The sequence below is a fragment of the Mastigoproctus giganteus genome, chromosome 11 (assembly GCF_048544385.1).
Source record: "Mastigoproctus giganteus isolate SK-2022 chromosome 11, ASM4854438v1, whole genome shotgun sequence".
Classification (NCBI taxonomy): Eukaryota; Metazoa; Arthropoda; class Arachnida; order Uropygi; family Thelyphonidae; genus Mastigoproctus; species Mastigoproctus giganteus.
Genome location: NC_143585.1, coordinates 80,912,679 through 81,056,857, shown reverse-complemented (window position 1 = coordinate 81,056,857; position 144,179 = coordinate 80,912,679). Strand labels below are relative to the sequence as shown.

General features: G+C 36.1%; 1 protein-coding gene across 3 annotated transcripts; it reads left to right on the top strand.

Moving 5' to 3' along the window:
- Positions 1 to 45,618: 45,618 nt before the first annotated feature.
- Positions 45,619 to 133,723, top strand: shop (sulfite oxidase). 3 transcript variants are annotated; one of them, XM_090385443.1, is made up of 10 exons: positions 45,619 to 45,893; positions 59,724 to 59,839; positions 67,447 to 67,655; positions 80,774 to 81,006; positions 93,766 to 93,956; positions 102,105 to 102,294; positions 120,588 to 120,782; positions 121,418 to 121,607; positions 127,159 to 127,436; positions 133,334 to 133,723. In XM_090385443.1, exons 2-10 carry the CDS (start codon positions 59,733 to 59,735, stop codon positions 133,499 to 133,501), a joined length of 1,761 nt encoding a protein of 586 aa, XP_090241569.1. In that variant the 5' UTR covers positions 45,619 to 45,893; positions 59,724 to 59,732; the 3' UTR covers positions 133,502 to 133,723. The 3 variants fall into 3 exon arrangements, with proteins under 3 accessions (XP_090241569.1, XP_090241570.1, XP_090241568.1); XM_090385444.1 differs by having other exon boundaries at positions 45,619 to 45,983; positions 67,459 to 67,655; XM_090385442.1 differs by having other exon boundaries at positions 45,619 to 45,983.
- Positions 133,724 to 144,179: the final 10,456 nt, after the last annotated feature.

Sequence of the window (144,179 nt, the reverse complement as noted above, 5' to 3'; positions counted from 1 at the left end):
ACCCCAACCAGCGATTTCCAAACAGCAATCCCATTAAGCATTAATGTCAAACGCGTGATTTTGTTTAGGTCCTAGCCACTGAAATCCCAGGAAACTAGGTAGCAGGACCTGCCAGAGAAACTTATTGTGATACTGGACACACCCGGCTAGCCTCCACGTGGCGAGGTATGGACAACGTCGGGCCCCACTAGGGGCCTGGCGGCCAATAAGCCAGACAAACAATGGGCACAACACATCACACTGCACAGACATGGCCCACACACTTTCAAGTCTCTGGCTTGACAGTGTACTGTCCTCGATACAGCGAATACAGGAGATGGGAGAAATCTCAGGTGCTGTCTGACACGAACATACCTTATACCTTATGCATGAAACTATGAGTGATACAAACTAGGGGACCAAGTCTATATTACGAGAAACATTCCCAGATTCATAATCTGGGCAAGAGTTGCGCTCCTATAAACTCGGGTTTTTTTTATCCCCAGCAAACAGTAAACCGACCAAAGAGTACACGCACTTACAGGCACAATATACTGACGTCCTAGTTGCTATGACTCCTAATATGAATCTTGAATCTAATCTAAAATACCTCACTTCACAATTGAGATATCATCACACTCAAGTAGTAAGCGTTATCCGTCCATCCTCCATACCTGAACACGTCTATCAGACTAAAAGGTGACTCATCACTCCGCTTTTCTGATTTCCATTGATTCCCAATATAGGTTCGGTGTGCCTTGCAACACCATGCCAGTCGATGATGTGTATTTGTTTTTGACATAAACGGCTTGTGGACTATGGATCTTCCATGAAAATTCATGACATGCAGCTCTTTACGTATCGTTAAAACGTTTACAGGTTTAACTGAAGCTACTAGAAAATCCAGATTTAGGAGTGTCGCCATAGCAAGGCTCCTAAATTATAATTTTAGCCTATTTTCAAACAGCGTCAGCCCTGGATCTCGAATACTGCAGTGGTCGTTAACAACAACCGCTGATGGAATGTATTCGGGATTTGGGATCCAGTAACTACATAAGAACAGTCCAAGAATCATCATGTCAAGTTTTTAATTACAGTGCAAAGTAGTTGTTTTCCATCAATCGCGCTGAGGCCACGAGGCATCATTAAACGTGTTTGTAAATTTTGTATTCTGTGGTCAGTTTACATATTTTCTGAATGAAAAACCGCACTGTTATTGCGCTGTGTTATTTTACACTGTTATTTACACTGATTTTCATAGACAGTAGATCACGTGAACTTTTTCAGGTTATGACACTACTTGATAATATTGTTTCCAAGAGAAGCTTTTTGTCGGTAAATGCCATTTAGCCATCTGCAGATAAAAGAAACTGAAAATTGTAGGACATTTATTGCTTGTTTCAGAATACTTACAGCCATTTATAATAATAACATCGCATTTCCTAGAAGAATTCGCAAACAGACAACGTATTATCCAATAGTTTTCATTTCCGAATTTCTCGTACATGTTACGTATTATGACGAGGGCCGTGTCCATACAGTGACCTATATCGACGCCGTTCAAGTGAAGGTTCTCGACATCGCCGCATAGGTTGTTCACCTCTTTTCCCGAGTACAGCTGTGTAGAAAAATAACGTTATTATTTTCTGGCTCCTCAGAGAATATGGCTATTAGAGAATACTTTCAGGAAAAATTAGTTACCTTTAATAGGTATCCATTGAAAACTTAAAATATGGCTATGTTTCTCTCCAAAAATAATGGGTTTTTTATTAACTGAATGGCTTTCAATTGCAAAAGATACGTTTTGGTTCGAAAAATGGACTCTGTTTATTTATACATGGAAGAGCAGGTGTTTTGTAATAATCCTTGAAAAGTGTAAACTGGCAACCTAACACAACTCACATTAAATCTCCCTTCAGAAATAAACTCAATTCAGAATTTTAGTAGAAATCATGCAATTTACTGTTTTTTTTAACCCAAATGTAAACGCAAAAATGGCAAATGAGCATAAAATTCGTTTCAAAGGCTGGCAACATGCAAAAGTCACATCTCTTATAGAAATGGGCTTAAATGGTCTTTTCACTTTTATTTCTTCCAGACGTATCTGATAAGTTTTCCTTTCCAGGACTGTACAACATGGCAAGGAGATACCATCTAGATGACTGTCAGCAATGGAACCATTGGAATCGTGAAGATGGATCAACAACATGTGGAGGTTGTCAGGGTTCAAACGTGTCATCTCAAGGCTATGTAAACAACTTTAAGGAGCAGGAATATGTAATAGTGGGAAAGGTAGTGAGGGGGCCGTCAACAGGCAACAACATTGAAAGTGGGGTTTTATAATTATTAAACATAGTAAAACATTTCAAATCATCTGCCTAAATACTTGGGTCGGGGAAGGATTGCGCGGGTGTGTCATTTACACCTTCGTATTTAGTACAGTGGTTATGACCACGGAACTTCCACAACGTATGGAAAAGGCCTGGGTTCAGATCCCGTTTCTACGGAATCTTTTATTCGATTTTTTCATGGTCATCCTTCATGGTTATCTGGGAAACTCGGTTTTTTTTTTCCATTATTTCAGACAACAGTATACTAATGCTTCATAACCTTAGTTGCTTTGGCGCTTAACACACACACACACAACTTATTCAGGCAACTGAGAATTCAGTTATCTCATTTTTCCATTCACTCCCAACTTTCCTCTATCTCTGGCAGGAAAAAATAAAATTCTGAATCCTTCCAGAAACCGATAAAAAGTGGACAGCTGTGCTTCCTTTAGAATCATTTCCTAGAAAGAACACAGAAAACGCTATGCTCTGTTAATGGCAGCCCGGATACTATCGACCACGTTTTATTTATATGGAGGACACATAGTGTAGCTGGTGTGGAACAAAAGTTGGTGATTAGAGAACAAGGTGCGTGGATGAACGAATTTGTTGTTCTCTACTTCCATTTAAAGTAGCGTGTGTAACATATAATGTGCAATCAGTTTATCGTGTGGTAAAGGTACATTTTGCGAGGAAACTAAACCTTTAGTAAGTAGCACAGGGACAGGGAGAAAGTAGAGAAAGAGAAACAGTAATTAACAAGAAAGAAGCGATTTATTTTACATTTCAAAATGGTTATTCGTTTTTTTCTTGTTTTTGATTCTTTATAGATAAACTTTTGTAGTGCTGTTACTGTAATTGTATTCGGTTTTGGCTTGAAAGGAACTAGGAACTAGAAGCAGGAAACGTCAGTAATTTTGGATACAAGAAAGGTAATCTCTGTACTCGATTCAGGAAATACAACATCAGTCTTCAAATTTCATTTTATGGTATACCCATCACAAAATACAAAATCCTCTTTTGTTACGATACTTTTATATTACATAAATAATTTTGACTCCATCAAAATTATGAATATACGAAGTGTGAAAAAAAGTTGCCGAATTATATTTAAAAAAAAAAAAAAAAAAAATTGCTCTCATCTACCGGACATTTCATGCCGTAATCCACAAAATACTTACCCCTCGTGGCCTGATACAGCAATTCTGTCATTATTTCGAGCATTTCCGAAGTCCCTCTCTGTAAGCTCATTTAGTACACCCTGTGGCTGTTTCTGTATACCTGAATGTCGTGAAATCTTCCTTTGATTTCACCTTCCTTTGATTGTAAAAGTTCTGTTTTGGGGAAAGAAGAAATCGCAGGGAGCTAGATATAAGAAGTAAAAAGAGTGATGGAACCATCGTGTTATTTCTCACCCTAAATAGTCTCATGTACCAGCTTAACAAGTAACCAATCAAGAGCACGCCATTTTTCAGACATTTCATCGACGTATCTTCCAGCATCCACTGTAAAATTTTTATCTGAATATCAGTTTGACGGAATGGAACAAATTCTTTATACTTGATTCTATCAATGACAAAAACATCAATTTTCGGGAAAATTGATGTTCATGTGAGCGGACCTGCTCATTCGAGCCTGAATGTCGACAACTTCTGACCAATAGCCGCATGATTTATCGACTGGTACTCTTCGTATTCTTCAAATCTAGCTCCCATGATTTCTTGTTTTCAAAACTAAAAATTTCCTTGAAATGGCGGAGATTTTATTACGTTTCGACCAGATGAAAAATGGCAGAACTTATCGAAAGAGCAAAAACGGACTACAGGAATTCTATCAGTAATGGATCGCTGGATTCGCTGTGTCAAGAAGAGGCCGCCGTAGCCTAGTGGTCAGGCGCGCGGGTGCATAAGTACACGTGCCTTGAGTGACCGGGGTTCAAGCCCGTGACTGTTGAATACGGTGCTGTTTCTTGTATTCTGTCTCTCTTGTGAACTCCTCTGATCATTTGGTCGTCCCGGAGTATAAACAGAAAATTTATTTATTTTTATTTACTTCGGGGGCGACTAGTAAGAGACGTCTGAATATAGCCCAATAATCTACTAAATAGAGAAAAAACAAATGTATTGTATGTGTGAAACAAAGAAAGCACATTTGAAACGAGTCCTCATACTATGTTCTCGATAAAATAACTTTACCACATTCCTAAGTTGGAGGAAAAAAAATTTCTCATTTTCGTTTTTCAGGTTACTCGTACCTTCCCCTATATTTCAGCTAGAAAAAAGCAGGGAAATGATAACATGGCAGATGACTCATTGCTGTTGGAAAATAAATCACTTGCAAGTCATCGGCTGTTCCAAAGCCGAGAAAAAGTCAGACACACACCCATAAGACTATTACACTAAGCTTGCGTCAACGCCAAAGACTACTTTGTGATTGATACAATTTGTGATAACAACCAGAAGGATACACCCTTTTATATTTTATTCATACCGTCATCGTTTCACTAATCAGGAACAGATCTACACTTACGATCTACACATCTGCCAACGCAATGCGTAAATACTTGAATGAAGCAAAATTCCGTAAAAACTAGCTTGCATTAGTTGCAGAAATGACAGAAAAAAATACACCATATATCACTATACATCACTTTATAATCGGAAATCTTAAAAGAAAGTGGTTTCTTCCCCCCTCCCCCACCCAAAAATTAATTGAACTTCAGTATGTGAGCTTACTTGCCAAGTGTCACTTGTCACAGTTTCGATTCTGCAACCAACCAGACAAATTATAACGGCCTTTTTACTTGGCTTCAATTAGCTAGTCCCTAACGAAGGTGTGAAATTTTCCTGGGGGTTGTTGCCCGTCACACAAAGGGGTAAACTAATCCTGAACATACGCAATTTATTGACAAGTACACATCGCTTGCAGGTCACAGATTCTCTGGCAAGCTTGAGCGACGTCCGGAGTTTGCCCAATCCAGAGACTTTATCTACACCCTATACGTGGCCTACCTCCTTGCGGTGATGGACGGAAAAAGGAGGATTCAACCAGGGGCCCGCGGCTAAATCGCCTGAGGAACACCATACCAACACTACACCGCGCAGACTTGGACACACTCAATATTGTATCATACGTGCATTGAAAGATATCTTCTGTAAAGAAAGATTTCCTCTACTTCCGGCTTTAAACCGAAGTCGAAGAGATTCATTAAGCTTTATTATATTAAGTTTATATCAAAGTTACGGTGTAATTATTTTTTAATTTTTTTTTAATTTTCTGTGTCGCATAACGACACAAAACTGTAGAGCTGGTGTAGTTCTAGATTTAGGTAGCCTGGGTCCCGGGAGTAACTGTGCCTACGTAAATCTGACCATGGCTAGATACGCTGCGAATTCAGAGCTGCATGACTACAAGTGTATTTGATCACTTTAAGAATACAGTAATAAAAAACAGTTAAAACAACACCATTATACTTTACAGTTCTACTCTGAAATAGCATGCTCTACCCAAAAATTGACAAAACCCGATCATATAGTTTACATACAGGATATACTGATACCTCGTGGTCTAGGTTGCCTTGGTGCTAATCCAAAGAAATTCAAATCCCACCCACTGCTGAGTGACGCTGCACTCATTTGAATAAAAAGAAGAATAAAAGTAATTAAAGGATAGTTGCACTGAGTCAAACAATTATTACTACTAGATTTAAGTCTAGTGGGTATCACGGTGGATATACTCAACGTTCTTTCGCATCGAGTGGAAAATGGCCCACTCGAATCCTGTCAATGACGAGAGGAATTTTTATGCGCATTTTTGAAAATTGGCTGAGTTAGTAGTTTTCTGTTGAGAGTTGCATGGCTAACCGACCGAAGGATACCCCAATTACAGACATGTAATACGCCTCATAGCCTTAGCTGCTTTGGCGCTTAACACATACACACACGGACACCTTACCTAACCTAACTATTTGATTTTATCATGGCTTCATCTGAAATGTTTAATAAAAGTGACGAATTATTTAGAATTAATTTTAAATATTATTGATTCTCAATATTGATTAATTCTAAAAGAAGCTGAATAATAACAGCTTTTTATAGATAGATGTTTTATCCTCATATATTTTGTAAGTGCTGAAATACGTTCTGTACTATGTAAAATCTTGCCTTCTATTGCTTTTCAGAAGCAACATCATGAAAGCAATTCAGATAACGGAATGATTTATTTAAAAATGCTTTCAAACAACAGCCACCTCACTCCATTCACTTCTTTATGTAGAATGCCGTGTCATCATTTTGGAAGATGGCTTTTAAAAGTTTTCAAGATGTCAGTTTTATGAGCTCATTCATAAATTATTGCGCACCATAAGTTAAGAATAAGTTTTTAGTATATACAAAAGAAAGAAGTTTTTATAACTCATGGCATAAATCATGGAGAACTATCTGATGGGCAGGTGAAACTGTGATCTCGCTCACGCCATATTTGACAGATTAGATGATCGTCAATCATTACGAGACCCTACAGCCCAATAAAATTGGTTACGAGAAGTTATGTTAACAGAGACACTAGACTTATGTCCTTTTGAATGTAGCAAAGTTGTATAATTATATCGTGACCAGGAGATAAATTTTCTTACTTCTCGACTGTTAGACCCTGGATGTGTTGGTGTAAAGTAGTGGTAGATATTAATGATCCTTTGAGAAAAATAAAATAACTCAAACGATCCAGTGGTACCTGCAAAAAAAAAATAATAATAATAACCCATTTAACCTTATGTTGCTTATTAAAAGATTTCAAAATTATTTCGGACCACTTAAAAGTTAACTAATAAGAAATGAATTTTTTTCGGGTTAAACGCATATATACTGCATATTAATCATATGCTTTATTTTAAGTACCATCTTAGCATTTCTCAACCTTTTGTCTTTTAAAATCCCCTAAATTACATGGATATTTTCTCGTGTACCCCTCCATCTGTATGTAATTTTATAATAGTCCATTATTAATGAAAAATATTATTTTTTCTTTGTTTTTTTTATCAGAATACATTTTTTGTACAAGTGTACTATGAACCGGTAACAACCTCAGTGACCAGAAGGCTTACATTAACAAAGTCTCCTTTTGGCATTTCATCGAGATTTGAGAATAGTATTAGTAGGAGCAAATGATGCAAGAAAGCAAGCTTATACATCATCAACCCAACAGGTGGAAACATTTCCAAGAAATAAGGAAACGAATTCTTGATTATGCAAAGCAAGCAGAACACAAGTTCCGGTAATATTTTATCTGAACGGTGGATTTGCAAGTGCTGAGATGTGGAATGGGATGAAGGAAACTGTTAGCCAAACACTGCTGAATTGTTTTTTGTAGTACTTGTCTCCTGGCCTTGAATCGTTAAGGATCTAAGCCAAGCTTCTGAGCATATATGAGCATCTGATATGCAAGAAACGTTTGCTTTTATCCAATTAGATACTGCTATGTGAAAGAGAAGGTTTGACTCTAAGGTATCGACCAAGCATTCTTCAGTGGCAGACGTCCCAGAATAATAGAGGTGATGATGTCTGAGATCATTTTGATGGCAGTCACTAGTCTTGTTTGGTAAATTCTAATCTGTAACAGAGACTGATGAGCAATGAGGTATGAATTGGTTTAGGAGGTAGTTGATGCCGAACGACCTCGGCAAGGAAACCAGTATTTATTGTTAAAAAATCCATTTAGTATTGTATGGGCAGCGCATGTCCATGTTTCAGCTCAACAAAGTACATCGGGCGTATAATTAGTATTAGTAGAGGCATATGATGCAAGAAAGCAAGCTTATGCAGCCTCAACCAAAAAAAAAAAAAAAAACACCCTCCCATTTCACACCTCCGTTCGTTCTAAGTACCTGTCCAGCTCAGCCTTAAATTTATTTAGGCTATCAACTTCCACAACAAGGGATGGAAGTCTGTTCCACCAACCAACCACCCACTGGCTAAAGGCAAGCTTCTGCACATCTATTCTACATCTGTCTTTCCTCAATTTGAATTTATGCCCTCTCAAATGATTATTCTGAGCAAGAGGAAGAATTACATCAGCATTGAGCATGCTCAAACCATTCAAGGCTTTATACACCTCAAAATAATGCAGTATAATGCATTAGAAATATGAAGGGCTTTGATATGGAGGCGATACATCATTGCTATCCAACGCCTCTTATCAAATTTTATATGTAAAGTTTAAATGTGTCTAGTCTGGCATCTAAAATGACGCCAAAATCTCGGTGAAAAAGAACGGCATTTGTTTGAGAGAAAGAGAGATAGGTGATGTTTTGGTGACAAGATTTATTGTCGTGCGAGGTAACAGTTCATGCAATCCAGTCAAGACTAAGGCTTTTTTCATATCCAGTGTGCAAAAAGAGAGTTCGTTGATGCTGTACAAGCCATGAAGGAAAGCGTCAGTATTTTTCCTTTCAATGACTTATTTTTAAAACCGCTTATTTTTTCTTTATTAATTCGTATTGTGCTAACGGTTCGAATCCTTAAATAATTTCCCTTTTTCTTCTGGTTTTTCTATTGAGAGAGCTCCACAGCGTGGTGAAAAACCTATGTCAGCTTGTTTCAAATAGACACACGCAACTTCTGTGTTAAAAGTTTCAGGACTAATTTTTGAAGAAAAAAAATGCACAACTAAATCATTAATAGGGTAGTTGTGTTGTGTGTTTTATATAGGAAGGCTGAATGTTAGTTTAATTCCGCTTAAACGGCTAAATTTAAACCTCTTTTGACTACTTCATTTCTGTCACTGGTGGATGGGAAAGAAAGAATCATCGTTCGTGCCGACGCATCGCCTGATGCGATTGATCATTCTCTGTGCGAGAATGTTGGAAGAATAAGCAAATATTTAATTTGTTTCAAGCTGGTAAAAGTACAGCTGAAACATAACCTGATCATAATCACAATGCATACTCCACATTCATTTGACATCATCTCTCCCAGCCAGATTTTTTTGATATTTGATTATTTTTTCCAACCAACGAAGACGGTCCTTTCAAGAATATAAATAAAGGTTTCGATTATACTTTTGCACGACCATATTGATCAGAGGAGTTCACTGCTAGTCATTTTGACAAGAAACCGTATTTAGCTGCCATATGTTAAAAACAAAAAAAAAACTGTTGTACTCGTGTGTATGACAGTATATGTACAATTTACATATCTGTAAATTGTACAATACTATAAATGTGTACTATTGCAATTTGCATATTTATGCTGTAAATGTGTAAAATGCGTTCTCTGATCAGTTTGCCTGTTTTGCTGGACAAAAATCCCAATTTTTTCTGAAGGAAACCTTGTTATCCTCGCTCGCCCGAGACCAACTAACTCAGCTACGAAGTGAAAAAAGCCCATAAAATTTCTTTGCGTTATTGACAAGATTCGAACTCTTGCCTTTTCAATGGGGTATGGGGGAGGGCGAAGATTATAACTACTGTGTTACTGTGTGGCCACATGAAGTCGAACCAACTACGTGATCACTAAATACGGTCGATGTCACTGCCTCTGCCCAACATGGGAAGCAATGAATTCCACTGGGCATTTGAATATTGTATTTCCAGGAAATAGTGCAATTAACTGTAACATCAGTACTTCGTCTTTTGATAAGCCACTTCATTTTAAAATGAACTTCAAAAAGAAGCAGTTTCTGAGCAACACTTAAATAATTTTCGATAATATACTCGCGGGAATAATAGAAGATTGGATCTCTCGAACTTTACCTGTAGGCTGTCGAACAGTGTACACTATACACTGTTCGACATAAGTTGCCTATTGAACAGAAAAGCCAGTGATATTAAATTCGCAACGAGCATTCTTTATTTGTGTCTACTAACTCGAAATTTTTAATCAGCTGGTCTTTCAAAGTGGTTGCTTATCTACAGCCAGTCACGCATATGCGTTTTCCTAAGAAAGGCAGATACGTGCTTCAGATTAGCGTACTTCAAAAGAAGCATTTAAGCGGATCTTAAAAATTTAAGCAACTATAATTCTTGACTGAATCTTTGTGCTCTTTATGGCTTCTTCGCTGTATAAAATTACTTCGTAAATTTCATTCTGCTAGGTATAAATTTGATGCACTTCCAAAATGAGTGTTCAGAAGATACTTTTCAGAATAACTTCATTCTTCTTCTCTGACGAAATTGATAAATAAAATAGATTGCTATTAGATAAAATCGAAACTGATAAAACTGATAAAATCGAAATTGATAAAAAAAACTGACTAAATATATTTTATTATTACCCCTTCCTTTTATTCTTTAAAAACGTTTATTTCAGTCTCTTTATTCTTTAAAAAATGCTATTAATACGCATCCACAAACCCCATTCTAGTATAACACAGACACACACTTCTAAAAAAGTAATGTGTGTTTTAAAAAGAGGACAGTGCTTGACTTCACTGCATAGAATCATTTGATTTGATGTATACGACGTCAACTTCCTCGCACATCGTTCAGCGAAGACGAAGTACATTATTACAGCTTAGAGTTGCGTGAGTACATCCTATCTAATCCAAAGATCATTTTTTATGTAGTTATTAAATTATTGCAGCTGTCGTTCTTCGGTCATTGATCTAGACTTCATTTTAACGAGAAAAGTTTGCTCGCTTTCTATGAAGCAGAATCAAATATTGATTGATAGCAGATGAGCAAAAAGAAAGATTGAAAGAAAAGGGAAAAAAATCATCACTTTAGCTTCTTCCGCTCTCTTTCTCCCATGAGAGATAAACTAAAAACCAAATTAGTATTCTACATTTACCGTAATTACTAATTCTTGATATTCTACAACTGCAGGATGCCATCAATAGCTACAATATATGTATAGTATTTTAGAACCGGAACTGAAAGCGAACAAATGGAATATAAAGTAATTGATAAATAAATATATATTTGTAAAGTGAGTTATGCACTTTAAATTAGCACGTTTACTGTCCGTTTTATGATATAAGTTAGTAATCGTAGTGAACTTAATAGCTTTAAGCAAACAGGACTTGAAAGTACTTAGGTGTTGAATAATTCATTTCTTTTGAAAATTGTTTCTTAACATTCGATTTTAAATTCAAATTATGTACTGTTTCCGTGCACATGGACTTCATAAGTAAATAACACCTACTATCCGATTACTGGAATGTAATTAAACTATACATTACATACTAAACAGCAGTTGGTAGAATCGTCGTTCTCCCCACACCGGATAAGACCTGAGTTCGAGTTCCGTCGATGAGGTGAGGAATTTTTATGAGCTTTTTTCTCTTAGGCGAAGGTAGCATAGTTTTTTCTCCAAGAAACTCGGGTTTTTCATCCATCAAACAGAAAATGGACCACAACACACGCAATTTACAGACAGTACACACGGAGCAATATGGCCTTAGTCGCTGATGAGTAAGTTCTCGGATGGCCCTAATGTGAAAAATAAATAGCACGTACTGTTAAGGCATATATTTTATTTCTAAAAATGTTTTGAAAAGTGACTGCAGCTATGACCTCGCGCCTTCCTCTTTGTATCTGCAAAGCTACCAACAGTTAGAGATACCAAGCTGTACGAAGAAACTTCGGCCGACTTGGTACATGACATGATAGATGACAATACTTTCGAATATCATTAAAGAAAAAAGAAAAGTAGAAATTAGTCTTAACTCAAAATGAGGGACAAATTTCCGACAGAGTTTAATCAGGAAGTGATCACCCTGTGCAAAGCAATAATCAGTCTTCGCAGAACTGCAGAGAAATAAGTACCAATGCAGGAAGAGGGGTTTCGTCGGCTATCTCTTATAATGTCCACTTATTTTCATGCTCCAAGCGCACCTTGAACGCAGACAGTGAACTCCAATCAGGAAAGAAAGATGATATGCTGTTACTAAGAATAAATTTAAAGTTTGAACACTTGAAACACTTGAAGAAGGAGACCCTACCGTGGTGTATAGCTGTAATGTACAGTGACAGAGAGTTGCAACTGCAGTTCAATGTCCACACTTCATGATTAGCACATCTATTTCCTGGAAATGTAGCGTTCTCCATTCTACATCAGTATCAGTATTTTCTACTTTTCCTTTATTATCTTTCATTATGGCATCCAGTTTAGTACATTTTAACACAATGAATAAACGTTATTAGTAAGATCTGTATATCATACTGGTCCGAACATTACTTTAACCTTTCTATTCCTAAGCTTTATCATAAAGCTAAATTGGGGCATTCGATAAAAATGCCGTGTTCTTTTATCTCAGCCCTTCTCTTCCATTACTCGTTCTAGTAATAGTGGAGGCAAATTAATAATCTCGCTAGTATCAGTCATGAGTGAATACCATTATGTACAGCTTTGATGGCTGTTACGACTGTATAGCGCAAGCTGTTCAATGTATTCAACGCTTTGAAGGCAGCCAGAGGTATGGTGCTTTTAATTACACAATACTGATATGAAATGTTTAATGTATTCCTTAAATAAGGAATTGTGGAATATGATACTGTAATGAAATGGATGTGTTCTTCCTGTAATAGTTATCCTTGTCGACTCTTAATGAGCGTACTTTTGCGTAAAGTCCTATAGTGCTGGTAGTTTGAAATATCTTTTACTTTTTTTGTTGTAGTTTTTCTTAGGAGTGTGTCCAAAGTAAGGAATAATATTGATAGCTAGCACAGTACTTGTGATCGTTGTTTTTTAACCCAGAGTAGAAAAGATTATCGAACACAGTTGAGACTCACTTCCCATCAGGATAAACTACCATATTAGAGTTACCAGCGAACAACTTCATCCACCCATGTGTATTATGTCTACAAATATGTAGTAGTAGTAATAGTAGTTGTTATTTGGTTTTTAGGAGCATTAGCAACTAAGGCCATATTGCTCCGGGGATATGCGGTGGTCATTCCCTGACCTTTCCGCATCCTCCGTATTTGGTGGTCACGGGCTCGAACCCCGGTCTAATCAAGAAGCGTGTGCTACGCACTGCTGCTCCTGCTCACCTAGCTACGGAGGCGCCAATAGTAATAGTAGTCGGTAGCAGGCAGCAAATGATGCAAGAAAGCAAGCTTATGTAGCATCAGCCAAAAAAAAAAAAAAAAAATCACTTTACCCATCCATACTTTCCAAGCATTTGTCTAGTCCTTCCTTGAATTTATTCAACCAGTCCACTTCCACAACAACAGATAAAGCCTGTTCCAACAATCAACAACCGCTGGCTGAAGGCAAACTCCTGCGCATCTATCCTATAACCATCCTTCCTCAATTTGAATTTATATGCCCCCTCGTGTGAAGTCTGGGCAAACTCGGCAAACTGACCACAAAATATGCGCCGGTTGTAAACATAAATCGCATTCACAAAGAGCACTATAGCTTCAATGATAGAATAGCTTAATTACATAACTCTTTCTCATGACGTATTTTAAATCATCACAATTTTCAACACGATCTATCAGTGTTTATTCTGCTTGCCTGTTTCTTTTAAGTTTTTCAGCGTGTTGCACGGAAGAGTTTTTTTCCCCTTTACTCCTTTATCAAGCGTGAATATCAGGTTACGTAACAAGCTATTTGCACATACCATCTGATCACGTGATTTGAATATCACCTTACGTAACTCTGACTATTTGCACATACCATTTGATCATATAATCACCATTTCCAGTGGTTGCTCCACAGCAAGTAGTACCTCTAATTTTTCCTCTTAGATAGCTAAAGGAATTGGATATGGGGGGGGAAATAGGACTCCACCTCCAGTAGACTCAGCTAATACTGATTTTCCAAAACTATCATTTGTTGAGATTTCAGAGTGTATTTTAATTTGATTGTCTGAAAATGGTGCAGTTGCACTAAAATTATATGAACATTTTAAAAGTTTCAATGCTATTAATCGGAACTTGTGATAATATTTCTACATTTTTATCTCTAAATATTTTAATAGTATTTTAACTATTTTTATATATACTATTTGATTTTGTGAAATATCATTTCGATTTTTATTTCTATTTTCATACAGTTTGCTTCCAATTATTACAAATTTAATTGTTTTTAACGATCTTTTTTAATAATTTGCTTTGAAAATGTTTTAGAGAATTTTATTCTAAATTTCAACTTTATAAATTTATATTCTAATTTTAATTATAGAATCCTTTAGAGAAGTTTTCTTGAAAAAAGTTTGAGTTTGAGCACCATGAGTTTGTTAAATGGATTATTTTCCGTTTCTAATCGTTCTTGTGATGTTTCTTGATATAACAAGAATGCATTTTAATAAGAATCAATACTAATAAATTTTATTTTGCGTGGTTTAAAATAATAATTAATTAGAACTGAATTTTTATTTTCTTGTACTAGGTAGAGTTTGATGACGTCATTGCTGAACCAGAAGGCACCTACTCGATCAACTGTGTGTGGAAGACATCTTACAAGCTTTTCACTGGTACCAAAAACTGCTGTTACAAGTTTTTGACCATTCTGTGTGCTCTTCCAATCGCATTTATTGTGGGCTGTAGTCTCGCCTGTCTGACGTTTCAACATATTTGGTGCATTGGTCCCGCTCTACAGCACTGTAGGATCAACTGCTATGTCGTCAAGCAATATATGCGTACCATTTTGGATTCCTGTGTAGCACCCTGCTGCACATCTCTTGGTCTCTTCTTTAGTCGGATCCAAGTAACAAACACAAAAGGGCAACATGAAGATGTTTAATGTCGTTTGTGTTTTTCCCCTTGTTTTGAGATTCAAAAAAAAAAAAAGGAAGGAACAAGTATTCCATCTACGAGTTAAAGAACTAAATTATTAATAAGTTTATGAATGGGTGATTTCAGATCCACTTCATGTCATTATAATCCCATTAGAAAGTAAGTAAGTTATTGTCCTAGCCAACAATATAAAGGACCTTATTCGATCATCCCATATGCTTTGACATCTTCCAACCGTCAAAACTCTATACGAGAAGTATAGTTTGCTGTTCACGAAAACTCAAATGGGATGAAAGCATTTAAATCTACTTAACCAACATTACTGAAATAAGGAATAAAATAGACATACATGAGTTTATTAAATCGAGTAGTAAGAGAAAATTTATTTATTGCATTTATTGTACGCCCACTGTGTGTTGTCTGTTATCTTGTGCATGAAGAGAACAGACAACACACAATAATATGCCAGAAGAGAACCGACACATAAGTTAACTACTGAAGTTTAATTGCTCGTAAGAATTTTAGGGATCGTTCCCTAATACTAAATATGATCACAACATCTACTTAGCAATGCTCCAATAAAGTTCTTCACAGAATTACAGACATCTTTAATCGGGAATAAATATATTACAGTTAAGCCTGCCTAAATATTGCATATGTTGTTTCAAAAGCTAGGTGAGCAACTTATTTCATGATATTTTTATATAACAAAATATGATAAATTTAATCAATCATTTGTCTTTCAAGTTTTGTTTTCTCTCTAATTTCATTTCTTTTGTGTATATATATATATATATATAATCATAAATTAGAATAAAGTTATATAATGAAATAAAATAATGCCAGCAGTACGGCAAGACAAGAGCGAAAAAACAAAATTAAACTTAAATTCAAATTAAACAGGAAGGGAAGAGAAATGTAACAAGAGTAAAAATATTGCAGCGAAAACTCTAAATTAATTTAGAAAATTTAAATATACAAATAATCATTCTTTGAAATTTAAAAGCCAATTAAATGAAATTTAGCGGTGCCCCCTCTGATGGGCACCAGGTCCAAATTTATGTGAAATATCACCAAACAGAGATTTAAACTGCTACAACAAAACCAAACAAAACAAAAATAGACTGACCATTATGCCCCATCTCAACAGAGGACCACAAGGCCAATAATGGTCAGGGAATCGCTGCATTTCGAACGCTAAACAAATCACCGCAAAGGAGAAACGATCGCATGATCAGTCCGCCACACCGATCCCCAGATCGAATCGCCAATGCAGGGAATTGAACAGCGGTGGTCCTGATGCAGCGAAAATCAAAGATAGAACAGACATTAGCACTCCAGTGCAAAGCCACACTACTGACAAAAGCAAATTTAACCCGTTTATATAAATGAATAATGAACTATAGATGGCAGTACAGGCGCAGCGTTAGCAATTCGCCCAATACTATCATGTGACATAATTAGATTTAAATAATGTTAAAAAAGGAATATTACATAATAAAAATAAAAAAAAATTTTTATTGTGCTGTACCCTCCTTTTTTTTTTTATTTTTTTATTTTTATTATGTAATATTCCTTTTTTAACATTATTTAAATCTAATTATGTCACATGATAGTATTGGGCGAATTGCTAACGCTGCGCCTGTACTGCCATCTATAGTTCATTATTCATTTATATAAACGGGTTAAATTTGCTTTTGTCAGTAGTGTGGCTTTGCACTGGAGTGCTAATGTCTGTTCTATCTTTGATTTTCGCTGCATCAGGACCACCGCTGTTCAATTCCCTGCATTGGCGATTCGATCTGGGGATCGGTGTGGCGGACTGATCATGCGATCGTTTCTCCTTTGCGGTGATTTGTTTAGCGTTCGAAATGCAGCGATTCCCTGACCATTATTGGCCTTGTGGTCCTCTGTTGAGATGGGGCATAATGGTCAGTCTATTTTTGTTTTGTTTGGTTTTGTTGTAGCAGTTTAAATCTCTGTTTGGTGATATTTCACATAAATTTGGACCTGGTGCCCATCAGAGGGGGCACCGCTAAATTTCATTTAATTGGCTTTTAAATTTCAAAGAATGATTATTTGTATATTTAAATTTTCTAAATTAATTTAGAGTTTTCGCTGCAATATTTTTACTCTTGTTACATTTCTCTTCCCTTCCTGTTTAATTTGAATTTAAGTTTAATTTTGTTTTTTCGCTCTTGTCTTGCCGTACTGCTGGCATTATTTTATTTCATTATATAACTTGATTCTAATTTATATGATTATATTTCAAGCATCATGTAGAGGATTATGCGTTTTGCTGCCCCTGATGTGTGCTGTACCCTCCTTTTTTTTATTTTTATTATGTAATATTCCTTTTTTAACATTATTTAAATCTAATTATATATATATATATATATATATATATATATATATATTCAAGTTTTGTTTTCTCTCTAATTTCATTTCTTTTGTGTATGTGTATATATATATATATACACAAAAGAAATCTTTCAAGTTTTGTTTTCTCTCTAATTTCATTTCTTTTGTGTGTGTGTGTGTGTGTATATATATATATATATTCAAGTTTTGTTTTCTCTCTAATTTCATTTCTTTTGTGTATATATATATATATATACACACAAAAGAAATGAAATTAGAGAGAAAACAAAACTTGAAAGACAAATGATTGATTAAATTTATCATATTTTGTTATATAAAAATATCATGAAATAAGTTGCTCACCTAGCTTTTGAAACAACATATGCAATATTTAGGCAGGCTTAACTGTAATATATTTATTTATATAATTTTAATGAAAGTTTTATTAGAAGTTTCTAATTATTTTTGTTTAGAAACAAAATTACGTATGAATACTTATTATTTTGGAAACCTATTATTACCTAGTGTTTTTTGTTAATTTTTGCGGACTGTCACCGGATCATTAATTAGAAATCAATAACCTAATAGTCTATAATTTATTCTAATAACAATAACAAAATGCATGTTTCAATTTAAATAACTTAAGAGGCAGAAGTTTCAAGTTAAGGATTAGAAGAATCCCATCCTTAATTCATTAATATCGTTTTACTCTTTATATTGTCTATATAATATCGGTGTAGATACACCACACTTTACCCATAAATTTAACTGCACACGTAGTATAAAGGCATCGTTTAATTTTATCTCATATTGTGGCTGCCTTCAAAACGAGATACCAGGTATTGCACTACTTCGAATAAATAACGCTTCTCTAGTAGAGGTGACTACTGTTATTTATTCTCAGTGGGCACCACCACCCATACGGCCGTTTCTAAGCTAGTTGGCTTCATCATCGGTGGACGGGCAGGTACCCTGGTAATGCAAACATGCCATCACAGTTGCGAAGTCGTTCCACAATATGAGAGATGCCAAATGGTGTACAGAATAATACAGTATTTGAGGATTATTCGAAGTAGTGCAATACCTGGTATCTCGTTGTGAAGGCAGCCACAATATGAGATAAAATTAAACGATGCCTTTACACTACGTATGTAGTTAAATTTATGGGTAAACTATGGTGTATCTACACTGATATTATATAGTTAATTTAAACCCTTATCATATTATCAAGGCACATGCCGTCCACAACACCCTTCACGGCTACAGGCCAGGGGTTAAAAAATTAGGACCAATCCCTCGTTAACAACAAAAAGGAACGAGTAACCAGTATACTCCACAAAAATGTTATTACTCGAGCAGTAGCTCACACAACCATTTTTTCTATAAATTACATTAGGCCTTTTCCATACGGTGTGGAAAGACGGTGATTATAATCAGTGTGCTACCAGCGAGGTAATACATGCTGACATAAACGCAGAAGTTTGATTTGCAGGATTATAACTGAACATACAAAAAAAAGTGTAGGAGATTTAAATCATAATGAAGATTTGGAGATTACTCAAAGAGTAATCTCCAAATAAAGAGTAGGTTAGGAGTCAACGTTAGAAATATAAAAACTAAATTGATATAAATAACATTTTCTTGGTGGCTTGCATTTTACAACTCCCCCCATTGTCTAAAAGTATAGTGGGCTTCCATTTTATTGCCACTACAAATTTTAAATGTGTATTGATTTTCAAAATCCCATCCTTAATTCATTAATATCGGATATCATTTTATGTATATAATCAAAAAATAAATAATAATAAGGACAGCATGTAACTATCGTAAAAAGGAATACACTCATATTACAAGCTTGTATTTGTGATAGAATAATGAATAAAAATTATGCATCCTACTTAATAAGTAGATATGTGCAGCTTTTTAGAACGTTGTACTATTAAGAGCTTTCAAGCAGATTAAGAATTAATAACTACGCGAGTCGCATCATTCCTTTTCTTACTTAATAGAGTGAGGATAAAATGTCAGTGGCATTAATAACTACGCGAGTCGCATCATTCCTTTTCTTACTTAATAGAGTGAGGATAAAATGTCAGTGGCATTTTTAAGTTTCTTACAAAAATCGAAAAATAAGGAAGTGTACACATTGACCTTTTTCAGACGATAATAAAAATAGCTGGCTAAAGAAGGGTAATATTTAATGTATTTATGGAACTATCCTACTGCGCACGTGTACCCAATATGTAGTGGAATTCGATATATAAAATGAAAAATCAATAAAGGAAGATAAAGCAACTTCCTGAAAATAATTCAACGCAATAAATGCAGTAGTTTGGGCTTAAGAAGAGTTTGGCTGCAGTCAAAAGTAAAGAAAAGAAATCAGAAATCATACTGGATATATTCCAGCTTGTCTAGACAAGTGCACATAAAACATTCGCGTTTTTATTTTAGTTCCATATGTATTTATTCTGGCATCTTTTGAGAAATCTTTATACCCACTAGAAAAAGTTCTTAAGATAGAAGCATTACATCTGAAAAAGAAATCCTGAAAAGGCCTTTCTCGTATAAAAATGCAGTTAAGAATTCTATAATTACATTGTACGTATTGAAGAACTTACTGTTTGAACGTTAATACAGTATGATACATAAAAGAATACTCTTAGCCTTTGAAATTTCAAAAAGTAAATAAATTTGAAGTATAAGATTTCAGTGCGATCATTTTTATTTAAAATGTGTTTGGATTTGTGGATATAATGAAATTAAATATTAATATAAATATAAATAGTTTGAGAACCCCCTGATGTACACAGTTGGATCTGGTCATTTTGTTCTAAGAAGCACTGGTTTATTGGCTGACAATATCGTTGCCACAATTAGGTGACTACAGCCTTGATCAATGACTCGAGCCAGTAGATAATTGATGAGTCTAGTCATTCATTCTAGTCGGATGATTCGAGTCATTCATTCGTCTAGTCGGATGAGTCGAATCATTCATTCGTCTAGTCGGATAATTCGAGTCACTCATTCAGCTAGCCATCACTAGTTTGGAATCTATTAAATTAGATCTATTAATTTAGTCTTTAAAGGCTAACGGATAATAAGTGAATAAAATATTTTACCTGAAATCTGGTACGAACTATTTATTATAGTTTTTTTTTTTAAACATGACGTGTTTTTTGATGAAGAAGACATTTTTTTGGTGTAAACAAGTTAAAATTTTGTATTAGATGATTGTGATGTCCTTTTTAGTCTAAGTATTTCATTCCTACTTACATATACAAAATCGAATGAATGTTTATGTGAAAGAATTAGGTAGTTTGTTTTGACTACTATTGTGTTTTGATATTTTAACTCTTTGCCATTAAATGTAATACTTAATGTAAAGTAACCTACAGTGTAGACTAGAGCCATCATAAAATTTAGCACCTAGCTACTTGGTGTGTGGATGATACATGCACTAATAGTTTCCCTCTCTTACTGAAATAGGGCTGTTGAATCTGGAGACTATATTTGTATGATTGCTTTCAAATAACCTGCGAAGAGATATTTGCTCTTTTCTGGTTTAAGTAAATTTAATATTGGGATATAGGTAACTTGGAACAAGTTTTGAAGCTCTCCCCTTTTGTTTTATTTTTCTTTTGATGACAAATGGGACATGCACAACTGGATGTCACCTTGTAACGCGAAGGAATTTTTTTTTTATAGCACCTTGTTTCTACAATGTTTTTAGAATTTTACCACTTGAAGTTCTCCATGGAAGAAGGGTTGTTGTTGATATTTGCACCAAAGAAACTCATGTTGTTTACTGTTGTTGATTGTTTTTTGCGCCAAAGCAACTAAGGCTATGCGGCATCAGTGTATTGTGGCAGCCACGCACTCAGGCTTTTTCCGATCAGTAATTGGAAAAAAGGATAATTATATATGTTCTCTTGTTACTTGTTTATAAAACATAGACGGATATCTTATTTGTTATGTAATTTGATAAATAATCGAGGAGAGGAGTGAGTTATCATTTCACCATTTCCAGTTTGGAATTTTTGTATTTCTAGAGGTCACTGAGTTAATTATATATTAATTCTTTGTAAGTTCGCTTTATTTTATTGCCGGCGGCAGCTTCATTGAGTGGCATGCTGGAACAGAGCTATGTAAGCCCCTTGTCCAAATCCCCACGAATCTACGAAATATGCAGTTCACTGAAAACTGAGGGAAATATATAGTTATCGTAATATGACCGTTTTTGTAACCTCCTTTTGATTTTCGGGAATAAAACCAGAAAACTTTTTTTCAGACCTGCTATTTTCCGTGATGTGTTGGCTCTATTTAAGATTCAAAGATTAAGAGGAAAGCGTCATTGAATGCATATCTGACTAGTAAAGTGAACAATTTCACTAATCGTCCACTTCACAACTAACATATTCTGACAGTTTTAATTAAATTCTGTATTCGTTTTTAATAAAATTTTGTTGTATTACAAAGTGGGTTGCAATCATTTTTTTTTAAATCGAACTGCTGTATATCAGAATAAATAACGTAGAAACTAAGACAGACAAATAATTATTTTTCTTTCCTAATGTTTTGCTACAAATTAATAAATAAAGCGATTGTTCATGGAGTGTTTGAAATATTTCTAAAGATGTTTCTATAAAAAGTAATTAATTAATTCTTCATCTTGTATACTTTTTCTTTATCTATGTATTTTGATAAATAAATGTTAACTAAATAGTACTGTGGAGTAACACTTTGTAAACATAATTGAGAATAAACCTGTCCTAGTAAAAGCGTGTACTGTATTTTGTGTGTGTGATGTGAAGGCCTTCCTCTCTTTCAGTACCGGATTAAGGTACGGGCTAGTAGGGTCCGTTCTTCAGGGGCTCTATTCTTTAAGAGGCGCCAAAAACAGAAGACAATGAGGCAAAAATATCTGTATCCTTAGTAAAGGACTCCGAAAAATTATTCTGCTTGACCAATCCTAAAGTTTGTGGTGAGGAGGCCGTGGTCGAGAATTAATATTAATAGCAAGGAGAAGTTCTGACAGATATTGCTGCATGTAGAAAGATTATGCCATTAATATAAGAGGCAGAGAGGATGGATGTACCAGAAAGGGTACAAATAAAAATTTTATAGAATAAACACATTTTCATAAAAAAAATTGTACGGCATTACTTTTTGGGATAACCATCATAAAACTGTAAACAGTTACAAAAAATAATAAATAAACAGAAAAATAAATACAAAAAACTGTTTCTTTTTAAAACAGTTACCGTACATGGTGATTTCCACGATCTTTTGAATAACTTTGCCTCTTTATCTAAGTAAGGTGTCTCTTTAGGGAAGGAAAAGTTTCTCTTTATAAATGTAAGAGTTTGAATTTTTTTGCCAACACGTTAACATACTATATAAAATTTTAGGTTTCATAAATTAAAAAATTGTAATTAAGAATTGTAACCTCCTATAGATATCCATGGGCAAAATTAAGCTCCATAGGAGTTCGCAGTTTTAATATTTATGGTCAAAATTGGTTGCACATTACTAAACCGCATATATGTGGATGCAAATTCAAAGTTATGGAATTTTCTACTTGTACTTAACAATTACGAGTGTTAAAGGTTAACTCTAAATCATACTCAACTGGAGTACAGCACACGAATTATACCTAATCTAGGTCAAATATTCCATATTTTTCATTAATTCCAGAAATTTTAAGAGTCAAATTTCTGGACGCATTGCTAACTTTAAAATCTCACACGCATTACAATGTGGTATTATGACAATGCAATGATAAGTACTTGTATAGCATTTATTATCCATCTTCATAAATTTTAATCGTGCGCCTATTTCTATTTGATGTTTGATGCGGAACACTATCAAACGCTTCAGTGAAAGTCTCCACACCGCTGCCCAATGCTTGTAGTTACGTTAATGAAATAATAACAAGAAATCTCTAATTATCGCCACTATCTGAAAAGTATTTAAGTATCATTCGTTAATAATCATTACAGTTATCAAACCATTATTACTCAGTTCTATAACGCAGAACTTACAGTTGGACAGTTCTCAATTATGCATAAAGTAAACCGCGATATGCACTTCCAGTTATTAACATTAATGGATGACTGGTAAAATGAAATTAACTCTGTTAATGTTTCATGCATTTTTTAAATTTTAATTTATCTCAGCACAGAGTTTGAGCTCATGTGATAAGGTGCATCACAAACTGGCGGAAAGGATCAATAAACGCTGGTATGCAATGTTTTACTCATTTTAATTATGAATAATATTTGAAATGAAAAAATCGGGCTTCTAAAACGTGAGTACCTGATGAGATACTTTTCTCTTAGACCTTTTACTTTTAAGGTTATAATTCAGTCTGAATTTCAGCTTTCAGTCTAAATCTTTATTTATAATTTCAGTCTGAAATCCTGAATAACAGCTGTTTCTCCAGCTGTCTTGAGGTTTCTCATTAGCTTCATTGTACGCCGCTTGATACTTACCATATTTTTCAGAATACAGGGTGAGAGGGCTATAAAACTTTCTCTATAACTTTTTAGTCCATAGATTCACTGCAATCAGAGCACACCTTTGGATCCGGTCTTGACAGGCTTTGAAAATCGCTCCAGTTTTCTGTTATTGATATCAGGAAAACTTAATTTTTTTCATTTAAATTCCTTCATTGGTGGATTGACAATGGTTTTACATGTTATGCTACTACAAGATTACAGCCACTCAATTTATGAAAAGAAGGCTCAAATTTCGGAAGCTAATGGTGTTTTCTGCAGAGTTAGATTTATAAACAGGCGCATGAGAGACTCGCCGGGAACTCCAGTGAAAGGCAGGAGTAATAAACGGCTTTTTTGACTTTTGCGCCTAGTACGCTGTTGGTGTATAGGGTTTTAGGAGCATCAGCAACTAAGGCCATATCGCTCCGTGTGTATTGTCAGAAGACACGTAAAATGCGTGTCTTCTGAGGTCAATTTTCTGTTTGCTGGACGAAAAACCCGAGTTTCCGTGAGAAAAAAAATATACTACCGTCGCCTGAGACCGACTAACTCAGCCAGGTTGTGAAAAATGCCCATAAAAATTCCTCACGTCATCGACGGGACTCGAACTCAGGTCTTTTCCGCCTGGTGGGGGAAGAACGGCAATCCTACCAAACCAATTGTGCTATCCACGAGGGCTCACTCTCGGGCGTCGACAGCCTAAATCTTTCACTAGCATATGTGTTTTGGAACTTGGTACAATAAGTCATCGTGCTTATTCATGTAGATGATGAAAAGGAATCAATCCAAAACAGAAGCAGCTGATGAGTGTTTGTTACTAAGGCTTTGGGTACCTAAATTTTTCATTTATCTATTGATAAACATTAAATTGTATTAAAATATATTACAGTTTTACTTTTCAAATTGGTGCATCTTGCTCTTCAGTCATCTGCGGGTGTCCATGTTATTAAATATTTTGCAACGGTTTTTAAAGGTTTAAGTGAGATTTAAAACTATGTTTAGCATACGTTTCCGTATTTAGAAATGGAATTGCCTTTTTTTGATGTGGACAGGTGTCGCCATCTCGCAGTTTTAAATCGAAATATTGAATCCATTATTTGGATGTGAATTAAATAAAATCGTAAAGTCGTTTTCATTTGAACTGCGTATTGGTTCCTTTGATAAAATTTCAATATCATTTATAAATAATAATAGAGGCTCAAGATTCAATATACGGATATGCTATTCGGATTTTTTTTTTTTTTAAACTAGACACTTGTTTTCAAATTTAAAGAAATTTCTGTCAAAAACAGATTTCAACAAATATCTTGTGATCTCAAAATACAAGTTACTCTATTTTTTATATATATTATAACTGCTTTTTGCAGCCAAGCTACCAGCGCCGCAAGTTAGCAATGGGCTGTGTGTTTTCTAGAAACGAACTGGCTCGATCTTGCAATGTAGTTATGTACGTTAACCCAAGGCCACAGCCAGCTTCTCTCTGCATTTTGGAATGAAAACAGAGAAAGAGCAGATGTGCTGATGAAAAGGCGACCTAATAATATAACTTCCTAAAAGTGCCACTCTTCTTTCTAAACCTAAAGTTTCAAATTTATTACAAACTAAATTTCAAAATTTCATTATCAGCTGCATCTATAGCAATATATCACATTAGGGCTAATTCGTCATATGAATGTTTTGCAAAGTTCAACGAACTTGCAAGCCCCTAGAAACAAATCGAGAATTCAAACCCCATGCAGCATAAAATTAGCTAAGAAATTCGTTTACCTTCAGTATGCAACTAAAAATAAATGAAATGAAATAGCAGTAATACTATTAACAGTAAAATAATACATTAATACTATTAATACTATTCCAAAAATAAGTAAATAAAACAACTGTTTCAATTAACAACATTAGAAAAGTTTATTACAGAGGACATTCAGCAGACAAAAAATGTAACTTAATATTCGTTTTCACTCATATTTGAATAATATTGTACATAGCTGTATAATTAAAAGCAAATTTTGCATTAAAGGAATCATCATACAAAATGGCAACATCTCATATAGCGAAACTCTTAACAACGCGATCTTATGCACCTTAAAAAGACAGCATTTTCAGAAGATGTATAATGCTAATTATTCTCAGTTGAATGCCAATCATAATTTGGCACCCTCAGTGTAAAGTTGACAATCCAGCTGTGACTTGATTCGACAATATCAGAAATGCCAAAGGGTGTACGAAGTTAAAATTACTTGAAATTTTAGAAAATAAAAAGTCTCAAATTTGCAAAATCTTAACTACACTGGTGTGCAAAACTTAAGGACCAACACTATTTCTAAAGGTTACAACCACAAAATCTTTACTTAAGGTACTCTTTACTGATGAGAGTAGATTCAGTCTCAGCAGCGATTCTGGACGTCAGCTAATCTGGCGAGAGATTGGCACACGGTATCACCCCGCAAACGTCACTGAAAGGGATCGATATGGCGGTCGAGGTGTTCTCATCTGGGGAAGCGGTATCTTGGATGGACGTACACAGTACCGCCTTCCAGTACTCCAGATACTGGAAGACGGTACTATAACCGATGCACGCTACTGTACTGAGGTAATCCTTCCCCATGTGCGTCTATTCCGAGGTGCCATTTGCCCCGAGTTCGTGTTTATGAATGATAACGCCACACCCATCGCACTGCAGCTGTGATATGCTTTTGGAACAGTGGCGGGCTAAGGAAAAATCGGGCCTAAGGCAAGATTCTCATTTCGGGTCCCACCTAGGGTTGCCATTTTTAAGAAATTGTAATGGATGACACAGTTGAATGGGTTAAAAAAGGTCTTCTATTACTAAATATGAAAATACAAGTCTTGTATTATGTTGAAAGCTCAAAGAGTCCTCTGTAAAAATTTATACTATAAAAAATGCATAATAAAACCGTTTTACGGGCCCTAGGCCCGTAAAACGGTTTTATTATACATTTTTTCCTATTCTGCTTAGACCAAAGCCTCTGTTTTGAAAAGTAAAGTAAGGACATTGTTCGTATGGATTAGCCTGCCCATTCCATCGATCTAAATCCCATCGAACACATATGGGACGCTCTGGGGAGACGCCTAGCGGCACGTCCCCACCCACCAGAAAATGATCACCAGCTGTAGATCGCGTTGACAGAGGAATGGACGATGTTACGGCAAGAACTTATCAACAACATTGTTCTAAGTATGGACAGGCGGTGCAAAGCCTGCGTCGACATTAGGGGTTGCCATATCTCCTACTGAGAAACACCTCTTCCCTTTGTTCCATCTTTGGCAGTGATGCATCTATATCATGGCAGCCAGTGCTATGTTGCCATTTTTGAATAACGTCCCTCTGTACCGTTTTGTTTCCGTTGTTGTGTCGGTATTGTTTCCTTCATCATTTCTGTACTTCACGAGGTTCCTTTGGTATGCTTTTCCCATATCCCGGCCACTCCTATGAGAAGCTACAGGTGAAAACCTGAATGATCCTTAAATTTTGCACACCAGTGTACATATAAAATAGTGCTGTTTCATTACTAGTAGGTTTGCTTTACTATTAAATTGCACCACTTATTTGAATATTGCATTCTTAATCTAATAAAAAAATATAAATGAAGACTGAAGTCTAGTGTGACAAAAATAACATTTTTCAGTTCAGGAGAGCACGTATCAGCAGAATTTTTACAGATTCGTCAATGAAAAGCTAGCAAGCGCCAATTGAATAAACCTGATCTGTTTTAAAACAGATTATCAAATTGTAAAGGGTATAAAAACTTCCTCCTCCTTTTTTGGAGTTAATTAGCTGTACAGATGTCAAAGTAATGCTTTATTTTAAGACAACTGAGCTGTAAAAGAAAACTCTCTATTAATCACAATAATTTCATGGCAACCCATAAACTCCTCATAAAATGCAAGTATTTACTTTGTGACACAAACTTGCAACTTAAAAATTTCGCCATCGCTGTCAATCTCCGAACTCATTGTTCAATGAAATTCCACTTTAAGCCACTATATTGCATTCATGTCGGAACAAAGAACAGAATGGTGACTATTGGTCACTATTGAATCTGGGTTATGTTTTTATTGTTTTGTTGTTGTTTTTTTCGTATATTACAGTAATCTTTTTCATATTATGCAAAGACATTTTTCGGGTTATTGTAAAATATTCGTAAAAGTTATTGTAAAGAAATAAATTTTTAAAATGACATTGGGTTTATTTAAAATTATATTAATTTCATCAAAAATAGCTTCCGTGAATAGATTTTCATAATATCGTAAGAGATCTTTATAAAAAAATAAGATAAACTATTGTGTTTATCTTCTGGTGTTTCAATCTTGCTCTAGGTGTAACGATTCCTGCTACTAAACTTGCTTTTAATTTTTCTTTTATAATCAGTTTAAAGTTAAATTCTAGCCTGGAACGGAAGACATTGAGGGCGGACAAAAAGGGTGATTGCTCGAAAACAATTTATGGATACCTTTTCTGCAATGGAATCAATTAAAGAATTTTCTCGCCCAGGTCCATTCAGATTAACGGTTCTGGATCTAGTCAGGGATTTTTTATTCGGAGCAGCTGTCCAGAGTCCCCTGATTTTAGGTGGACACCGATCTTGCGAGCGTCGGTGCCATGCATGAAATCCAGAGACCATTTTGAATTCTTAAATCAAGAATACAATCACTAAATGGGGAAAATAACGACTTTTTCACATTATGCGTTTTTAATATTTTCCTCTTTTTTGCTTTTGATAATATAAATAAAATTTGTACCGTTATCAACTTGTACGGTATATTCTTTAAAAATAAAAAAAGGAATGGGAACATTCTTTTCCATTGGCCCATCATGACTTTCAAGGAGTCTGGGTTAGAAAATTGGAAAAACGCATGACAGACATTACAATAAGCCATTTGACTGCTTTTTTTGGATCACCCTGTATAATATTTACAGAGAAAATACGAGCATTTGGATAAACCTCCATTAGTCAATACAATAAAAGATTACGAGCATAATGAGAAACTTAACAACAGCATTTGCAGTTGAAACTCAGAAACTTTTAAAACAAAGAAAAGATCTCACTAAATCTGCATTTAATAACCATTATAACTAACCTTACATTTCATTCAAAATTAACTTAACATAGTCCAAACTTTTTTCTTTTCTTTCTTTTTTTTTTTTAATAAAAGCGATAGTATAGCAAAGCGGAAACTTACCCCTTATTAAAAACAAACTGTGGATAGTAGATAACATTGCGTCCATACAAAATAAAGATTATAAGATAAGCGACGTGCATATCAGTAGGTACAATGAACTCGTTTAAGGCTCATTTGGAGTATGTTTAACTTCGAAGCTAAATGCCTTATTCGCTGTTTGCCTTGTAGGTCGCTACCCTGCATATCAAGCGTGCTGTACACTTCCGCTAGTTCTTCCATTACCCACTATGTAAAGTTAATCTCTCCTTTTCACTAACCACACAATTCTAACCAATTGTGTTCTTGCATATATCACATTGCTGAACAGTTAATAGAACTTTCGAACTTCACATATACAATTTTAATTTAAGGGGCATTCAAATATTACATATCGACAGGGATTAAATAAAATAAAGCCCTGTATATAAGAAAAACTAATTTCGCCCCACCAGTACGATTAATGATTTCTGCATTTCTTTAGAACAATTCTATTTAATTATTTAACTTACAACCATTACACAATAATATTCGCGTCCGAAAGGTGAAAACTCCTTGTAGGTACAAATTAGTTTCACTAATAACGACCCAGCAGTGCACAGAATGCTGAATTACATCCACGAAATGACAGTTGTGTACAAAAAGTAGATGAATTCAACCCAGCCAGAAGTAAGATAAGTTTCTTATTAAAATACTTGAGCCAAACTTTATTGAAATCTTTAAACTTATACACAGCCATCCCACAAAATTTTGTAAGTTCGATGCCCTTCATTATGAGAAATTTCAAAAGATTATTCAGTTGTTGTTATTGTGGTGGTTTGTTTAGGTGTGTCTTCTGTTGCATCTTGTTCAGGTTTGTTCTCGTCTATATCAGAAACTACATCATATACGCTAGTCGAATTTTTAAAACCATCCTCTTTTTCTCTGCTTTCATCTGGACTTCCTTTCTCTGAGCAATTCTGAAAAACAGTTATCATCATTATTATCAAGCAGTTTAACTTAAAGCATTAAAATATGAATATTATAAGTTAAAAGTATTACTTTGTTTCAAATTATCAACAGTGTCTAATATCTTTATATCACACCTAAAATCAGCACGAAATATGTTGTTGAATATATGAAAGTTCAGTTGAAACATGACTTTTAAAGTCCCATTGCGATAGACAAAAAGATAAGAGAACAAAACATATGTTCTTCATTTATATAATTACGATATTAGAACAACTTCCTGAGATCCAGTCTATGGGAACTCTCTCTTTCAATTTATATACTTCCTTTCTAAATATAAAATGCGAACGCATGCAAATAGGGTAACCAGATAATCAGGTGACTAGATAAATACCTTTGAATTTCGCGTTTATCTCTCGCGCTATGGATAGATTTAAAAATATCTTTAACTGTTAGAATATCTTCGAGTTAAACAAATACATTTTTATTTTAGCTACAGGAATAATGAAGGCAGGACAAAATCAAGTAGCCGAAGTGGTTGAATGGCTTAATGCGGCTGACAGCTTATTGAGCACATTGGAACCAGTTTCAAAAACATGCAAACTATATCTCGAATATCTGTTCGAAGACGTTGTTGTGTCACCTCCACATAAGATGATCGTTATTTTGCCCAATTGCGCAAAGTCAGAGAGAGAGAGAGAGAGAGAGAGAGAGAGAGAGAGAGAGAGAGAGAGAGAGAGAGAGAGAGAGAGAGAGAGAGAGAGAGAGAATTGAAACTTGCAAACTATATCTCGAATATCTGTTCGAAGACGTTGTTGTGTCACCTCCACATAAGATGATCGTTATTTTGCCCAATTGCGCAAAGTCAGAGAGAGAGAGAAAGAGAGAGAGAGAGAGAGAGAGAGAGAGAGAGAGAGAGAGAGAGAGAGAGAGAGAGAGAGAGAGAGAGAGAGAGAGAGAGAATTGAAACTTGCTTCAGAGCTTGCTGGATCTATGAATGTGCTTAATTCCAGGCGTACCGTTTATAGAAGGCGTCATGAGCAAGATCTTTATGCACGACGAGCATCTGTCTTGTCTACTCTGCTGACCCCAAAGGAGACCAGCGATGTACAGCTGCAGGATATATACCCTAACATCAGCAAACTATATTGAGAAGAAAAAGGGATAAAAGGGATAAAAGGGACAAAAGAGATAAAAGGGACAAAATGTTGAGGCTAAGAAAAAGTAAACCAGAAAAGGATAGAACAGCTTAAGAACGAAAAAGAAAAACAAACAAAGTTTGTTTTTCTTTTTCATTCTTAAGCTGTTCCATGAAACAGTATTTTAGGGAGTCTAGAAGAGAAAATATAAGGGAAAAAAAACAAAAGAATAAGAAACATATATTCTGTAATATTTTTGATGGCTTTTCAAACGTCATAATATTACTGTAAGATCTTTTAATATATATATTTTTTTTGAAAACGAAATGCACATGGTATAATCCTTATGGGTTTTGGTAATGAACTATATAATTTGGGTGTAGATACACCATAGTTAACCCATAAATTTGAACTATGTATGTAGTGTAAAAGGCATCGTTTTAATTGTATCTCATATTGTGGGTGCCTTCACAACGATATAAATAACGCTTCTCTAGTAGAGAAGACTACTGTTATTTATTTTCAGAGGATACCACCACTCAGACGATCGTTTCGAAGCCTGTGGGTTTCATCATCAGTGGGCGGACAGATCTTCATCATCAGTGGGGACAGATCTTCATCATCAGTGGGGGCAGATCTTCATCATCAGTGGGGGCATATCTTCATCATCAGTGGGCGGGTAGGTCCTCATCATCAGTGGGCGGGTAGGTCTTCATCATCAGTGGGCGGGTAGTCTTCTCTACTAGAGAAGCGTTATTTTTTTTGAAGTAGTGCAATACTACCAGCTATCTCGTTGTGAAGGCACCCACAATATGAGATACTATTAAAACGATGCCTTTTATACTACATACGTAGTTCAAATTTATGGGTGTATCTATACCGATATTATACATTTAATAAATTCTGTTTAACGTTTTCATTTAAATAAATAGGCCATTTTTTCACAATATGAAAGCATTGGAAGGGAATCTTTACCCGGTTGGACAAAAATGCTTTATTTTAAATTAGTTGCCTATAAAAATTGTGCAGTAGAGAAAGAGCATTGCAAAGAATACGTGGCAAAAAGTTTAATAAACTTTATTGACTAGAAATTCGGTAGGATCCATTTTACAAATTTGGAACGTCTTTGTCCATTTTTCCTTGTACAAAAATAGATGTTTTTAACATTTTTACTTTTAATATTCAAAATACTTACCTTAAACGACACTTTGGTTATATATACCGACAATACATGAACCTAAAGAAATTGAAATTCATAAATTAGTTCGAATGGTATTAAAATGATTCAATGATTAATTTTATTCCGATAGAAAAACTTAAAAAGGCTTCTACATAAATTAAGTCATAAATTGTTTCCTTTCTGAACTGGCACATATCAGCAAAATGTGCCATACTGTAGATAGGTATATTCGGGAAAAAATCTCAGTTCCTTTTCTGTCATGGAAAAATAATCCCTAATAAAAATGTAAATAGTTTTATTAGTGGGAAATGGCCACAAATTTCGAAGATAACTTCTTAAACTCAAGGTTCCATTTAATGCTGAAAATAGGCTGACTAAGTGTTTATTAGCTTTAATACAACTTTATATTTGTATCACCTCTTTTGCGTACATGCCCGTTTTGAAAGTGTAGGTATGTGACTAAATTTCTAGAGGTTTTCAGCTCAAAGTATAACCTAATACGACTCTTATTCCCCATCATAGACTTGGTATCTCTGCAGAATTAAAATAAAAGATAAGTTGATTTATTTTTATTTTATTTTTTCTTTAATTCCTCTTCTAATCTTTAAATTACTTCTGGGCTTCTGCTCCCAAAGTGTAGTGCTTTACATTTGGTAGCTTTAAATTTTTTGCTGCCAGTTTTCAACCCATACTTGTTGTCGGTGCAAATTCTTTTGAAAGAATATAGCCTGGCTCACTCTCCCAACCTTTAAGTCTTCAGAAATGACAGGTTTCCTGTATTCTCTTATCAATATTATTTATTATTAATATTAGCCATATAGCGCAAGGAGGCCACAGGTATTTTCTGAACGGGCTAGAAAAGTAAAAAAAAAAAAAAAGTTGATAAGAAAATAGACAAATCATGCGCTTCACTCCTCACATAGATAGCTATCCAATTGACTTTTGAATTTTATTTATTTATTTAACTTCCAATAATCACAGCCCAATGGTTAAAAGAAAACTTTTTACAATATAGCCTAAACCTACCCCTGTAATTTAAGAAGACAACAAAAAGAGGTCCGAACGCTGATCCCTGGTGAACCCCCCCCCCACTTGCTACTTCAGTATACTGAAGAATATCCATTTATGCCCTCCCTCTGTCTCCTATCGTGAGGGATTGTATCAAAAACCTTATTAAAATCCAAATATACAGTACAATATACTGTATCGTATAAGTTTTCCTCGCATACAAATTTTTATAACCTCGCTATAATTCTCGTAGTTTACCAGATTAATATAACAAAATTTTTCCTTCACTAAACCATGCTGAGACACAATCATGAGCCCTCGTGGGTAACACAGTTGGTAGGATTACCGTCCTCCCCACACCGGGTGGAAAAGACCTGAGTTCGAATCCCGTCGATAACGGGGAGGAATTTTTATTGGTCGTTTTCACAAAGTGGCTGAGTTAGTCGGTCTCAGGCGAGGATAGCATGGTTTTTCCTCCCGAAAACTCTGGTTTTTCGTTCAGCAAAGAGAAAATCGATCTCAGAACCCGCAATTTACAGACAATACACACGGAGCAACATAGCCTTAGTCGCCGATGCTCCTAAAATCCAATAACAACAACACAATTATGATACTTTCCTTGTCGAGACTTCTTCCTATCTTTTCTGAAAACATTATATTCAACGTAATGAAATTCGCTATCCTATGTCTTGGGATGGCACCATGTTTTAGTTTTTCTGATAATATCAGCATCGGTTGATCTAACCAGGAGATGAAGTTCACTCATTTTATTTACAACAATCTTAGCATTACTTTAACTGAACACGTAGAAAACGTGGTGTAACTCATGCAGCTTGCGATGAACGGGACAAAATTGGGTACAATTCTGTTCTCTGATGAGTCCCGTACAAACAGATTATAGACGTTATTTCATCTGGAAACAACAAGGAACGCAGTAACATCCCTCCAGCATCAGAGAAAGGGACACTTTCTCTGCTGCTGGAGATCTCAATCCTATTCAGGATTGAGACTTTCTGCTGTTGGAGAATGTCGCATTGCAAACCGACAGCCAACTCCTCGGTCAGTTGGTGAGAGCTGAGGTCTGCGCTGGTGGAAGAATGGGATTTATTTCCGCAGAATCTTATAGGCACCCTTATATCGAACATGGTTCCCCGCTGTTTAGCCGCCGGACGTGATCATAGGCTGTAATGATGTCAGGTGACCGTATTTTCTAGCATCTTGTATCAAATTCTGTAATGTGACCTTTTTGGAAATTTTTATACAACTCCTATAAATGTCCTTTATACCTGTCCGAAGTTTCTCGCTGTCTCTTCATATCATTATTATTCTATGGTACACCACCATACCAAATACTGTCCTGCGTCATTACAAGTTACACGAGTTACACCACGTTTTCTACGTGTTCTGTTAATTTTGTCGAGCAGTGTACATTTACAGTAACTTCAGTACACAGATTAAAAAAAAAAAAAAAAAACATTATCAAAAGAGAGAAATATAGAGAGTATGCTTACGTTAACAGCTTTTCTTATCTTTTTGTAAACCATTGGCATTGCACCTGTTTCTCCTAATATAAGTTTAATATCATCAGCAGAAAACTTCTTCTTGTTCTTAAACTGAAATGCATGAATCATAAACAAAGACTTGCAGAAAGAGAATATACGTTCGAATATACATATATACAAATTCTTTTCACAAGCATTCTCACATTTCAGTAATTCAGATTCTGTATAAGTCAGTTAATGATAATTGTTGAATATAAATTAAAATTACTAACCTCGTCTTTTGACATCAAAGCAGAATAGATACCCTGAAACAGGAAAAAAATGTATAAGAGGGCTATTTAATACAAGGTTTAACATAATCTACGAATGTGTCTTTCTAACAGTATAATGTGCCATGTCACATGCTCACATTTGCAAAGAACTGGTTCTAGAAAGATGCGTGTATATTAAGCCCCAAAGCAACTAAGATTATGAGACGTCACATTTTGTGTCTGTAAGCTGCGTGTATTCAGCGGTCGATTTGCATATTTGATTGACAAAATACCCAAATTTCTGGGAAAAAATCTTTCCCATTGTAGCCTCAGACTGACTAATTCAGCTGTGTTGTAAAAAATGCCCATAAATATTCTTCGCGTCATTGACTGGATTCGAACTTAGGTCTTTTTCCACAAGGCGTAGTCAGAACAGTGGTTATATCCAAATGCTGCCCGCGAAGGCTCCAGAAAGATGAGAGTAAATTCAGCCTCATATGCCAGTGGTATGCACTCCACACCTCATTGAATCAATATCAGAATGAATCCATGCTAATCTGGGAGCTGGAATATATTGACCATTAGGTCAGTGTTCCCAATAAAGTGTCCACTCACTGTATCTTTCCTCTATTTCACGCACAGTAATCAAACACTGAAGGAATTGTTTAGCAGTTTTGATTGAGGTTGATCAGTACCTGGTTTGAAGTCATGGTATATAAATCTTTCTTATAAATATTACGTGATTCCCATAACATTTTATTCTTTGTCTAATCGCGTTATTATTATTATTATTATTATTATTATTATTATTATATATCAAAGGAATGTTTCACACAACTTAGGGAATCCAAAAGCAGTTGTTTTGCCTCACCCTAGGGTACTAAATAGATTTGGAGATAGGCAAACAATGAACATATTAAATAACTTGTTGGCAAGCGTTGATTTCAGGCTCAGGAGAGGTTATTCAATCTCAAAATTAAAATTCCTAGTAAGAAAATTTTTGATACTCAATGATACAGTAGAATAGATTTTCAATGCGGATCAATCACTACCTCTGTTTACAGAATGGAATGTACTATGTGTAATGAATTCATTGTCTTTTCTGTTAGCTAACAATTTTCTATGCAAAAACTGATTTAACTGGTGAATTGCAACTTGTTGTCAAGAAATTTACTTTTCTTAACGAGTTCTCGTATTGTAAACAAATTCAAATAATAAATAAATTTGTATTGTATTGTATTATTATTATTATATTCTCTTGATAAATAAATTGTATTGTATTGTATTGTATTGTAAATTATTATTATTGTTGATCTTATATTATTTCTTCCTGATTGGGGGTTTCCACTCCGTGATGGGTACTGCTACGGGTACTGTTGGTCGAGGAACTCTCTGACTATCCTACAGGTGTTCAAGATTGAGACTTTCTGGAGTTCTTTGCATGTGTTCACTGGGAGACCTATTGCTGCTAGGCTATTATGTAGGAATTTTTTGCACCATAGTGGTTGACACGATGGTCGTTACTTTGATCTCCTGTCTTAGATCCGTGTACTTCCTGATCTTTTCCTCGTGGGTTTTCTGGAGGTTGTCAATGTTGGGCACCGCTATATCAATCAGATATAGCGGTGCCCCCCATCACTTTCCTTTCTTGTCGACAAGGGTTATGTCTGGTCTGTTGTGTGGGATTGTCTTCTCCGTTATAATGGCGCAGTCCCAGTACAACTTGTTGTTTGGGGGTCTCTTGTACGGCCTGGGGTTCATACTTGTAATACGGAAAACTTTCTTTGATCAACTGGTATTTCCTCGCTATCTTCTAATATATTATCCTGGCTACCTGGTCGTGTCTACGAGTGTACTCCGTCTGGGTGATCCCCTTGCATCCTGCGGTGATGTGTCGGATCGTTTCTGAGGTCAGGTGGTATCGTCGACATGTGTCATCTGACACTCTGGGCTCGTTGGCGATGTATTTTCACCTGATAATTTATAAGCGTTCCATGCGTTTTTCTTCTCTGCCACAAGGCTCATTAATTCATCTGACATCCATTTAAGTCTAATCTTTGAACGATATTTCTTCATTTGGTATGAAAAGCCTAGCAGTTTCTATGATTATTTCTTTGAATGTTTTTCATTTAGAAATTGATGATGTTACATTATCAGTTGGTACCACTGTAAAGAATTTTCAAATTCTCTGAGACTACTGTAGTCATCTTTACGAAAGCAAAAAAAAAAAAAAAACCCTTCTCTTTGCCCTTGATGATATTTACATCTTTAAGTAAATCCTACATCTGCTGATAATCAGATCAAAAGTATCTGATTATCAGCAGATACTCTCTGTGACATGAACGGGAGTTTCCGGGCGATCAATTTCGTATAAACTTCTCATCAAGTAAGCATATGATTCCATTACATAATGAAAAGGCAGTGATGTCGCATTCGTAGAAATTGAATTCCAAAGGAGTCAAAAGGAATTCTCTGGAGGAGCAACCAATTACATTATACGCTGTTTTAACAGACGTATCAAGCGAGAACCGTCGATAAAAGTAATAATATGATCATTTTTATTTGTAGTGCTTACCTACACACCAGTGCTGCCTGTAAAAGGTCACTACCGTTACCTATGAATTAACGCTGCAAACTTCCGGTTGCCATTTTTCCCATATCGAAGCCAAGCAGATGTCGTTCATGCAGTTTTAATATTCTTAAACTTTTTCTTGTGTGTGTGTGTATGTGTGGATAGCACACTTAGCATAAGCACAATCCTTCCTACCCTCATCAAGCTGGAAAAGATCTGAGTTCGAATCCCCGTCGATGACGAGAGGGATTTTTATGGGTTTTTTCACAAAATAGCTGAATTAGTTTGTGTCAGACAAGGATCGCATGGATTTTTCTCCCGAAAATTCGGGTTTTTCGCCCAACAAACTGAAAATCTACCACAGAACAATCAATTTACCAACATAACACACACGGCACAATGTGGTCTAAGTTGCTGATGCGTCTGAAAACAAACCCAACAACAATGCATCATCTTAAACCATCTTAAACTTTTTATAGTTTGAAACTGTTTAAACTCATTTAATTTTTCCCCAGGAAACTCGGAATTTTCGTCCAGCAAAACAGGCAAATCGACCAGAGTACACACGCAATTCGCGAACAAAATACACTTGGCTAATTGAATTAATATTCTGGGTGACCCTAGTGTGTCATTTATTTATAAACTCGTGGATTGAAACACTATAAATCCACCAAACTTCGATAACGCACACTGAAAAATATAAAAATTGTACGTGATTTGATACTACACTTCTATACTGGACTTCTATAACCTGTACGCAATAAACTGCAGATATTTTACCAACCTTTTTAAAATGTCCTCTTCCGTGTCTCTGAATGTTATGTTTCTGCATATATTCATCATATTTGCTCATCAGCTGCAAAGGTAAAACGTAATACACCGTTAGCACTTTTAGATAACTACTGCTGCCAGGTGTGACTGTAAATGAATTCAACCAAATGTAAATGACTTATGAATTCAATCAAACAATGAAAGTTAATATGGGATTCTACAAGCAAAATGGAAAATACTTACGGTGTCTGGTATTCCTTTTTTCACGCAGTTTTTCATTCCCTCAAATTTCGAATCTTGAAATACAGTATATTTTTTTTTTATATTAAAATATTTGCACAAGAGAAATTCAGTTATTAAACATGAGAAACTAAAATAAAGCGGTATCTAAGGTTTATTAGGTCTAATAAGTACAAAATGCATAAAAATAAAATAAAATGAGATAAATAAATAGAAGCACATATTATTTTATTTTTATGACTTTTGTACATATTAGTCCTAATAAATCTTAGATACCTCTTTTCCGGTTGAACTGTATACATGTTCTTCATTTATCATTATGGAGCCCGGAGCAAGACGCCTATTCAACTTCATTAAAATAAAGGTTCCCAAACCGTTCTTATGTGAAAAAAAACCATAGATTGGATCACATCAGTTGAATATGGAGACTGAGGCACTGGTGAGATTTTATTATTATGATTTTTCCTCTTTGTGGGATTTGTTCCACTCTATTACGAGCACTTGTTCCATGTGCATGGGAGGGTTGGTTGTATCTGGTTACTAATATTATTATTACTGTTGGTCGAGGAACTCAGTGACTATCCTACAGGTGTTCGGGATCGCGGCTTTGGGAGGCCTACTGCTGCTAGGTTCATTTGTAAGCGGTTGGGCACGATGGCGTTGATTGACATGGTGATCGAAATGGCCGTTACTTGTTACATTTCTCTGATTCCTGTCTAAAGTCTGTGTGCTTCCTAATCTTTTCCTCGTCTGCGCAGGTAGCATAGTGGTATCGTCACCGTCCTCCCAACACCGAGTGGAAAAGGCCCGGTTTCGAATCCCGTCGATGACGCAAGGAACTTTTATGGGCTTTTTTCACTCCATGGCTGAGTTAGTCGGTCTCGTGCGTAGATAGCAAGGTAGATAGGACGAAAAACCCAGAACCCGGGGTTTTTCGTCCAGTTAAACAGGCAAATCGACCAGAGAACACACGTAATATTGTTCTTGTTTGCTCTCCATACTGTGAACTCCTCTAATGTGGTCGTCCCCGAATATTAACAGAAAATTTATTTTATTTACGTATGTTCTGTGAGATGAAAAATCTAGAATAACTCACGGGAGGAACCCTAATCCCTCCTCCTCAGAGCAACTAACAACAGCCACGACTGAAAGGACTTTAGAAATTCCACTCCTGACATGAATTGAAACTACATCTCTCCAAATGAATGACAGACAATGATGTTCCGTGCCGACTGAGCTGCCATGAAGGATTCCCGCTTGCGAAATGTCATATTTTGGTTGAAAATTTTCTGCACAAATTTTGGTAAATGGGCAAGTTTTAGACAAGCATAGACACACGCACGCGCCTCCTCCGTAGCTGAGTGGTCACGAGCGGGAGGGCAGTAGCATGCGGTCTTTGAGTAGACCGAGGTTCAAGTCCTTGACTGCTAAATACGGTCGATCTGCCAACCCGCACTGGACCAGCGTGGGAGATTATGGTCCATTTCTCTCAACATGAATCGTTGAGTAGGCTTCTATCCTGCAGTGGATTGATAATGGGTTGCAGTTTACCTTCACCTTTACACATACAGATACAGACTGCAGTAGTTTTAGCTAAACAAAGTATCTCAAGCGCCACAGCATCCATTTCCAGCTGATACAGATAATTCCATGACAGTTTTTGGTTTTTTCTTTACTTAGTAAACCTTTAAAGGTTTAATAGAAAAGTAAACCTTGAAAGGAGAAACATTTGGTGATGTGGAAACTAAAACAAAACGTTACAGACAGCGTCTGTCGATTTAAAAACTGATTTTCATAGGTTCTTCATTCAGTGGTAGAAATGTTACGCGGAATATGTGGCTACAAAAAGAGAACATCTCGAAGAAGATTAAGCCATAAATTCCAAAAATAAAATATTTTGTTTTATTCATCATTCATTTACTTTTTGAATAGGATTCACATCTAAATGCAGTTCTCCAACGCATAGTTAAGCATTATACAAAGAAATCGCAAAGATAGTAATGATATTACCTGCTGCCCAGCTAACCACAAGTACCTGAAGAATTACGATTGTTCCAAGAGGATTCATGGCTTTCTCAAGGGTGCATAAATAAGTCAACTGAACCGAGTGCACCTTTTATGGAAACTCATAATTTTATTTCCCAACTACTGCGCCTCTTGGTTCCTTGTAATTGTAACACATCGAATGCATACTGGTAACGTCTATAAACCCGAATTTGTTTAGCTGAGTCTACAGGTATTCAAAGCGACATCGTTGTTTGCGCATGAATAATGTTTCAATAATATTTCGGCATCTCTTTCGATTTTCAATGCCTCAGTTAAGAGATATACGTATATACTTTTTTTTTTAATGCCCCAGTTAAAAGATATACGTATATACTTTTTTTTTAATGCCCCAGTTAAAAGATATTGTATGTGAACGAACATTGTAAATACACCTGCCTTTTTTGTCATGAACATTCTTTGAAGTGAGCTCACATTCTTGTGAGCTTTTACATAAGTGAAAAACAAGTATTTCATCGAAATGTTTTTAGTTATTGAGATGTGTCTTATTAAAAATAATAGAATCCATTGCCTTGAATAAATAAGAATACTTGAATTACTTGGAAGAGGGGGGGGGGATTTCCTACGTGACTTTTCAATATTATGTTAATGAATTGATGGACACTACACTACACTATTATATCACTTCTTTTTTTAAAATTAATATATATCAAATCTGCAATGGCTCAATACGTTCTACGTTATATATCAATTAGTTAAGAAAAGGAGAATTACTTCTATGATGTCTTGTAGAACACTTACTATTATATCACGTGGTAGATTAAATCATTTTAAAGAATTGAACCACTTCAACACCAAGCACTTAAACTATTTATTGTCTTCAGGCTCGAAAACAATGCTTCCATCAAGGGAAGCATTGTCCTTCGTTGTGATTGTGGAGCATGGTGGTAATAATCATTTGTCCTTTGAAAAGCCGTAGGTTTGAATCTGCTCAATGAATCGAGAAACTTTTATGCGTTTTTGTTTTTTCCACACTTCAGTCGAGTTAGTCGCCTCGGGTGAGAGCAGCACGATTTTATTATTTTTTTTCTTTAAAAATGTTTTATTATTTTTAATTTTTTTTATTTTTGGCGATAATTTAATGTATCCTATTCACCTAATGCTGAAAACTAAGAAACTGTTTACCTTTCTTATAGGTACTCACTTCGTGATATTACAAAACAGTTGACTATAAAATAACTTCCGGATTGTTTATAGTTTTTATAGGCGATAAAAACTGTTTCGAGGAGTGCTCCTTATCATCATATAGGAAAAAAAAAAACATCTGCCTAGAACCCCGATTAGAGGGGGCCCCGAAATCTGTTTCAAAAACTCATTGCTGTTTTCTACTAATATTTTTAAGTGATTTTTATCGGAAACTGAACTTTCTACCTGCCAGGGTCAATGAACTTTACTTGAAGATTAATATGAAAATTACTAACCCCCCAATACTTCATATCTTTCAACAAACTTGCTCTATTGATAGTAATCAGTTCTTTATGCATCGCTTTCCTAAAACAGGAAAAATAACGCTGCAGTTTATATCAAATGACAATAAATACTGAAATAATTATAATATCAATAAAAAATTCTATATTATTTTTAGCTCCTACAACACACACAAAAAAATCCCCAGTTTTTAAACATTGCAGATTGGTACACAAAAAACGCAATATTTTTTTATTAATGACGGTTAATGGCAAAATGAAAGAATACACATACAAATCATCGAAGATCACATAGTGGTCAATAGTGAATCTATGGATGGAATGTAAATTTCTGGTCAAATGGGGTCAGAGGAAATTGTGTCCTAATTGAAATACAGAGCACAAAGCGATACTGCATGCTGTTGATGAGGCTACAAGAAACTCAGTTGGATACCCGTAGTCTATCAGAGTAACTGTTAGCTCGTGTAGGAGGTGCCTTCGTGGGTAGCACAGTTGGTAGGAACGCCGTCCTCCCCACACCGGGTGGAAAGGACCTGAGTTCGAATTCCGTCGATGACGGGAGGGATTTTTATGGGTCTTTTTCACAACGTGGCTGAGTTAGTCGGTCTCAAACGAGGGTAGCATGGTTTTTCCTCCCCGAAACTCGGGTTTTTCATCCAACAAACAGAAAATCGACCTCAGAACCCACTCAGTTTACAGACAACATACACGGAGCAACACGAACTTAATTGCCGATGCTCCTAAAACCCAACAACCCCCATGTAGGAGGTGACTTTGCAGATGACTGGAAGACAGCAAAGTGTTCCCAAGTGTATGCATCTCTACAGGAGTAAGATTGAAAGGTCATGCTGACCAGCTCATATGAAAAATAGTGTTTAACACCAAAGAATGGCAAACAAAGTAAGTGGCATAGTGATTTGGTGGCAAACTGATTTGGTATTATCATTGTGTGATATGAAATTGTGCCCGATTGTGCTTGTATTCAGATTTCACATGGAATTCAGAATATTATCTCTTATACCTCTCATATATAACTCCAAGGGTTCATATCTGGTGTATATGGGCTTGGCACACTCAGGGTCCTGAGCTGTATTCATCATTCTTCCCTTTCTTGGTGATTCCCTTCTTCTGACTCTCTGTCACACACACACACACACACACACACACACACACACACACACACACACACACACACACACACACACACACACACACACACACACACACACACACACACACACACACACAGAGTAATTCAGATTTTTTTTATTTTGTCAGGTGCAGCATAAGCCTAAGGCTTCCTTGCACCATATGGCTAATTATAATAAAATATCTCTGTGCAGTTACGCTTTTCTCTGAGAGTGCATAGAGGACTCTCAGATCAACACGCAGTTCAAATAACACAAGCCTAAATGTAGTTCAAAGTAAGGTTAAAATTAACATACCTAAGCCTCGAAACTTTAGTGGTATTATCGGACAAATCCGTATGCTCGGTTCCCTCCAGAACTGAAAATAAACCTGAAATCACTTTGGAGTAAACCTAGACTCATAAAAATTCACAAAGCCACTGATAACTGTACTGTCTACACCACCTTCGCCGTAGCGCAGTGGTCGTAATCACCATCCTCCCCACACTGGGTAGAAAAGACCCTGGTTCGAATCCCGTCAATGACATGAGGAACTTTTATTAGCTCCGTGGCAGAGTTAGTCGGTCTCAGGCGAGAACGGCAAGGGTTTTCTCCCAGAAACTCGAGCAAACAAACAAAAAACGCACATGACCACTCGGCCGCTGTAGCCGAGTGGTCATGTGCGAAGGTACATAAGTACGCGTGCTTTGAGTTACCGGGTTTCAAGCCCATGACTGCTAAATACCTTGTAGTTTCTTGTGTTATTTCGACCTTTGAAATCCTCTGACTGTAATCGTCCCGAAGTATAAACAGGAAATTTATTTAAATCGACACAATTGCTTTGGCGCTAGAACACATATACACAACAAGATTATTGCATACAGGGGTGATTCACTACCAGTGCGACAAACTTGCAGGAGGTCTAGGGGGCACAAAGACGAATCGGAATCACATAGCATTGCAGTGTCGAAATGCCTTGGTCATGCGGTAGAGGACGTTGAACGGGAGGTCGCGTGAACAGCGATCCCGCTGGAAGTCAGCATTTGCGAACCGTTTCTGTTGAAGAAACCAAGTAGCAAAAGTCCTCCGGAGTGGATAATCCACAGACTCCAATGATTGGACGCGTTGCAGATGGTATGAACTCATTTGGTTTGTTGACAGTATCCTCCATACAGTGGATTGGGAAATACCTAATCGTTGGCCTATTGCTCGAGTACTCGTACTCGGATTGCCTTCTGCAAGACGTAGGACATTCTTCTCATTGTCTGTCGTCCTCGTCGTTCGCTCTCGATTCATGGTACCTCTCGTGAAACAACCAGTCTCACGTAACCTTCTGTGCACACGTGCGAAAATCGTATGATGAGGAGCACGCCTGTGCGGGAAACGTTCCTGGTACAAGCGCAGAGCGACGCGCCCGTTACAGTCCGCAGCTCCATACGAGAGCTGCATGCGGCCAGTTCAACGTTTGAATACTCGTCCATCCTATTAACTCGGGAACCGGTTCGCAAATGCTGACTTCCAGCGGGATCGCTGTTCACGCAACCTCCCGTTGAACGTCCTCTACCGCATGACGAAGGCATTTCGGACCCTGCAATGCTATGTTATTCCGATTCGTCTTTGTGCTCCCTACACCTCCTGCAAGTTTGTCGCACTAATAGTGAATCACCCTGTATAGCCCAAACTCTATAGCTATAACGAAGTGGCCAGGCAGTGTAGGTGAGTTTATGTAACCAGAATTGCCAGCAAAAGAGCAAAAATTCGAGTTTTCACTTTGTCTGAGAGCATCCAAATCTGAAGAGATGGCAACCCTAACCACAACAACAGCAAATACTACTACTACTACTACTAATAATAATAATAATAATAATAATTTAAAAATATTTCTTGACTAAATGTCTAAGAGTATGGAAGAGTTGGTGATTCATGCATGGGTACTGCACTTGCATCATTTCTACTACCCAGGTAGTATGAATGATCGTTTAATTATATCTCATATTGTGAATAACTGGATTGTCACTATTGCAACAACAGGGTACCTGCCCACCCACCGATGAGTAGGCTAACAAGCTTCGAATCGGTGCCGTCCTGGTGGTGGTATCCGCCGAGAATAAGTAACATTACTCTTCTCCACTGGTGAAGCACTACTTATTCGAAACAGTGCAATACCTCGGCAACTCGTTGTGACGGTATTAACAATATGAGATATAATTAAACGATGCATACGTACTACCTGGTTAGTAGAAATGCTGCAAGTGCAGCACCCATGCATAAACCACCAACTCTTAAATAATAATAATTGATAAAGTTTCACAAATGCTCACGCGAGGTCAGGTGAGTAGCATGTGGCGGTGTTTCGCACGTTGTGTTGTTGACTGCCCACAATGCTATTATTTACTTTGTCCATTGCTAATTGAGAATTATGTGGAGGTTGTACCCGTGATATAATTATAACCTCCTTCATTCTTATACAGATTTCAAAAATATAAAGTTTTATTTTCTTTAATAGAGGACTAATGATGAAGCGACCTGCTGATCCTGGGTAGCTTACGTGGTCATTGGCGCGCACGTTTCATGCTCGAATCCACACATACCACAGATATTTTGCGATTTGTTGTTAACTTGGGATTATTGTAAAGACAGGTAAAATGAAGTTTTAAATTCCATTTTCTACTGGGTGGCTATACCTGAGTATAAAGCGAGGCAGTGTTCAGTTGAATTTGGAACTGTCAGGTAAAATACATTACGGCAGCACTTGACCTTGGTATCTCTGAATGTTGTGACGTAATACGTGCGATTATGTAAAGGATAATTTATAAAATTGAATATTATTTTTGAAAATCTCCAAAACTTATAAATTCAATTCCAGACATTTAGTGCGTATCAACGTTTTTTCGTAAATGAAATGCTTTAAGTAATTATCATTTTAATTTGTTTTTAATTCGTTTATTATTATTTTTCTGATATGCGTTTTTGAAGGTCAGTATATTCAATATTGCAATGCTTATGATAGAGAAAGTTGCGGTGCCGTTACACTTTTACAGTTACATCGTTGCCAGTGTCGTGTCATTGATTTATTAGTTTCTTTGGAAAAGAGTTTATACTCAACAAGCACGTTCATAGTTCAAGAAATAGAGGTGAATTAATAAACACCGCAATTAGTTAGTTATTACAGTAGTGTGATTTATATGAAAATGACAGTTATCACAAATAAACGAGGGTGCGTCAATGTTTCTAATGTTTTGTGTATGTACATTTGTTTCCGATAACTGTTTAGCGAAATTTCCAGTCTTTCACCTGAGTCTTACTGATCATTTGGTTGGCAGCTGTTGCCGTTTGCAGTGCCAGAAACAGTGGCGGGGGGTAGCACTTCGTAACAAGGGATACAGCCAACTAACTTTTGGCACAGTGTTGGACCGAAGGGGCACATTCCAGTATGTTCACAAATTTAAAATAAATAAATAAAACTTTGCATATTGGGATTAAAAAAAAACAAAAAACAGTCGGGGTTTTCCCACAGTTAGGGAGGAGGGAAATTATAAATAGCTCTTGGCTAGATATGCTACATTCAGCTCGGCGTTGACATCAATAAAGCTACACTATAGGTTTTGTAAATAGGATGCTTAGGCGCAACCGCCATGTGTGTAAGTAAAAGGTAGCAATTCCCCCCCCCCCTTTTCCCTTCTTTTTCTAGAATGCATTGTTACTTAGGTAAAAATACGTAGAAAAGTTAAAAATGAGGTTTAAACATGAAGCATAAAATTTGTGGCTGTGTTCTTTTTCTTTTCATATACCTTATGACCTCAGTTTTTTTTTCATGTCTTCTGGTTTGAATTGTCATTGTTTCAAAGTATGATTGATTTTTTGATTTTCCTTACTTAAAAAAAAAAAAAATCTTTATACTCTGGGATGGCCACATTGGATTAGAGGAGTTTACAAAATAGAAAGGACAAGAATGTTAGTGTTTTGTGGTGTCATGCAGATTCAAACATGAAGCATAAGTCACTCTGTACTTGTATGCTTTACCTCCCAACTATGGTCATTATAAAGTGGATAGCCTAGGATAGGAAAAATGTTTTAGTCAAAACCAAATATTCCACAATGATAACAAATATCTAGTTAGTGTTCCATGCTATTGGTCCCTTCCCTGCTTATGGGGTTGGCACACCCAGGGCCCTGAGCTGGATATCATCATTCTTCTCTTTCTTGGTGATTCCCTTCTACTTTTGACACACACACTCTCTCTGTCTGTGTCTCTCACTCACTCAGATGAGAGACACAGACAATCAGAGTAACTCAGAAATTTTTTTTTTTTTTGGCTGGTGCAGCATAAGCCTCAAGCTTATATGACTAATAATAATTCCCATTATGGCAACAATTTTACAATTATTTCACAACTGTATTAAGTACATTTCCAACTAACACACCAAGCATACTTTACTTGGTGTTTGGGGATATGCTTGGCATATTGTGGCATAATTGTTATACTGCAAAACTCCAGAATGCAGTTTGTGGGGAGGGAGATACTGCTTAAATGAGCCTAAATATATGCACTTTAAAACTCATAATAGGAATCTTAGATATTTATATATGGACCAAAATTGTAAAATTGATCTTCCGTGACACCTCTTTTTTACCTCCCATTTTCATGGTTTCTCAAAACTGAGAATTGCTCTAGACCAGTGGTTCTTAAATATGATGTATTTCCAAGTGACAATTGAGTTATCCCATATAGAAAGTTGCTTGATATTCTTTTGCATGGGGTGAGATACCATGACTCTTCAATTTGGCAACACTAGCCATGTGTATAGATGATTTATAATCCTTTCTTCATTAACATTTCTGCTATGAATTAGTGCATGCTTTGTTCATTTTTAAAAATATTCAGTTTTATGTGTTTTTGTGGTTATATCCACTTTCCTCTTCTAGAATATATTGAGTTCCCAATGAAGATAAAAGATTGAGAAGCACTGCTATTGGCGCTTCAAAGTGTTTGATTGAGTTTGGCATAAAGGCCTTATAAGGCACCCACTGTACTGCCTTTGGCCATTTCATTGCCAGTTTATTTTCTGGCCACTTATTTTATATGAAATTTAAAGATAGACATCCCTCTATTTTTAAATTTCTCAGTTACTCTTTTTCTCTTTCATAGATTAATCGACAACTGGTAGCATGAAGAATTGTTACTCCTCTAGGTGCTGGGCTCCAAGTGACCCCATATGCATGCAGTTTTAAAGATCAGCAAGGAATAATTCAAGATCGTTCAGTTTTTGACGTTGCTTTAATTTTTGAAAATGAAACTGCCTTTAAACCTGTCAGTGAGCAAAATGAAAATCGAAAAATGTATGTGCTTCAATGAACACATGCAATTAGACAACAGTCTGTCAATAATATGAACACTACTGCATGAAACATAAAACACATCTCAACAGTTGGATTCCAGACTATGCTTAAATATCACAAAGCCAAAGAGCATTACTGATTAGAGGAAAGCACATGTCAATAAAGCCAGCTTGACCATAATTGTACATGGTAAATTCCACCAGTGCATGCATATAATTATGCATAACCTAACTCCTGCATTTTTTTCTGTTTGCACATTAACAGAGATTTATGGAATTTTCAGTAGAGAAATCAAAGAAAACATATTCAAAAACAGCTATGAATTTTAATAGTGTTGACAGAGTAAGAAATATTGTCTGTGGTTTCATTGACTGCACACATGTGGCTTGGCTTCACATTAATGACCTTCAATAGACTGTATGTCCTGTCCTGCCCATATGTTTGTGTATGATAGTACATTATGCTCCTCCTGTTATTCTGTAAGCATTGCTCCATACAAACACCCAACAAGCATGAATGACTTCAGTTTAATTTTTTTAAAACCCAGTCATAGTTTAACTTTCACAGAAACAGAATCTGTTTCACTTATGCCATTCATCAGCATTACCTAGATATGTAGGTAACACTGATGAGGGGCCACAGGTGAAACTTTTTTTTTTTTTTTTTTGTCATAACTGTGTTTTTTTTTGTTTTTTTTGCTCTTGGTGTTATTTACCTTCTAAGCAGCTGTTACCTCTAGGCAAAACTGAAAATTCATCTGCCATAGAATATTATTTATTATTATTAGCTATATTATAGTGCAAGGAAGCCTGAGGCTCACGTTGCACCAGCCAAAAAAAAATTCCCTAGTTACCCTGAGAGAGAGTCAAAAATAGAAGGGAATCACCAAGAAAGAGAAGAATGATGATATCCAGCTCAGGACCCTGGGTGTGCCAAGCCCATACTCACCAGATGTGAGCCCCTGGGTATCATGCTCACATCTGGAGAGATGCCTCAGTACTTTTGAAATTCCTCTGCTTACCCAAAGGAGATTAATTTAATTAAATTAATCAATGGCTACAAAAAAATTAAACTTCTGCTGCATGTCAGTTTTATACGTTTCCCTGTACACTGATTTTAATTTATAATTCCCCTACTTTTTTAATAAATATTTATTTATTAAAAACAAACCCCAAACACAAACAGTATTAGAATCTATAGTACTTAGTACTATGCATCAGTTGAAGTTTGAGAAAGACAGATGATACTTGTTGACATTAGACTTGAATTTTGAAGATTGTTCTAGAAAACAGAAGTTGAATGGATAAATGAGGAAGAAGAAAGCTTGGAATTCTGTGAGTATGAAATTGGACAGTAAATGAATGTTGATTGGTTTTAGCATGAGTTCAGACTGGTTTGGAAGAGAGAGAATTACAGAAGCCGATTTAGAACTGTGCCCAAGGAAGTATCTATAGAAAAGGAATGCAGCAGAAACAACATCTGTGAGACACAGATCAGAGAAATGTGGTTAATAGTTTTCTTTGTTTCCTTGGAAAGAGTAAAGGTGACTGCAATAGGACAATAATTGGATGGAAGGGAGTTGTCACCCATTTTTAGGAACTGGCTGGATATGAGCAAATTTCTAAGCAGAATGAAAATTACCAGTGGAATAAGAAAGTATAAAAAGGTGACACAGAACAGGAGTAAGCTCAGGAGCACAGGTTTTGAGAACAAAGGAAGAAATATCATTAGCACCTGGAGCTTTCTTGACATCAAGATTGTTCAAAATTCTTCTGACATCCTATGATGGAAGACCACAGGAGGCACTGAGTGGAGTACACTGGGAATAGTAATAGGTAGTTTACCAAAATCTTCAGTGCAGGCGTTAGAAGAAAAGAAGAGTTGGCTAAAGGTAAAATTGAAGATAAAATCTATACTCCAACTTCTGTTGGCTAAATAAAAAGTCAACGGAGGTGGGTGTATAGTGGGGGAAAAGTTGCAGCTGATAGCTTTGGCAAGAGACCAGAATGCTCGACTACTTTGGACAAGAAGCAGGTTTTCTGCTCTTAGTCTGTTCAAAATCTAGTTTGGACTGATTAAAAACTTCTTTACAATTGTTGCAAGCTTTTGTGTAGACAGAAATGAACTGGTGATTTGGATGCAAGCCAATTGCGATATGCAAAATTCTTATCTTGAACAGCCTTATCACATTGAATCCCAGGGGCTCACATCTGGTGAGTATGGGCTTGGCAAACCCAGGGTCCTGAGCTGGATATCATCATTCTTCTCTTTATTGCTTTCTTGATGATTCCCTACTTCTGATTTTCTCTCTCTCTCTCTCAGGGTAATGCGGGAATTTTTTTTGGCTGGTGAAGCATAAGCCTCAGGCTTCCTTGCACCATATGGCTAATAATGATAATAATAATAATAATAATAATAATAATTTATGGGAATACCAGGGTTTAGATAAAGAAAGATTTTAAGGTGGAGCATGGAATAGAGGATTTAATCCCTACAAGAATAAATTTATTCTTGAAATTACGACCTATAGTTACTCAAGCCTACAGTCAACAAGTTTCCTTGTGGTTTCTCTGCCTACAGTTTCAGAACACCTAGAATTCAACATCTGTTTGGATTACCATTAAAAAAAATTATAATAAATAAGTAGCTTAAGAACTGATATAAGGTGAATATCACAATGGAGAAATATGTCACAGCATAAAAAGGACTTATTATATCTGTAAAATTATTTCAAATTGAATGCATTTTACCTGATATTAGTGTTACATCTCATACTGTTTTATGTACTGCTGGATCTCAACTGCAAATTCATTATACTGTATGTAGCTGTAATGGCAAGCCAAAATTTTCACATAAAAGCATTATATACCTCATATTGTGAAGCAAGTCACAACTTCTCTTCTAACCTTCAAATAAATAGCACTGCTGCTAATTATTCTCAGTGCCATTACCTAGATATTATAATACCTTCATTGGTGGGTGATTGAAGTTTACTGTTATAGTTACATATGGAATGATGCATTTGTGCTTCTTGTATGATAGCTATACACCTTATATAGCTTGAAGCTTAATATTAGTAGTGGCAAATGATGTAATTAAGCAATCTTATAAACCATCAGCCAAAAAAAAAAAAAAAACCCCTTTCCACATCATCTGTCCATTCCCTCCAATAATTTTTCTAGTTCTTTCCTGAATTTATTCAAGGACAAACTAGACACAACAAGAACTTCCATAACAAGAGATGGAAGTTTGTTCCAACAATCGACTACCCTCTGGCTGAAGGCAAACTTCCATGCCTTCAATCCTGCAAATGCAACCATCCTTTCTCAATTTGAATTTATGCTCCCTCATATGTAGTCTGAGCAAGAGGAAGCATGGAAGCATGCCATTGGCATTGAGCTTGTTTAATCAATTTAATGCCTTAAAACATCTCAATCAGATCACCTCACAGGTGCTAGTCTCCAGACACTGCAATTTGCAGAACAGAAGCCTTTCTTGGTAAGACCTACCTTTTGTTCTCTTCACTTATCTCATTACCCTTCTCTGCACTCTTTCCAGCAGATCTACATCCTTCCTAAAATGGAACTTCCAGAACTGTATGTAGTACTCAAGATGCAGCATAACCTTTGTCTTGTACAATGGGATAATCACCTCCTTATCCCTGCTAGCAAAGTTCCAGTATATCAGTGGCAAAAACCCCATGAGCAGCCCATCTGCACTGCTCAGAGAATTTCATATCTGACTTCTTATACTTATTCAAACAATGTAAACCTTTTGACATATTTCATACTGTGGAGGCTTATCACAACAGTTACTTGCTTTTATACTGAAAGTATCTACTTGGTGATCAGGGCATAGTAATTCTTGACATGGACATGTGGGTGATAATATTCAGTAACAATAAATAACAATATATTTCTCTTTACACAGAAGCGCTTGTAAAGAAATTTGAAAATTAAGAGCTATCCTGTTATGACTTGCTTTATAATATGAGGTGGATGAGCCTTTTATGTGCAACTTCAGTTTGCATTTGTAAACACACAGAGTGATATGTTTGAACCGCATGATAGTTAAACTCCAAGTAATTGTGCTACAACATTCTGATAGGCAGAGAAGAGCATGTTACCTACTAGTGAGCTTGAGGATATCATCACAGTTATTGTTTAAAACAGATCTTATATCAGATATCAACAACCCTATGCATGCATGTCACTAAGTGGCATGTGGGAAGATTTTCTGTGGTATGATATTTTCTAAATCTTCCCTATACGGTATACCTGAACCCGCATAATGACCATGATCCATTCCATAATGATGGTCACTATGCAGATATTGGAATTGTGTGTTAAGCCTTCATCTCTTACTGGATCACTGGAATGGTACATTTTTTTTTAGCCCTAAAAATATATACTTTATAACATATAAACCTTTGACTTTTATATAGATAATCTATACTGAACATAATAAAGCATAATTAGAAATAAAAACATGGTAAGTAAATGATAATTATTGCATAAAACTAATAAAATAATATTGTAGGAATATGTTCTTACTTGGACCCCCCAAAACTGGAAAAGTTTTGGAAGGAGAAGCTCCGAAAGTTCAGGAATGGTGTCAGTTGAGAACTCCTCCGGTCTTGGTCTCTTAGAAAAGAACACATCTAAAGTTTTCTATTGGCCTGCATTTATCTCTTCCATCAGCATCTTCCTGTAGTAGGACACAACCCTGTTATCAATCTTGAAGTTCAGTTTGCTCAGTGGAGGGATGACTTAATAATCTAACAACACAGCCTCCACTGGCTTAAAAATTTGATTTGTTAAGTTGATTTCACTGTGAACATTCTCTTCCTCCTCTCCACTGATATATTTGATGAGGGAATCAAGGTCTTGAAGATCTTCATTTGTGTTCAAGGTCTTGAAGGTCTTCACTAGATAGTTTATGTGATCTGATACACATGCTTAGGAGGGGGTTTCTTGCATAGCACAGTATTCATGGAGAGGCATCTGAATGCCTTTGGTCATGTATCATATATGCCATATTTTATTATCAAAGCTTTAGACTTCGTTGCATCCAAGTAGCTTCAGATGATCATAGAAAATGATATTCAAGAAAGTAGAATAAGATTAGAGTTAAATGTTCACTCTTTCCTTGTTCTGAGTCCCACACAGCAGCCGTTTGAAGAGGGTGCATTATATTTAATAGACCCTCTTGGTGGCAGTGATCACAGTGTGCTGATGTGGGACTTACTTAAAGACATAACTGCTGTTAAGGGTAAAGGGAAGGGCTTTTGCTTCGGTGACTACAGTGGCACCATCTGATGATGTTGCCAGCAACAAATGCTAAATGGAATGCATTCAGGGAAATAATTGTAGAAGCTGCTAAGCTTTCATACCAACTAAGAAATACCATTCCAGGCTTAGACCTAAATTGATATCAGATGAAATGATGGGATGTTGGTGAGAAGAAAAATGCATGGGATGCATATAAATTATCTGGAAATATAGAAGCCCATGGTAGATATAAACTAGTCTGTAATCAAGTCACAAAAGAGGTTAGGCAAGCTAAATCAGATTATGAGAAGTCTCTGGTAAAGAATGCCAAAAAAAAAAAAATGTAGCAGACTTCTTTGTTATATTAACAGTAGAAGGAAGGGATTGAACCACATTGGTCCACTCGATGACAACAGTTTAACTGTTGATGCATCTACATTCATGCATGAGGAGTTCTTTACTGGGGGAAATTCCAGAAGTTCATAAGAATCTAATAGGAAGCTAAAAAAAAAAAAAGGACCAGGGTATGTCTGCCAGGGGCAAAAGTTGATGACGTTGTAGAGCGGATATCATCTTTTAAGGGCACAAAAGGTGATATAGTTGTACACGTTGGCACTAATGACATTAAGAGTAGGAGACTGGCGGAATTACTTGACAAGTACAGGTCACTGATGAAAAAAAGCCGTGAATTAGGGTTGAAATTGAAAGTGTCTGCAATTCTGCCCAGACACGATAGGAGGGAGTATATGATGAGAGCCCTGTCAATCAATTCGGCCCTGGAAAGATTGTGCAGGGCTCAAGGGGTAGAATTTTTTTCAGCCTGGTCTGTACTTGTTAACAGGAGAGACTGCTTCTACAGGGATGGGATACACTTAAATAGAAAGGGTGCAAGAATGTTTGCTGATGCTATCGAGGCAATGTTAGGTGGGTCGGAAAACTGCTAGATTGGGGGGATACAAGGACTAATAGATTAACAGTAGCCACTGGCAGAGGTGAAAGTGATTCTTGCACTGCTTCTATTGGAATGAGCCGCAGCCTGGAAAATAAGATGCAGGATATTTCAGAGACTGCTGGGAATCATTGGGGTACAAGTAAACACATGGGTTGTGTTAGGGTAGCTAAGAAAAAGAACAGGTGCATGTATACTTGTGTGTACACCAATGCTAGGAGTTTAGTAAATAAATTTGATGAATTTGAGGTATTGCTCAAAACATCAAAGGCAGATATTGTGGGGATTTCAGAGACGTGGTGTCACACAGATATAAGAAATGCAGAACTGGAATTTGGGGAGTACAATGTCTACAGAAAGGATAGACAGGATAGGAAGGGAGGAGGGGTTATGCTATTAGTTAAAAAACACATAAAATCCAAGGAAGTGAAGCCAGTCGACATCGCTGGACAGTGCAGTGTCGAGTCAGTTTGGTGTGACATAAGCATTGGGAGATCAAAATTGAGAGTAGGAGTGTGCTATAGGCCTAATGACTCTGATGAGTATAATAAGAAACTGTTCGGAGAAATAGAGTGGGCCAGTAAATCAGAGAGTCTTATAATGGGGGATTTTAATTTCCCAGATATTGACTGGAATTTGGAGGCTGGTCACTCACACAGTAGCAAGGCTTTTGTGGATTTATTGGATGATTGTTTTCTACATCAGCATGTTCGGGAGGCAACTAGAGGGAGTAATACTCTTGATTTGATTATCAGTAGTGATTCTTCATGCATTAAGAATCTGCAGATAAATGAACCACTTGGTGGCAGTGATCACAGTGTGCTGAAGTGGGAGTTACTCAAAGAGGTAACTACCATTAGGGGTAAAGGGAAGGGGTATTGCTTTCGTAAAGGCGACTACAATGGACTGAGACAGTATTTAAATTCTATACAGTGGGATCAACTGATGATATTGCCAACAGCAAATTCAAAATGGGAAGCATTCAAAGAACTTATTGTGGAAGCTACTAGGCTTTACATACCAACTAAGAAATATTGTTCAAGGTTTAGGCCTAAATGGTTGTCAGATGAACTAATAAGGCATATGGCAGAGAAGAAAAATGCATGGGATACATACAAATTAACACGTGACACGGACGCCTATGATAGATACAAGTTGATCTGTAACCAAGTTACAAAGGAGGTTAGGCAGGCGAAGGCAGATTACGAGAGATCCTTGGCAAGGGATGCGAAGAAAAACAGCAAAGAGTTCTGTACTTATGTAAACTCTAGAAGGAAGGGGATGAATCAGATTGGTCCACTTGAGATCGATGGGTCAACTGTTGATGACCCTGCTCGGGTAGCTAACAAACTAAATGAATATTTTGCATCGACATTCACACATGAGGAGTTATTCAGCGAGGGGAATGCCAGAGGTCTATTCAACTCTAGCAGTAAGCTAGAGAATCTTGTAATAACTGAGAGCAAAGTGGAGGAGAAATTGTTGAAGATAAACACAAGAAAGGCACCTGGGGTGGATGGGATCTATCCAGTTATATTAAAGGAGGCAGCAAAGGAGGTAAGCAAACCCTTAGCCATAATTATGAGAGCTTCCTTGGACTCAGGGGAGGTACCCATTGACTGGAGATGTGCAAATGTGACCCCAATTCACAAAGGGGGATCAAAGGCTGACACAAGTAATTATAGACCTGTGAGTTTAACTTCTGTTCCCGGAAAATTAATGGAGGCACTGGTGAAAGAAGCACTGCAGGATCATCTAGACAAGACTTCAGTTATAGCTAGGACACAGCATGGTTTTGTTAAGGGGAAGTCTTGCCTGACCAATTTGATTGGATACTATGATGCAGTCACAAAAGAACTGGATGCAGGGAATAACTTTGATATTATATACTTGGATCTTAGAAAGGCTTTTGATACTGTTGCACATGGAAGACTGCTGCACAAATTGGAGCAGTGTGGCATTGGAGGCAAGTTGCTGCTATGGATAAAGGGGTGGTTGAGGGGGAGAAGACAGAGAGTGGTAATCAATGGACACTGCTCATCGTGGACTAATGTTATTAGTGGAGTCCCTCAGGGTTCAGTATTGGGGCCTTTATTGTTTTCTGTATTTATAAATGATATTGATGATGGTATATCAGACTTAATGTCCAAGTTTGCAGACGATACGAAGGTTGGCAGGGTTGTCAAGGACACTACTGACACTATGCTTCTGCAACAGGATTTGGAAAGGTTGAGCAGATGGGCTTCGAGGTGGCAAATGAAGTTTAACATTGACAAATGTAAAGTACTACATATGGGAAACAGCAACCCCAGAGCAACGTATCAACTCTGTGGTACTACACTGACAGTGGTAGAGAATGAAAGGGACCTGGGGGTGGTGGTGCAGGCAGATATGAAGTTCTCTGAGCAGTGCAGACGAGCTGCAAGAGTAGCTCATGGTGTATTGTCAATGATATATAGGAATTTTTCTAGCAGGGATAAGGAGGTGATTATTCCCTTGTATAAGGCAATGGTCAGGCCACACCTAGAGTACTGTATACAGGCCTGGAGGCCTCATTTCAGGAAGGATGTAGAGCTGCTGGAACGAGTACAGAGAAGGGCAACTAGATTGGTGAATGGGACAAAGGGGTTCTCTTACGAAGAAAGGCTTAAGTTTTGCAAATTACAGTGTCTGGAAACTAGGTACCAGCGGGGTGATCTGATAGAGGTGTACAAAGCCTTGAATGGTTTGAGCATGCTCAATGCTGATGGGATTCTTCCTCTAGCTCAGAAAAATCACCTGAGAGGGCATAAATTCAAATTGAGGAAAGACAGATGTAGGATAGATGTGCGGAAATTTGCCTTTAGCCAGCGGGTGGTTGGTGGGTGGAACAGACTTCCATCCCTTGTCGTGGAAGTTGATAGCCTAAATAAGTTTAAGGCTCAGCTGGACAGGTATTTCGAACGAACAGAGGGGTGAAGTGGAAGTGGTTATTTTTATTTATTTATGTTACTTTTTTTTTTTTTTTTTTTTTTTTGGCTGATGCTGCATAAGCTTGCTTTCTTGCATCAAATGCCTCTACTAATGCTAATGCTAAATGATTTTGTGATAACTGAGAGGAAAGTGGAATAGGAATTGTTGAAGCTCAACCTAAAAAAAGGTGTCTGGGGTGGATGGAATCTATCCATTTATATTAAGGGAGGTAACAAAGTAGGTAAGCAAACCCTTAGCCATAATTTTGAGAGCATCTTTGGAGGGCGCCTCCGTAGCCAGGCGGGAAGGAGCAGTAGTGTGTATCACATGCTTCTTAATTAGACCGGGGTTCGAGCTCATCACCACCAGATACGGAAGATGCAGAAAGGTCAGGGAATGGCCACCACATATCCCGGAGCAATATGGCCTTAGTTGCTAATGCTCCTAAAAAACAACAAACAACAGCATCTTTGGATTCAGGAGAGGTCCATGTGGACTGGAGACATGCAAATATATTCTCAGTTCATAAAGGGGATCAAAGGGTGATGTGAGTAATTACAGATCTGTTAGCTTAACTTTTGTTTTGCAGAAAATAGTGGAGTCTCTGGTTAAAGAAGTAATGCAGGATCCTCTAGACAGGAGTGCAGTTAAACTTCAGTCACAGCATGGATGGATTAGCTAAGGGGCAATATTGTCTGACCAATCTGATTGGATATTATAATGCAGTAACAAAGGAACTGCATGCAAAAAATAATTTTGATATCATATACTTGAATTTTAGGAAAGTTTTTGATACTGTTACACATAAAAAGACTACTATACATATTGGAGCAGTGTGGCTTTAAGGGAAAGTTGGGATGGTTGAGTGGGAGAAGATGGAGAGTGGTTATATTAATGGACACTGATCTTTATAGATTAATGTTATTAATAGAATCCCTCAGGGTTCAGTGCTGGGCAGATTGTTATTTTCTATATTTATTAATGATATTGATGAAGGTATATCAGGCTTAATGTCTAGGTTTGCACATGATACAAAGGTTGTCAGGGTGGTTGAGAGTATTTGGGGTAAGCTGCCACAACAAGATCTAGATAAATTAGGCCGATGAGCTGAGAAGTGGCAGTCAACATTTTACGTTGATAAATTCAAGGTACTGCATATGGATAGCAGTAATCCCAAATCAGCATACCAACTGTGTGGTATTACTCTTAGGATAGTGGAAAATTAAAAAAATCTGGGGCAATTGTGCAGTCAGATATGAAATTCACTGAGCACATAGACAAGCTGCCAGGTGATCTCATGGAGTATTGTCTATGATAACAGGTACTTTTCCAGCAGAGACAAGGAAGTGATTATCTCATTGTATAAGACAATGGTTAGGCTGCATCTTGAGTACTGCCTATAAGTCTGGAGGCCTAATTTTTGGAAAGATGTAGATCTGCTGGAATGGGTGCAGAAAGGATAACAAGAATTGGTGAAAGGAATGACAGGGTAGTCTTACCAAGACAGGCTTCTGTTGTGCAAATTGCAGTCTTGAGACTAGGCACCTGTGAGGTGATCTGATTGAGGTTTTAAGGCTTTGAATGGATTGAGCAAGCTCAGTGCTGATGGCATTCTTTCTCTTGTGTAGATGACACACAAAGAGGGCATAAATTAAATTGAAGAAGGATAGTTTTACGATAGATGTGAGGATGTTTGCCTTCAGACAGGGTAGTTGATTATTGGAACAACCTTCCATCCAGTGTTGTGGAGGTGGGTAGTTTGAATAAATACAAGAACCAGACAAATTATTGGAGGGGGTGGACCAGTAATGTGGGATTTTTTACTGATTCTTTATGAGCTTGCTTTCTTGCATCATATGCTACTAATAATAATATTAATTTTTGGATTTTAGTTGTCAGTTTTGAATCTGCATATTTGATAGTAGTATTTTTTGATATATTTTTATATCTCTATTTTAGGTTGTCAAGATGGTAAATTTAATGAAGCCTTTGACAGCAATTAGACACGGAACAAAATGTTTTGGCAATCACATAATATTTATAAGAAAGATTTATATACCATCACTTCAAACCAGGTACTGATATTGATTCATTTTGTTATTCAATTAGCTATTAGTAGACTGTAACTTTGAAGTAACAAAAATGTAAATATTATAATAAGTAATAAAAATAAAATTTAATTATTAAATTAAAAGAATATGAAGATAAAAAAAAACAACAACATATAAATGGTATATAGAAATAATTAGCAATAATTTCAAAAATATATTGAATTGCTGAAACTTATGATAATGATAAATACCAATCACAAAATATTAAAATCAGTGCAACGTAGCTGAAACACTATTTCTAATTAATTTACATATGTAAAATTAGGAAGACAAATGAAGTTTGGTTTATAGCACTCGTCCTGCTAGTCAAATTTTCATCCAGAACAGATGTTGGAATTTTAACCTCAGCCATATCTTTGTTATTTTCAAAAAGACAGCTGTCCTCTCAAAAGACATATTGTAGCTTACATAGTAACCTGTTGTGTGGGACTGAGTCAAACACTTTGCTAAAATCCAAATGCAATGCCAAAGTATTTCTTTCATCCATCTTATAAGTAACTTCTTAATGTGTTCTTTATCATAGCCTCCGTAATTTCTGTACCGCTGAAGTCAGACAGGCTAGTCTGTAGTTACCCAATTCACCCTTGAAACTACTGTGTTGTACCTAACCTTGAGGTATTTGCAATACTCTGACACTTCTCCAATCCCCTCATACTGAACATCTGCATCTGAACATCATACCAAGCAAACTGTATATCATCAACACTAATGGTCTTTAGATGCAAAAATTTTTCTGATAAACAGTATTCTATATGTGTAATATTGCTAATTTCATATTGTTCAGCTTGGCTCGCATAGTTTCTCCTTGCTGTTAAGGATCTTTCATCTCTGAAGATGGCGCCTCCGTAGCCAGGTGGGCAGGAGCAGCAGTGTGTAGCACATGCTTCTTGATCAGACCAGGGTTCGAGCCCGTGACCACCAAATACAGAGGATGCGGAAAGGTCAGGGAATGACCACCGCATATCCCCGGAGCAATATGGCCTTAGTTGCTAATGCTCCTAAAAACCAAATAACAAACAACAAACAAACAACATCTCTAAAGATCAATGTGAGATACATGTTTAGTCCATCAGCTGGGTTATCTAAGACTTTTCTGCATCCCTCACACAAAAGTTCCCTCTAATTTGTTATTTTCTTCTATGTATTCATATGAAAAACTCCTTTCCAATGCACCATTCATTGCTCTATAGCTGTCCTATTTCATCTTTTCTGCTCCATTAAACTGGGCAGCACGTTATGCAAGGGAAGATTGTGCAAGGGCAGATTCAGCCTTTATGTTTATTTTTTTTGCAGAGGGACAGAATAGCAGCATGCAACACCACAGAACACAACTCGCAGAGTGCAAGTTGAGACTAGAGGACATCTACAGTATAACTGCAGTACAAACAAAAGAGAAGATTTTTGTATCAAGACAGTCCTATGACACAAGCTCATAGTGTTAAGGCCCATTTTGAAAAGGATGGGATGACTGTTGACATCAAAAACAAAACACCCAATCTACACATCATTCATAGTCACATGCCCTAATAGTTTTAGGCACGTTGTCTTAGATTTGAATTGCTGGCTGCCAGGTACCCTCATAAGATCCTTCAGTTCTAGGCAGTGCCAACAAGAAATCAGGAGGACCACCAGTCGACAGGATGCATAGCAGTCAATCTGTAGCCCATACTCAGATGCGCTATTTTTTACAAAATGCACTATATTTTACAGTACAGGCTTGGAGACCCTATTTTAGGGTTACCAAGCCTGTATGTAATATTCAACTTGTGACCTAACCCCACTGTTTTATATAGTAGAATAATCACCTGTTTATCTCTTCTCGGAAAGTTTCTATGCACTGAGTGGTCACTTTATTAGGTACATCCACCCTTTTCGTTGAATGGAGTGCTCTTCAAGTAATAGCATTTCATATTTGTACTGTCCAGTGTAAAGTAGGTAGGCAGATATGTAAGGATGCTGGATATGTGAAATTCAATACAAGAATGGGCAAGACAAAAGATTTCAGTGATTTCAAACATGGTATGATAGTTAGTACCAGATGCACCAGCTTAAGGATCTTGGAAACTGCAACCCTGCCGGAGTTTTCATGTACAACTTTCTTGGATATATCAAGATTAGTTCAGTAACCAAATAACATCTGCCCAGGGCGATCCTGTAGTTAGAAACAGCTGATTGATGTGAGAGACCAACAGAGGCTGACAAGACTTTTGCAGGGTAACAGAAACTTTACAGTTAGTCAGTTAACACCCAACACAACAATAGTAACCAAAGAGGCATTTCATAATGCACATCTCATCATTCCTTTTCATTGATAGGGTACCACAGTTGATGACTGAACTGGGTTCCACACCTGTGAGCAAAAATCTAGAAGGTATAGTTACAGTGGACCTCAGGAATACCACCACTAAATGGTGGAGGATTGAAAATTGTTGCCTGGTCTGAAGAATCCCAGTTTGTGCTGTTTTGAACTCATTGGAGGATCAGAATTTGGCAAAAACAGCATGGACCCATCCTGCCAAGTGTCAATAATGCAGGTAGGCAATGGTAGTGTAATGGGATGAGGAGTGTTTTGTGATGCACTTTTGGTTTGATCTGAAATACCTGTGGGCTCAGGAACAGTCAACTGTTGCTTCATTGATGCCAGTAGAGCAATATTTATGAGGTTTTGCCAATGATATATAATGGGTACTCATTATATATCATTGGCAAAACCTCATAACTTGTCCTAGCAGCCAATCTGCACTGTTCAAATATCTTTACACCAGATTGAATAATTACTTCCAAGTCCCTTTCATTATCTACAATCTCAAGTTTGATGGTAACTGAGTTGTATGTTACTCTAGGATTCCTGAACCCAGATGCAATGCCTTGAATCTTCCAGTATTAAACTTCAACTGATATTTCTTATCCATCCAAATAATTTATCTAAGTCTTGGATAAATTAGCATGTCTTGAAATATCTATATCACTATCATTAATGCGTAATAGAAAGAGTAAAGGGCCAAGAGCTAAACTCTGCGGGAGATCCCCAGTAATAACTTAGTCCACAAAGAACAGTGGCAAATTTTAACTACACTGTCTTCTACCACTTTATCCCTTTATTCATAATAGTAACATACCCTTAATGCCACATTGCTCCAATTTATACAATAGCCATTCATGCGGGACTGCATCAAAAGCTTTACTGAAATCTAATAAAGTGGCTACTCAGTTTTGTACCCTTGGCTATACAGGTTTTTTATTAACAACTTCAATCTGCCCTTGACGAAGCCATGCTGTTATTACCTTATAATTCCATACTTGTCCAGATAATCTTGTATTGTATCCTTAACTAAGGAATCCATAATCTTCCCTGTCACAGAATTCAAACTGACAGATCTTTTGTTACTTGTTTCACCCTTTGAGCTATCTTGGTGAATAAAAAAAATGTTTGCACATCTACAGTCTTTAGTAACATTGCCCAAATCCAAGGATACTCATTATAACAGCTGAAAGTTTGCCAACACCTTTTGTTGCTTCCTGCAGTATAAATGGGTATATTCCAATGTACTTAATGCCTTAGTTCAATTTAAAATATTAAAAAGAAATAAAAGTATGTTCACTTTTAATTGTAATAACTTTGTTTCTAGTTCCTTCTTGGTTATAAAATTATCCAGCTGTTCCCAATTAGTATTAGCTAAACCATGGATATACTAAACTTTAAAAACTTTCTCATCTCTTAATTTTGATTCAAAATATTCATTCATCTTATCAGGAACTGATTCAGGACCATTAATACAGTTACCATAGAAATCAAGTGGACAACACATGTTTGACTGCTTTCCTTTTACTGCTAACAGAGAAAAAAATATAAGCAAAGAAATCCTTATTAGTGTTCTTTGCACTTTCAGCTTAAGACTTCTCATAATCTGCTTTAGCATGCCTAACCCTGAGTAACTTTATTACTTAGGATATTCTAATAATTTATGATCATCCTATGTATCTTTCTTTTTTGCCACTAAGGTCACAGTTCTTTACCTTGAAAAACACCTATTTGCTGTTATAAAAAGCTTAGTAGTTTCTAGCTTCCAGAATAACTTCCTTAAATATTTTCCACTTAGCACTTTTATCTGTTAAAGTTCCTAAGTGTTTGTTTGATTCCACCAAAAAGAACTTATATGATGTCTAAGACACAGGATGATTACATATTATCAGATCCCAGTTCACTATACTTTGGGGCGCCTCCGTAGCCAGGTGGGCAGGAGCAGCAGTGCGTAGCACATGCTTCTTGATTAGACCGGGGTTCGAGCCCGTGAGCCACCAAATACGGAGGATGCGGAAAGGTCAGGGAATGACCACCGCATATCCCCGGAGCAATATGGCCTTAGTTGCTAATGCTCCTAAAAAAAAACCAAACAAACAAACAACTATACTTTGGTCATTGCTTGCCAGTAGTTCCATTATTTGAAAATTCTTGATATCTGATAGATCCTTACTGATAACCAAGTTGAGAATGTTCCTTTCCACAGGTCATCTGTGCTGATGTAAGAAGCAGTCTTCATCCAGAAATGCCTGACTACTATTCAAGCGACCAGTCCACAAATTCTGGTGACTCTCTGGAAAATTAAGTTCTCACGTGATAAAGCATTTTGATTTCCTTTTCCATTATTTGTCTGTAAAGATGTTCATTAACTGATTACATTTATCTAGTCTATAACACTCCTAATCTCATCTTTGTTTTCCCAATACTTATATCACATACAGATTCAATATAGTTATTTATTGGATGTGCTTGTCTTGTATCTACATACTTTGCAATTAAAAGCATGTCTATCTCTCTCTCTCTCTCTCTTGTAAATATTGCATTTTCCATATCAAAATTCTGCATTTAATATATCAGGATGACACCATGTTTCTATTATTATGATTTCTGCATTTGTTGACTTAACCAGTACCTCAGATTCATTAAATTTATTAACTTAATAAATTTAATGAATCACTCTTAGCATTAGTATGTAAACAACCAAGGACCTGCCTTTATACATTTGTTGTGATTCTAACACATATGTAGTTGCTTATAGCAATACTTTTTCCAGGAATTTTACTTCCTATTTTATCTTCTTATTCATTTAAAATATCACTGCCATCAGTATGACTTTCCATCATCATCAGAAGGTTCTTTCTTTCTCTTCTATAATAGGTACCAATCAAGTGCATACATCTCTTATATGGAAATGTATGAGCAGCATAAGAAATCAGCTTTCTAACTTTCCTTGGATAAATTCATAAGAAAGTGGAAAGATCATAAATACCAAAACACACCATTTCGGGGGCAACTTTTCCATTTTGTTTTTAAATTGCCATATCATGTCATGTACAAGGTGATCATCTTGCTTCTGAATCCAGAACTGTGCTAATAACTCTTATTAATTCATAAAATTACATGAAAATTGGTAGCAATATACCTAAGGTCATGTCAAACCAATGTACTTACCTCATTTGAATTGACTTCCCAAGCTTGTGTGGCAAACATGTACACAAACAGGATTTGCAAACTATGCGACATGTATCTAATTGAATACAGCAACTATTCATTGTCGAGAAATACTGAGCATTTGGTGGGGTCATTTGAGGATGCCCAGAAAGCCTTCAATGAATAGATTTGGAGTTAGAAAAGCGCCATTGAAATATGCCATTTACATATCATTAGATAACTGTAAACCACTGAAGTCTATTAGATACATATAGATGTTGCTGGAAACTGATGATGTGAAGGAAATGCTCCTGACATTACAATTCAACATAATGACAATAAATCATTGTGCTGACTTTCACAAGAAACTAGCATGTTATACACCACATTCCAGTGCACCATTTAGAAAACCAAGCATTCAGTGTAATGCAGGTATAAGAATTGAAGCCTAGTGACTAGGGGAAAAATATTGTTTATTTTATCTCATTGTAACAATTTTTCCTGAAAAATTGAAGAATCCTCAGTCTAATCTTGTTTACAAATGAAGTGTGGTTTCTTCTTAGTAGGTATATCAACTCAAAACACACATATGTAGCTCTGGATAATCCTCATGCACTTCACAAGGAGCTGCAAATTATCAAAAAAATTCCATTTGGTGTGCACTTTGCAGGACACCCACGTTATAAAGACTATTTTCTTTGATCAGATTGGGACCACAGAAGTTTATCTCTTGATTTTCAATATGAGTGTGTCAACTAGTTAAGTAATATTAAATTGATACAACTATTAAACATCATATACAAGTTTGGAAAAACTTTTTTGAGAACAGAGCAATCAGAAAACGCATATGGCCATCCATCTTTATCTTCAATCGACTTTTTTCTGTAGGGTATGCTAAAGGGGAAAGTACTAGAGTAAGTTTCAGCTGGAAACAAACATTCAGCAGGAACTTGAATCTATTATAGAGAGAACACTACAGAATATTTACAAATATGGAGTGTTTGGTACAGCAGTACTTGGTTGTCGATGGGGACCATTTCCAACCCCTTGTAATTGGCCAGATTACTGTAACCTCAGGTATGTAGCTATTAATTTTCATGTCATTTTGTGCATTAATAAAACAGATATTAGCAAAATAGACGTTTGCAAGAGGATCATTCTGTTATGCTTACTTATTGCACTGTGTTCATTGTGTAGTACAGTGCAGCTCAGTATACTGAACAATGCACATAATACTGTGCTATGAACTCTATGCATTCAACATAACATACAGTATGAGGTGTAATCAAGGAGTTCAGACTGGCTTGAAATTGAAATTACTAAAAGTTAGTTAACTTGCTAACAAGTTAACTGTAACATTTAGTAATTTATCAAAAATAGCAATAGCATTTTCAAAGTTATGTGTACAGTATGTTCACTTTTATTTGATGGGAGCAGTCTGGATTTATATTCCATCAGAGACCACAGAAATTCTTAAGGACTTTAATTGTTTCAGGTGGGGAAAGAGTAGCCCCACCTTACATGAGTTAGTCTAGATATTTGGTGTGAGGTATTTTTCAGCCCTCAGCTTGCTCATCACTCCAACATATACAGTTGTACATGATAAACCATATAAACTGGCATACTATGACTAAAAAATTCTCCAAACATCAACAAACTTTGAAAACTGGTTTTAAAAGTCTCCTTTTAATTTGAAAAGCTTATTGCTAAATTATTATTTATATAGGGCTATATAAATAATAATTTATATTATTAGACTTTTAGTCTCTATATTATTTATATAGAGACTACAAGTTATTTTTATTAATCTGTTCAGTTTAAATGTGAACATTTTGTTATTGAGACTAAGATTTTAAAAATTAAATTTTAGAAATTAAAACAATTTATGTTCTCAAAACATTGTGTATTTATTGTCAGTTTATAACCTTTTTATTTGGTAATTAATGAAGGCTGAAGAGTTTTTTTTTTTTTTTTTTTTTTTTTTTTTTAAGGCATTTCTGTCTCTAATGCATTCTTAATTGATATTCTTTAATTTTGATCATAAGTATATTTTTTCTTTGTTGATATTTAATTTTGGTTCATTAATATAATTATGTAATTCATGCCACTCTCAATTAAGGGTATTTTGTAGGAGGATGGAAGTAGCAGCTTCTTTTTTAGACCAGGAATATATGTCAAAGTATAAGAAAAATTTCTCAACTTCTAGTCACAGAAAGCCAGAATACTCAGATTATTGGAACAGTTCTTATATCTTAGCGGCTGTTGGAATTGGTGTAGTATCTGGAATTGCACTTTATTTACAGCCATGTGTTAAAGCGGAAAAAAAAGGTGAAGCATATATATTAAATATCCCTATACTTATGTTTGAAATATTATGGTAGGCTCTTGGAAATTTATTTTTCGATAGTTCAATTAGGAATTGTATGGAGATGGGGCAGACCTGTTCTCATCTCGCTCCCCTTGACTGTGCCACTATATGCATTTTTTTTAATGTTTAGAAATTCATTTATTGTACCATGTTTTATAATATAAAAATAATACTTCAGGACTAATAATCTAATTAAATTCTGATTGCAAAATTTCTTCATATATTCTTATCATGAAATGACAAAAAATAATATGTATCCATCGTTGAACAAGAAGAAAATTGTCTCTAAAAGCATCGATTGTGTGTAGGTAAATATTTCACTTTAAAAATCTGAAATGAGAAACAAATAATTTCTTGAACAACCATTTGGCCTTATTTATTTTAGAGAAGCTTTGATAATTTTAGTACCAGCTCAAGCTAGTGTTCACTTTCGATGCTGTTCTCAGAAGATTGTATTTCACACAATGACATAAGAATACTTTCTTATAAACCATAGCAGCTGGCAGCTGATTTAGGGTGGCAGAGAATTGCAGCCTCACCCAGGAAATGCGCTTAACTAGTCTTTGAAGCACCTGTACGTACAATGCAGCACTGACTCTCTGCCCTGCAGATAAAACTTCCTTGATAAAGCCTCTTTGTCTAAAAACATGATCAGCATAGTCTTGATCCTGTGCCTCAGTAAATGAAAATTTTTGGGCCTTTGTGTTTTGAAGTTCACTGCATGCCCTGACACTTCATCTCTGGGTTGTACTGAAACACCCAACACTCATCTCCAGTGACAGTACAGGCAAGGAATTAGGATTGTCTTGAATGTCTGGATGAAGTCTGCATGATGACACCCTTTGTTGCTTTTGCTCATCTGCAAGGCTATGCAGATGAGCAAAATCAGATGAGCACATATTTTGCACAGACCTTCCTTTTCCCTAAATCTTCATGCAGAATTTGACAAATCATTTCCTTATTCATATCCAAATCAACAGCTGTCATTCTAAGGGTCAAACAATGATCTCTTGCCACAATCTCCCAAGTTTTGAAACTCTGTCCCCCATATCAAGAGGTTGACAGATTCCCACTTCTTAGTTCATTGTTAACATCCTCATGTCCATCTTTGAACCAGTTATGCCATTCAGATATACTAATATGACTTAATATTTCATCACCATAAACAGTTTTGACGTTTCACACATTTCTATTGCAGATTTGTTTAAAGCAAAATTTCATATTCATTCATTGCTCCATTGCAAAATCACGACACAAAACGTTATTATGACTAATAAAACTGGTTGTTACGTGCAACCTGTCAGCCTTTTGTTGGAGGAAGATTGAACTACAATATACCACTTCCATTTATTTTCAAACTTGTTGAACATGACCACAACAGCATCAATCCAGGAACTTTATCGCTACACCTCATGCAAAACAAGAGAGTTCATAATTACACTGCGTGCATGTTTTATCATTTTAATAAATGATATATAAATAAGTTGCAATTTGTAGATTTCTAATTGAGACAAAAGCATGTCATATGTACAGCAGGAAGTAAGGTTTGAAGCCATATTTCATATCCCCACAATAAGAAGCCACCATTGCATTGTGGCTGTAATTAAAGCTTTATTTTATCACATATTCAAAATGAAACTGAGTGATGGAGAATGTTTTTATTTAGTAGGTATTAGTAGTGGAAAATGATGCAAGGAAAAAAGCTTATACAGCATCAGCCAAAAAAAAAAAAAATCTCTCCCTACCTAGCAATTTGTCCAATCCTTAAATTTGTTAAAACCACCCACTTCCATAACACCAGATGAAAGTTTGTTCCAACAGTCAGTTACTCTCTAGCTGAAAGCAAATTTTCACACATCTGTCCTGCAACAAAGATGCAGGACAGATGTGTGAAAACCTTAACACTTAAATTGAGTCTCCTCACAGATTCCAGGTACAGTTTCCATGTGCTGCAATTTTCAGATCTGAAGCCTTTTTGGTAAGAGTGCCCTTTTGTATCCCCAGCTAATCTTGTTGCTCTTCTCTACACTTTGTTCCAATAGATCCATATCTTCCTAAAATAAGGCTCAGACTTGTATGTGGTACTCAAGATGTGACCTAATTGTTGCCTTGTACAATAGCATAAATGCCTTATCCCTGCTGCCAAAAGTCCTGTATATATCATTGAGAGAACCACATGAAATGTCTTAGCAGCTTGCTTGCACTGCTCAGAGAACTTTATTGGAATGTACAATTACCCATAGGTACAGCATAGAAACAATGCAGTTGATTATTATGAAAAAAAATTTATCTTCAAAGTTACCTCCATGGAAATGAGAGCTGTACTCTGGTATAAAGTGGGGATATTTGTGGCTTTTGTAATCGATTGCAAGTGATGCTACATGTTGCATAATGACTGTTTTTTTTTTTTAAAAGACCATTGAATGTTGGTGAAGTCGTTTTCCAGAATAACAGCAGCTTTAAAACAGTCTCAGCTGATGAAAGGAGGGCAAACATATGTAAATGTCATCAGGAAAATGATAGCAAAGTTTAAAGAAGCAAGTTTGCTACACATAAAATGTGGACACTTTACAGAAACCTATCTCTGAAAATGAGATACGTGATGCAGGGAGAACAGACCTTCCTTGTTAATTTTACTAATCCCTTCAGTGTCTTATGCACCTCAATTTGATCTCCCCTGAGATGTCTAGTTGTGAAACTATGCAGTCCACACCTTCTAAGCCATTAATCATATGTGCATTACTTTGCACCCATCACCAATCTGGTTGCTCTTTTCTGAAGGTTGACATAATAAATACAAATACTTGTTTGATAATTCAGTTATGTTATGATAATGGATGTGCAGAAGTTTTCCTTCAGCCAGTGGGTAGTTGATTGTTCGAACAAACTTCTATTAGAGGTGACTGACAGGTTATAGGAAGGGGTTTTTTTTTTTTTTTTGCTGATTCTGTACTAGCTTTATTTCTTGCATCGTCTGTCAGTACTAATACTAATTCAGTTTCAGTATTACAATACCATGATACCACATTTGCATTATATACATTTCTCCATGTTCTTTGTTCATATCCACCATTTCAAGCTTGGAATATAACACGTCTGTTTATTCATTAGGACTGTTGCCAGTTTAGCAATTTGTCTTAGGTTCCAGCTTCATTATTTTATAGTTTTAGGCTGTTTTTAAAATTGTTCTGCAAAACATAAGCATGCCTAGCCCTTACTGCTGAAATCACAGCAAAAAAAGTTTTCCCAGCTTGTAAATTTAGGCAGTAATTGTATAGTCCTCTTGTCCTCCAGCTTCTTCCCTTAATAAATTGTTAGTTGAGATAGTTATATAAACATGTCTAGAAACTATCCTAAGGAACTTCTGAATGACCCTATGATGATCATAGATTTTAAGAAGTGAGAATAAGAGTTTTAATTAAAGCAGATACTTAATAATAAGAGAAATAAAGCACAGATATGCACTAGATGTATAACAATAGGATTTATGACTACTGCTATAATCACCAGTGCTATAATTGTAGATAAATCCTAATCTTCTAAATCTGTTTTCACTGCTCTTGCCTTTGCCTATCAATACTAAATTTTGAATTTAATTCCAAAATATTTATTTTGGAATTAAAACGAATTTGTGTGTCAAAGTGCAATTAATTCATTATTTTAATATTTTTAGAAATTTTTATTGCTGTTAACTTTGAATGTGAGAACAAGATTAAAATAGTGTTGAAATTATTATTATATTAAAATATGATAAGGTTAAATTAACTTACCAGAGAATAGCAAAAAAAAACCTACCTGCAAGGAACTTTCTTAACAGCAACACGATTAACAAACACTGAACTCTGTAGTTGGAGTGCTTCACATTTATTAATGTTGGTCTCCCTCATCATAAGTCAAATACTCTATAATAAAGTTTAGATTTCTAAATCCTTATAGAAAAATCAGAATTTTAAAAAATATCTTGTTAAGTAAAGGTGAATGCCATTGATAAAGAAAGTCACTAAGGATGTAGCTTAACAACACTTTCACTGCTACTATATAAGCATCAGATTGCACTACAAGTGATTTGCCATAACACATATGGGTGGTCGTTCTTAAATTTGGTGTAAAAAGTAAAGGCACATGAAATTAACAACTGCTCAATTTTGGTAGCACACTAAACTCTGGGCTATTAGCAGCAATGCTTGGTTTTTGTTTATAGCTTGGTACAAGTTTTGTTTTTATTTATTTATTTTTACTTGTTTTTGAGGTTAGTTTATGTATAATGAACTTTTGATTAAATTTAGAGGTTTTCTCTGATTTAAAACTCAGCCCAAAAGTAAGTGTTCTCTTTTAGTTATGAATTCCAGACTTTTACTTTTCAACCATTGCTTATGAATTTTTGGAATGTTGTTGTTTCTTACCATTCCAAAAATTATGGCATACTGAATGCATACTCTCAAATATAGGTGGATGTGGATGTGTTTTGTCATGTATAAGATATATGTATTTTATTTTTAAAGCAGAGGTAGAATTTCAAAATATTGCCTTCTTCCAGTTTAAGTTTTTGTGCTTATCTTTGAAAGAAATTTTCTAAATTGAACTATGTTATTTACAAGCATAAAGAAAATTCATTGTCATATGTGAATGATACTCTACCCTCCAAAAAGTATTCATTGGACCTCTCTGGATAAACAAGTGACTGATTGATATATAAGGAAGGTGTATGAGCCACATATGTCGGTTGTTCTTGTCATGGAATGTAGAGGCAAGCTGACAAATTTTGAGAGTGGTGTTATTGTTGGATGTCATATTATTTTCTTGTTGACTTGCAATTGCTGATAGCCCATACCTTTCACAGTTGATTGTCAGTGATATTATCATAATATGGAAGCACAATGGTATTAGCAAAGCACAGGAAAACCACAGAAGTTCACTCCAAGTGACAGAAGTTCACTCCAATGGTTATGCAGAAGAGTACTGCATAAGCATTGACAATCTCCCCAGTCATCCCTATAAAACATTAACCAACTGGTGTTTAAGGCATCAAGAAGAGTTTAGGTCTGTACAAACGCAATGCATATGGAGGTGTGCAAGCCAAACTACCAATTGCAGTTAATGATGGTCCTGTTAATGATCCTGTATAGTGCAACGAATACTGTAATTGGTCTATAGAACAGTGGAAATTGGTTCTGTTGAGTGACAAATCTCACTATACCCTGTTCCATTCAGATGGGTAGGTGTGAAGGAAGCCTAGAGAACATCTGCTGCAGGAGTGTATTGTGTCAACAATCAAGTTTGAAGGAGGTGGCAGTATGGTATCACTATTTTTCTTGGTATGTCTTAGGACCATTGATGCTTGTGTTGGAAACCATGAATGGTAATGCCTACCTCAACGTTTTTGGCAATACCATGCTCCCTACAATATAGCAGTTCTTTAGTACCAACCCCATTTGTTTCAACAAGATAATGCCCCCATGCCACATTTGTACAGATTCCTGATTTAAATCCTATGGAACATGTATGGGATGATCCGAAATATCAGGTGGTGGTGGTGGCAGGACCAGTACAGCCTCCCACACTGGTAGCTCAACTGGCTGCTGTGAATGAAGGACTAGACTTTCTGCAGTCTATCATTTGCTGGTGGAAAGACTATCCAAACAGGGGGGGAGTGTGTTACAGTTGTCATAATGGCTACACAGTGTAATTTTTAATGTATATTTTGTAATATCAACTGTTGAAGTGAGTGATAGTGATCTCGATGTGAAATCACCATGTTTGGATACTTTTTTTTGGAGGGTGATAGTTATTATTAGTGTGGTATGGAATATTCAACATCAATTTAAGATAGATTCAATGGATGGTAGTATGATAGAAGCAGCAAATACAGGGTCATTGATAAAGGTGTCCATGATTTCCCTTTTAATTATCTTCGGAAATATTTGATCGATTTCTGTGATCGTAGCAGCATATAGTGTAAAGTGTGTGTTAGTTGTCTGATGACACCAGGGATTTTCCCCATCTCAGCATTGTATTCTTTGTAAGTGACACAGAACTCTGTGGAGGCCAGAGATTTAAAAAAGTGTGTGGGGGGAGTGGTCTGTTGTGTAGTGTTATGTTCTTGTTTCTCTGACCATTTAGCTGTTGGGACCCACCGTTGCCCACACTTTGCCATGAGGAGGCAGGTCAGGCACCCAGTAAATTTTTTAAGTACTCTGGCAGGCTCCACCACCTAATTTCCAAGGATTTCAGTGGCAAGGCCTTAAAAAAAAAAAAGGTGAACACTAGAATTTGGCTGAAAGAGATTTACAAGAAAACAGTAGAATTTAGACGTTGATTAGAATTTGGCAGCATTGTTGGGGTGTGCTCGGTCGGTTTAGTGGGAGGGGAGAAAACAGGTAGAAGAATGGGAACGATAGAGTAGGCATCCCTAGCAGCAAACAGTGTGGTAACTCACTCAGTTTTATTTGACACCCCAACAATGACCTTGGCTGCACTGAGTGTACGCAGAATGACTCCTACATGCACCGCCTCAGGTGCAATGGATACATTAGTCAATTTTTTTGAAGGAACTGAGGCAAGTAATGAGACTTTGAACGTGTTTAGTGTTTTAAGAGGAAACTTAAGAAATAACAAAGTGAAATCTTTAAAACAAGCATCAGTTTTAAGAATCATAAATAAAGACTAATTGAAATCATGTTTATTATTAAATAGTATTGTTTTAATTACAGAGAAATTAATTGTTTAGTATTGATAATTTATTTATCCATATTTTGTGTTACAATTGTTGGGAGATAACAGCAAGAAGGGAGGGAGAACACATAAGCCAGAGGCTTTTTAGGGGTGTTCCCTTTGACAACGATAACAATAAAAACAGATCTGAAATTGCACAGGTGTTATTTAACAGATAAATCATAAATAAATCGGACATGTTTCTAAATTCCATTAGAAACCTTCGAAAATCAACCACATATGTTGTGGTTAACAACAGTACTTATAATTACATTGTGAATACTTTTACAATAAGAAGTACTAAAGAAATATATGATGAAATAATTGCCTAGAGTGCTACAAGCTTTTTTTGACAGCTATTCCTTCAACTTGTTTACATAATTTCCAAACTGGTATGCATTGTGGAATGCAAAGTTCAGGAGTTGAGTGGAAGGTGATTTAGATCAGACATCCCTGGTGATGTGTTCATTTAGGAGCTTCTTGAACCGGTTTAGTGAAATGGCATTTTTGATATTTTCAGGAAGATTATTCCAGGTTTTCGTGTCTCTGTATTTTATATTTTTCTGACTTATGGCTTTTCTAAAAAGCAGAACCTTCAGGTTCACTTCATTTCTTAAATTATATGTTATTTCTTCTTCTTCTTCTATAGTTATAAAAAAGGATCTGAATAGTGGAGGAAAGTTTAGTGTTTTCAAAGCATTGTAGACAAAGACCGTCTCAGCTTTTTGTATCAGTTGGTAGATGCTTAAGAGTCTTTTTTTCCTTATATCTCAAAGTCACCAATGCATTCCAGGGAAGGCCTAATATTGAACAAACACATCGATTGACAATTGAATTGATTCTCGCAAGGTTATCTTGACATGTAGTACCCCATGAGATGATTCCATGTGTGATGAGGCTGTATTAAGGAAAGGAATACTAGTCTGAGAAGGGAAGGAGGCACCCAGGTAGAGGCTCGGGTGAGTATTCCTGCTAGTGACAAAGTCTTCTTTCGTAAGGTGATCATTTGTTTATCCCAACTCAGCTTATCATCTAGCCAGATTTTTAGAAACTTGGTATCATTCACCCTTTCGAGTTGTTTTCCTTTGTATGTTCTTTCGAAATCAATATTTAATGATTTATTTTTCCTCCTAAACACCATATATTTGGATTTTTCTGGGTTTAGTATAAGCTGATTCTTTTGCAGCCAACTATGCATTACAGGGAGCAAGGCAGAGATCTTGTTTTCTGAAGCTGGTTAGGGTCTTTATCAGAATGGAATTGATTAATTCATTAAATTCATTAATGTAAAGAACAAATAGGATAGGTCTGAGAAGTGAGCCTTGAGGTACTCCTCTGGAGAATTAAAAAATGTGTGAAAAAGACTGGTTTGTTTTAATGACAAATGGCCGATCAGTAAGGTAGTCTTCAAGGAGAAAGTTAATTTTTCCTCTCAAGCCAAGATTGTTGAGCTTGTTGAGTAGGATTTTATGATTTATGCAGTCAAAAGCTTTTGTTAGGTCTAGAAACAATGCTATTGCATAGTGACCCTTTTCAAGACAGTCCCTGATCCTAGAGCAGAAGTCAACAATTGTCAGGTCTGAATCTTTTCGAACGATAAGCATACTGTTGTTGATGGATAAGCTGATTGACTTCCAGGAAGCCCATGAGTCTGCTGTGAAGAATTTTTTTGAATAATTTTGCAAAAACTGAGAGTGGAGCTATTGGATGGAAATTGTTGATAGAGTTGCAGTGTTTCCCCTTAGGAACAAGAACAATGACTGCTTTTTTTGAACTGAGACAGGAATTTACGAGATTGAAAGGAAAGATTGTAAATATACTCCAGTGGTGTTAGAATTGAGTTAAGGACCTTCTTCAGCAGAGCAGGAGATACTTCATCAAAGCCAGAGGCCCCCTTTACTTTTAATTGATATCCTGCTTCTAAAATCTCTTGATCTGAGAGTGGAGTGAGAAAAAAAGATCTCCTCATTGAGTGCTTGACAGATTCTCTTGTTGTATTATCTCTAGAGTCAAATTCGTCTTTAAAAAGGTTATTCACACTTGAGATAAAATGATTACAGAAGGCTGTGGCTTTTTCCTTGTCATCTGAAATGAGTATCTCGTTCTCGGCTACATCTCCAACGTAGCTCTGTGATTTTCTTTTCCTTCCGGGTAGGAGCTTGTCTAAGACTGTCCACTTTTCCTTGCTTGTAACGATGCCTTTAAGTTGGGAACTGTAATATTTCCTTTTCTCTGACCAAATACTGTCGGTGACTTTGTTTCTCTACGTTGTGTACTTGTTTTTATCTGCCTCCTTTCATGTTGCTCTAGCAATTCTTGCAAGTTTGTCCCTTTTCTTTAGCATGTTACAAATTTTGTTTGAGATGAATGGGCATAATTTCCGTCTTGGCCTAGTGGTCTTTTATTCCCTGGGCTCCTGATGTATGACATGCATTTTTCATAACTATTTAGGATATGCTCAAAGAAGAAGTTCATCGCAATTTTAGGATCATCTGTAGCAAGCACCCCATCCCACAAAGACTGCTCGAGGTCTTAACAGAGCTCACTAAGAGAGCCTGGAGTGATAGACCTGTAAGTGTGCATGCTCTCTTCCACAATTGCTTCATTTTAAATTACCATTAGGATGGGGCAACGATCAGAAATAGTTGCATCCAGTACTGCATAGGTTAGTGAGCATGCCCCAATTGCAAAGTCAAGAAGGGAATTGTGGGACTCTCCCATTCTAGTCGGGATATTTCCGTCAGTCAGAAGAGAGAGAGAGAGAGAGACCATTGGAAGAAATGACATCTAGGAGGTCTTGCACTTGAGAGGAAGAGCTTTGAAGTATGTTAATATTGAAGACTCCCATCAGCAGAAGACTTAGGGATTTGCTTGTGAAGTGAGATAGAATATTGTCAAGAGTTACCAAGAATCTGTTGGCTGAAGCTGAGGGAGGTCGGTATAGACACCCAATCACCAGAGAGGCAATGTGGATAAAAGTGATTTTACAAGCTTGATCAGGCAGATTTGAGATAGGAAAGGCAGAGCATCGCAGATAATTGTGAACATAAATAGCAACTCCATCAGGTCTGGATGGAGATTCCATGAATCTCCAAGGATTTCATCATTATGATTTACAAGATTGAGAGCATTCATATAGACTACAGTAATTGCATCTTTTGATGCTGCAGTAAGGCATAAGTTATTTGGTTTAATTGTTGGCAAGTGACAGGGCAGAAAGATGTTTTCACAAGAGTTAGAGTCATTCAAATTCTGGTAGGATGAAGAGATAGATGAATCATTTATAGAGATTCTTCCCAGTCGGGATTCCAGAATATCTGAAAAATGCACTAAATGTCATTCCCGTTGACTAGTTTCAATAGCTAAGTCACTGACTGATGACTAGTACCAGGAAGGGGGGCATCCATAGAAAGGCCGAATAATGGCTCCCTCAGGCCAACAGTGATCCTTTAGTAATAGATCAAAGTCCATTTGTTGACACTGAATATAGGAAGAGCTGTGCGAATCGTGTTTGGAATTCATTTTTATTAATTTTACTTCTATCTGCAGTTGAGTTTTGATATGCTGCTCTACTTCTGTACTGCACAGTTGGGGTTCAAGTCATGAGACGAAAATACCCTTGGCTGAACTTTTAGTTCTGGGAACTGCTCGGATAGAAGAGTTGGTAGCTGTTCCCACAACATCGGGGGGGATGTTGATATCTTCCTGTCTGATTAGAGGCAGATTGATTCCATTGTCCTCCGATATGATCTGTGTTCCTCCTGGAGGGAATGACATCTTCTAGGGGTGGATTCACAGATCGATTGCCATATTTACACACTTTCTGAGGTTGACTACTAACCGGAGCATATACTGGAGGATGCGGAGGTTGCTTTACAATAGATGCGTAAGTAGGCTTCTGCTATAGGAGGGAGTCAGTTGAAATGTGGGATTTTCCACGAGCTTTCCCAAGTTGCATGTAGGACTGAAGGATCTACTGGAGTTTTGAATAAGATCTGTTAAGTCCAAAATTTTCTGTAGTAAAATATAATTTATTTTGCGAAGTTAGGCGTTTTCTGACCTGATTTTTTTTAGTTTCGTCAAGAAGAGAGGCCATCATGGATTTTTGAATGTCCAGGATTTGAAATATCATTTTAGTTGGTCATCTCATTTGGTTTTTCAACTTACGAGACTTTGTGGTTAAGAAGGTGAGAGAAGGAGCAATTTGTCTGCTCTGATACCATGTCATGAGGTATGTCCTCGGATAGCCCACTCTGTTGAGTGCCATTTGACGATGAGGGGCAGGTGAAACACTGAAATTCACCATCAGAAAGTCTTAAAAGATCCATTGGGCTTGAACCCGAGTTATTTTCATTTTTCGTCTGCTTTTTCTTCATCTGCCTGTAATTTATGCAACATGACCCTTCCACTAGTCGATAGCTGCCTGTAACATCTTTTTTCCAGTTTACCTTTGACAAATCTATGCATTTTATGCAGTACATAAGTCCGCATTGCATTGAAGGAAGTCTTTGCATTTCTTTTTACACATGTGGCAAATAATTTGCACTTGCAGAGCCATTGTAATTAACAGTAAAAACAATAAATTTCTTTTTTTATATTGAAATGAAAATTGAAGATGCAAATTAAAATGAAAATTTAAAATGCAAAATATAAAATAATCGATATTCAAAACAATATTATTGCTATCTGAACTAATTTTACAGTAAACTTATCAGAGAATTAATTGAAATACTTTAGAATTCTTTAAAATACATTCAAAGGGTTAAGTGAGATTCTAGAGATAAGATTAGAACAGTCCTAATTTGAACTACATGCAGTACTTAAGGTCACACCACTGCAGATTAATCAGGAGTCTTTTGAAAGGCACGGTCCTCTTTGCAAGAACAATGACAGGTGACCTTGCAGGCTATTTTCAGACAAAAATAGTAAAGTGACTGACCTTGGTTAACCTGCGAGACAGTAATCCTTACACTGAAAACTTCCCAGCTTCGTGGCTTCCTATAGAAACTATATGAGGTACCTTGTTGAATGGAACATTAATTTCATTTGTTATCCCTTGAAAACTATCTCTCGAATACTTCTTTCTTCAAAGATGTGAAGAGCAACACTTGCTGATTCAGAGTGTATAAAAATATTGGAACAGATTCATCTTGAATCATTCATTCTAGCATACATTTGCAGGAGCACAAACACGACACCACAGCAACTGTTCGTGCATAATCTAATGTATTAAGTGTATGGTTTTAAAATTACAGACAAATAAATTGTGTTTAATATTAAGTGTATTGCAGTTTATACAAACACATTAATACAAATAATATGTAGGTATGTACTTATATTTTTTTCTCTCTAATATTTCTTTTGTTATTTGAATCTATCTTTTTATCAAGTTATTGAGAATTTAAGAAAATAGGAGGTAGATTTAACTCTTCACTGATATAAAGTTTCATTGTTTAACGGCCCCAGGGGTTTCCCCATCTCCACTACCACTGATATAGCGAGTAACAGTTATAACGAGGAAATTTTGTCGGTTCCTTGATGCTCATTATAACCAAGTTCGATTGTATATATATAACGGAATATTCAGTTAATATTCAGTAAAAACAGCAGGCAGAGAATTCTTAGTTGATGAAGGTGAAATTTTTGTGTGCAAATAACTACAGAAAGTGTATGCTTCCACATCACCACAGAGGATTAGACTTAGACCATAATTTTGAACCATCCAAAATAGTATTACTCATATGGCACCAGTAAAGTCTCCTAACTCCTGGGAAATTCAGGAGAGCACTGTCATCTGGATAAGTCATGGCTCCAATTTTTTGGTGTGAGGGAGACATAATGCGTGTGGACTTTTAGCCTTCAGGTTCCATGCACTTGGATCATTGCAAAATTTTAATGGACTATAATGGACTACCTATAGTACAAACATCATTTCTTTGGATCCTTTGAAGGAAGGACTGTGGGACATACTATTATTAAGATGACTACACACTGAAGAATGCATTGTAGCAAGAAGAGTAAAAGATTCTCCTTGTAGCAAGGAGAGTCTTTTACAGAGTGGGAATGCTTGCTTCTTCTCAACATTGTATGAAAACTGTTAGAAAGATAGGGACTGTATTGAAAACTAACTGTCTTTATCAGTTGTGGCTACATAGTGTAATTACATATTTATGTGTATTTTATAAACTGCATAACATAAAAATTAGGAGACATGACTTTCTAAATGATCCCTCTTAATATAATTTGAGCAAACAAGTTTGTGATAATAATTTTTTAATAAGTTAACTTACAATCTGATTCTGCTACTACTAGTATCACGTAGATAAAATATCAATGAAAGTGAACAGTCTTTTAAAATGTATTTCAGGCAATACACAGTTTGTTGCTGGGAATGAAATTCCAGATTTGCCAACATATACATCAGATGAGGTTTCAAGCCATGACTCAAAATTGAAGAGAATCTGGGTACATTATCGAAGTGGAGTGTATGATATTACAGATTTTATAGATAAACATCCTGGTGGAGATAAAATCTTAATGGCTGCAGGGGGATCTCTGGAACCTTTTTGGGAAATTTATGCCATTCATAAAAATCAGGAAGTTAGTATTTTAATTGAACATATTTAATACACTACTACTTTTGAAAGAAATATTTATCAAAAATAATTTGTTAAATTTCTATAATCAGTACAGTTCATTAATTTGAATATATAGTCACATGACATCATCTTGAATTTTCCATTTTCTTCCTTATTAGAGAAATGTATATAAAATTATTAATCTACATGTGATTGTAATTAAAGTATGTTGCTTTGTCTAGGTGATTAATGGCTTGCCACCCTGTAGGTGGCACACCGTTAATCATCCAGAGATGAAATTTGGAATAGTGTCTTGATCATGTGGAAAAGAAAGCAACACTGGGTTGTATTTGGCACTGTATGCAGCCACACATCCAAAACACAGCAAGTTATAGGTAGTATGAGGAAACTGCATGTTGTGAAGATAAAATTGCTCCCTATGATATCCATTGTATTGTAAATGTGCTAGAAGCAATACAGCATGGTCCACTGTTGCCTGAAGCACGTTATGAGAAATAACGGCAACATAATTTGTGATCCTTTCCTTCTGGTCAGCCAGAGACTGAATATAGCTTGGATAAACTCTGTCATTGGGATATCCCTACTAGTGCAGTTCAGTTGTGCTTCTTGAAGCCAGCACAAGTCTACAGCAGTAAAATGTTAGAGTTGGCCATAATAGGATTCTCTGAAAATCAGTATTTAGTTAGTTTGTTTAGGTTTACAGTTGAGAAATAGTTCCAGGGCACAAAGTGTTGCTTTGACATTGCATTGGATATACATAATTGAATATTGAATATACATAATTAACATTTTTAACATTTAATTTAGACTCGTATAACAATGCTGCAGAAACAGTACCTTATAAGGAATTTTAAATGCTGGTCATATAGTTGCTTTGAGAGTAATTAATATTGGCAAATACTGTATTAAACAGCATATCTGTTATCAATAAATGTTTTTGCAGGCTACATCACTTATGAAATAAGGTTTAACTGATGGGAAGAGGGAGGTGTATATTGATAAAATTATGGAACAATTTATTAAGAACAAATTTTACTTCATTATTTTTGCAGCATATCTTATTGGAAAAAGTTATTGTATGTTATTAAAATTAAAAAGAATATCAAATTTATTTTTAAACAGATTTCATGCATTAAATTTCTTTGTATTTAAATTTAGTGTCCATTGTGTTAATTCCCAGTTTGATTAAATTTTAATTTGAAAATGTTTTTTATTACTGATATTATTACTCCAGATTTCTTCTGACCAAATTTTTAATTCTCAAATTTCTGTTTTATTTAGTCCATCAAAAATGTGCCCAACATGACAGTCGCTGACCCTTGTCATAGGGAGAGTAAACAAGATTATCTATAATATTGAAATAGATTATGGATTATTTTGATTTAAGGGAGAGTAAAAAATGGAGTGTAGAAAAATTGATCTCTAAAAGAAAAATCAGTTTTCTCGGAGATAATTCCACTTAAAAATGTTAAAATGGAATAAGGACATGTTCTTTCTTATTTTTAGGGCATATGCTTTCCTAGTAATACACTGAAAGGACAGAATTCATGGGATACCTGGTTCCTGGGAAATGTGATGCTGTCACCCCTCTCGCTAGTGGACGAACCCACCGCTTGGCAGGTATATAGATACACTTGCATCGCTGCATTCACGTAGATGGTAGTTTGATGTCAGTATGGATAACCATGGTGAGCCAACCAAATTTGAAAGAGGGATGATAATGGGTGCCTGACGCGTGGGTCACTCTATCCTGGAGGTGGTACAGAAATTGCACTATCCCCGTTCGACAGTATCAAGAATGTATCGGGAATATGCCATTTCCGAAATAACATCTCATCGTGGACAATACTGTGGGTGGAGAAAAGTGGTGGATGAACATGGCCGTCGACGTCCGTCTCGCATTGTTTTAGCCAACCGGAGAGCGACAGTGGCACAAATTACCACTGACTTCAATGAGGGAGGTGCCAGAAACGTCTTCTCCAAGACCATTGGGCAATCATTAGCCGCAATAGGTTATGGAAGCTGCCGACCCACCAGAATCCCATTGCTAACACCGTGACAGGACTGTATGCCTCAGTTGGTCGAAAGAACATTGGCACTGGATCTTGGATGATTGGAGATGGGTCTTCTGCCATTTCCAGTTACTTTGAGCTGATGGGAGGGTGTGTATCTGACAGAAACTGCACGAAGCTATGCGCCCGTCATGTCAACAAGAAATTGTTCTGGAAGTGGATGGTTGGTAATGGTCTGGGGCATGTTCAACTGGCACATGTTGGGCACATGTAGACTCATCTCTGAATGGCCCATGTTATGTGTCCATCCTTGCAGACCATCTGCATCCTTTCATGGTCATTGTGCACCCACAGGGCAATGGACTCTTTCAGCAGGACAATGCACCTCCCCACAGAACTGTGATGACTAGAACATGGTTCGAAGAGCATTCTGCAGATTTTACCACCGTGGAATGGCCTCCCCATTCACCAGACATGAACCCTGTGGAGCATCTTTGGGATGCTGTGGAAAGGTCTGTTCGAGCTTTGAATACTCCACACAGGAATGCAACTGAATTACGGACAGCAGTGCAGCAAGCATGGATGGAAATATCTGTAGAATGCTTTTGTGAACTAGTGGACTGAATGCCTCACCCCACCTTTCGCCCGAATAAGGCCAAAAGGTGGGCCTACCCATTACTAGGTAGTACCCCATGATTTCTGTCCACTCTTTGTATATAGGGTTCTTTAAGTCTTGAGCCGTAGGGTTCCGGACTCAAATCCAATTCAAAACTGAATTACCACCAGTGTTTGCTGCGCACCTGGTGACACAGCAACAGTTTTAAACTTATATTTCAGTCCCTCCCCACATTGTCAAGGATGAAGAAAACTTGAAGGGCTGATTCTGAAGGGTCCCCTGAATAACTGCAGCTTCCAGGAGTTAGGACTGGATGGTCAGGAACCTCCTAGGGAGAAATGGTTACTTCAAGAAATACTTCATCAGAATCATTTCCCACACTGGAGTAATCTCGGTTTCCCCCTCCTCTTGTGGGGAAAGAAAGGAAACTTTCCTCTACCTTTCCCTATCACCTTTTAATAAGGGGAAAGACCTGCAGTATAGCATCAGAACACATGTGAAGAACACGTGGACCTGGCTAATACCAGGTCCATGTGTTCTTCACAGGTAACGAAAAATTGAAGCAACTCCTTGGAGTTACCCAAGAGGGTAACAGAAGCCAGAATATCACCAGTGGATCGACAGTGATCAAACCCAAGAAGTATGAGACATTGTATTGAGTGGAGAGCAAGTACTATATTCAGGAATCATACTACAAACTCTAGATGAGGATTGAGGAATTGGTGCCAGTGACAGCTGGCAGGGGGGAGGAGACATGGGGTGAAGCATTCCACTTCATTAATGACCACCAGTTCCACCTGTGAAGTCCACACATTCTAGTCATAAACCATAAACAAAGGAGGAGGAAAATTTAAGAAAGGCTGAGCCATTCAGTGTAGCCTGAGGGGTGGCTCTAGTAGGAATGGTCGGGGATCATCTTCTCTTTGTTTCCTTTGTTCACCTAGCCTTCACTCCCATACATCCAGATGGGCACATCTACCACTCTCCCAAACCCACCTCAGGAGTGGGTTCCAGTCAGTACATAAACTGGGTACAATTTGTACAGAGTGAACAGCTGTTTGGAAGAAAAGTAACACTGAGAGCAAAAGAGAAAACCAAGTTTTTTAGATGCAGAGGAAGCAATTATTTGTGCCAAGAGAAATTAGAAGTCAGGGTAATCCCCAAAAGAGATATATAATTTTGACTAGAAATCGGAGTGTCACCAAAGATAAGCATAGGAGCAGAAGAATCCTTTTTGCCAGATATAAGACAGGACTGAATTTTAGAAGGATTGAAATCAACTAAGTTGTCTTTGCCCCACTGGAGAATTACCTAGAGATCGGCATTTAAGGAATTGGTAGCAGATATTCAAGAAGTTGAAGCAGAATGAGCAGGGCAAGGTTTCTCAAACTGGAAAGTGGAATGCAATGTGCTATCATCAGCAAAACTATGGATAGGATTTCCAGTCAATGGAAGAAGGTCATTAATATAAAAGAGGAAAAGAGTCAGAGAAAGAACTGAACCTTGGGGGACGCCAGCATTAGTGGAGAAGTTAGAAGACAGAGAGCCATCTACCATCACCCTCCGTGAGTAGTCACAGAGAAAACTGGATAACCAATTGCAAAAAACAGTTGGAAAACCATAAGATGGAAGCTTGTTTAGAAGACCTTTATGCCAAACATGATCAAAAGCCTTTGACATGTCAAGAGCAACTGCTTGTGTTTCACCAAACTTTCCATTGAATTTGTCCATAAATGGGTAACAGAAGCCAGAATATCACCAGTGGATCGACACTGAAAAAATCCATATTGTCGATCGTTGATCAGATGGAAGGTTTCTAGATAGTTTAAGACTTGGCAGTTAATTGATTTCTCCATTACTTTAGAAAGAGCAGAAGTAATTGCAAGTGACGATAATTGGATGAGAATGATTTGAAGATATGAAGTTCTCTGAGCAGTGCAGACGGGCTGCAAGAGTAGCTCATGGTGTATTGTCAGTGATATATAGGAATTTTTCTAGCAGGGATAAGGAGGTGATTATTCCCTTGTATAAGGCAATGGTCAGGCCACACCTAGAGTACTGTATACAGGCCTGGAGGCCTCATTTCAAGAAGGATGTAGAGCTGCTGGAACGAGTACAGAGAAGGGCAACAAGATTAGTGAATGGAACAAAGAGGTGCTCTTATGAAGAAAGGCTTAAGTTTTGCGAATTACAGTGTCTGGAGACTAGGCACCAGCGAGGTGATCTGATAGAGGTGTACAAAGTCTTGAATGGTTTGAGCATGCTCAATGCTGATGGGATTCTTCCTCTTGCTCAGAATAATCACCTGAGAGGGCATAAATTCAAATTGAGGAAAGACAGATGTAGGATAGATGTATGGAAATTTTCCTTTAGCCAGCGGGTGGTTGGTAGGTGGAACAGACTTCCATCCCTTGTTGTGGAAGTTGATAGCCTAAATAAGTTTAAGGCTCAGCTGGACAGGTATTTCGAACGAACAGAGGGGTGAAGTGGAAGTGGTTATTTTTTATTTATTTATTTTACTTTATTTTTTTTTGGCTGATGCTGCATAAGCTTACTTTCTTGTATCAAATGCCTCTACTAATGCTAATGCTAATTTGTCTCCCTTTTTAGAAACTGGATATGAGCAAATGTCTGGATATGAGCAAATTTCCAAGCAGAAGGAAAAACACCTTTAGAATAAGAAAGTGAAAAAAGGTGGCAAAGAACAGGAGTAAGTTCAGGAGCACATGTTTTGAGAACAAGTGGAGAAATACCATCAGGACCTGGAGTTTTCTTAGCATCAAGAATCATCAAAATCCTTCTGTCACCCTTTTGACGGAAGACAACAGGCAGCATTGAATGGTTTGGGTTTTTTTTTTTTTTTTAGGAGCATTAGCAACTAAGACCATATTGCTCCGGGAATATGCGGTGGTTATTCCCTTGACCTTTCCGCATCCTCCGTATTTGGTGGTGATGGGCTCGAACCCCGGTTTAATCAAGAAGCGTGTGCTACACACTGCTGCTCCTTCCCACCTGGGTATGAAGGCGCCTGGCATTGAATGGAGCATGTTGGGAATGGTGGGAGGTATTTTACCAAGACCATTAATATGAGTTGGAAGAAAAATGGGATGCTAGCAGGTCAGCTTTATCCTTGGCTGAAGTGACAATAGAACCATCTGGTTTTGATAAAGGTGGGAGCAGAGATGGGCAAAAGTTGCAGCCAATAGCTGTGGTGAGAAACCAGAATGCTCAGCTACCATTAAGGCAAGAAGCAAGTTTTCTACTCTTAGCCTGCTCAAAATCTAGTTTGGACTGATTAATAACTGCTTTACAATTGTTGCGAACTTTCGTGTAGGCAGAAAATAAAACTGAAGAATTGAAAGCAAGCCAATTACGATATGCAACATCCTTCTCTTGAACAGCACTAGCATATTTATTGTAAAACCAATGTTTAGGTAAAGGATGAGATTTTAAAGTGGAGTGTGGAATAAAGGAATCCATTCCTACAAGAATAATTTCATTGACACGATATGAGCAAATGTTGACATCAGAAGTTTTGAAACAGTAATCCGGCCAAGGAAATGAAGAAAATAAATCTTGCAGGTCATCCCATTTTGCATTCTTGTAATGCCAAACAACACAAGGTTGGGAATAGCCATGAGATAAAGGCTCCATTGGAGAAGAGACAATCACCAAGTTGTGATCTGATGTGGCTAAAGGTCCACTCACTTCGACGTTTACTTAGAAGGGTTGTTTGTGAGAAAAAGATCAAACGTGTGTTGGATCTATGGTTAGGATTGTCCGATATTCTGGTAAGTAAATGAACAATCTGTGTAAGGTCATTAGTAATTGCAAAAGCCTTAGCATCTCGACCAGCTGGGTCTGTGTGACTAGAAAACAGAAGCCAGCTGGAGTTGTGAACATTAAAATCACCCCACTGTTAGGAAAGTTGGACTGGAGAAAGTCAAGTTACATAGAGAGGAAGTCAAAGAGTTCCAAGTAATTAGTGGAGTTGGGAGAATGGTAGAGACAACAGATGAATTTGACAGAATAAGGAAGAGATATTTTTACCCAGAGAAGATCAAAAAGAAGAAATTCTATATTACCAAATCTCTGACAGGGAATATCAGACAGACATACACACAAGTACCACCTTTGAGGTGAAAGGAATCATACAGCGAATAATTTGGGCAACTGAATACCAAAATATATACCAAAAACAGTCAAATTTTAATTATTACAATTATGAAATATATAGTTTGTAATTATAAAATATTATAAAAATTATAATTTATGGATTAATTATAATTAATATTATAATTTTGGTATTAAAATTTGTTGAATTACTTATTAAACTGAACACACAGTGTACTGAATACACAGTGCAGTGTATGCAAAGAAGAATAAGTGAATAAATTGTCTTACTTTGTTTACTCATCTATATATATATATATAATTCTTAAAGTATGCTGCCCAAATTTTCCAACTGCTAATTGTTGCCAACACCTGTTCACATGGTTCATCTTGCATGACCACCATACCAGGCATTCTTTATTAATTTTTGTACTAACGTTTTTTGACTGAAGAAAGGCAACCGATGCTTGAAAGCTTTTGATGTATGTTTATTTTATCTGTTTTCAATTTTAATAAACCGTTCTAGGTTTTAAGATGTGTAAAAATGGCTGAACAGTGTGTAAGAACTTTTAAGAAAATGTAGAAGAAATGCTAATGAAACATTAGAGGAAAGATCTAAGAGACTGAAACGAGACTCTATGACTATGAAGATGGACAGAAAACATTGAAGAAAGAGAAGCAAGATTCGAAATGAGAACACAGGCAAAACGCCATAGGACTAATCAAATAGAAGTACCAGATGCGAATAATCAACAAGCTGTAATTAATGTGGAAGAACATGCATAGGAAACATGTGTTACAACTATGAGTATTGCAATGCAAGATATTAGGGACATAAGTTAAACACATCAAATAAATACACTAAATGCTGTCATGATGGAAAGATTTAACTTGACTCACTGTCTGCAATACCTACTCTATTACGAGAGCTGCTTACAGGGGATACATGTGAAGCAAATAACTACCGAGAACATATACGAGAGTACAACTCGCAATAGCTTTTACTTCAATGGATGCAGAGATTAAATCACTGCATGGAAATGGTCTATACTGTTTTAGAATATACGACCAGATTCACCATTTGGTCTCAATACTATATCCAAACAAGGCAAATAAGCCAGGATATGGACAACTTTATATTTTCGATTCTGCTGAAGCAACAACAAAATGGCTTGAAAAACAGTCAAACCAAGGATGTATGGCCGAAGTAATGTAACAATTGGACAAGATGCTGCGACAAGTTAACCCATTTGCTGAGTCATATAAACAAATGCATTAAATAACCCAGGCCAATCCAACAATGAATGTGCACATGGCATTTATAGAAGACCTGGACTTAAATAAGAGATCATGCAAAATAGAGAAGTACACATATATCCCGCAGGTGACTGCTGTAGAATTATATCACCACTAAACAAGAATGGTGATGACTGAAGGATCTAGATTGGGCGCCTCCGTAGCCAGGTGGGAAGGAGCAGTAGTGCGTATCACATGCTTCTTGATTAGACCGGGGTTCGAGCCCGTCACCACCAGATGCGGAAAGGTCAGGGTATGACCACCGCATATCCTGGAGCAATATGGCCTTAGTTGCTAATGCTCCTAAAAACCAAAAAACAACAACAACAACAACAGGATCTAGATTAAACTATTTACACCATAATCAGAACGATGGCTTATGTTATGCTGGATACAACTAGTAATATACATAAAAATGTCTGAGATTGATTGCCAGCATTTCTAGTTTTAGGCGCCTCCGTAGCCAGGTGGGAAGGAGCAGCAGTGCGCAGCACACGCTTCTTGATTAAACTGGGGTTCGAGCCCAACACCACCAAATACGGAAGATGCGGAGAGGTCAGGGAATGACCACCGCATATCCCGGAGCAATATGGCCTTAGTTGCTAATGCTCCTAAAAACCAAATAACAACAACATTTCTAGTTTTCTTGAAAGATTTTCAGAAAATTTGTCCATTGTAGTTTTCCAGAAGTTTTCTTTCCTTTTGGATTTCAGTCAAGTTTGGGATCTTTTTTTCAAAGGTGGAATACAAAATTTATTGATAAAGTCTTTAAATCTACTGTTAAGTAGCTTTACTTATCTTTAACTGAGCATATGCCAAACATATGGTCTACTACATAGTTTTGTTTTCATGTATCAGACACCAGTGACATCCCTATCTTCTATGATATGTGTTCTCATAAATTATGTTTGTCTGGTTTATATAAAATGTTTTAAATTAATTCTAATTATTTGCTCTCGAAAAAGATCAGAATATATCAGATGTTAGACACTACTTCAGAATAAAATATTCTTCCATTTCAAATCAAAACTATGCTTTGACTTGTGGTTGTATTTTGCATGTTTATGTTAGATGTATTTTACTAAAGATTTATATTTTAATACTGTCTAATTTTACTGTTTGTTTTTGTAAGTCACATCAGTTAATCATTTTGGCCTTTTATGTGTTACATATATTTGTGGGGCTCTTCCAACACCAATGAAAACAAAGACCTAAAACATATGTTCTAAAAAAAAGTACTTTTAAAACAAAACAAATAATTTTAAAACGTGGCTTATTGCAGTTCATGTTGACATGCACAATTTTTCTGTTGCATCATATGACATGAATTAATTAATTTATTATTATTATTGTTAATTTGGAAGAAATATTCCAGAATACATTTCTGGTCTGTGTTCCAGTCAAAAAATGAATTAGTGTAAAAGGTTTTCCAGATTCTTCTGAATTTAGAATTAGTATTACAATAAATCCTGTGAAATATATCACTTTACAATTCAGAATTCTTTAAAATCAGCAAATATTCTAAAAATTCTAAAATCCAGAAATATTAAGAAACTAATACAGCACTCTTATTGCATTTGTCTGTTTGTCTGATCTACAGATCATGCTGAATCCATGCAAAAAAAAAGGTGACATTTCTCTTTTTATAAAATGCTGCTATATTATTTTGGCCTTTAAATTTTTCTGGCCATAAAAACAGTTTAAACTGCATAGACAATGCAATGATCTTACTGTGTACATCTTGAGACAGTTCAGTATTTCCCTGCTGTGTCTGAAAACTATGGACAGACCATCGCAAACACACGCGCCTTCTACCACATCCATAGCTTTCGGACACAGCAGGGAAATACTGAACTGTCTCAACATTTACAAACTCATAACCACAACCCCTCAGTTGATACCGCAACAACCATCATCAAATTAAATTCAAATTATAAACTTCTCCTATGCGAAACCCTCGTAATAGAATGGTATTGTCTCAACACTGATCTTGACGTCTTAAACACAAAACTTCCGGTTACCTTGTCTACCATTTGGAATCTCACGTGAATTAAGTTACCACGTGTTCAGCAAAACATTTCAGGTACTTAAGATCTACAGTAACCCTTTCACTTTTCTTTTTATCACCAACTGAAGATGAATCTATCAAAAGTCCGTCATTCTCAACTGTTGGCCTTATTCCTTCTTTTTTTTTAATTTTTAATTTTAATTTCAGATAATTTATTTTATTTATACAGCTTTGTAATTCGACAGCTAGAGGACAATATGGTGCACCCCTCTTCCTCTAGGCTGTTTTCAATTACTCTTTTTAAATTATGCTTTCCTTATCACAATCTTTAAACTCCATTTTTAGTTTAACCAATGATTTCTCACACTACTGTTTCATGATTCATATAACCACAACGGATTATTGAGGTGAGTGCCTTCTCTTTATTAAGCTTTGACTAAGTGCATATTTCTTGCCTAGGCTTATGTGATGTAGCAACTATTGTTTGAGTTAATCACAGATCTAGAAATACATACAGTAGAATAGAAACTAACATACAGTATAAATATATATTTAATACCGGGTGGGTAAAGTGCCTGCCTGGCAACCCAGAGGTTGTGGGTTCGAATCCCGCCTCGGGCTTGGATCAAAGTACTGCAAAAACCTTGGGAGGTGCATTATGGCCACAGCCAATGGGCCAACAACTACCCAAAAAAAAAAAAAAAAATGGGTACATAGAATCACAAGTTATTTAGATTACAGCATATGTAAGTAGATTTAGATTATATTGTAGAATAGTTACATTACCAGCTACAAAATAGCTGACATTACTCTAGACCAGAGTAGAAGCTCCTGTTATGTATGCATTGATTGATAAGTACCTGAAGGCATGTTGTAGTTAACATGCTATACCATAAGCACATGTATTGATCTTGGGTTGTAGTTAGATGCTTAATTATTATTATAAACTTGCTTATTCAAAATGAGATTTAAACAGGATTTCATCAGATCAATTCATATTTAAATATGACATTCAGTTATTACTGCTAACAATAATGCAAACATTAATATGGTTTGTAAATTATTCAGTTAGTTTATAGTCTATTATACTGTTTTGATACATAATGTTCAAGGATTTAGTATTAGTATAACTGGGGTTACAGGATAATTCTCAATAAAATAAACACACACAAAAACATATTTCTGAAGCACTTACAGGCAAAAGTTCATATGACATAGTTTGATTACCAATAGACCGTTCAGTCATATATTGTATCATGGATTTGATTGAGATCAGGAAGCTACAGCTAAATTTTCCATTATTGTATACAAATAAAAATTAACTTTGAAAGTTTATAAAAGTTATATGCTAGTTGCAATGTGTGATAAATTTGGTGAGAATTTTACTTTGCTCTTTTTATAACCTTTGAGTTGAAATTGGTTTTGCTATTAAACTTGTTAGAATTTGTGAAGTTAGAATGAATTAAAAATTTTTAAAAATTATATTAGAATTATATTTTTAAATTACTTATTAAAATCTATATATCAATACGGAAGCCATTTTCTTGAGATGGTCACTGTGAATGATAGGCTTAACTGATCTGGCTGAAAGTGGTCTCAAATTGAAGATATATCTTCCTAGGTATGCAGAAAGATGGTAAAATTTAAAATTTTCAAATAGTTTTATTTTACGGAACGGGCCAGTTTTGTTCTACAAATGAGAATAGTTCAACATTCACTTCATAGATGGAGCCACAGGAAGATGTTAACTGTTAAACAAACAGTTGTCTAAGTTAAGGCATTTTTTTCTCATTAACAATTTGCACTTTAACTATTTAACTGATTAACAATTTGCTCATTCGCACAACATGTCTTTTGTTCCAAAAAAATAATAATAGAACAGCTAGATAAAAACTCTGCTAACAATTGCGAAATTTTCACAACGGGCACAGCTAGCTGTAGCCATTGCATATGATAGGCCTAACCGATCTGGTCTCAAATTGAAGATATTTCTTCCTAGGTGTGCAGAAACATGGGAAAATATAAAAATTCCAAATAGGTTTATTTTACAGAACAGGCCAATTTTCTCTACTAGCACTTGCCTACCTTAAAAGAAAGAACTAATCATTGGTTCTTTCTTTACTGCACTGCTTGCATCGCTCACTATATGTCCGCACATCAGCACATACACTCATTTATTGTTATCAACTTTGAGTTTATTTATTTTTTGTTTTGAGGTTATTTAAGGTAAGTAATTTAAGGATTTAGAAGTATGCCACAGTTATAACGCAGATGTGTCCACCAGCGTGCTACTCTGACTGGTCGTGTTGAACGTACCTTGCAGCAAAGAAGAAACACGCACAGACAGAAATGAGAAAGGATTCAACGCGTACTGACTTACCTGCTCACAACAAAACATGGACCACATTTCTTTAGGAAAGCTGGAGAAAAACTCTGCTACCAATTGCAAAATTTTTGCAACGGGTACAGCTAGTATGTATTTAATTTTGAGATTGATATGTATCAACTTAAATTAGTACATTTTGTACTAATTTAAAAATTATCACATTTTGTACTAATTTTTAAATTAGTGTGTAACAGTGAACTTGATCTGATGAATTTTGATTCACTGTATTTTTTTTTCTTAATTGTATTTTTATGAGTTAATTTGTTAATGTAAAGCTAAATTCATGAGTGAAATAAACAAACCGTTTAAGAATTTCTTTGTTTTTGCAGGTTTTAGATATATTAGAAATGTACAGAATAGGTAATCTCCGTGCTCAAGACAGAACTGAAATTCCAGATAATACTAATGATCCATTTTCAAAAGATCCAAAGCGACACCCCATACTTCAGCCACGATCACTTAAGCCTTTCAATTCTGAACCACCTCCAAGTCTTCTTACAGAGAGTTTCATCACACCAAAGTATAGTATAAACAAAATATAGTTAAACAGAAAAAAAATTCTTACTGGCAAATGCTTTTTTGTATTTTTTTTTATTATGATTTTTAAGATGTATTTTTTAAAAATGTTAGGTTAATAAGTTAAATTATCTGCTTTACATATAAAAATACAAAAATTCCACTCGCCTGTTTAATTGGAAGCAAATTATTGTAATCTGCTACATGGAGAAATTTTCTAAATGCTTGATTGCATTTAGGAAACTTATTTATTTAAATAATTTAACTCATTTAAAGATTGCATTTAGGAAATAATTATATATTTCGTTATAACTCTGAAAGCAGAGATGGAAAGAAGTACCTAACTGTAAAACTGTAATGGGTAGAAAGACTGCAGTCCGTAAGTTAAGTTGAAAACAAAATCCTGCCTAGCCTGGCCTCCATAGCTAATAAGTAAAACTAACCAAAAAGAACTTTCAGTACAGCAAAAAAAAAGAAACCATCAGTCAAACTTTGAAAACATAAAACCTTAGATACTAAAATAGACTAAACTCCCTGATTATTTCAGATGAAATTTGCATGTAGATAAGTTATATAGACACAATCACATTAGATATTCATTTAATATTTCTTTCATTTCAGAGTTACAAAATAGAATAACAAAATTTTCAGACAGTTAGATTCATAAAATCCTAAAAAAAAAAACTTGGATAATTTCCTTTGCAAAACCATCTGACATCCTAATTTGCAACAGTGAGTTTAAGCTTAGTAATTCACTTCCATCAACAGTGCCACTTGCTTGCTTGCCAGCTTCTAATTCTTAGCTGTATGAAAGCCACTTCTCTACCTACTAGAAATACTGCCAAACTTGACAGAATCTTTACTAACACTCAGTTTACTGTTTTCATCAAAATTCTACCAATTTTCTTTGACTCAGCCTGCCTTCTACCAAAAGTTACATTCATAGTATCTTGCCATCTTACAACCACAGACCTTCTCCTAGATTTGTGGGCAAGACAGTTTTTCACACTTTTCCTGAACCAAGATCTTACCATGTTCCTGTTCACCTTTATTCCCTGGTCAGCCTGTCTTCAGATCCTTCATCCTGGTATCTGGCCTACTTTTATTTCACATGTGACAATGTTTAGGTGGTGCCAGTTTAACTTGGAAAAAAAAAACAAAAAAACCATGCGGACATCCAGCTTACCGATCCTTGTTCAGAATAAACAATAGGCATTTCAAGAGTTTTGTAGGCAGCCTTCTCACAAAACATATGCTGATTTCTCAGCTTAACACTCATCATGTTTAATTCTTCTAAGAACACAGTCCTAACTGAATTTATCAATGCTTGATCTCAAAAAGGAAAGAGGATCTTTTTGCGAAAATCCACATCCGTGCCTCAAGACCTTTGGCTGGAGGTCTAGGCAGATAACATTACCAGATTTGATCTTATTGCATCCATTGATGCACTGTCCATGTTCAACAATTCTCCATATTGTGACATGTTGTCTAAAATCTGTTTCTTTCTTAGTAGCTAATCACCTCCCAAATTTATCTGCAATAGGATCAGATGGTACCCCCAACTGCTGCTTCAATATCAGTAGCATTTTCTGCCTAGATATCTTGGTAAATCTTTACAATTACTCTCAATCAAGCTTGTGTACCTCTGCACTGGAAATGCTATAGGATTATTCCTGTCCCTAAGCATGCAAATCTACAATAGCAAAATGATTTCAGACATTTGCTTCCCCTTACTAACCCTTACTTTTAGACAAAAATTCTCTTGGAACCACTTTATAGGCAACTTTTTGCATCCAGGCCAACATTAGTTCACTATAGCATTTCAGTACATTCAACTGAAATGTGTATTCAGCTCATTTTCACAATTTAGGCAACATGACAGAAAAGGAGAATCTTTACTGCTTCTTCTTTAATATTCCCACTACTTTGATTCATTTGCTGTTGGTCCTCTGATATTTCTTTTCTAGAACTATTGCATCTTAGGATCCCTTCTGAAAATGATTGAACAGTTACTTTATGATTGCATCATTATCTTTAACAAATTAACAGCCTGTATTTGGAACATTAGCTTAGGCCTCTCCCAAAGAGGAGTCCTCTCAGCCTTGTTTTTCCTGGCCATACACTTCCCTTTTCTTTCAAGTATTTCAACCAGCTCTTATGCTGATGACATTTTCCTCTCTTTACCAGCTTCTTCCAGTAAGGTTAGCCTTCTCAATTTATTGTGTGTGGCTCAACAACTTTTTGATGATTTTCTGGATTATAATAAAAACTTTTTGGTTTGCACATCAACTCTGTGAAAACCAAGTATCTACTGTTTGCCCCTTCTGCAATTTCCTCTTTCCTACAAGTTAGGATGCAATCTAAAGTAATTTCCCCATGTAACCAGATTAAATTTTTAGGATTACATCTGCATTCTAAATTTCTCTTCTAAGTCCATTGCATAAAGCTTTGCTCTACCATTCTATGCTGCTGCTGTTTGTTAGGCTGTCATTGTCATAGACTTAGTTATAGTCATTAAGCTATAAATGAAAGGATAGTAAAACATGCAGTACTAATGATGTAGTTAGGTGATAATTGGAATTGCATTTATTTTGGCCAGAAGTTTTTTAACAACTTTTCAAATTTGAGAGACAGGTTAGCAAATCACAGGCTCAGGAGAGATTCAAAAAAGATTTGTATTCACCCAAAAGTAGTTGTGATAGAAGTTTGAAACAAACACCATGTATTACACTTCTCCAATATAGTCACCAGACAGAATTACACATTTTTGCCACCTCTCAATACACTTCTGCAGGCCAGTTTTGTAGAAGTTCTGTGACTGTCCTTCAAACCATGACGCAGCAGCAGAAATCACCTCATCATCAGCAAAGTGTTTTCCACAAAGGAAAGAACTTCAGGGTAGGAAAGAGAAAGAAATCCAAGGGTACAGGGTCGGGGGAGTAAGCAGGATGCAGCAATATTTCAAACACACATTTGTGGACACACCTCACTGCAGCATGCAAGGAATACGCAAGGCATTATTGTGGAGTAGATGCACACCTTTTGACAGTTTTCCCTATCTTTTGTCTTTATAGCAGTATGTAGCTTTATGAGGGGGTTGAAATAATACTTTTCTGTCATAGTACAACCCTTTTGAAGATGATCTCTTGTTTGAAGATGATTACACCATGCTGATCCCAAAAAAAACTGACATCAACTAGCCATCACCACTTGATTGCACCTTTGCCTTTTTTGGGGAGTGGCAATTCTGCATGCTTCCATTGTTTTGACAGTTGTTTAGTTTCAGGACCATAGTGATGAATCCAAGTTTCATCCATGGTGATTAGCCACGAAAAAAAACTCCTCTTGCTTTTCCTGGCATGTTGACATTTCATGTACACATTGTGCTCCTTCTTTTCTTCTGGTTAAAGAGGTCAGAAGTCTGCAAACCCATCCAGCAGGCACTTTACTCATATGAAACTGTTGATGGATGATGTTCACAGGCCCTACATGAATTTGGAGCTCTGCAGCTAGTTCTTTGATGCTGATATGGCACTGTTCCGTGATTAATGTCTCAATTTTTCAACACTCTCTTCTGTTGCAGAAGTTGCTGGGCATCCTGGAATTTTTTTCATCATGCACTGTGGTTCTTTCACATTTGAATTGTTTACACCAATATGCAATAACACTGTAACCCATAAACAGTAACCATTTTTTTGTGGACTGTTTTGGGTGTTTTTCCTTGCAGAAAGAGGAACTGAATCACTGATCTGTATTCCACTTTATCCATTGTGACACTTCACTTCATTCAGCCCTGCAGAAAAAAAAAATTGTCAGATCAAAACCAAAATTTGTGTGGTTATTATAGAGATATATTCAAGGTATCAAACAAAAAAAAAAATTCATCTTTCTGTCATAACTACTTCAGGGTGAATACAAATCTCTTTTTGAACCCCCCCCCCCCTGTATATGTCACCATCATTCCAGACGAGTGAAGAAAGTATATTTTATTTGTGCTTTGTGATCATGGTATGTTAATTTGAGTTTTTGTCGGCATATAGTGTGAAGTTGCCTTTTGCCCATGTGAAGAATGAGACCCATACTTCTGAAACTCATAAATTCAACTTTTTTTTTTTTTACTCAAAACACAATTAAGCACATACCAAACACTTCTGTGGTTATTAAGCTTTCTTATAGAATGAATCACATTGAGTTACAAGCAATTTTTTTGAAGAAAAAAAAAATAGAGCTAGGCTTGCATTTTAGGGGATTATGGGAGGGGATATATTTGTGTTTGCTGTGGTCCTGGCATAACACATGTGGGTATTGAGTATGCATATTGCAAAACAAAGCCTATATATTGTCAAAAAATGCATGGTCTGCTGTCACACTGGTTTATCAGGTACAATAAATCAGTTTCAGTGAAGCTAAAACTTTGCTGTCTATGGTGGTAATACTGAATTTAAATAGAAGTTCATTTGAATTGCACGTGGAAGGATCGTTCTGTAAAAAAAAAAAAAAAAGTTCCTTCGCAGCAACATAACAATTGGTGGCATTTTTGCTTTAAAGCACCACATATACAAATAAGTAGCCTTAAATACTAACATGATGCTCTTGCACTAACTTGTATATAGCCTTAAATAATAATTGATAGTGGAATCACCTATTTTGCTTTCCGAGCCAGATGTCAGCTCTCATTATTAATATAAAAAGCTCTAAAGCTCATCAACATTACAAGATATGAAAAATTACTGGAATAAAAATTACTCATTTCAGTTAGAGCTTTTAAAGTATGTAATCATTTAACTCTTGTGTCAGTTTATATTTTTACCTTTAATTTGTTATCTGAAAGAGCTTGATGATTCCTCTGGTATGGTTCACTTTATGCCTAAGAACCTCCAAAAGGCAACAGAAATCCAGCTCTACTAGTTTTTAAGAAACTGCTAATATTTTATGACACACTCTGGTTACTGCTAAATGAAAGTTATTAAATGATAACAGTAGTACAGTTTCCTGTTACAGTCCTTTGTTACTTAAGTAATGTTATTAACTTTAAAATAAACAGTTTTTGTAAGACAATTGGTTGCAGCGCTGATGGTATGAAACATATGAAACCTTATAATGCAACAATGTATTTATTTATTATTTTTTTTTTTTCAATGATTAGTAATACATACTATAAGCACTGAAATATAAAATATTTCACACACACTTATGCTCAAGCTTAGAAATTTGATTTATATAAATAAATCACAAACTTGGCATTAGAATATTACAAATATTAGTGAAACATTTGTTTTATGTCAGCATATCTGACATAATTAGGCCTGACGTAGCCCAGTGGTCAGGAGCGAGAGTGCATAGCACGCGTTCCTTGAGTGGACCGGGGTTCAAGCCCGTGACTACTAAATATGATAAATATTTGTATTGACGATTTATTGTAAACTCTACTGACTTGGTTGTCATGCCGGAGTATAAACAGAAAAAAAAATAAAATAAAATAATGTCTTCAGTCACTCTGAGTTTCGTGGGGGGGGGGTTTGATATGTCTGGGGTTAGGTTGGGGCCTTTGGTTTTGATCCCATGGGTGGCAGTCCATCCATGAGCGAAGAGTGAGGAAGACATTTAATTTTAAACTGTTTATTTTTAATCAATATTATTTGGAGAGTATGGTGTAGAAGACATCCAATGAAGCTATAAAATATATATGAGGTAACCTATTATATATTTTAAATATTGATAAAACATAGGATCGATTGAGCCTTGTAGCTCTTTGTTATATATTTTAATGTCTTAATAATACACAAAGACTAACAGATTTCAATTTTAAATTACAAAGTTATGTAAATGAGTTCATGAACCATAAAGAAACAACAGTTGTTAATCCATGATAATATATCCAAATTTATTGCATGTGATTTCCATGGGTAGCAACATATGCATGACATAAACACCTCAATTGAGAATAGGACTGCTGGTTAGTGCTGGAGGTATCAATATCCATCCTTATGTAAGGGCTAATGCAAGGTAATGAGGTTTCTGAGAGTCCTGTGATTCTCATAAAATTTTCTTTTTGTTGTAATTGGGTCCTAATACCATCTAAGTAAACAAATTTTGCTCCACAATGAATAAATTTTCTTGTTTTTTATGAACTACGACTTTAAAATATTTATATATATTTACATTAGCATTAGTAGAGGCATACAATGCAAGAAAGCAAGCTTATACAGCATCAGCCAAAAAAAAAAAAAAAAAACACCCTTCCCATTTCAGCCATCCATTCATTCCAAATGTTTGTCTAGTTCTGCCTTGAATTTATTTAAGCTATCAAAGTCCTCAATGACAGAGATGGAAGTTTGTTCCAGCAATCAACTACGCGCTGGCTAAAGAAAAATCTCCGCACAACATCTATTCAACAACTGTCTTTCCTCAATTTCAGTTTATGCCCCCTCAGGTTTGTAATCTGAGCAAGAGGAAGAATCCTATCAGCATTGAGTCTGCTCAATCCATTCAAGGCCTTATACACCTCAATCAAATCACCTCGCAGGTGTCTAGTCTCCAGATGCTGCAATTTGCAGAACTTAAGCCTTTCTTCATAAGAGCACCCCTTTGTTCCCCTCACCAGTCTTGTTGCCCTTCTCTGTACTCATTCTAGCAACTCTACATCCTTCCTAAAATGAGGCTTCCAAACCTGTAAGCAGTACTCAAGGTGTGGCCTGACCATTGCCTTATACAAGGGAATAATCACCTCCTTATCCCTGCTTGCAAAATTCCTGTATATCATTGACAAAAACCCATGACTTACTCTGGCAACCTGTCTGCACTGCTCAGAAAACTTCATATCTGACTGCACAATTACCCCCAGGTCTCTTTCATTCTCCATTACCCTGAGTGTAATACCACCCAGTTGGTATGTTACTCTGGGGTTATTGCTACCCATATACAGTACTTTGCATTTGTGGCATTATAGTCCTAGTTGCTGATTTGCCATTAAAACCCAAACTTTGCATTTGTCAATTTTAAACTTCAGTTGCTACTTCTCAGCCCATCTGCCCAACTTTTCCACATTCTATATAATTCAGACTGTTCACCAAGTCAGACTACCCCTTCCCCAAATTAGTCTGAATTGATGTTACTATGCATTCAGCTGTGCATAACTCTAGAATTACGTGTACATTTGTTTTTATATTTATACTTGAATATTCATTTTTGTTCATATATTTTTAGAATTTAAAATTTTCAGCTTGCTAATTCTTATAGCAGAGAATTTTCCAATGTTTGCTACTTCTGTTAACTTCCTTATTTTTTTTTATTTTAGAATTTTTTTTGTTTCTTAATTATGTCATAGCTGATCTTTTGTTTTTACCATTTGTGTTTTTGCTAATTCACTCTGTATATAAATGCAGAGGAAACAGTTTCATACATGTTTACTCAGTATGAAAGCAAAAGAGAAAAAACATTTTAAGTTTTGCTGATAAAAATGAAATTTTTTTCCCTTGTTCTTTTCAGATAAATTTTTAAAATGTATTTTTAATTATGGACTTCAGTGGTTGAGTGGATTTGTGTACTCACTGAGGCCTTTTCAAATAGAAACTGAGTTAGCTGTTTTAAGACAGATAGATGTACAGATTCCCCCCAAGAATTTGGGGAGGGGAAAATCTGTGTGCTCTCTTTGCCTACAAATAAGCCTTGGAATTCATGCAGTTTAGACATGACTGTGATGCTTTGTGGTTAAGCTGCTTTCACATCATTATGAAACAACTTGCATTTTTAATATCCTGATTCATAACTCATATTTAAGGCAAAATAAAGACTGATTGCTCCCCATTCAGAAATTTCTTTTAAACTTAAAAAAAATTTTTTTTTTTTTTTTGTTGTTGTTGTTATAAATTCTAAACCTGATTCTCTTAAAAAGCGTATGGGCATGAAGCTTGTGTAGTTGCTTTTATTAATATTATTATTCCTTTATGACCTGCTTCTTTACCACTAACAGAAGTTTGCACAAGAAAAAGAAAAGTGTTTGAAAGATTGGTGGAATATACAGGAATTGAAATTTTTTTTTCTCATTGATTTTCATTACCTTTCAAAGAGAAAATAAAATGGGACAGTTTGAAGTATTAGTATAATTGTGGTAAAATTTATTATGATAATTTTAGAAATAATTCTTTTCTAGTGAAATCTTCTTTGTACGCAATCACTTACCTGTTCCAGAAGTCAAACCAAAAGAATATGAACTAGAAGTAGATGGAATTGGAATTAATTCAGTTACCCTTACACTGGAGGAACTGAAAACTCTGTTCCCAAAGGTGACAATAACATCTACTATACAGTGTGCTGGAAATAGGAGATCAGAGTTAAACAAGGTTTGTTTTGTTTGGAGTTATAATTATCAGACTTGCTTTAACATTATTTTGTATGAATTTTTTAATAGAACTTCTAATTTCAATAACTTTGGAAGGTTTAATTTCATTTCTTTGTTGTTTGCTGCTTATCAAAATATTGCAGACATTTTGAAGACACCTACTATTCACCTGATTTGATCAACATCTTCCTGCGAAGTGCTCGGTCTTTCCGCTCCTTTTCGGTGCAGAACACTACCAGTCTCTTGAAATTGCTTTAACCAATGTCGGATAGCATTATCCGAAGGTGGATCTTTTCCATACTGAGTTCTGTAACAACGTTGCATTGTGATAATGGACTTTGTTTCGAAAAACTATTGCCTCTTGAACAGTCGCCATTTTGAAGTAATGCCGTCAATATCTTCCAGACAATGCAGCAAGTATAGCATTGCCAGAGGAGAGAGAACTGGAAAATTGTTGTCTTCCAGTTGTCTCATTTTTGATTGTTGTCAAAAACAACAAAATAAAACTGCATAACCAGTTTTATTTTGTTGTTTCCAGTTTGAAAATTATAGGCCACGGAAACCCTGACAATAATTTAGAATCATCCTGTATTTTCTGTTACATTTTCTTCCCACTGAAGGCCTTGATGCAAATGCTGCCAATATTTCTTGTTTGTAATGTTGAATATTACTCTCATTGTCAGTATTATCACTAGCTCTTTAAATACGCTCCAAAATGTTGGAGTCACTTGGATATTCAGCTACTATGACATTATCAACTCCTAAAAATTCCTCAAGAATAATTTCACCACTGATCAAACCTTGCATGGAACTCTTCCCAAGATTGCTCAATGTCCTCTAGTAGTGCATCCCACTCATCTCTGTTAATTAGCATTATAGCAAAACCTGCTTTTGCCAAACAATTCTTAATCGTTGTTTCCATGACATCTTGACTCCTCACTTTCGCCAATACTGATATGCACATCCACAAATCTATAACAGAATCTATATTATATGTTGGTTGGTTTCTATTCTCACTATAATTTTTTTCAGTATGAGCCTTCAGTAGTGCATTTTCAAATTCTTGATAATGCCGTGGTCCATTGGCTGCATTCGTGGCCGGATTAAACTTGTTGTGGCCCTTCTCCCTTACTGTTCACCTGTGACAATATTAAAAAAGGGTTTTCTAAGATGGAGCGAGGCCCCTTGGAATGTGAGGCCCTAAGCTGTAGCTTGGGGCTCAAAGAGGCCCTAAGCTGTAGCTTATATGTAAATCCGGCACTGGCTCCAATTAAGATGAATTATTCAGAAGAAAGAAAACAAGCTTCACACTTGTAAGTTTCGAAATTACCGAGTGAAGGTGGCAGGGCAGTTGTTGACAATCAACACAATTTTTCTGTTTTCTTTTGTCATCTTTCTATCAAATTTTAAATCCACTGCTCAAAAATTTCGCTTGTCATTCAAGGTTTTTTGTTGTAGTTGCAGTCCAACTCTAACGGCTTTACTCCTTTGAAACATAGCAGTTGTTTACTTTTGCCTATTACCAAAAGTTTCAGTTTTTCATTACCAGTCATATTTGCAACCAAGAGCGTAATTCTCTCCTTACTATTTTTACCTCCTAAACATTTATCACCTTTAAAAGTCAGTGTCTTGTTTGGAAAACATTTAAAAAATAGACCTGTTTCATCAATGTTGAATGTGTCTTTGGACTCGTAATCCTCTGTAATTGTAATTTTTTTTTTAAAACTGTTTCTTTCCAATGGGTACAGTCTTCCAATGCAACTCCACTTTCACCAGAAATAACTTTTTCGAGTAAGCCATGACGCTCTTTAAATTTGTCCAGCCAGCCAGAACTGTCTTGAAATGTTTTGTGCCCCAGAAAAGATGCATACTCCGTAGCGTTTTCTTTTATTAATAGGCCTTATATTGGCATGTTTTGGTCTCAAATCAACTTCACTTAAAAACTGCTTCATCTACATCTTCCCAATTTTGCACGGTTCTGACTGGGTCCTGTTTCCTCAAACAGTTTGAAAATCAAAACACGGTTTTTCAGAATGGTTGACACACTACTAGCAAAGGATACCAAATTTTAAAGTGATTTCTTTTTTGTTTTTTTAACGCTCCAATCTACACTAATAAGCACTTCCACTTTTTCACACTACACTCAAGGATTTCCTCTTAGACATTATAAGGTTACTTGCACAGCAGTTAAAACAAAGCTAAAATTAGGGACCACTTGTAGCTACCATGTAAACAGAGACAGGCGAAATTTAGTGAAAGTGTGAATGACTCATTTCTTCAAAACAACATATGGATTTCAGAGATAAAGGAAAATCACTCTCTCTCCTAATTCTCCAATAGGATTCTTATGGCAGAAAATAGGTTGACCAGAGCCTTAATCTTCGCAAATGGCCGTTGACAGCTGACCAGCAGGACTTCTCGGTATAGTAGTGTATAAGTTGTATAGGTTTTACTTCTTTTTGGCCATTTTTGACCCTCTGCTGGGCAAAGGCCTTTCCCAGAACCTTCCATCTTTTTCTGTCCCTCGCCATAGTTGGCCAGTTTCCTCCTGCAGGGTTTTACAGGCACCATTAAATTGTAAAATGTTTTACCTCTTAATTCATGGAATTAATGCCTTTAGCTATTAAACAAAAGGTTTTTTTTTTTTCTTCTCTCTTCCCATCATTCTGCTTGCTGACATCCTGGCCAACGTTCTATTCCTTTCCTTCACCAGGTTGTGGGATTTAAACTTTTTTTTTTTTTTTTTTTTTTTGTGTTCTGACCTTGGCTTGGGGCTCCCCAGACCAGGAAAGCTCCTCTCTCACCCTATATGTTTATTTTATTTTTTTATTTTATTTATTATTATTTTTATTTATTATTTTTTTTATTTTATTTATTATTATTTTTATTTATTATTTTTTTTATTATTATTATTTTTTATTTATTTATTTTTTTTTTTTGTTTGCATTGTTGTTCTAGCAATCCATCCTGGATTGGGACTTCCCTGGGCCGGGATAATTCTTCTCCCCTTTACTCCTTCCCTCTCTTCATCTTATACAAGTTTTTCTTTCCTCCCTGGGAACTCTTTCCCCAGGGAGGAGGAGGGTATGCTGATAGTAGGGGAGGCCTTGTCCTCCTTCTGCTAGGGACGAGTACCTGGAGGAAGTCGTCCAGGTGATCACTGCTTCCAGGCATCATGCTACAGAACACGCACATAAGCTCACAAACAGTTTTTCTTTCCTATCACTTTCTTCTGTGCAGGATGAAAAACTTTTTTTTTTCTCTCTCTCTCTCTCTTTCTTGCCTTCCTTTTCATTTATCTTCATCCAACATGGGATATTCCTGTGGGGGGGGGGAGATTTTTTTTTTTTTTTTTTTTGTTTGGTTTTTTTTACACAATACACACTGGCCTTACCTTGACAGTCTATAAAAACTGAACAGAGCAATGAGGTGGAGATGAACTTCTGTTCTAGGAGCCGCTCATACAAAAATATAAAAAAATATATATTAAAGCTAAAGGGATTAATTCTTAATCCTTTTAGCTCTTAATTTGTGCTTTCTGCAGCATCAGCTCTATTGCCTAAAGGCCAGAGGTGCAAACAATGCATACCCAAGTCTCTTGAAATCAGATCATTATACGGAAATTTTCTTCATTATACAGAAACTACTTTCAATGTAATGACCAAGGGGAAATCAAAAAATTTTGCTACATAGAAAATTTCGCTGTATGGAAGTTCGTTAAAGAGAGATCCGACTGTATACTTGAATGTACACCAATGTAAGAGTATAGTAAATAAATTTGATGAATTTCAGGTGCTGGTCAAGACATTGAAGGCAGATATTGTTTGGTTTTCAGATACTTGGTGTCACACAGATGTAAGGAATCCAGAATTGGAATTTGGGGAGTAAATGTGTACAAAAGGAGAGACAGAATAGAAGGAGAAGGGTTATGCTATTAGTTAAGAAACACAAAATCTAAGGAAGTGCATCCAATTGACATGGATGGACAGTGCAATATTGAGCCAGTTTGGAGTGACATAAGCACCTGGAAAGCAAAATTGAGAGTAGGAGTGTGTTATAGGCCTAATGACTCTGATAAGTACAATGAACAGCTGTACAGAGAAATAGAGTGGGCAGTAAATTATATTGTCTTATAATAGCAGATGATTTTAACTTTCCAGATGTTGACTGGAACTTGTGGGTTAGTCACTCACACACTAGCAAGACATTTGTGGATTTACGGGATGATTGTTTTCTACAACAGCCTGTTCAAGAGGCAACCAGAGGGAGTAATACTCTTGATCTTATTAACAGCAGTGATTATTCATGCATTAAGACCATTAGGTGGCAGTGATCATAGTGTACTGATGTGGGATTTACAAAAAAAAAAAAAAAATGTAACTACCATCATAGGTAAGGGGAAGAGTTTTTGCTTTCTTAAAGGTGAATACAATGAATTCTGTATAGTGGCACCAACTGGTGTTTTACCAACAGCAATTTATAAATTGGAAGCAATCACAGAATTAATCTTGGAAGCTACTAGGCTTTTCACCAACTAAGAAACACTGTTCAAGATTAGGCCTAAATGGATGTCAGATGAACTAATGAGACTCGTGACAGAGAAGAAAAATGCATGGGATGTATATAAATTATCAGAACACAGAAGCCTATGAGAGATACACTGGTGTGCAAAACTTAAGGATTACCACTATTTCTAAAGGTTACAACCACAGAATCTTTACTTAAGATACTCTTTACTGATGAGAGTAGATTCAGTCTTGGCAGCGATTCTGGACGTCAGCTAATCTAGCGAGGGGTTGGCATACAGTATCACCCCACAAACATCACTGAAAGAGATCGATATGGCGGTCGAAGTGTTCTCGTCTGGCAAGGCAGTACCGTAACCGTTGCACGCTACTGTACTGAGGTAATCCTTCCCCATGTGCGTCTGTTCCAAGGTGCTATTGGCTGCGAGTTCATGTTTATGGATGATAATGCCACACCCCCATCACACTGCAGCTGTTTATATGCTTTTGGAAAGTGAGGACATTGTTTGTATGGATTGGCCTGCCTATTCTACCGATCTCAATCCCATCGAACACATATGTGGGATGCTCTGGGGAGAGAAGCCTAGTGGCACGTCCACACCCACCAGAAAATGTTCACCAGCTGAAGATGGCACTGACAGAAAAATGGACAATGTTACCGCAAGAACTTATCAACAACATTGTTCTAAGTATGTACAGGTGGTGCAAAGCCTGCATAGACATTAGGGGTGGCCATATCTCCTACCGAGGACCACCTCTTCCCTTTGTTCTATCTTTGGCTGTGATGCATCTGTATCATGGCAGCCAGTGCTATGTTGCCATTTTTGAATAAAGTCCCTCTGTACCATTTTGTTTCCGTTGTGTCGGTGTTGTTTCATTCATCATTTCTGTACCTCACAAGGTTCTTTTGGTATGCTTTTCCCATATCCAGGCCACTCCTATGAGAAGCTACAGGTGAAAACCTGACTGGTCCTTAAATTTTGCACACCAGTGTATAAGCTAGTCTGTAATTAAGTCACAAAGGAAGTTAGGCAAGGGAAGGCCGATTACGACTAATCTTTGGCAAAGGATGCAGAGAAAAACAGCAAAGACTTCTTTAGTTATGTAAACTATAGAAGTAAAGGGACGTATCAGATTGGTCCACTTGAAATCAATGGTTTGACTGTCAGTGATTCTGCTCAGGTAGCTGGCGAACTGAATGAGCATTTTGCATCTACATTCACACATGAGGAATTCTGTAGGGAAGTGGAGGCCAAAAGCTTATCAATCTCACTGGTGGCTTAGTTGTTGACCCCAAGGGCTCGCATCTGGTGAGTATGGGCTTGGCAAACCTAGGGTCCTCAGCTGGATATCATCATTCTTCTCTTTCTTGGTGATTCCTTTCTACTTCTCTCTCAGGGTAACTCGAGAATTTTTTTTTTTTTTTTTTTTTGGCTGGTGCAGCATAAGCCTCAGGCTTCCTTGCACCATATGGCTAATAATAATAATAACTCTAACTCGGTGCTAAATGATTTTGTAATAACTGAGAGCAAATGGAAGGGAAATGTTTAAGTTGAACATAAGTCACCTCATATTAGCATTAGTAGAGGCATATGATGCAAGAAAGCAAGCTTATTCAGCATCAGCCAAAAAAAAAAGAAAAAAAAAGAAAAAAAAAAAAAAAAACAACCACTACTCCCATTTCACCCCTCAATTCGTTCGAAATACCTGTCCAGCTGAGCCTTAAATTTGTTTAGGCTATCAACTTCAACAACAAGCGATGGAAGTCTATTCCACAAACCAACTGCCCGCTGGCTAAAGGCGAATTTCCGCACATCTATCCGACATCCGTCCTTCCTCAATTTGAATTTATGCCCTCTCAGGTGATTATTCTGAGCAAGAGGAAGAATTCCATCGGCATTGAGCATGCTCAAGCCATTCAAAGCCTTGTACACCTCTATCAGATCACCTCGGCGATGCCTAGTCTCCAGGCTCTGTAATTTGCAAAACTTAAGCCTTTCTTCGTAAGAGCAACCCTTTGTTCCATTCACTAATCTTGTTGCCCTTCTCTGTACTCGTTCCAGCAGCTCTACATCCTTCTTGAAATGAGGCCTCCAGACCTGTATACAGTACTCAAGGTGTGGCCTGACCAATGCCTTATACAAGGGAATAATCACATCCCTGTCCCTGCTAGAAAAATTCCTGTATATCATTGACAAGACACCATGAGCTACTCTTGCAGCTCGTCTGCACTGCTCAGAGAACTTCATATCTGCCTGCACAATTACCCCCAGGTCCTTTTCATTCTCTACCACTGTCAGCGTAGTACCACAGAGTTGATACGTTGATCTGGGGTTACTGTTTCCCATATGTAGTACTTTACATTTGTCAATGTTAAACTTCATTTGCCACCTCTCAGCCCATTTGCTCAACCTTTCCAGATCCTGTTGCAGCAGCATAGTATCAGTAGTGTCCTTAACAACCCTGCCAACCTTTGTATCGTCTGCAAACTTGGACATTAAGCCTGATACACCATCATCAATATCATTTATAAATACAGAAAACAACAATGGACCCAACACTGAACCCTGAGGAACTCCACTAATAACATTAGTCCACGTTGAGCAGTGTCCATTGATTACCACTCTCTGTCTTCTGCCACTCAACCATCCCTTTATCCATAGCAGCAATTTGCCTCGAATGCCACACTTCTCCAATTTGTGCAGCAGTCTTCCATGCGCAACAGTATCAAAAGCCTTTCTAAGATCCAAATATATAATATCAAAGTTATTCCCTGCATCCAGTTCTTTTGTGACTACATCATAGTATCCAATCAAATTGGTCAGACAAGACCTGCCCTTAACAAACCCATGCTGTGTCTGAGCTATAACTGAATTCTTGTCCAGATGATCCTGCAGTGCTTCTTTAACCAGTGCCTCCATTAATTTTCCTGGAACCGAAGTTAAACTAACAGGTCTATAATTACTTGTGTCAGCCTTTGATCCTCCTTTGTGAATTGGGGTTACATTTGCACATCTCCAGTCCATGGGTACCTCCCCTGAGTCCAAAGAAGCTCTCATAATTATGGCTAGGGGTTTGCTTACTTCCTTTGCTGCCTCCTTTAATATAACTGGATAGATCCCATCCACCCCGGGTGCCTTTTTTATGTTTATCCTCAACAATTTCTCCTCCACTTTCCTCTCAGTTATTAGAAAATCATCTAGCTCACTGCCAATGTTTACTTCACCTACGACATTCCCCTTCCTGAATAACTCCTCATGTGTGAATGTAGATGCAAAATACTCGTTTAGATTGTTAGCCACCTGAGCTGGATCCTCAACTGTTGAACCATCAACATCCAGTGGACCAATCTGATTCATCCCTTTCCTTCTTGAGTTTAAATAGGTAAAGAACTCTTTTCTGTTCTGGATGGAATCTACCTAGTTATATTAAAGGAGGCAGCAAATGAAGTGGGCAGTCTCTTGGCCAAGATTATGAGAGCATCCTTGGATACAGGGGAGGCCCCCATGGAGAGATGTGCAAATCTATACCCAATTCACAAAGGAAGATCAAGGGGGTGACACAAGTAATTACAGACCTGTTAGTGTAACTTCTGTTATGGGGAAAATAATGGAATCACTGATTAAAGAAAAATGCAGGAACATCTAGACAAGATAGCAGTTATAGTTCACACACAGCATGTGTTTTTTAAGGGGAAGTCTTTCCTGACCAATTTGATGTGATACTATGACGTGGTCACAAAGGAACGGGATGCAAAAAATAATTCTGATATCATATGCTTGGATTTCAGGTAAGCTTTTGATACTGTTGCACATAAAAGACATATTTGAATAGTATGGCATTAAGGGCACATTGCTGCTATGGATAAAGTGATGGTTGAGTGTTCAGTGTTGGGCCCACTGTTTTTGTATATTTATCAGTGATATTGATGAGGGTATAACAGGCTTAATGTCCAAGTTTGCAGATGATACAAAGGTTGGCAGGGTTGTTAATGACTGTAATGACAATACACCACCCCAACAGGATCTAGAAAAGTTGAGCAGATGGGCTGAGAGGTGGTAACTGAAGTTTAGCATTGACAAATACAAAGTTCTGCATATGGGTAGGTAGCAGTAACTCCAAAGTAACGTACCAACTGTGTGGTACTACACTCTGGTAGTGGAGAATGAAAAAGAGCTGGGAGTAATTGTGCAGTCAGATATGAAGTTTTCTGTGCTGTACAGACAGGCTGCCAGATAAGCTCATGAGGTCTTGTCATTTATATACAGGAATTTTGCTAGCAGGGATAAGGAGGTGATTATCTCTTTGTATAAGGCAATGGTCAGGTTACACCTTGAGTATTGCATGTTGTATTGGTATTGTAAGCCCTACTCCAGGTCTGGAGTAGGGCTTACAATACCAAGATTCCCAAATACTGGGATCCGGGTCATTTTTTTCTGGTATTCAAATCCCAGTATTGATACAAAAATACCGATTTTTTGGTACTAATTTAAAAAAATAATTATCATGATTTATTCACATAAAGGTTATAGAATCAACAACAATAAATCATTAATACTGCTTAATTTGCAAATGAGGGATTGTTATACACAGTACAAATGCAACGAAAACCTGAAAACATCATGAAACTGTAAGACGAAATCTTACAAATATATTTCTCTTAGTAAGTATAGTGTGTGTGGAAGTAAAGCACTTAAGGAATAACGAAAAACATCATTACGGAAATATTTCCATTAGTGGCAGTAGGCCTGGTAGTGCAATTAAGGAATATGCTGAACGATGATATGGCAGGTGCAGAAGGGTTAAAATTAAAAGCTTCTGAACAATAGTTTAATCCCTCTATTACACTGCTACTTGAGGATGCGACACTTGGTGCATTTTGGTAAAGAGTGTCGGTATGGAAAGCAAGCATTAGTAGAGGCATTTGATGCAAGAAAGCAAGCTTATGCAGCATCAGCCAAAAAAAAAAATAAATAAATAAAAATAAATAAAAAATAACCACTTCCACTTCACCCCTCTGTTCGTTCGAAATACCTGTCCAGCTGAGCCTTAAACTTATTTAGGCTATCAACTTCCACGACAAGGGATGAAAGTCTGTTCCACCAACCAACTACCCGCTGGCTAAAGGCAAATTTCCGCACGTCTATCCTACATCTGTCTTTCCTCAATTTCAATTTATGCCCTCTCAGGTGATTATTCTGAGCAAGATGAAGAATCCCATCAGCATTGAGCATGCTCAATCCATTCAAAGCTTTATACACCATCAGATCACCTCGCTGGTGCCTAGTCTCCAGACACTGTAATTTGCAAAACTTAAGCCTTTCTTCGTAAGAGCACCCCTTTGTTCCATTCACTAATCTTGTTGCCCTTCTCTGTACTCGTTCCAGCAGCTCTACATCCTTCTTGAAATGAGGCCTCCAGGCCTGTATACAGTACTCTAGGTGTGGCCTGACCATTGCCTTATACAAGGGAATAATCAGCTCCTTATCCCTGCTAGAAAAATTCCTATATATCATTGACAATACACCATGAGCTACTCTTGCAGCCCGTCTGCACTGCTCAGAGAACTTCATATCTGCCTGCACAACCACCCCCAGGTCTCTTTCATTCTCTACCACTGTCAGTGTAGTACCACAGAGATGATACGTTGCTCTGGGGTTGCTGTTTCCCATATGTAGTACTTTACATTTGTCAATGTTAAACTTCATTTGCCACCTCTCAGCCCATCTGCTCAACCTTTCCAGATCCTGTTGCAGCAGCATAGTGTCAGTAGTGTCCTTGACCACCCTGCCAACCTTCGTATCGTCTGCAAACTTGGACATTAAGCTTGATATACCATCATGAATATCATTTATAAATACAGAAAACAATAATGGACCCAATACTGAACCCTGAGGGACTCCACTAATAACATTAGTCCACGATGAGCAGTGTCCATTGATTACCATTCTCTCTTCTCTCCCTCAATCACCCCTTTATCCATAGCAGCAATTTGCCTCCAATGCCACACTGCTCCAATTTATGCAGCAGTCTTCTATGTGCAACAGTATCAAAAGCCTTTCTAAGATCCAAGTATATAATATCAAAGTTATTCCCTGCATCCAGTTCTTTTGTGACTGCATCATAGTATCCAATCAGATTGGTCAGGCAAGACTTCCCCTTAACAAAACCATGCTGTGTCCGAGCTATAACTGAAGTCTTGTCTAGATGATCCTGCAGTGCTTCTTTAACCAGTGCCTCCATTAATTTTCCTGGAACAGAAGTTCAACTCACAGGTCTATAATTACTTGTGTCAGCCTTTGATCCTCCTTTGTGAATTGGGATCAGATTTTCACATCTCCAGTCCATGGGTACCTCCCCTGAGTCCAAGGAAGCTCTCATAATTATGGCTAAGGGTTTGCTTATTTCCTTTGCTGCCTCCTTTAATATAACTGGATAGATCCCATCCACCCCAGGTGCCTTTCTTGTGTTTATCTTCAACAATTTCTCCTCCACTTTACTCTCAGTTATTACAAGATTTTCTAGCTTACTGCCAGAGTTGAATACACCTCTGGCATTCCCCTCGCTGAATAACTCCTCATGTGTGAATGTCGATGCAAAATATTCATTTAGTTTGTTAGCTACCTGAGCAGGATCATCAACAGTTGACCCATCGATATCAAGTGGACCAATCTAATTCATCCCCTTCCTTCTAGAGTTTACATAAGTAAAGAACTCTTTGCTGTTTTTCTTTGCATCCCTTGCCAAAGGTTTCTCGTAATCTGCCTTCGCCTGCCTAACCTCCTTTGTAACTTGGTTACAGATCAACTTATATCTATCATAGGCTTCTGTGTCATGTGTTAATTTGTATGTATCCCATGCATTTTTCTTCTCTGCCATATGCCTCATTAGTTCATCTGACATCCATTTAGGTTTAAACTGTGAACAATATTTCTTAGTTGGTATGTAAAGCCTTGTAGCTTCCAAGATAGGTTCTTTGAATGCTTCCCATTTTGAATTTGCTGTTGGTAACATCATCAGTTGGTCCCACTGTATAGAATTTAAATACTCCCTCAGTCCATCGTAGTCGCCTTTACGCTCAAAGTTCAAAAGGTATTGTGAACAGGTGATCTTGAGGTAAAAGATGAAAGCGTTTCGTTGTGTGGGAAAAATATTCTGTTTTCCCCACCAAAGGAAGAAGGGTGAGTTTAAAGATTAACACTTTGATTGGGTCAGGTTTAAATTGCTTTTTTTATACACAAGCTTATGTGCAAACCCCTCTGGGGTTTGCACATAAGTTTGTGTATAAAAAAGTAGTAATGGGCGATTGTGAATAAGCATAAAAAAGTATAAATAAGCATGAATAAGCATAAATAAGCATAAAAAAGCTTATGTGCAAACCCCAGAGGGGTTTGCACATAAGTTTGTGTATAAAAAAGTAGTAATGGGCGATTGTGACTTGCAATCAATTCAATAAATAAATAAATGAGAAGGAAATAAATAAGGTGCTCGCACCAAAAGAGTGGTTTGTGGTTGTTGTTCGGAGGGGGGAGGGGTTGCAGACTTCCAGTGGTAGTTCTGGGTACAGTTTGGATCCTGTTCTGGAGTGTCCAGCTGTATGGTGAAGAGTTCCAATGGACATGTTCCTGTGCTAGAAGTTGAATAACAAGCCAGTCGGGTAGTGCCCTGACTTCTACTACTGCTGCTATGGTAATTTTGAAAAATCTCAAAATAAGACTGCTGGAAGAGCTATACAGCAGAGATGAAGAGTTTAACTAAGCAGAGAGAGAGATCATCGCACTCCATGGAAGGAACCTGCACAAAGGAATCCCACCGTGAAAGAGAAGGAAGTTAAGTCCTCTGAACTGTGTTGTTTTAGAAATGGTACTTAGATAAAGTGGGAAATTATTTTAGAGTAAGGTTGAAGTTGAAGAAACACGAGAAATAAGGAAATGTTTAGTATTGAGTTGGTTTATTTGGTTGAAGTTGTAAAGAAAATTGATATTGCTGAATTAAGAGAGATTACGTGGAATTGTTAGCATTAAGTTAGCAACTTATGGATTGCTGTTGTGAAGAGAATTGATATTGGTGATTAAGTTTGAATTAGTTTAGTGTTTGAAGCTGCAGAGAGAGTTGAGATTGTTAATTGAGAGAAATTTTATGGAAATGGTAGCATGTATTAACAGATTAAATGAGAAAAATGAATAGATTAAATGCAAATGAACACCAGTTATGTATTGTAAGTAGATTTGTATGATAAATGACTTTTGTTTTATATTTGTGTCATTTCTCTTGAGAAACTCGTGTGTTGTGGGGGGGGAGGGAGGATATCCCTCAGCTCCTGAAAATTCTCATTTTTTAACACAGTCAGGTAGCTTGTGGGGCTTACTGCTTGAGGGGAGCTGCTGTACGAATATCATAACAATGGCCACTGACGGCGATACTAAGGTACAGGGAAATAAAAATTAATAAATAAATAACCCCCCCATAACTTAGTTTTGGTTTCCTCACCAAGCTTAACTGTCAGTCCCTTTCTTTCATTATAGTGCTATAAAAAAAAAAGTCAAAAAGGAAATATTTTTTATTTTTGATAAAAAGGAAATAAGATTTTTTGAAGATGAGGGAATGGGGAAGGGGGGTGTTAAACTGCAACTAGTCTACGACTATCTCAGTACGAACCAGCACAGAATCCAAAGGGACATTTTCTGTCGCTAATTAAATACAGTAGACTCTCGCTTTTCCAGGATAGAGGGTAAAAAAAAATCCCTGATAATTGATTTCCCAGTTAATCCAAAAATATAGAAGTCCCCGACATACATAAGCAATATGTTCCAGGACTTCTTACGTAAGTAGTTTTATGTAACTCGGGAATGACTGATACCATATTGCTATTATATTATTATTGACAAATCTGAATTCAGTGCGATACTTGTTAATGTTTGGCCATTTTCATATATCCTTATTATTCTAATTTTCTGATCCAAATCAATCGCTTTCCTTTTGTTAGTAGATTTACCAGTACCGCTGTCACTTATTCTCTTAATCGGCACCATGATAACGGTCAAAATGAAACTTTCTGTAAATAACTGTAAAGAACTTTCTGTAAAGGAAAACTCACTATTATCACCCCACACAAGCTCACATTTTACTAAATCACACTTTCTGGTTTATTGGGCTTTTCTGTTAATGTAATCAATTATAAATGGGTAGTAAACTATCTAATTGCATTTGTGATAATACTGATAGCTGGAATTCTGTGGGATTTTACGTTATTAATGTGAAATGTGTGTCCCCTTCACTGAAATCTTCAGTCATATAAAAAAAAAAATAAATAAATAAATAAATTTTAAGAATCTTCTCTTCTCTTTTCTATTTTTTTTGCTTGTTACTCCGTATCTCACTTGTGCAATTTGTGCATGCCGTAATCGTCGTTACTGATTGCTTATTATTATTTTTTTAATTTGTTTTAAATTTTACATCCTAAAAAAAAATAAAATAAAAAAAATTTACATCCAAAGTTGCATAAGTTTGGGGACTTACTGTATCGAAAAATGTTCAGCAACCTACATAAAAAATATGGCAATAGATAAAAAACAAAAAAACTTACCATGCACTACTCACATGTTCAATACGATGCTTCCCTTTATTTTTTACGACGTTGCATATGGTTTGGGCACCAACATCATAATGGTTCATTATATGAGGGGTGTCTGAAAAGTAAGGTAACACATTTTGTTTAAAATGTGTTATTGTTTAATAATATGAAGTTGAAATTACGATGAGATTACGAATTATGAAATTACGAATAATACGATGATGTTTAATAATATGAAGTTGATATTACACACCAAGAAATAAGTGAACATGCACTACTTCTCCACAGTCTCCAGTTTTATTGCTGCACTTGTCCCAATGATGGATCAGTTCATCAATACCAGTACTGAAGAAGTATGTGCCCACATGCCGTAATCAACATCACACTGCCTAATGAACTTCCTCATCCATGGTGAAATGCTTTCCTGAAAGGTGTTTTTTCAGAGGGCCAAACAAATGGAAGTCTGAAGGTGCCAAGTCTGGTCTGTAGAGGGGGGGGATGTGACAGAGTTTCCCAACGATTATGGCGCAATGACTCACGAGTGGTGTGGAGTCGTGCAACAAAATCACATCGCTTGTCAGGAGTCCTGGTCGTGTGTGTTAAATGTTGGCTTTCAGTTTTTCCAATGTTGCACAGTAAAACTGTGTATTGATTGTTCCTCCCTTGGCAAGAAATCCACCAACAAGAACACCTTGGCGATCTGAGAACACTGTGGCCATGACTTTTTGACACTGGGAATGGTTTTGAATTTTTTGCACACAGGAGATTTAGATGTTTCCAGGTCATGGAGTCTTGGCTCTGGGGTAAAGTGATGAACCCACATTTCATCTGCTGTGACTATGCAAGAGAGAAATTCCTCTCCTTCGACACTGTATCACAACAGGTTCTTCAGACACATCCCCATGCATTTTGCTTTGTCCTCCTCTGACAATTGTCGGAGCACCCAGCAGCAGCACAATTTTCGAAAGCCAAGAACATCGTGAACAGTCGACTTATTCACGTTCACTATTTGTGCAATTTCACTCGCCTGTTTTCAAGAATGATGCCCCCCCTTAATTCGCGAAATGTTGTCTTCTGTCTTGCTCGATGAAGGCCTGCCTGCCCGATGTCGATCTTCAATGTCAACATGGCCTGCTTTAAATTCATTGCACCAAAAACACACCTGCTCCTTTGTTATCACCTTTTCACCATACACAGCAACCAGTTCATAGTGAATGTCACTTGGTGAAAACCTTATTGCTTGCAAAAAAGCGAATAACTTCACGAACACCTGTTTTAGACCACACTCGCATGGTAGCCACCATTTTGCAACTGGAATCTGCTGTGAGGAGACAGTACCGCAACACTGCACTGACGGTCTTTTTGAATGTGATTAATGGGCCTATCTGCTCACCGCATTTCATCTCATTCCCTTTCACCATTATTAAGAAAAAAAATGTGTTACCTTACTTTTTGGAAACCCTTCGTAGATTTAACGAGTGCACTGTTTTCAGCTTTCAAACTTTTGAATAATTTCAAGTTTTTGGTTAACTGAAAGCGCAACTCTTTTGTGCTCACCCATTATTTGTGCGATTTCTAAACAAAAAAAAAAATAGTTACTATAAAAAAATTTTTCGACATCTCTGACATAAATAGCGAAGCGAAATTTGTCTTTTTGCGGTGCAACAGAACACAACAATCGAAGTGATGCACTAAAACAAACTAAACATTTCTCTTTTTTTTTTTGAGCGGTGGTTGTGAATACAGTGGAAGTTGCAAGATAATAGGCACACTAATCTCCCAATGACGACTTGTAACAGCCGCTTCTTGTCGCGCTTATTTACGACTTGCAAAACATCTGTTTATACCTATTTTGTTATTACTTGAATTTTATGATTTCAGGTTGATTTTTTTTTATTTTTTATTTGGAGTCTTGAACGATCCCGATAAATCGAGAGTCTTCTGTACATACCAAAATTAGATCCAGTTTAAACAATAATACTATTGAGTTTCTTAAGAGCTCACTTTATTCATACAGGTAGTGTGGATGCTTATTTTTTTGTTTTTAGAATAACTTTATGTTTAATAATTTTTGCTAGAATATTTATTATTGTAATAAAAGTTTGATTTAAAATGTAAATTCAAGTAATTACTTGTTTTTTTTCTTACTTTATTGCACCTAATTGTCATTAAAATTTACTGCGAAAAATGTTTTTTTTGGAATACCGGTATCCTGGTTTCATAAATTAAAAATACTGAAATACCGGTATTAAGATTTTGACCAGTATTCTGAGACCTAGTCTGGAGGCCTCATTTTAGGAAAGATGTAGAGCTGCTGGAATGAGTATGGAGAATAGCAATGAGATTGGTGGGTGGAACAAAGGGTTGCTCTTACCAAGAAAGGCTTAATTTTGCAAATTGCATCTGCTGGAGACTAGGCACCTACAAGGTGATCTGACCGAGGCGTATAAGGCCTTGAGTGGTTTGAATAAAACTCAGTGCTGACCGGATTCTTCCTCTTGCTAAAATTATACACCTGAGGGGGCATACATTCAAATTGAGGAAAGACAGTTGTAGAATAGATATGTGGAAATTTGCCTTTAGCCACAGGTGGTTGATTCTTGGAGCAAACTTCCATCTATTGTTATGGAAGTTGACAGCTTAAATAAATTCAAGACAGAACAAGCAAACTTTTGGAGTGAATGGATGGGTGAAATGGGATTTTTTTTTTTTTTTTTTTTTGGCTGATGCTGTATAAGTTTGCTTTCTTGCATCATGTGCCTCTATTAATGCTAATGTTAACAATTAAAATGAAGGTAGTTTCATTTAAAACAAAAAACATATTAAGAAAACTACTTTATACGTTGTTTTGTGATAAAGTTTTATTCCAATTAAACTTCTCTGCCTAGTTGAGATTAAATTTAGAGTTTAAACTTATTATTTTTTTAAATTTCACATATTTATTCTAATCTTTTAACAGTGTGATTTAATTCATTATAATATTGTTTAGTATATTAGAATTTTGAATAGTAGGAGAAGACAGAAAGTGGTAATTGATGGATGCTGCTCTTCGTGGACTAATATTATTAGTGGAGCCCCCAGGGTTCGGTGTTGGGCCACTGTTGTTTTGTATATTTATCAATGATATTGATGAAGGTATATCAGGCTTAATTTCGAAAGCTGTTGGCTGGGTTGTTAATGACAGTATTGGCATTGTGCTACTGCAATAGGATCTAGAAAATTTGGGTAGATTTGCTGAGAAGGGGCAACTGAAGTTTAACATTTATAAATGCAAAGTACTCAATCAGATCACCTGCGAGGTGATCTGATTGAGGTGTATAAGTCCTTGAATAGATTGAGCAAGCTGAATTCAGATGGGATTCTTCCGCTGGCTCAGATTACGAACCTGAGGGGGCATAAATTAAAATTGAGGAAAGACAGTTGTAGAATAGATGTGCAGAAATTTGCCTTTAGCCAAGCGAGTGGTTAATTGTAGGAACAAATTTCCATCTGCCGTTGTGGAAATTGATAGCTTAAATAAATTCAAGGAGGAACTGGACAAACTTTTAGAGGGAATGGATGTGTGAATTTTTTTTTTTTTTTTTGCCTGATGCTACATAAGCTCAACGTTTTATTTCTTGCATCACATGCCTCTATTAGTATTATTACTATATTAAGTAAAATCTGTAATATATCTAATTATTTATCTACCCACTGTGAGCGCATATACTGCCACAAGAATGTGTTGGTAAAACACATTCTTGTGGCAAAATAATTGCAGTAACTGGATATCTAACAAGTTAATAATATCATTGTTAACTACGTTCTGAATTTAAAACTATTATCATTATTTAATTTAAAAAGTGTGACCTATAAATCCATGTGCTACTAGTTTTGACTTCACCAGACACTTTCTTGTGAGAACTACCAAGGAGAAAGGTGCTTAGAAATAAACCTTGTGACATTGCATGTGTGATGGACAATGTTCCATAGAATTATCTAAGCAGCTAAAAAAGGCCTTAATTTTTCCAGAATTTTGAGTATTGTTGTCTATGTGTATCTGGATATTGGCAGCAGACACTCTCAGCATCTTTGTTACCTAGTGGTACTTCCCATACAATTTATATATGGTTATTTGGCATTTTTCTTATTGATCCATTCAATAATTAGAAATTCCACAAAAAGAATTTAAAGAATTTGATGTTCTATTATTAGGTTAAAGAAGTTAAAGGTTTGAACTGGGGCCCAGCAGCAATATCAAATGCTAACTGGAGTGGTGCTCGACTTGTAGATGTTCTCAAATATGCTGGAATTAACTTCAGGGATGCTTCTATTGAACATATCCAGTTTGAAGGTCTCGATACAGATCCTTCTGGTGCTCCTTATGGAGCATCAATTCCTTCTCATAAGGTAACACAATTTTTTTCATTTTTGGTTTAATTTTTTGGATGCAAATTAACCACTTATGAGGTGTATTTTAAATATTCGTAAAGTAATTTAATTCAAGGCAGTGTTTTTGTATGATCCGTGTATACTTAGTTTTGCAAGGATCACATCGGAATTTTTTCAATTAAATTTCAAATTAATTTTTATAATTTTTCCAGCCACTGAATCTAGCCATCTGCAAAGTAAATTTTTATTATTATTATTATTACTAACCATATGGTGCAAGGAAGCCTGAGGCTTTTGCTGCACCGGCCAAAAAAAAAATTTCGATTTACACTGAGACAGAGAGAGAGAGAAGTAGAAAGGAATCACCAAGAAAGAGAAGAATGATGATATCCAGCTCAGGACCCTGGGTGTGCCAAGCCCATACTCACTAGATGTGAGCCCCTGGAGTTATATGCAAAGTAAATTTTTATTTGTTCTAACTACCTATAATTTTTGTTACAGTGAAAATCATGGCAGAGTAATCTTATATTTGCATATTTAATTATTACACTTAGTAATAAATAATATTTAGATGAAGCTAATCTTTCTTTTAACATAATAATTAAATAAAAGGGAAAGGATTTTAACAAGTCTTTTATTTTAACATAATTTAGGCTTTCGATCCAAATTCTGATATTATTTTGGCATATGAGATGAATGGTCAAGAACTTCCAAGAGATCATGGATATCCTGTACGTGTAGTTATTCCTGGGGTAGTAGGTGCACGTAATGTAAAGTGGTTGTCAAAAATTATAGCCAGCAATGAAGAAAGCCACAGCCATTGGCAGAGAAATGATTACAAAGGTGATATAAAATCATTCTAAATAATAACCGTGTAATTGCTTTTTTTATTTCTTTGTGTATAAGGACCTGCTTTGTTAGAGAGCTGTAAGTATATCAAATTTAATGTTTTTGTGTGTTATTTAACTTTTGACGAAGGTTTGAAGGAAAAGTTGAAATACAAAGCATTTTATTTAACATTTTAAATGTAAATTAGTTAGAAAAATTAATAAAAATTAATTCCTCCACATAGTAAGTCAGTTTATCCATAGTTCAAGTTACTTTTGTGATGAAAAATGCCTTTCATTCTCACATAAAAAATAAGTATTTTACTTTGATCATCTTGATCTTAGTTTTATAACCCATTTTGTTCATAATCATAATAATCCTATTAAGATGAGACAAGATACACTAGTTTCCAAAAGTTGTAACCATAAAATCTGAGTTATCAAAGCAATATACACCAATGAGCCAAAACATTATGACCAGCGAGTCGCTATGCAAATCAAAGCAAATGCAGGTGAACTATGATGCGTGCATGGGTTGGGACACAGTATAAAAAACACCTGATACTGAGCTCTATTAATCAGTGTTACTCTTGTTCTTCAGATGGGAAAGGTAGTAGACTTATTAGAAGTAGAAAGGTCAAATTGTAATGGCCAAGCGACTGGGTCAGAGCATATCCGAAAAGGCACAGCTGGTGAGGTGCTCACGGTCAGCGTCAGCTGTGGTTAGTATCTACCGAAAGTCGTCCGAGGAGGGAAAACCCATAAACTGCTGGCGAGGTGTTGGACAACCACGACACATTGATGCTCAAGGTGAGCGAAGGCTCTCCTGGATGGTACGTGACAACAGAAAGGCGACTGTGGTGTAACTTGCCAGTAATTGGATTGCTGGTGACAAGAAATGTGTCACAACACAAAGTATATCGAACCCTGCTGAAAATGGGGTTGCGTAGCTGCAGGCCACTCCAAGTGCCCATGCTAACTACGGTTCACCGGGAACAGTGCCTACAATGGGCATCAAGCATTGAAACTGGACCTTGAGTGATCGGAAGGTCATCTGGTCTGATGAATCAATTTTCCTGTTCCGCCATGTGGAAGGCCGGGTACAAGTGCGTCGTTTGCCTGGGGTGGCGGTGGTGTCATGCTTTGGGTAATATTCTGCTGGGATGCCCTGGTCCATTCATCCATGTGTCGGGCACTCTAATGTCTACCACCTACCTAAACATCATTGCTGACCAGGTACAGCCTTTCATGGCAACGGTCTTCCCCTCTGGCAGTGCTGTCTTTCAGCAGGATAATGTGCCATGCCACACCGCCAGTAAAAATTTTATAAAAGATTCTCATTTATATATGAACTGTCCTTGTACTGTAAAACCTGGTTAAACAGTTACCATGTTAATTAGTCAGTGTGAGAAAGATAACAACTATACTGTGGTGAAATACAAACAGTTTCTTGCATGTGATCACTTTATCACATGCAAGAAATCACTATGCTTCATTTTTTTTAAATAAGTGCTATGCTGTTTATTATATATAATTGAACATGGTCAGTAAAATGACAGTATACATGCCTTGCAATATTGTTCTGCTGTTTAATATTTGTAATCCATCAAAAAAAGTGCGGCATCTGTCTCTTTTAACACTGCTCTTGCAAATTAAAACTACATTAGCTGGTCATACAGCACTTACATAAACTGGTAACAGTTTGATGCCATTTCAGAACAGCTGAGAGTGAATAGAGAAAATGCCCAGTATTGAGTACACAGAAAAATGTGATTACAGTTGTGAAATTTTACCTTGGTTTTGTGAGATTAAATTATTTTTATGTTCATAAATAACTTTCTATTTACAGAAGACTATCAAATCTGCTTGCCAGTATAGGCAATTGTACAACTTATCAATTAAGCATCAGACAAACTCTTTTCAGGTTCTTGAATCAACAATAATGGTTATAATAACATAGCAGGTCTATTTTTCTCTTTTAGCTGCTGCTGTCTGTATGACAGAATCTCGGCCAAATTTAGTTTCAGAAACTTTCTCTCATTTTCAGTTACTGCTCTTTGTTGAGCCACATTAAGAGACAAAAGATATAAAAATTTTATCACATGCCTCCACTTCTGAATTGGACAATTTGAAGATCCAGAAAAAATCAGTGCATGTATATTTATATTTGGTTATGCTTTATATATATTAATGTATAGTTGCTTGTAATATTTTCTTTTCAAGCAAATCCCATAGTTAATCTCTTCTATAAATGGAGATTTATTTACATCTATAAAAAACAGATTTAATTCCAAGGAACTAAGGCAAACTTTCATGATTGTAATCAAACACATTTTTCCAGCTGGAACCACACCAGGCGTTTTCATTCTTTCTTAACTCTCAGTTGTAAAATGATATCATATTGTTCACTGCTCTCACATATATTCTGTGACAAGCTTATAATATTGCTGTAATTGGCAAGTAGTTTGTGCTAAGATACAAAGTTTACTGAATGAGCAGTACTATCCCTCTGTTAAGCAGGTGTGTACAGTTATACATAATAAATGACTGTGCTTATTTTAACCTACACTTGTCAGCTTATATATATATATCAGACTGCATGACTTAGTTATAATGATTGCAAAAATGAAATTTAGCAAGCTTTCTTATTACATATGAGAAACTGATTGAATTTCTCCACAGTACATTATTAAAAACAAAATTTCATGGAAATTGATAAAGCTTTTTTCACATGTCTCGTAAATTAGTCCTTAAGAAGAATAGTTATTTTTTTGTCCTCTAGTGCAAAAAGTTTTTTCTGAGGCCACATTCATTGATATTGAGTATGTAATGTACATAACATGCAGTAATGTACACAACATAAATTTTGTATCATTAGCTGATCGCAGTGTATTTTATGTTTCAGTTGTGTGAACAAAATTGTAGTGTCTTTAAATTTATTACCTTTGCACTCAGTGCAAGTTTGAAGTATGTGAATTCTCCATGACTGTCTTTATATAGCATGCAATTCTTGAGGAAGAGAGTAAAAATGTAAAATTTAGTGGTGACAAACTTCCACATGTGAGCAAACTGGAGGCAAACTTCCACATGTCTGTCCTGCAACCATCCTTCCTCACTTGAATTTATGCCCCTTTGTGGGTGTAGTTTGAGGAAGAGAAGAATGCCATCAGTATTGAGCTTGCTCAATCCATTCAAAACCTTAAACAGGTAATCAGATTGCCTTGCAGGTGCCTAGTCCCCAGATGTTGCAATTTTCAGGACTGAAGACTGTCTTAGTAAGTGCACCCATTTGTTCCCCTCATCAATCTCATTGCCCTTCTCTGCACTCATTCTAGCAGATCTACATCATTTCTGAAATGAGGCCTCCAGACCTGTATGCAAATTAATGAGGATATACTGTACAGAATTTCAAATGTGAAGTTAGAGATAAGATGATTACTTTTTTTTGTCTAAACTTGTCTTTGCCATTCTTATTTGACAAGGTGTTTTATACTATATGCTTTTTATTGCTTTGTGTGAAATTTTTATAAATATAGTAGTGCCGCTTTCAGTGACATTTTTAATATACCAATTCAACAACACCAACCCACTAGCTGATGATTTCCACTATAATATTATTTTCCTTTAACTATACATGTTTGTTTCACCTTTAATAACTTATTTCATTTATGGTACCATTTTCAACTGATAATCACAACACAAAAAAAATTATTTTCTTCAGAGCTATTGAAATGTCGGCGACACTTTCTTCATCTTCACCAAGTGATGAAATCTTTGCCTCATTTGGTGAAGATGAGAAATATGATGCTTTTTATATGGTAGTATGTTGTAGATAAAGGGTTTTTTATTAGTCTGTAAATTTAGTAGTATTAGCCATATAGTACAAGGAAGCCTGTGGCTTCCTTCTACTACTTCCTTCCTTGGCTAATACTACTTCCTTGTGCTTTTCCCCAAAAAAAAGTAAAAATTAGATGAGAAAATACAAATTATGTACTTCCCTCCTCATGTAAGTAACTATTCAGTTGACCTTTGAATTCCTTCAAACTGTCGGCCTAAACTTGTTCCAGCTATGAACGACTTGCCGGCTAAAAGAAAACTTCCTACAATCTAATCTAAACCTCAGTCCCTGTAATTTGAACCTATGACCCCTAGTTCTGGAATTCTTTATAACAGTGGAAATTCTGCTTCAGTTTATTAACCCCTCTACAGTTTTATAAACTTCAATCAGGTCCCCTCCTAGGTGCCTGGTTGCCAAGCTCTGTAGCCCTCATAATCAAAGTTTCTCCTTATATGATCACCCTTTTGTCAATCTCACCATGTGAGTTGCCCATCTTTGGACCCTTTCAAGAAGCTCAATGTCTTCTCTCAGATGAGGTCTCCATACTTGGACACAGTATTCCAAATGCAGTTTTACAATCCTTATGGTACCATAGATGGGATTATAACCTCCCTATCTGTACAAAATATTGTTCAGGAAATCACTGATAGGTCACCATGGACTTTCCTGGTTTCTCTGTTTACAGTGCTCAGAGAGCTTCATATCTGCCTGTAGCATAACTCCCAGATCCCTTTCTTCCTCTACTGTTTTTAATTCAAAGTAATAAGTTTTTAATTCAAAGTAATAAGTTTTTCCTATTTCCCCAAGTGCATTTTGCTGCATTAAAACATGCCACTTTTCTGACCATTCTTGAATGTATCTACATTCCTGGAAAGCATTTCATAAATTAAGAACACAATAAATAATAGAAATGGATGGAGAAGGGGAATGCATATAAAGGTTGAGCCAGTGCACAGGGTTGTAGTCTGAAATTATAGAGAATTTTACATGTTTATTCAAGGTTAAAGTAAACTGTGTTGAGTAGGACCAAATTTTTTTTTTTTATATAGTTAAGTGTTTTCAATGCATATTGATCAGATAGAAAATGAAATTACAGTATGAAACTACTATTACTCAAGCTGTTTCATTACTAAATGCTTGTTTGTGTTCTAAGATTAATTTATATTGGTGATTGAATTCTTTCCATTTTTATCTTTCATTTTCTTTTATTTTTTTATTGAAATTTGTAGTTTAATTTTTTATTTCATATTCTCATTCATTGTTTTTTATTTTATATTTTCATTTAGACTTATTTTGTTTTTTTAAACCTAAAGCAAGACAAAGTCAATAAACAAGTTATATATTTTGTTACAATATTAGAAAAATATTAAGTAATTTAAATGGAAAACTGTATGCAGTACATAACTGTCTATGTGCAGCTTGATGTTTATTTATCACTAACTCCTATGCAGTGATCTGACTAATGCAGTATTTAACTATATTTCAGTGAAATCAATAAAATACATCCCCCACTCTGTTGCCTTAGGCACTCTTGTGAAGTGGTGTGTGTATATATTCAGCCACATTAAACAAAAATTGCATAAATGAAAACTACATAAATCAATGACTGTACTCTTGTCTTGTACTCCATTCTTAACAATTATTTCATTAAATATAATGAGCCTTTAGTATTTTAGTTCACACTAATAATTTATATGGAATCTCCTCTTAAAGAAAATTGTATCTTTAGGATTTAATCCAAGTGTTACATGGGATAATGTTGACTTTGATAGTGCTCCTGCAATCCAAGAACTTCCTGTTACTTCTGCCATATGTAATCCTCAATCAGGAAGTAAGGTCAAAATAGAAAATGATTGTATACCAGTATCTGGTTATGCCTGGAGTGGTGGAGGCCGAAAAATTGTGAGAGTGGATGTTTCTGCTGATGGAGGGGTAACATGGATGGAAGCTACCTTAGAAGATAACAAGTCACCTCTCCATAAAGCATGGGCTTGGACACTCTGGAAAGTGAGTTATATGATTTTTGTATATTATTTTTCGAATTTATTTTATTTTGGACAGTTAACTTGGACTTCCTGGGCACTCTGATGGAGAAAACTGGATTACTCTTAATCTGGCCTTCCTGATACAGACCACAGATAAGCTAAGAAAGTAATCAGTTCCATGTGCACATGTATATATAATGGTTAGTTTTTTTTAATATATATTTTTGATGAAAATCCAAAATATTTCCAAGAAATTTTCAGAAAGTACTCTTCAAAAATTTCTCATGAAGGCAGCAAGAGGCAGTTTGCTCAGTAAGCCAGAAATCTAATTTGTTAACTAATAATTTTCATTATAATTTTCTTTATAGGATGGCATGCAAATAAAAATTTTCTTTGGAAAGGGTATTAACCACTTGCACTAAAGCAAAAATACCTCAGACTCTTATGCGTTGCTGTCATGTTGCCATGACATTGTGTAATGAATAAACAGCTTGCCCCCTTGTAGAAGTGTGTTACCATTTATTCTTTAAAAATGTTACTACTACCCTTTTGTGTTTTAAGGATTACTGCCATTCCTTATAGGATCACCAGGAATCCGATCCTCTAGACATCCTGCAATAGTTTAAATCACAATAGGAAATGACATTGGTCAAAGTTTCTATTAGAGAATTATGAATTTAACAAAGCTTCATCCATATTTTAAGCAATATACATTCAAATTAGCAGGGTTTAAAATGTTTAACTTCATGTCATCCTATAATAAGCAAAGAGAAATGTAGCTATTTTTAAGCTATTTATTTGAAACTTTCATCACCATTTGGTATCTGTTATTGTGAGATGGAAATCATGAGAGGGTTGTCAAGTGCTTCAGTGATAAGATAACTTAGCTGCCCTCTAACAAGATTCAATAACTCACAAAATAGGCTATAATGATAGCAGCACCTTATTACAAATAAATAGAATTATGACTCAAAAGGAATATGTCATGTGCCTGTAGCAAAATACTCAAGCATTCATGTCAGTCAGTTATGTTGACTGCAAAATTTAATGCAACTAAATTTGTGCTGCTATGCTAGCTGCAATTAAACAGTTACAGTGAAGTTTTAAACTCTTCTGGTCTCAGTTTAGAGTATAAATAGATGTTTAAATTTATTTATTTTATTTAAAACACCTCATATTGCTGCCACCACCACTGTCTCTCTCTTTGTATATGTCTTTATTGTTTGGACTCCCCCATTACTTCTTCAGCCACCAATTTTATGCATTCAGCCTTTTATCTTCACATTTCATTAACACCTTCATTACAGTTCCAATTTCCCTTTTCCAGTATCTTCTCCCTGAACATCTTCCTTTCCTCGTTCAGTTTGCATCATTTAATCCTTGGGCATGCCATTCTTTCTTTTTGGATCTTCTTGCACTTAACATAAACATACATTACCAGTAGGCTATGCTGCATTGTTGATCTCTCTCTCTCTCTCTCTCTCTCCTATTGTTAAGCTATCCCCTGGAATCACTTTACAACTCTTGCAGCTACCCAAGTCTCTTCTCAGCATCAAAATAGACTTGGTCACATTTAATCTGCTCTTGAATGTTTTCATGTTGAAAAGCTGTTTGTTATTTTTTGTTATTACTGCTTTTAAATATGACACATGTCATCTTTAAAATTTCCTTATGCATTTCATTTCTCTCACCATATCTGTAATCTTCATATATCATTTCATATCTCTCCCCTCACCCAATAATACCTTCACCTGGTACGTTCTGCAATATTTTGTTGATAAGTTGATAGCTTAAATAAATTCAAGGAAGAACTGGACACACTTTTGGAGCAAATGGATGTGTGAAATGGGAAGGTTTTTTTTTTTTTTGCTGATGCTGTATAAGCTTGCTTTCTTGCATGATATGCCTCTACAAATGCTAATTTCAGCCATCCTATCCTAAAACTCCCGTTTACTATATGGAGGCTAAATATACTGGTAAAATGAATATAAACTTGGGTGATATTGATTTAAACAGATTTAGGGTATTTACTATAGGGCTAAGCAAAATTCCATCAGGTGGCTGTAGGAATTCTTTAAAGGCCTCTTCCTTTGGCACTGTAGTTAGCCAAACTCAGGTGGAGGGAAGAAGCCCCCCCCCCAACCATGGGTTATTTTGGATTTTTGTTATACTGGCACAGTAATGTGCAAGATGTTGATGCACTAAAATCAAACCAGCCAGCCAGCTAATTGCAGGGCAAGCTCTGGTGTTTACCAGTCTGAAAACCAAGTTTGCTGAATCTTGTTTGGGTTTCCAGATTAATCCATTTCCTAAAAATAGTGAGAAATGGATTGCTGCATTGGGAGGTTCAGCTGTACTCAGGTAATTTTTTTCATATACACTAATGAGCCAAAATATTATGACCACCTACCTAACATGATGTTGATCCTCTACGTGCAGCCAAAACAGCTCGTACCTGGTGAGGCTTGGCCATTACAAGATTTCTAAATGTGTCTTGTGGTATCTGGTGCCAACACATAACCAGCAGAGTCTTTAATTCCTGTAAGGTCCGTGATTTCATATCTCTCGCAAATCAGAGTTGCTCTTTCAACAAACCACAGGGATTGATGTGTGGGGAATTTGGAGGCCAGGATGCTGCAGATCAGAGTTGCTGTTCCAACACAAACCACAAATGCTCGATGGGATTAATGTCTGGGGAATTTGGAACATGAGGTAGGCTTCCAGGCAATACCTGGAAGCCTTCCTCATGTTGTGCAAACCAGTCTCGAACAATCCGGGTGGTGTGACATGGCGCATTATCCTGCTGAAAGACGGAGGGGAAGACCGTTGCCACGAAAGGGTGTACCTGGTCAGCAATGATGTTTAGGTAGGTGGTAGACGTCAGAGTGCCCGGCATATGGAGGATTGGACCCAGGGTATCCCAGCAGAACATCGCCCAAAGCATGACACTGCCGCCACCGGCTTGTTTTTGTCCCACGGTGCATCCAGGCACCATCACTTCCCCAGGTAAACGACGCACACATACCTGGCAGTCCACATGGTGCAACAGGAAACATGATTCATCAGACCAGACAACCTTCTTCCAATCACTCAAGGTCCAGTTTCGATGCTCGCGTGCCCATTGTAGGCATTGTTGCCGGTGAACTGTGATTAGCATGGGCACTTGGAGCAGCATGCGGCTACACAGCCCCATTTTCAGCAGGTTCGATGTACTTTGCGTTGTGACACATTACTCCCGTCACCAGCAATCCAATTACTGGTGAGTTGTGCCACAGTTGCCCTTCTGTTGCCACGTACCATCCAGGAGAGCCTTTGCTCACCTCAGGCATCGATGACTCATGGTCATCCAACACCTCGCTGGTGGTTCATGGGTTTTCCCCTCCTCAGACCACTTTCGGCAGGTTGATTGATTTGATTTGGTAGTTGTTGGCGCATCGGCTTCTGTGGCCATATTGAACCTCCCAAGGTTTTTGCAGTACTTTGATCCAAGCCCGAGGCGGGAATCGAACCCGCGACCTTTGGGTTGCCGGGCAGGTACTTTACCCACTCGGCCTCGGTAGGTACTAACCACGGCTGACTGTGAGCACCCCCCACCAGCCGTGCCATTTTGGATATGCTCTGACCCAGTCGTCTGGCCATTACAATTTGGCCTTTGTCAAACTTGCTTAAGTCCGCTGCCTTTCCCATCTCAAGAACAAGAATAACACTGATTAATGAAGCTCAGTATCGGGTGTTTTACACCATGTCCCAACCTGCACACGCACCATAGTTCACCTGCAGTTGCTTTGATTTGCATAACGACTCACTGGTCATAATATTTTGGCTCATCGGTTTATAGTTACCATTCTGACAGCAAAATGTATAATTTATAGAAATTAGCAGTGATTAGAAGAATAGAATGAAATGAAACAATCACTGGTTAATAGATTTTAAGAGTGATGCTGCACAAATACATACCAATACCAATAACTTGTGATGAATAATCATTAGATAGCAGGTGGTCTCTAGCAACAACAAGAGGTTGTGTGATGTGAGCTCCTTGCTGTATATGAAATTAGTTTTACAAGTTGTAATATAGTTGAAGCTATCTGTTGAAAATAGTACAATACCAGGCAACTACTCATTAAAAAGGCAAGTTTGTTTTGCTGTGAGAATTAAACCATTAATGTACTGCATGAAGTTTACATCTAAGTGGTTCTAAGTGGTAGATGACTTTCATCAACCGGTGAAATACCACCACTTTGCTTATTGGAGGCTTGAAGTGGTGAAACCCATGTTTAGTCTCTAGAGCAAAGTTTCCGGCATCCCCCCCTCCCCCCATACTTCTCCTTCAACCCATGCACGGTACTAAGTACTATAGGTTCTGATACCTTTCGTGTTTGGGGTTTTCATAAAAAAAAAAAAAAAAAAAAAATCTGACTGCAAAAACAGATGAAAGGAAAGATAGCCATTCTAAATGCTTTCAGATGTAAGTTCAGTTGTTTGTGGTTAATATTGATTGAAATGTGCTCCTCTAAAACTGCTCAACTACTAGATGTACCTCTGCGAAATTCAGCACCTCTCAATTCTCTCAAGGTTTCCAGATTTTAGAGTTTACTGTATAACTTTAGACTAGGCCAGAGGCTTTGTCATTCTGTTGATCCTACATAATAATATAACATAATGCATTTTATGTTATAACGTGTATGTTAATACATTGCATGTATATTTCTGTGTTATTAATTCTAAAAATATATTTCTTCACTTCATAAAAAAAAATTATTTTGCATCCTTCTATCATGTCAAAAGTCTTTGTAGACTGTGTTAGAACAAATTCATTTCCCCCACTCTAATTGAAACTTTTTATATAAATAAAATTGCTAGAATTATTTTTAAGTTTCATAATAATAAACTAATAAACTTTCAGATTTAAAATGCAGTATTAATAATTATATAACAATAATAATTATCCAAAATAATTATCAGTATTAATTATAAAAAAGACTATGTAATAAATTTTCAATTTACCATATTTAATATAATTCCAAAATGAATATTGATATCCACCTCTACCAGCCACCTCTTTACACGCCTTTTTTTGAAAATTGTTGTGCAGAAATAAAATAGTCAACATTGTCGTACTTAAATTGGTTCAATGGCCTTGCACTGCTAGTTGGGCTGCACTAAACTTTCTTTCGGAGCTTGCACTGCTGATGGGTCATTTCCACGAAAGAGTACAAATTTCGGTAAATTTTAGAGACATTGGCGAAGTGCTCCTTATTGGTCAATTAAAAAGTGTCAACAGACAAATAATACACATTTTTTCTAATAAATCTTTAAGAATTTAAATACATAAAAAAATAATTTAAAAATATATGTAAGAAATAGCCTGAAAAAGTCTGAAATGTTTGAAATAACAATTCATTATAATTATTTATACCTGGCCTGAGCCCGAATATTGTTCATGTTACCTGGCCTGAGTGCTAGGACCCTGGACCATGCAGACCTCTACTGTGTGTTGCACCTGAGATATTTTAATTTACATTTTACTGTATAAATCAAGAACTAATCCATCATTGTTAGTGTTGCACGAATACATTCATTCATGCTTTTTGTTTATAAAGCTTTTGAGATTTCTTTGTATCTCTATTTGTAGCACAGATAAGTAGTCTAGATATCACCTGATAATAGGAAGCTATTTAATAAAAATAAAAGAATTTAAAAAATGTGCTAAGTGAGAAACATAGAAATATGATGCTCATTTATTTTTTCTAACTTCGAGTCAGGTGCATTACTTATTGTAACCTGAATATTGCCTTTGAATACTACTGATTTACACTATCACCTTTCAGATATTTATGGTGTAAATAATTATTAATAATAATTATAATTTTATAACTAATTCTGAAGTCAAACTGTAGAAAAATTTATATTTTACAGGCTGCTGTTCCAGTTCCAAAAGGTACAAAAAATGGAAATGAAGTTGAAATTATTTGTAAAGCAATAGATTCTTCATATAATGTGCAGCCTGACTCATTTCCTCCCATCTGGAATTTGAGAGGTGTTCTAGGCAATGCTTGGCACAAAATCAAAATTACAGTGCAATGAAGGGTTAAATGCATATTTATTAAATGATGCATTATTTCTTGACCGCATCAAAAATTCTTTTACCTAAAAGTTTCACTTTTATTATGGCTGATAATGTGCCTTAAAAATGATGAGCAGGAATGAAAAGAAATGTGTAAAATATCTAATGAACCTTCAGAACTATGTAATATCTGTAAGATATGCAAAGTACTTCTAATTTAAACAGTTCCTTTAAATTGCACATACAGTCAAGCAACATGTTAATGGTTCAGTCAATTTTCAGTGCCAATAATAAAATATTTTTGTAATGTATATATTATATGAAACCACAACAATAATTATATGTAACTATAATTTCTCACACAGTCTAATAAATTATAAAGAATATATATTGCTTAAGTAATGTTTAAATTTGAAAAGGCAAAATTTGTACCATACTGTAAAAGCCCATATATCCAATGTTCATGTGGAAAACTCATGCAAAGAGAACATTTTAAAAATTACATATTAATTATTTAATATATAATTATAATAAAATTACAATTAAAATAATTATAATTATTATTATTAAAATAATTAAAATTATTATATTAAAAAAGACAGGTGCCTAGTAGCAAAGAGATCATGAATTTACAAAAATGCATTAAATTAGAAACAACATTTAACAAAACAATTTACATGAAAAAAATTTTTAGAAGGATGGAAAATGCTGTATTTACTGTTTATTTACTGTTTTCAGTGCACCAGATGCACTGAAAACAGTAAATACAGCAGACTCTCGATTTACCGGGATCGGATTAACCGGGACACTTCAAGACTCCAAATTTAAAAAAAAAAAAAAAAAATTCAACCAAAAATCATAAAATTCAAGTAATAACTAGAATAGGTATAAACAGATGTTTTGCAAATTGTAAATAAGCGACAAGAAGCAGCGTTATAAGTTGTCATTGGGAGATTAATGTGCCTATTATCTTGCAATCCCCGCTGTCTTCACAGCTGCCGCTCAAAAAAAAAAAAAAAGAGACCAAATGTTTAGTTTGTTTTAGTGCGCCGCTTCGATTGTTGTGTTCAGTTGCACCGCAAAAAGACAAATTTTGTTTCGTTATTTATGTCAGGGATGTCAAAATTTTTTTATAGGAAATTTTTATTTATTTATTTTTTTGTTTAGAAATCACGAAAATGATGGGTAAACACAAAGGAGACAAAAACTTCAAATCGTTCAAAAGTTTGAACACGATGCATCCGTTAAATCTCTAAAGTACCATTATAATGTTGGTGACCAAACCATACACACCATTGGAAAAAATAAAGGAATGCTATTAGATTTAATATCGATATCGGAAAAAATAAAGGAAAGCATCATATTGTACATGCAAGTAGCACGTGGTTTTTACGTTTTGTTATCTATTGCTATATTTTTTATGTAGGTTGCTGAACACTTTTCGATACAGTTAGTCCCCGACTTATGCAACTTTGGACACGTAAATTTTTTTTTTAACTAATTTTTTTTTTTTTTTTTTTTTTTCAGGATTGTAAAATTTAAAACAAAAAAAATAACAAAGCAATCAATAACGACAATCATGGCACGCACAAATGAGATACAGAGTAAAAAGCAAAAAAAATAGGAAAGAGAAGATTCTTACAATTTATGTATGGGGTGTTTTTTTTTTTTTTTTATATATGACTGAAGATAGTAAATGAAAAAGTTGGGTAGTAAATGGATGGCCAGTGCTCAAAACAGAAGGAACTGGAAAGTTGCTGGAGAGGCCTTCATCCTGCAGTGGATTGAAAATGGCTGATGATGATGATTTCACCATAATAACGTAAAAATTCACAGAATTGCAGTTATCAGTATTTTCGCACATGCAACAGGATCAAGTTTACTACCGTTTATAATTAGATACACAAACAGAAAAGCCCAATAACACAGAAAGTGCAAATTGTTTTTGTTGTTTTATGGTAGTGACCTCCAGAAATGTGCTTTAGTAAAATTTGAGCTCGCGCGGGGTGATAATAGTGAGTTTTCACCTTAACCCTGTGAAGTTCTTTACAGAAAATTCATTTTGACTGTTATCGTGGTGCCGACTAAGAGAATAAGTGACAGCGGTACTAGTAAATCTACCAAGAAAAGGAAAGCGATTGATTTGGATCAAAAAATTAAACTAATATTCGAGTATCGCGCTGAATTCAGATTTGTCAATAATAATATAGTAGCAATATGTTATTCCTGGAACGTATCTCTTACGTATGTTGGAGACTTCGGTATTTTTGGATTAACTGGGAAATCGATTATTCGGGATTTGTTTTACCATCTATCCCAGAAAATCGAGAGTCTACTGTATATCAAAAAGGTGGTGAAAAGCATAGGATTTTTACAAATGTCGAGTTTCTGTTTTAAGGTTAAAATTATAATATACTTATGAAGGACTGTGATCTTGGTTTGCTCTTCAACAATCTCTATGAATATAGATTGTTGAGTATTTAGCCAAAAGAAGTATTTTAAAATTAAGCCAAAATAAATAAAATAAGGGTGTGTGCGTGTATGTATGTGTGTGTGTATATATATATATATGTATAGAATATTATTAGAAAAAGTAAATCAATCCAATAATAATACCATCATGGACCTAATAAAACGCAAAAAAAAAAAAAAAATTATTATTATTGCTTTTTACCGACAATCTAGATGACTTCAACGGGCCAACCACCCAGAATGAAGGCAAAAAACAACAAGAAGTTCTCTGTTTCTGTGATGATCAATATATGCTAAGTAATTTAAATCTAAACCAAATATAAACCAGTATAGGTCAAATATAAATCGAATATAAATAAATCGAACGATGATAAAAAAATTAAGAAAAATTTTGAAATATTAGAATCAAAGGGTAAGAAATATAAGTAAAATATAAATGTAAGCATATATTAATCATCGTTGACCCGACAGAGAACGTAATTTAATGATTAAAATAAGATTAAATATATAATACATACTACATTTGACCGTATCTAGGACATAATGTAATAGTCGTCAAAATAATGTGTGGTGTCCCCTATGTGATGGATACGGTAAAAATAAATAAATAATTAAATTAATGCAAAGAGAAACATGCAGATAGTAAGAAGAAAAACTAATATATATGTATATATATATTTTTTATTTTAAATATCATATTTATTTTAATTATCAGATATATATATATATATGTATATATTTTATTATTTAAGATGTTAGTTTTAGTGGTAGAGTCTAATGGTGTATTTATAATCAAAATTTAGCATGTTATGATACTATTGCTTCGTGTTACTTTTAGTGTATGCTACTAATACTTATGCTACCTATACGATATATAATATACCACATATTATATATGATTAACAAAGGATGGATCTCTTTCTACATTAGCTACGTATTATTATCTTTTTGTAAATTAGCTATCCATCGGGCTAACAGTCATCTAGCCAGCTAACTACTAAATTGGGATATATTAATTTTAGTTAACCGTAATATATTTTGGTTTTGTGATCTAATACTACATTACCTTCATTTGGTATTGCTATCTCATACTACATAGCTATACTCTGGAAACCGTTAAGCTGGACGATGACTACAGAAACGGATAGCCTGTTAATTATGGTTGATACATTGAGAGGGTTAGCCCTCGAAAAAGTCCCTTTCAATGTATCTATATACCTATAATTAACATGATTTTATTTTATAATATAATTTTGATATGTAAGGTTTTGCCTTATGTTATATTGCATATATATTTTTTTTCTAGGTTGCTGTAGGCGCATACATAGGTTCTTATGTTTCCTTGGCCGTTATATTACCGGTTGGTTTCTCGGTATACACTATAACCTGCTAAATTTTGATTATAAATACACCATTAGACTCTACCACTAAAACTAACATTTTAAATAATAAAATAATATACAGACGGATGTAATGTTAAATCATATAAGATGGCATTAATCGGATCTGTTTTTTTTTATTTATTTATTAAATTAAATTTGGTATATTTATTATATTTAGTTTATTGATTATGCATTTAGTTTATTGATTATGCATATATATATATATGTATATAGTAGTAATATATAACTGTTAAGAAGCAAAATAAGCAGAAAAAGGAAAATAGCAAAAGTTATCGTGTGTCTAATGCCCCAAAACTTGCAGTGCAGCAGTAAAGGAAGCAAAAGGATATACATAATGTGTGCGGTTTGTAAAATAGATAGTTTGTGAAAATGGAAATGAAAAGTACACAAGGTGCCTGAACTAAGAGAAGTTTAACGGATAGTCGAAAGTGGAAGTGAAGTAGTGGTTAAACAGGTGAAACAATTTGAAAAACCTAGTAAAAAAAAAGAACTGGGACTGAGGAAGCAAAAATAATAATAATAAATAACAAATAAATAAATAACACTATATTCAGATATGGGAGGGCAATTTTAGTAAGAAGTCTAATCAGGGGATGACAAATATGCAAAATCTGAATATAGTGGATGAAAAAATTATACATAGTCAGGAAATACATTCATTTCCTGACTATGTATTATAGTTATTTATTCTGGCAGGTCCTGCCACCTAATTTCCTGAGATTTCAGTGGCTAGGACCTTAAAAAAATAATAATAAATAAATAAAAAATTTAAAAAAAGAATAATAAAAAAATAAATACAGTGGATTCCGGTTATTTGGGCCACCGGTTAATCGGGGCAGCCGTTTATTTGGGGAAAATCTTAAAAAACAAAAACCAATCGAGAAAATAGCCAGGGTTTACTTCACTTAATTGGGACAAAATGCCGTTTAATCGGGGCAGGAGACCTCAGCACTGGAGATTACCCTACGATTGTCTCCGACCGTACCACATAGTTCGGTCGGATTTCTGGAGGTCACAACCATAAAACAATAAAAACAATTAGCCTGTTTATTGGGCTTTTGTGTTAGTGCAATCTATCATAAACGGACAGTAAACTCGATCTTATTGGAATTTGCGGTAATACCGACAGCTGGAATTCTGTGGGTTATTATGATAAAATGTGTTTACACTTCCATGGAATCTTCAATCATATAAAAAAAATAATTTTCAGAATCTTCTCTTCATTCCTATTTTTAAAGCTTTGTGATTTGTTACTCTGTTCTCACTTGTTGTGTTACTTGCAATTTGTGTGTGTGCCATGTCCTTTGTTATTGATTGCTTATCTTATTATTGTTTTAAATTTTAACCCCCACCCACAAATGTCAGTGAACAGAAATGTCAACTAGTTAGTATGTACATATTACAGTACGTATTAATTATTCCGATTATCACGTATATTCTTCCGATTTTCACGTATCATTAATTTTTTAATTGGTAAGGTAATAAAGAGTAAATCTGTGCTTAATATATCTTTACTTTTATAGCCTGTGGATAATATTCCTCCAATTTTCGCTAATTAGAATCGTTGTTTAATAGAATTAAAATTCAATTCACAAACGTGATCACAATGACCGGCGCTTACAACACATCGTATAATGAACGGTACTTTACTGTGGTGAGTTCGTCCTAATGTGATTTGATTGTACAGTGAAGTAATAGTAAAGGGGGGGGGGGTAAATTGTATTTTTAACTATTTACGTGAAACTTCGGATAATTGGGGCAGCCGCTTAATCGGGCCAAAATACACTAGTCCCGATGTGTCCCAAATAACTGGAATCGACTGTATAAAAAAAACCGCTATAGATAGGGGTCAGCCAAAAGGAGTACTAGTTATGCAATTTGATGTCATTAAGTTTTTGGGTGTAGGGCTCAAGCAATTTAACAATGATTCGAATGCTAGTAGTTGTAAGTTAGGGGGGAGGGGAGACTGAAGGCTTGGGGGAAAATACAGAGATATGGGGTCCATATGAAGGTAAAATGAATGTGACATTTGTACAGATAAGTTATTCAGAGGAAATATGAGGTGTGGCTATTAAATAACAAGACTGTGCATGCAGCCACCACACACCAAATGCCACCTGTGAAACAAAGGCATAGCAGTTGACCTTGAACCTTTCCTTGGTTATCTGCCAAATCACTTTCCAATATGCTCATTCACTTTGCAGTGAGACAGGTTTTCATTACTTTTTGTTTTTGCAGTTCGCCAGAAAAACGATAGACAAAAGAATCAAACAACAAATCAACCTCAATTTTTTTTTTAAACAAAAACTAAAGAAAACGCCAACTGAAAGTTGTGTGTGTGTTATGGGTGTTTAATGGCACATTAGCTACTGGCTATAGGCACCTACTGAAAGTTATGAGTTATGTCAAGTTTATGGGGAAGATACTATGTCACAAGAGCTTGCATGTTTGAAAGGCATAAGGTTTTTAGAAGGAAGAGAGAATGTGGAAGAAACGACCAGGCCATCCAGTATCAATGAAAACTGATGAAAATATGGATCCTGTAAGGACATATTTTCATCAGTTTATAGAAAATATGGACCCTGCAATTAGAAGTGACTGTCATTTAAGTATTAGAATGGTTGCATCAGAACTCAATATGGACAAAGAAATAGTTAAATATAGTAACTGAAAATTTAGGCATGAGAAATGTGTGCCAAAAATTTTGATGAAAATCAAAGAATGAGAAGACGCCAAGCTTGTGAAGATGTTTTGAAAAATATTGAAGATCCTGACTTTTTGAGTACTGTAATTATGTGTGATGAAAGTTGACTGTTCCAATATGACCTAAAAACTAAAAGAAACTCAATGCAATGGAAGACAATCCCACAGATAAAAAAAAATCAGTCAAAATCAAAAACTAAAAGCATACTTGTTTGCTTTGATATTAAAGGAATTATTATGGCTGAATAAGTTCCACGCAATTAAACTGTCAGTCAAACATACTTTATTGAAACAATACTATATTGAAGTTCTGACAAGGCTGCATGAAACAATTCGAAGGATGAGACCTGAATTGTGGATAGTTGGATGCTCCATCAAGACTGCTTCCACACACAACACACTCCATTTGCCAGTTTCTGGACAAAACACAAATCTCTGTGCGTGAACATGCACCATACTTGCCAGACTTTTGTGACTTTTTCTCTTCCCTAAACTGAAAAAAATGGCTTACAGAAGATGACTTCCAGAAATGTTTCTGTGCTTGGAAAAAAATGTATGGAACAGCATGCAAGTCCAAGGTAATTATTTTGAAGGGGATAACTTGTAAGGTATGAAATATTTTATATTTATTTTACTGCAACAGTCTTCTTATTTAATAGCCACACTTTATATAATGTTTGGAGCAAAGGAATCCTAGTTTGTTGAGTGTGGAAAAAGCAATACTTATTTGTTTCAAGAAAAAAAAAAAAGTTTGAAGTTAAGATTAATACATGTAAGGAAATATGCTTTTGTTTAAAAATCTGGGTGGTGTTGGAGATAAGCATAGGTGAAGTAGATTTTTTTGTGGGACTGAGTTTTAAAAGGATTGAAGTTCTCCATCTCCATTAACCTGTTTTTCAAGTAGCTTTGTTTGTGCAGTGCTACAGTTAATTTATTTTTTTTTCTGATAACCAGTAAAGTTTAAATGTGTATTTTAAATTATTTAAGTTGATTAAAGACTACAGTTGTAGGATAAACTTAGGTGAACGGTGAAGATGGCACCATCAATTTATATAACTCAATATTTTTAATATGATGATGAAAAGAGTGAAATACTGGTCTTTTTTTAGAGGTTTTTTTTTTTTAAATATGTGAGTAGAGATTAATAGAATGTGTGGCAGGGAAAACAGGAAAGAATATCAAGTGATAAATTAAATGATTAAATTCATTCATGTGATTTCTAGATACACTATAAGATACACGTTAGGTATAATATTCTAATATCCAAAAAATTACACCTGATAACTGTTTGGTCTTGCAGGTGCCAGACCAAACAGTTATCAGGATTTTACAACTCTTTACAACTTTTACCATAAGTAGGATGCAGGTTATTGCTGTTATTAGTAAAGCCAAGGATAAGATTTTCAATCAATGGAAGAAGGTCATCAATACACATATAGATGAAATAATGGAAATTTCAGGTACAGTACTCTCCACAACATTAGGAAAACAAACAGCCATCTATCATCATGTATGGTGGGTAGTGAAGAAAGAAACACTGGTTACCCACTGGGAAAAGCCAGAAATTGGCCCCTGGATGAGAGTTTGCTTAGGCTTTTGTTCCAAACCCCATGAAAGTATGCTCAGAATTAAACAAAAGTCTCATCCCAGATTAAGTGTAGATTAATTTATCTGAGCTTTGGTATACATATAGAGTAATGGCAATAAATGATCAGAAAAAACAACATTTAATGAAAAAAAAAAAAAAAAAACACAGCCAAATCAGTTACATTCAGAAAACAGAAGCTAGTTGGAATTAGGAACATAAAGTCACCAAGGGCAGTGATTCACTGGAAAAACTCAGAGTTGAGTAGTGTGTAGAGAAAATGATAATGACAAAAAATGAATTTGAGAGAAGAGGGTAAACAGTTTTTAATTCTAATGAATTCTATTACAGAAATGTAAGTTTGGTTTAGAAGATTACAAATGAAAGTGGCCATCACTGAGATTTAAGACATTCATACATATATATATATATATATACGTGAATGTCTTAAATCTCAGTGATGGCCATTTTTTCACTTTCACATCCATTTGTGTATACTTTATTCAATATATTAATACAGGGTGTCTCAAAAATATTGGTACCAACGGTTAGGGGAGGTTAACATCAAAAGGAATGTGAATCACATAGGAATCTATAACTGGAAACGTCACCGTAAGTCGGTACATGGCGCTGTTCGTCAGTTCGCGAGAGGGGAAATTTCTGGTTTACTCATTCAAGCAGTGATATACAAACTGTGAGCTGGCAGACATGCACCTAGTGTATGGATTAGCAGAGGGCAATGGACGAGCCACTCAACGAATTTATGGAGAACGTTTCCCAAACAGACATGTACCGGACCATAGTTTGTTTGCATGTGTGCATCAAAATTTGTGCGATTATGAGTCATTTAGAGGTAACAGGAGTAGTGCGGGCAGACCACGTTTGACATGAACTCCTGTCATGTAAGAAAGTGTGTTGAATGTCATCCAGAATAATCCTACTACCAGCACACATGCCATTGCCTCTGCCTTAGGAGTGTCTCATTGCAGTGTGCAGCGTGTCTGGCACGACGATTCCTTACACCCCTTTCATCTCCAAAGGGTTCAGTTACTGCTCCCCCAAGATCATCCTGCACGTGTGGCTTTTGCGCACTGGTTTCTCCAAGAAAGTGTTCAACAAGACTTGAATTTTCCAGCCTATGTTTTTTTTTCATGGATGAGGCTTATTGCACTCGGGAAGGCTTGTTCAATCAGCACAATGCTCATGTGTGGGCTCACGACAACCCACATGGTGTGCGCCCCCAATTGGCACAACATTGCTTCGCAATAAATGTGTGGGCAGGTATGGTCGGTGACTGCTTAGTCAGCCCATACCTGTTACCATCCCGCATGAACTCCACTAAATATCGGATCTTTCTTGAACAAGTTCTACCAGGGTTACTTGACGATGTTCCAGCAAGGATTTTACAGAGATGCAACATTTGGTTTCAACATGACGGAGTCCCTGCCCATTATGGAAGGTGTGTTTGTGACCATTTGAACAGCATTTTGGGCGTCGATGGATTGGTCGTGGTGGACCCGTTGCCTGGCCCCTATGCTCACCTGATTTATCGAGCCTTGATTTCTTTCTGTGGGAGATCCTCAAATCTATCATGTATGAATCGCCTGTGGAGACGGAAATGGATCTCGTGGCGAGACTTGTCTGCGCCGCTGCTACTGTCAAAGAAACTCCAGGTGTATTCAACCATGTCTGCCAATCCGTGCTCCGTCTGTGTCATGCATCTCATGGTGAAACCTTCGAGCATCTGTTGTAGCATCATGAAATGAATCCATCTCATACTCCATTGTTAATATTATTTCAAATAAATGTTTTCCACTAATTACTGTCTTGTGTTATTTTTGCTTCTTGTGTCTGTGCTACTACTTTCCCGTGACGTTTCCGGTTAGGAGTTCCTATGCGATTCACATTCCTTTAGTGTTACCTCTCCCCCCCCTAAATGTTTGTACCAATATTTTTAGTAAAATATTGGTACAATCCTTGTTTGTACCAATATTGTTAAATATTGTGTAAATATTGGTATATATATATATAAAATTTTAAAGTGAGGTTTGTTTTTTTGTTTGCATTTATCTTCCATTAGCTAGGGATAATTTGGTTAGGATTTGCTTAGTACTTGAATCCATTATACTGCAGTGTGAATTACAACAAAAAACATGGAGGAGAGGAGATTGGAATGTCAGTAATTAATCCAAAAGCCCATACATGCCACATGCATTGAATTGTTCCCAGACTTCACCGCAATGGCACCACATAGTATACTTATACAAAGTTCTCCATGGCAGCTTAGTCAGCAAGATATATCACCATCTGCAACTCATTTGGAGAGTTCTGGATTTTATTTCTGTTGATGACTGCTGGAGGAATTTCTAAAGTCCTCGACTGAGGCTGTAGTTAGCCGATCTTGGGCAATATGAGTAACTATTAAAGTTGCAGAAAATTGCAGCACAAAATCAGAATTTAACAAATCGGCATTGGTACTTTATACAGTTTGATGTTTAAGCAATGCTTGAAATGTGTTGCTTAAACATCAAATAT

Bases quoted from the DNA above. Each gene is read 5' to 3' on its own strand.
- shop (XM_090385443.1), top strand. From the start codon at position 59,733: ATGGTAAATTTAATGAAGCCTTTGACAGCAATTAGACACGGAACAAAA. The intron at 102,295-120,587 runs GTTTGTTTTGTT...TTCTATTATTAG, and splicing joins GGAGATCAGAGTTAAACAAG to GTTAAAGAAGTTAAAGGTTT. The intron at 120,783-121,417 runs GTAACACAATTT...AACATAATTTAG, and splicing joins CATCAATTCCTTCTCATAAG to GCTTTCGATCCAAATTCTGA.